This window comes from Patella vulgata, chromosome 5, assembly GCF_932274485.2.
Source record: "Patella vulgata chromosome 5, xgPatVulg1.2, whole genome shotgun sequence".
Taxonomy (NCBI): domain Eukaryota; kingdom Metazoa; phylum Mollusca; class Gastropoda; family Patellidae; genus Patella; species Patella vulgata.
Window position 1 is genome coordinate 10,999,787 of NC_065883.2, and position 120,595 is coordinate 11,120,381.

Below are 120,595 nucleotides of genomic sequence, written 5' to 3' on the forward strand. Positions count from 1 at the left end.
TAGAAACATCAACGCTGATTGATTAATCAATGTCTGACATCATAGGGTCAAAAGTCGCTTGTATGACCCCTGACGCAACCTTCCAGATCTTCCAGATACAACTGGTCAGATCTTCGTGTAGTGTAGGCCATCAAAAATATATAAAAAAAACGAAATGAAATATAGATCGGTATTTTAATCAGATTGAATTTATTATAAGTTTAAAGATGGGTTCCCAGAAAAGTATTTATCGGGTGGTTATTTCCAATAAGAGTATGGTAATTTTGGTATATATGGAAAGTAGAGATATCCAATCTTACTAGAAAAATACTGGATTCCTCGAAAAACACTCATGGAGCGTATACAGGCCAAAAATGTAAGGGTTCCCCTAATCAACAGCCCGACGATTAGGAATTTCTGCACGCGTGATGCCAAAGGTCACACGCGAACATTGAGCGCTTGATGTACAAGTTGATAAACTTTATGAAGAGTTAGACATGCAACACTTTCTGAGATAAAAATGACGGAAAAAGACGCGGGTAGTGGATAATCCGAGAATTTAATTAGGGTTCGATATTTGTAATAAATAGTAAGCGATTAAAGACAACATCGTCTTATGTATGCAATGAATTCTCCTCTGACTTCCAAGACGTGACGTAAACATGACCTGGTTTGATCGAATTTTTATAGCAGGACATTCCGTCGCAATTACAATGTTTGAGACGGATTTGAAGCAAAGTTATGACAAATTAATTATTTTGAATATGTTTTTAGTCCATATATACCATTAAATCGCCTTGTTTGTATGCGGGAACCCATCTTTAACAGTGATGTCTCATTATTTATATTATAGGAATAAAAACCTCTCATTTGTACTGCTGTTGAGTGGGGATTTTTAAATAACTATTTATATTTATTATAGGATTACCGGTGATTAAAACCAAGTGTAATAATGAATGTCTCATGGTTGTATTACGTGTCAGCATTGATAGCTACACTTTGTTTAGTTTACGCTAAAGAAGATAAAAAAGTGAAGAAACTACAGATAGGTGTGAAAAAACGACCAGATGTTTGTAATGAGAAGTCAACAAAAGGAGATATTTTAACTATGCATTATACAGTGAGTATTTCATTGATATGACATTGTGAAGACTTCCTTAATTTGTTCAGCCAGTTAAAAATGGTTGCGCAGGACAGTCACCTCCCTTGCAACATAGTTCAGTTATGTTGAAATGAAATGGTATTAATGTCCTACTTTTCTGCATTGACTGGGATAATGACGGCAGATGTACATGTATGCATGTACATGTATGCTATGAGGGAAATTTTCCCCCGACAGCGGAGCTACGACCTACTCTTATTTCAAATTCCAACTGTCTAGGGATCTTTTACATGCACACCAATGTGTACGCACGATATATCGTTTTTTTGTCTAATCCAACTGACTAGATGCTGTCCGTGCCAGGCCCTCAGTCCTGCATGCACTGACAAGGGAAAACCACACTGGAAAATTTTAGGGAACTTTCTCAACTGATATGTTAGTGAGCCAGCGCCTTACTCACTGAGCCACTATAGCCCCCAGCAGAGTTCAAGCAAACCATTGAAATAAAAATACATCATATTTTAACCCGAAATGACCTAGTTAATGTGGCATGACATTAACAACATGAAATTGAACCATATGTTAGTCCCAAAATGACCTAGTTTGTGTCGAGTGGACGTTAAGCCCCATTTCTCTCTCACTCCTAATTGACCAATTTATTGTGGAGTGGAAATTAAGCACTAACCCTAGATCCAAGGACTGGTTCTGCTCCCTCCTAATAAAAGTATTTAAACCATGAATAGTAAAATATTTTTAAAACTTTGGCACTTACAACCAAATTTGTATTTTCTGAATCCCCCCCCCCCCCCACCACCACCACCATACAAACAAAAAATCTTGGATTACCTTTGTTGCATTACAGCTTCCCTTGGTAAGGATGGACTATAAATGTTATATTGATTTTGATTCAGTCTCCAGTGATTAAATGGAAATGGGGTGGGTTGGGGGTGGCGGGCATGTCCGAATGGTTAGCACGTGTGCGCTGTATCATAAGGTCTGTCATTGAGTCAAGTGGCGTGGTTTCAATTCCCCGGTTGTACATGACAAAGAGTAGAGGCACCTGTCCAACCTTGTGGGTTTTCTCCGGGTCCTCCGGTTTCCTCCCACTGCTAAAGACCCCCTACGTGTGAAGTGGAGTTAAGCCCCATCTATCTCTCTCTCTCTCTTTCTCTCTCTCTCCCAGTATGATTTTCAAAAGCACAAGGTTTTAATTGTTTTATAGTTCTAATAAGCACATATCTTTATTGCAGTTTAGTTATGTTTTAATTACTGTCAGAACCCATGTTTCAATCATCATTTAAACAATTTTTTGTTATTTTTTCTTTGGTGGGGGGGGGGGTCTTCTACAGGCCCACAGACATTTTGTTGTCCACAAAAATTTAATGCTTGGCCTGTTTTAAATAGATTTGGTATTTTGATTTTACTCTCTTAATTAAATGTTAAATGATGAATCAGAGTATTAGGCTGTGAGAAATTTGATATTTTAGCAATCTATGCTAAACTAATGTTGTAGTTTAATTTATTGATGTATATTTTATCAGATAATGTTGTGGATAGTATAGAGATAAAATTATCTAGAGAACAACGGATAGGTTGATGATATGATAGCCTATATTAAATAGATCTTTACATTTTTATAAAGATAATCAGACTAGATTAAATTTTTAAAACTTGAAAAAAAATATAATTTAGTCGCACAAAGTATTTTCTAGTTAATCTTACATTATGATATATACTCCGGTACATGGTACATGTAAATAATGACTACCCCGGTTCCTTGAAGAAAGATAGAGAAATGTGATATAATATATTTCATACCTATACACCCCTTTAACCATTGGTACTGTACATGTATATAATATAATGACTAGAGAAAAATGATATATTTCATACATGCCTTTAACATGTGGTACATGAAAATATTGACTACCCTGGTTCTTCGAAGAAAGTTAGAGAAAAGTGATATATTTCATACCTATACACCCCGTTAACACATGGTACGTATGTAAAAAATGACTACCCCGGTTTCTTGAAGAAAGTTAGAGGGAAATGATATATTTCATACCCATACATGCAATCTGATTAAAATACAGATCTATATTTCGTTTAGTTTTTTATACTTTCGATGGCCTACACTATTTGAAGATCTGACCGGTTGTTGCGATAGGTCACGTCAGAGGTCATACAAGCGGCAAGTGAGCCTATGACATCAGACATTTGATTAACCAATCAGCATTAGTGTTACTAATGGATTACCCACAGTTCCGTGCAAAATACACCTAAAGCTCGGCGTAACAGATCGTTTCATTGGCTAATACCTGATACTACTCAGAACACGTCAATGATAACGACTCTTCCAGATCCTAGTGTAGTAAAGACAAGTAAAACAAAATTTTGAACTATAAAAACGAAACGAAATAGGATCTGTGTTTTAACCAGATTGACATACATGCCTTAACACGTGGTACATGTAATCATTGATTACTCCATTTCCTTGAAGAAAGTTAGAGAAATGTAATATATTTCCTACCTATACATCCCTGGACAACCCAAGGCTACTATTCATTAAACAGCCTCAAACCACTCACGATATGTGAATGAAATGGGGTTTAACGTCACACTGTTCTTCTCCGACTGGACTAATGGTCGAAAAACCAAGGTCCCGTGTATACAGTAGCGTGCATGTAACAGATCCCTTGGCAGTTAGAATTCTATGTACGAGTAGGCCATAGTGCCACTGTCCGGACACAATTTCCCTTATAGCACACTGTATGGCATATGTCCATCTTCATTAGCCCAGTTGGAGCAGAACAGTAGCATGTTAGTTTTGCTTTTTTATTCAGGGTGAAATTATACTAAATATTATATTATTTAGGGTAAATTAGAAGATGGAAGCGAGTTTGATAGTAGTGTATCTAGAAATAGTCCATTTACTTTTACACTTGGTTCTGGTCAGGTGATCAAGGGATGGGATCAAGGATTATTGGGGTAAGTAGATATCGAATAATTAAATTAAAGAATCCCTGCTCAACAGTAGCACAACAGACTTGGTAGAAGTGAAGATTGTTTAATCAGTATAACGTTTTGGGTTGAGATACCCTTTATCAAATATAACAATTAACAATCCTGTTGCCGTCCCTCTTTTCGTATCCGTATCTAATAATTATTATTACACTTTCTCTATTCATGTCGGGAGGGGGATGGCCAAATGGTTGGCATGTCTGTTTAAAGGAGTGGGGTTGGATGACCGAATGGTTAGCACGTGCATGCTATATCATAAGGTCTGTCATTGAGTCAACTGGCATAGTCGATTCCCCGGTTGTATGTGACAAGGAGTAGAGTCGCCTGTCCAACTTAATGGGTTTTCTCTGGGTCCCCCGGTTTCCTCCCACTGCTAAAAACCCCTACGCGCAAGCAAATTATTGAAATAAAGTTCAACTGTTGAACCATATGTTAGTCCCGGAATGACCTACTTTGTGTCAAGCAGACCTTAAACCCCATTTCTCTATCTCTCTCTCTATTCATTTCACCGCTCAGATCTTATCCAGCTGATTATAGTCAGCTTCACCCTCGTGATGTTTGATTAAGCTGATTGATAAAACAATGAATCGGTCACTATGGTATCATAAATCAATCTACTTTTGGCTAAATTACATTGGGTTAATTATTACTTGTTGATTAAGAAGTCAATCAAATTGCTTGTCAACTACAGCAACAGTCATACCTTAGTGAGAATCGGCCATATATGGTTCATAATCCGAGTAATTAGCACATTCAATGGTGATTTGGGTAATACCATAAAAAAAAAAGATTTAATAAAAAATCAGCGTTAAACTGGACACAAGTACAAATTAGATAATTTGTGGTGATTTTACCTAGATGATTTTTATGAATTTTTAAACAAAGATTTGTTACTAAACGAATATGAAAGAAATTAATACTAAAATACACAAGATTAAATGATACCCTGGTTACAGCGTGGGACAGCTACTTAGATTTCCATTTTTAAATGCATGAGGTTTAGCTTCTTTCATAAAGCCCGGAACGGTTGAAATCATTTTGTATGATTTCATTTCTTTAATAAATCTATCACATGCATGCTCATTTTCCAATATAAAATATAGATTTTAACCATTAAATTTTCTGAGTTATGGATTCCTAAATTGACATTTATTAGTCACTGCTGAGAAAGGAGAAACGTGTATGTCAAGGTGAATACCGGTAATAACTTAAAAAGCATGTGTAATGTTTCGAAGAAAAGAAAATTCCAATGAAATATTATATCAATATATTTTTTTGACCTAAGAAAGACAAATTAGATTGATTTCATGAACTAGATTTTATGAACCACTAGCCAGGTGTGATCTTGGGAAGAAAAGATAATTCTAATAAAATATTCGGTCAAAATTTTATTTTTAAAAAAACATCTTAAAAAGACAAATGACATTGATTTTATGAACTAGTTTGCTATGAACCATAAGTAGATTATGAAATTTTATTTTGCTACACTCGTTTGGAAGGAGGTTCGGGGGGAGGGGGGGGGCGCGAATGGTTAGCGTGTGGGCGTTGTATCATAAGATCTGTCATTGAGTCAACTGGCGTGGTTTCGAATCCCCGGTTGTACGTGGCAAGGAGTAGGGTCGCCTGTCCAACCTCATGGGTTTTCTCCGGGTCCTCCGGTTTCCTCCCACTGCTAAAGACTCCTACGCGCAAGCAATTTATTGAAATAAAATTGAACCATGTGTTAGTCCCAAAATGACCTAGTTTGTGTCGAGTGGACTTTAAACCCCATTTCTCTCTCTCTCTCTCTCTATTTTGCTACACTTGTTGGGTTGGGGGACGAATGGTTAGCACGTGGGCATTGTATAATAATCTCTGTCATTGAGTCAACTGGTGTGGTTTCGATTCCCTGGTTGTAGGTGACAAGGAGTAGGGTGGCTTGTCCAACCTCATTGGCTTTCTCCGGGTCCTCCGGTATCCTCCCACTGCTAAAGACCCCTAAATGCAAACAAATTATTGAAATAAAATTGAACGATTTGTAAGTCCCAAAATGGGCTAGTTTGTGTCTAGTGGACCTTAAACCCCATATCTCTCTCTCTCTCTCTCTCTCCTCTCTCATTTGTGTAAATTACAAAGTAATTTTGATTATTAATCTATTCCAGAATGTGTGAAGGAGAGAAAAGAAAGCTGGTGATACCGTCTGATTTAGGATATGGTTCTAGAGGTGCTCCACCTAAAATACCAGGTTCGTTAAATTGTTTTATTAGCATTTAGTAAAAGTTAAACTTGAATACATATAGGTTACTATTCTATGGACTACAATCACTGTTTATTACTGAGTGACGTTTCGACTAGGCTTCTATTTATCAAGCAATGATCAGTAATAAACAGTACCGTAATTGTATTCCATAGAATTGTGACCTATGTAAACCAGGTGAGTTGATTTCTGCACTGACTTGAGGTTGGGTGATTCATTTGATCATAAGGTCTGTCATTGAGTCAAGTGACAAGGAGTAGTCATCTGCCAAAAATTATAAGTGTTCTCCGGATCCTCCTGTTTCCTCCCACAATTAATGAGAGAGAGAGAGAGGAATGGGGTTTAACGTCCACTCAACACAAACTAGGTCATTTCAGGCCTAACGTATTGTTCAATTTTATTTTAATAATTTGCTTGTGCGTAGGGGTCTTTAGCAGTGAGAGGAAACCGGAGGACCTGGAGAAAACCGACGAGGTTGTCACATACAACCGGGGAATCGAAACCACGCCAGTTGACTTAATGACAGACTTTATGATACAGCGCGCACACGCTAACCATTCGGCCATCAAACCCCCCTTCCACAGCTAAAGACCCCTACGTTGAAATTATAACATTGTTAGACCCCATTTTCTATCCGTCTTTCTTCACAGACTGGAATGTTGCAACGATGTGCAAATTTTTAGGCAAAAAAATATTTAACTAAGATGGGGAATTCAGATCCAAGAATAAAATCCAATGAAATCAACAATTTTAATTTCTTAGTCGAATCAAAGCTGATTCGTCATTTTAATTGATTTCACCTTGCTCTTGTTTTCTTTTGTTTCAGCTGATGCAACTCTGATATTTGAAGTAGAATTATTGAAGATAGAGAGAAAGACAGAACTTTAATAACTTGTGTTTAATCTGTTACCATAGCATTTTAATTGTTTCATCAGTTCATGATTTATAATTAGTTTTATATAACAACTAAGTCAAGCACACAACTAGAGTGTATTTCATCAATTCCATTATAATGAACATTCAGGTTTAAATCCACAGACTTATTGCTTTTGATTTCAAATCCTTTCTGAGTTTATTAAAATTTTCCGTCTTAATTAAATAAACCAGTGAAAAGACACATAAATGATTTTACTCTCAGGTTGGAGTTGTTGGACATAGTTTCTTTGTCCTTTTCAGTACTTGAGCAATTGTTTACTCTATGCACAGGTGAGACGAATATGTCTTAATTAAGGCTCGATATTATGGGGTTACTTAATTGAACATTCAGGAATTGAATTCTTTCAAACCCCAAAATTGTGACAATCGAGTGAAAGGGGGATTTCGGACTACAACGCATGCACCTACTGACAAAAGCATGACAGCTGAAACATTAGTTGTGTTTAATTGTGATTCTACTCACACCACCTCCGTTGTCGGGACTGACAAAACTGTGACACGACTCAATTCTGTGTCACTCAATTCAAATTCTGTCATGACATGACATATGATTCAAATAAGGTTCAAACACTGACTTTATTTCCAAATTTTCTCCATAAGATTTTAAAACAAACTATAATTGTTTCGTATCTGAATATCTAGATATTTGTTTGCATGATTCTTGAATTGATGGAACTGATTTTTTGCCAAAAATATTTTTTCATTGTCAAAAATTATGAAAATGTTTCTAGTTTAGAATTCAAATGGTTTAAAACTTGCTTTAAAACTACAGAATAAACATTCAACTTTTTATATATTTCAATAAATTAAAACTTTATCTTCTGGAGTAAATTAGTGTATGCAGTAGTTAGATCGAAATCCATAATATTAGGTCAATTTTGTTGATTATTTTATTCGACCAATTTCGTATTTATACATCAATGTATCTATTCACCATCCTTGTATTTTTTGAAATATTTTGTTATGTTATGTATCAGCTATAAACCACATTATTTTGAATGTACTATTACAATAAGTTGCTCAATAATAAAGAGAGAAAGAAAGAAATGGAGTTTAACCAGTGTTCTTAATCGGCTGTTTTTTGTGGGATTAAGCCGATTGATGTTTAATCTAGCCGATTGGTAAAACAATGAACCGGCCACTATGGTATCATAAATCAATCTACTTTCGGCTAAATTACATCGGGTTAATTATTACATGTTAACGTCCACTCGACACAAACTAGGTTATTTCAGAACTAACATATTGGTCAATCTCTTGCATGTATAGTTGGGAGGAAACCAGAGGTCCTGTAGAAACTGACGATGTTGAACAGGCAACTCTACTCCTTGTCATGTACAAGCGGGGTATCAAAACCACACCACTTGACTCAATCATAGACCTTATGATCTGTTGGACCATTCGACTCCCCCCCCCCCATAATAAGAAGTGTGGCCTACTATTATTTCGAATTCCAAATGTCGAGGGTTCTTTTACACGCAGGCCAATGTATCAATTGGACCTTGGTTTTTCATCCCATTCAAATGACTATACATTGTACCTTGCCAGGCCCTCCCTCCTGCACAACTGGAAAATCCAGATGAACTTTCTCGGCCACCAGAAGGATCGAACATGGGACCTCCAGGTTAGCGAGCCAGCTTCATACTCGTTGAGCCACCGCGGCTCCTCATGATAGTAGAAAAGCTACTGTAATTAGGGAGGGATATGCATATAAATAGTCCTTGTTGAAAAGATATTGACGATAGCCTCATGTATACATCTTTTTAAGCTCAAATCCTACTGTGTGGCAGTGACCTTGGTTTTTAATCCCTTTCGGAGAACTTGACTTTTTCCTTGACAGAGCCCTCCTATCCTGCACAGCACACTAACAAAGGGAAACCTAGTTGGAAAAGCCAGAGTACTATTAACGAAATGAAATGGGGTTAACGTCCTACTTTTCTGCACCAACTGGGATAATCAAGATAGGCCTACGTCTTTTAGTATGCAATAAAGAGAGAGAGAGAGAAATGGGGTTTAACGTCCACTCGACACAAACTAGGTGATTTCGGGACTAACATAGGGTTTAATTTTATTTCAATAATTCGCTTGCAGTAGGGGTTTTTAGTAGTGAGAGGAAACTGGAGGACCCAGAGAAAACCCATGAGGTTAGACAGGCGATATGCAATGGGGGGGAATTATACACAGTTCTTGTGCATGGATCCCTGTTTTCCACCCCTCTGCACTAATGACACAGACGGAAACCATGCTATATTAAAAGTGTACACAGGTCACAATTATATGGTATACAATTACCGAGCAACTTTCAACTAGACCTCTCTACTCTTCATCAAGCAATACATTTATATATTTCAACTTCTGCTTTATTTACCCATAAATTCAGTACATAGCCATTTGCAAACTGCTTTATGTTCATTACTACAATAAATTTGGAAACTTGACATACAAGTCTACATTTGGAAATGTGACATACAGGTCTACTCAACGTCCAACAAATTAAAGAGACAACATGTCAGAAGAAAAAAGTCCAATACTGAGTCGTAAAGATCAAACAATTCAAATTACTTTCACTCAAGTCTGTTTTGCCAATGCCAAAATATTTCTTTTCTTTTTTTTCTGACTGGAAATTTGAAATGCACTTCAATTTCTATTGATTTCATGTCACCATCTTTTTCTGTCTGGGGGGAAATGTAATAATAATTTTGCTATCTTTCACATACACGCAAGCCTATTGGACAAAAATCACTTGTTTATTATACAAAGGCATGACGTTTGGATAAGTATCCTCTTATCATTGTCAAGAATAACTAGTAACAGTACTTGCATACAATAAAACAGTGATTGTTTCCCATATAATTGTTCTAGTTTTGTTATGTTTCCAATTGCTAAATGCCATTAAAGAATGAAATTCGAAATTGCTTCTGGACTGTAAAGAATACAGACTGCATTCAATCTAACTTGTTGTATGTTTTGTTAAGTCTCTATGTCTACTCTAGGAGTTGGCTTCCATCATTATTCATTAGTTTAATAGAACATAATTATAATAAATTAAATAAAAAGAGAGTCATTCTTGGAAGCTCTTACAATGATACAAACAGAAAAAAAAACATATAAAGAAAAAAAAAATCAACATAAATCACATCTACCTTATGTAAAAAAATCTTGAAATTTTCTCCAAACTAAAATACATAAAGTGGCCTTAATATTATTGAACTATAATATACCAGTATGCATGCTAATTATAACACCATAGATGTCTTAATAAAAATATCGGGGCTCAATATGAAACAAATGGAATATAAAACTCTTTAATGGAAGAAGTACAGTAATTTGATCAGTGATTCGGGTTGGGCATCCATTTATTATCCGAAGTGGTGCATTTACGATTTCAGTAAACTGTCAACATTTGACCAGAAAATGTGTTATTTTTCAACATTGACTCAATCTGCTGACATCAAATTTTAAAAGTAGACTGATCAGGTACCTGTACTCTCGACCCTCCTGGTAAAAACAGATTTGTAGTGACGTTCTTGAAGCCAGTAGATACCCGCTTATTAAATCAACAATTATATTATTCACCCAAACAAATAGGTCTAGATATTTTAAGTGTCTCAATAAAAATTCATTTAGGTCCGCACCTCCACAATCTCTTGGAATTCCCACAACCACCATCACTGTGAATAGCCACAATTGTTGGAGATAATCACAATCACTGGGGATAACCTCATAACTGGGGATAACCACAATTATTGGGGATAACCACAACTATTCGGGAAGTATAATTCACACTTGGGATTCCCAAAGTCTCTGTGGAGGTTTAATTCTACTGAAATGACACAGGGTGTGTTATGCAGCATTTTACGCTTTTTTTTATGCAGTTTTTTCATTGGTTGAGAGTCAAAATCCTGATACAGATTATTTAGCTCTTGGCCAATGAAAAGGCCCGATCCTAAAATGTTCGGGACTAACACATGGTTCAATTTTATTTCAATAATTTGCTTGCATGTAGGGGTCTTTAGCAGTGGGAGAAAAACGAAGGACCCACGAGATTGGACCAGCTACCCTACTCCTTGTCACGTACAACCAAGGAATTAAACCGCTTATAGTAAGAATTTTAGATCTCAGCCAATGGTCATAGGGCAGCATTTCACGATCTTAATGCCAATCGGCAGAACAGACAGTGCGATTAAATTTCCTTAATTCAAATTTTTGTAAATAAGGCGCCTTTGTAATTTGTCTGATGACTGCAGAGTGCAGACAGGAACTCTATAAAAAGGAATGGCAGATAACTACCAGAAAGTTTCCATTTTTTTTTTTGTGCCAGACTATTATTAGTGAGACATCTATGGGTTTTCTGTGGGGATGAGTGTTGTAGGCTGTGGAATTATAGGTATATATTCACGCGGACTGAAATTTCTGTTCCCATGATGAAAGCTCTAGATCATGATATTTTCTTTGAATGGCATTTAGTAATTGGAACATAATCAAATAACACACTATTTATGGATAACAATTACTATGGTTTATTTTATGGTTTATTTCACTGGGATGTTACATCAAGAATTCAAAAGTCGTTATCAAGTATTTGTGTTATATGCTTGATAATGACTTTTGAAATCTTGTTGAAACGTCGCAGTGAAATAAACCATAGTAATTGTTATGCATAAATAGTGTGTTATTTAATCTAGATCATGATATTTTGCACAAAAACAATACGCCCAAAGAGAATACTTAACCATAGTGATCAGTGGGTGTAATTAATTGATGATATAGCCTTCATCATCAGGACACAATTTTCAGTCCAATACACAAGTATTATATTATTCTAATAAAATATTTGAGGTGAATGGGTTTACGTTATGTAGATATTTTCTTTATTTGGATTAATACAAAGATTGATGAAGCAATACACAGCAATATATATATATGTACACACACCAGGGATGCTGTTTCAAAATGTTTGCATGTCCGCCATGTTTAGTTGGGGTTAACCAGAGGCCAGAATTAGATCGCCAGAAGTGGTCAATATATTGGGGAATTTCGGATTTAATTCAACAGATCTTGATATCCAATTGGGTATATTCCTGATTGGACTTTTGTCAGCTCACATATATGGGCGAAACAGCATCCCTGATACAAACTTTAATGTTAAATATGACCACAGTCGGTCAGGTCTAAACATTAAGGCCATCTGTAGATTTCTTCAAGGTCATGAGATGTAAATAGGGTTAGGGCATGTGATTGTTGAGGTTGCAGGTTAGGGTAAGGGTTAAGTATGTTTACGCCTTGTGACCTTGATGAAATCTGCAGGTGGCCTTAATATTTAGACCTAAGCAACCAGGGTCTTTGTTTACAATATTTTATGTAGTTTAAGGATTTAGCAAATGGTAATATTGACTACCCCAATACCTTGACAAAAACTTGAGTAAAATGGATATATTATTATGGGTACATGCCAGGACAGGTCAAAACTGCCCAAACTACTGGTTCTTAGACAGCTTCAAACCACCCAAGATATGTGAATAGCTCTCCATATTATACGACTGTTTCCCCATTTCTTGGGGTTGTCATAGCTGTTCACATGACTCTGGTGATTTGGAGTGGTCTATGGAGACCTGGTTAGGGCTGTTTGGGGCAATCCAAGTGCTAAAGGATTTATAAAGTTCGACAATTCATATTGGGATACAGAAATTTCTCTATTCTAGCAAACGAAACAGCTTTTAATCACAAAAGAAAATCAAATATGCACCCCACAAAAAATCCCAAAATTTTCCATGAGTTGTCCAATTTACCAGGGCTCCACAACCCACCGAGTTTCTATGCCTAGAATAAAATGATTTGGTCATTTCAAATCAAGGGGTCTTCGACACTATCTGCAACGGGGAATTCTGCAATCTGCCATATTGAATAAGAACAATGATGTGGTAGGTGTTTAAAATGTCTAGAAATGACAGTAATAAATTAGCCACTTGTTAAAATTGGGGGAAAGCAGGAACCCTAACACTAAATGGTCTATAAATGAAGAACAATTTTTATATTTATAGATGCATTATGTAAGATTTAGATAAAGAGCTGGCCCCAAGTTCACAAACCATTCTCAGACTTTAGTTAAGAATTTACTTAAAATTGTTCGCCTTATTTTAACTAAAATATAGCCCTTTGTAAAACTTTTGTTTTAATGCATCAAATACATCAATAAGAAACTGTGTTCAAATTTTTGTGTTTCTAGAACAAAGATATTTCTCATAAACAGTGATACTTATGTCTGAGAATGCTTTGTGAATTCGGGGCCTGATCGTTCTTGCTATAATAGTTCAAAAAGAGATAATGTAACATGAATATATTGAAAATTTCATTCAAATTACTTTATTCTGAGCGAAGTTATGAGTGGTTGAAGATGTAGCTTGTTCATTATCGTAGCAAACATACATGACAACTGATTGTTCATTTTATCGTTAAATTTCGCCAAAATTTAACTCTCGGTCATCTGATTGTTTAGAGAGTTTATTATAGACTTGCCATGTTAAACATGCATTATGCAAGAGCAAAATCTGCTTATTACAAGTCTTTCTTTAGGCCTGAAATGTTTTCTAAATTATCAATTAGACATTAATTAACTTATCCAGACCATAATAAATTCTCGATGTCAAGGCTAGACTTCGATGTTGGCTGGATTAGATTCCTATATGCCATTGATAATTAAATCAAAAAAAGTGGATAATCGAGACTATGCTGTTTATATTAATGATTTTTGTAATGATGGCCGAGACTGTGCAAAAATTTCACCCGCTTCTTTCTCGGCTCATATTGAAATTTTCAGCAAATTACCTTTACACTATCTAGTTTTTAACTATTATAGCGAGAACTGCCATCTCTTTATCATATCTCCCATAAAGTATCTTTAATAAATATCTCAATTGGAAAATTTAGCTCGCACATAATGCATCCATAATGTAACATGTTGAAGTAGATCCACAATGAATCAGAAATATTTGTTAGAAATGAAATGGGGTTTAACGTCCTACTGTTCTGCTATGGGCTAATGACGGATATTAGATAGAATGGCATCCAAATGGCGTTTAACATTCTACACTGAATGGGCTGGAAGTTATATTTCTCCCCTATAAAATGCAGTAGTCACATTTAATCTTCACAAATTCCAATTGTCTGCGAAGTTCCTTGCCTTTTCAAGCTTCAAGTCACACACAAAAAAAAAAATAACAAAAGAAATAATATTTATAATTTAAACAATATATTTTCAGTGCCAATCATATTTTTCTTTCATAAATAAAACAAAGGAAATGATACAAAATGCCCACAAATTACCTAACATCTGCTTATAGGAGAAGTCTCGTATATATTTCAGCCAATAAAACTCAGGGTGAAAGATCCTTGCTAACGTGTAATTATCTGACAGTCTCCCGATAAATACAAATTTTTCAGTTTGCATGTGGGGTTGCCGAAGGCCATTTACATTTTTCAGACAATATTCAATTCAATAAGGAGTGTGTGACATTCTTAAATTAGGAATTATGAGCTCGGACTGATACAAGTGTGCATGCTCTTCTTAATCACTTTACAGTGTTGAATTCTTCACCGAATCTTAATAAATTTTCATGAATAGTTAGTATTAGGCTCTTGAACTATTTGAACTATAAATGTCAGATCTTGATAAAGGATCAGTGGGATTAATCTCAATATATTTGCATAGTCAAATCATGTATAAAATTGATAAAAATATTGTTACAGTGGTAAAACCTCTGTAAATCTGTTAAAGATGCATTATGTAAGATTTAGATACAGAGCTGACTGTTTTTACTATTGTAGTTCAAAATAGATAATGATATATGAATATATTGAAAATTTCAGTCAAATTACTTTATTCTGAGCGAAGTTATGAGTGTTCAAAGATTTGATAAGATAGTCTTGGTTGACAGACAAGGTCTTGATTATCCATTTTAACATTAATTAAATGGTACAGGGTTCTTATTCATTAAAGGCTCAATACCACTCTTGTTGTAACTGAATAATATGTCCCAATCTTTATTCTGGTCAACAAATTGTACTATTTTACAATATTTCAATTAATTGATGATACAAATTTCATCTTAACACACCTAATATAAAAAATTGGAAAAATTCAACTAAATGATTTGAAAAGACTGACGTAAAGCTTTTCAAATGTGACTTGGATTTAAAAATATTTTTGAACCCTTTGGACAAGTAAAATAGGATTTAATGGATAATTTACACAATAGGTAGGACACTAACACATCTAGTAGTACTTAGGATAAGGCTATTTTTTATTTTCTGGAGCTGTCAAGCCAGCAAGAGTGTTATTGTCCCTTTAAATATCTAAGCCATGCTATTATCTAGAGAGTTGAGGCTTGCCATGAAAACAAATGTATAAATTATAATTTATATAAAAGAACTGCAATAGGCAGATGTAGCTCTAACATAATGCATCTTTAAATTTTATCAAACCACTAATTTCTGCCAGTAATAATAACCCCCATTTTATATAATCACACCTGTTCAAAGATGAAATATTTTATCATTTTTTTTTTCTCCATTTTTCTTTTTTTGTATTTTTCAAAACGTTTCACCATCCCCAGTAAGCTAATATCAAATCTAACTTGTGACAATTGAATAAAGGACCATGCTACATGCAAGGGAAGAAGGTTATGTACATGTCAAAATGGCAATATAGTTGCGGAATAAAACAGAATAGTAAATCATATCATGCTTCAGTATCAACATTTTGCGGCATATAATCGTGACCCCATGGTTGACCTAAGCTTATAAATATTTTTACAGATTAATGAAGCATCAGAATTTTAACACAGCGTGGAAGGTTGAGTCAACGAACTTATAACAAGTACCCTGATTGATGCAATAAGTGAGCTTTACATCAGTTGATTTCTGTAGTAGAACAAAGATGGCTAATGCGGTCAAGGTGTCATGTTACATCATGTATTATTGCAGGTTTCAACGAGTTGCATTGATTTGTAACAAGAGCTGTGATTGGTTGGATAATTGCACTTCACATCATTCACAAGCCTAGCCCACACAGTTCACTTCTGTAGAATAACAAAATCAACTAACAGACAAATGTTTTAATAAGCATTTCACTCAGATTTTCTACTGAAGTTAGCAGCACAAATCCTGACTCCCTCTTGTGGCTTGAACTTGTAGTGGTTTCTCACAATCCTAATAAATTACGTACAATGTAGCAATGACGATCTCAAATATTTAGATCACTTTAGATTGATATTGGACTGTTTCATTTGTAACATTTCTAACTTATTGAATAAGAAACAAGACCAATTGTCTGGGATTATTAGACCTACTAGCCCCAAGGCCTTATTTGCGAAAACTAAAATACCTTAAGCGTTCAGCTTTTTCATTGGCCAAGAGCTCAATTTGTCCTAAAAATTTCATCTCTAAGCCAATGTAAAGGCAGGATACTATTAATATATTTTAGTTAAGGTTTGTGTGAATATGATGATGACAGGGTACTTCGAATAACAATTTTCCCAAACGGCTATTTTTAAATGAATATTTGAATTTTCTGACATGCAAATTGACTGATTGGTACATCTCTTGGTAGATATCATCTGGCGGATAAAGTAGCCCAACTGAGAAACCTGGAAATGTTTCGCTGAGAATATAATATATTTACCAGTGACAAACTTGTCATTCATATCTATAACCTATCTATAACAAGCCTGTAACCACGACGATAGCTCACTCATTGCTTTATTGTACATTTCCTTTCACTAGACAGAAGTGAAAATACTGATATATATATATAAGGTATATATATATATATATATTGATAGATATATATTTATGTATAATGTAAATAAAGATACATTTTGTTTAAATCCATGACATATTACATAAGGGAGGAGAAAAAAAAAAGCTATATATATTAATATATTACACAAAATTCAAAAGTAAAACCTACAACAAATAATTCCATTGTCATAGAATAATTAAAATAATCGATAAATTTCGTGAAAATCCGAAGTATATTGTCACACACATTTAAGAAGCTATAGTACATGATCAATGTACAGTTATAACCATTAGGAACACATCTTCTAGCATACATCCATACATAATAACATTTGTCACTCATTTATAAAGATGAAATCCTGGTTCATTTTTACACCTCACTTATCTCCCTTTGAAAACAGGGGGAGACAACCAACTGCTTACAGGATAACACTGTATAACTCTTGTCGCTTCGCGAGGTAGATGAAAAATAATCTTGATGAATTGCAGCAGCAATGAAAATAATTGCTACACATGATAATTAATTTTTATTCATTTTTTTTTGGTTATTTTTATCATTTTTTCATTTTCAGATATGCTACATCCATTTTAAAAGTAATTATTTTCCAATTCAAAATCAAACTTTGACTCCATATATATATCGTTATTGTTTGCACAAACGCTAGTGTGCAGAGTTTGTTTGTTTATTAATATATATATATATTATATGAAAGAAACAACGCAAGTTTATTGTACCTTTGGAGGAATAAAATATTTCAAAATTTTATGTCCCCTCTCTAAGTTGATGGTTTTGAACTCTATATAGTTTGTTATTTTTTCTATGTATAAGAAATCTTTTGTTGTTTATAAACTCTAATCATCAAGATTTATCTGAATCTATCCTTTTTTGTGTTGTACCAACATGGCGGGTTGGCTTAATCATTTTCATACGCGCTGCTTGTCGGCCATCTTCTTTATGGTCAAATTCACATTTATGTTGTTCGGGTAATCTATGTAACGAACAGAATATTAATCCTGAAATTAGAAGATAAAAATGACAAAATTAGCATCTATTAGAAGATAAAAATGACAAAATTAGCATCTATCTGTTTATCAATCGGTATTCCTTGATAAATTCAGGTGTTTGAATTTACAGACATCATGAGAGCAGAAAGTTTATCCCAGAAAGGAGAGTTTATATCCCCTGAGATTTTCGAGAGGATGACAGTCATGTGATGGGAAAATCATGAAACACTTTATAAGGGTGAAGTAGTTGGGTAGGGGTCTTTAGCAGTTGGAGGAAAATGGAGGACCCGGAGAAAATCCATGCGGTTGGACAGAGGACCCTACTCCTTTTCAAACACAACCAGGAAATGGAAACCACAACAGTTGACTCAATGACAGACTTTATGTATGATACAGCGCGCACATGCTAACCATTGAGCCATGGGCTAATGGAAGACCGGCATCACCACAGTGTACTACGAGTGAAATTTTACAACCGCCTATTCTTATACCGAATTCCAACTGCCAAGGGATCTTTTACGGACACACCAATGTGTACACAGGACCTTGGTTTTTCTATCCCATATGAAAAACTAGACAGCTGTCCTTGTCAGGCCCTCCATCCTGCACCAATGACAAGGGGAGCCCACGCCGGAAAATCCCAATGAACTTTCTCAGCCAAATCCGTCAGTGAATCCGCGACCATTAGATTAGCAAGCCAGCATCTTACTCATTTAGCCACCGTGGCTCTGCCGAATGCAGTTTCCTGAAAGGTGAAATAAAATGGAATTTAACGTCCTGCATTTTTACACTAATTCAGCTAATTAAGAATATACATACCACATCTGCATCGACCAATTTCTCTCTGAGCAAGTTCTAGTTTACAGCTACACATATAACATCGCTTTTTATTTTTCTGAACAATTCTAGTAGCCTCTTCATCCAATACACTACAGTCCCTAAAACATACTAACACTTAAAGCACCGTGTGATATAAAGATACATGTCGCACTTCAATATACAGGGAGAGAGAGGAAATGGGGTTTAACGTCCACTTGACAGACTAGGTCATTTCGAGACTAACATATGGTTCAATTCTATTTCAATAAAAGGGGTCTTTAGCAGTCTGAGGAAACCAGAGAACCCGAGAAAACCCATGAGGTTGGACAGACAACCCTACTCCTTGTCATGTACATGCACTAACCATTCGGCCATCGAAGCCCCCCCCGCCCCCAAACAATCAATATAACTTGATCATGGGAAGGGAAGAGGACATTTCTTTCATAATGACACAATACTTGAGACTAACATTGATTACATGTGCCATGTGTGGAGGATAATTTTGCCTAGGCAGCCAGATTTTCGCCTATGCATCAAATTTCAATTGCCAAGGTTTCTTTTACGTGCATGCCAATGGAAGCCAAGGGAAAGGGAAGGGTATAAATAACGTCTAATCAACAATACTTTGGTAATTTTGAGACTAACATTCATTACATGTGCCATGGGAGGAGGATAATTTTGCCCAGGCAGCAATACTCTCGCCTACTTTTCATTGAATTTTAACTGCCAAGATTTCTTTTATGTCCATGGAAATATGTACACTAGTGGATCATCCCAAATGAAATGAAATTGGGTTGGAAACTTGATCATTGGATGGGAATGGAAATAATTTGATAATTTTGGGACCAACGTATGGTCATTTTCATTTCAATAGTAACAAGCGCAATGTCCCGAGGAGAATTTTTGTCCGGGCAGAGTGTCTTCACCTACTCTTCTATCAAGGTTTCTTTTACATGCCTAGGGAAGGGAAAGGAAAGGCATATTACGTCTCATCAACACAATAATTTTCAAACATATGGTCGTTTTTGTTACAATGCGAGGAGAATTTTGCCCGGACAGCAAACATTTTCTACTTTCCTTTACATGCAAGCCAGTGTGTACACTAGTTGTCCTTGTTTTTTTTGTACCATCCGAAATGAAATACAACAAAGTTAATCATCCTACTTTTCTGCACCAACTGGGCTAATGAAGACAGGCATACGTCATCCAGTGTGCCATGAAGGAAATTTTGACATACACACCAATGTGTACACAAGACTAAAGTTTTTTACACAGCAACATTTCAACAAGATCGAAGTGTGATAAACTTTAGTAATTATTATCTATAAATAGTGTTTTATTAAAAGCACTTGTTTTCTTGGAATATAATTATGGTCAATCAATATTCAAACTGTAATGGAAGAAACAAATAGAGAGAGAGAAATGGGGTTTAACATCCACTTGACACAAACTAGGTCATTTCGGGACTAACATATAGTTCAATTTTATTTCAATCATTTGCTTGTGCCTAGGGGTCTTTAGCAGTGGGAGGAAACCGGAGGAGCCAGAGAAAACCCACGAGGTTGGACAGACTGTACTCCTTGACAGGTACAACCGGGGAATTGAAACCACGGCAGTTGACTCAATGACAGACCTTATGATACAACGTGCACTCGCTAACCATTCGGTCATCTAACTCCCCCCACCCTCCAAAAAAAAACAAATACAGAACAAGATTATAAAGTGAAAAATATAGAAAAAAGAAAACCAGAGCTGGCTGACTTTTGATAGACTGTAATCGGTTCAAATGTCACGTTTTTACCTTTTAGTTCCTCGTTCTCCATCATTTTCATCTGTAAGAACAGTGGATAGGGCGCTAGCTCCAGCTACATCCCCTATAGAGACTTCTCCGTTATTTGTGGGACTATTTGATCCAACTATTTGTGTAATGTCTTTACGGGGAAGTGATTCCGACGGTTGTTCTAAAGCCGAACATAAAGCACTGTTTTTACTATCACTAGACATTATTATGGATTGATTGTCCTTAACATCTCTATTTACAGGCCGATCTTTAGCTAAAGAACTTGGAAGTTTTGTTGGATCTGCCCGGGCTCCTTGTGAATCCATAGCTGTTGCTTTCGATGAGCTGGCTTGGTTACCTTTCTGTTGTCTCATTATCTCTGCAAAAGGAAATAAACTACTACTACAAGGGATTTTCGTCCCGCTTCCACCTAGGAAACAAACATTTGTATATGGTTAATAAATGACAAGGTGAATATTTATGTACGAACTGTCAATTAACACAGGGTTATTATTAGCAAAGCTTTAGGCCACAACAATTTAGTTTCCTGTTCTACAGGAATACATATTAATTTGCTTCTTATTTCTTCGGGGAAAAAGGCTAATTTAAAAAAGAGAGAGAGAGAGAAATGGGGTTTAACGTCCACTCGACACAAACTAGGTCATTTTGAGACTAACATATGGTTTAATTTTATTTCAATAATTCGCTTGCGCGTAGGGGTCTTTAGCAGTGGGAGGAAACCGGAGGACCCGGAGAAAACCCACAATGTTGGACAGGCAACCCTACTCCTTGTCACGTACAACCGGAGATTCGAAACCACGCCAGTTGACTCAATGACAGACTTTATGATACAGCGCTCGCACGCTAACCATTCAGCCATCCAACCCCCACTAATTTAAAAACTCAAAGTACTTTGTTGCACTGTTCAAAAGCTTTAAGTTTCATATATTTCAGTTTTGGAATTTTAACAACACATCATACACAAGAATTGAGTGGGTTATTTATTGAGTAAGACCCCCCGAGGGATTAAACACTAAATTGGCTTGGCCTTAATGCTAATAAATATAATACAAGGGCTCACCTTGTATTAACACCCCTATCCCTTGTTAATTGAAAATTAACAACTTTCAATACATTTACATCTACAAGAACATGTAAATACGTAATTTACAGTTAGTGTATGGATAAATACGTAATTTACAGTTAGTGTATGAATAAATGGAAAGTAATTATCAACCGGAGGTTCAAAACAAATTGGGTGGTCCACAAAGTTGAAGAGGTCAGTGGGAATGCTTGAAAAAATGTTAGCCAAGGTTGGGAACCACCGTTAAAGAAATTAGATTCAATTATGTAGCATTTTAAAGATGCATTATAAAGGATTAGATAAAGAGCTGGTAGTTCTCATTCTAATAGTTCAAAACTAGATAATGTAAAGGCAATTTGCTAAAAATTTCAGTCAAATTGATCAACCTTGAACCAAATATTTAGCGATTGAAATTTGAGCCTAGACTCGATCATCTTTACTAAAGTTGGTACGATAAAAAACAAGTCTTGATTATCCATTTTTTTATTTAATCAGAAGCAGCAGACAGGGTTCTAATCCAGTAAATATTGCAGGCTTGCGATGCCATCAAGAGTTAATTATGGTCTGGATAAGTTAATCAATGTCTAATTAATAATTTAAATAACATTTCAGGCCTCAAGAAAGACTTTCAATTGGAAGATTTAGCTCTTGCAAAATGTATGTTTAAGTTTAATAATATTTCAAAATATTTGATTTAAAATTAAAATATCACAGATCTACATGTTTGAAAAGAATACTATGATTGGCGAAAAATCTTCTGGTAGAATAACAAAAACATTTTATATCTCTTCTGTTTCTACGCCTTTATAATAAGACTGATTGGTTAATAAAGATGGAAGACTTGTACATTCTATTTATAGTATTATTTTGCTGAGAATTAATGACAACCAACGATCAATGTTGTATTAGTAATAACCCTAATTCTCTAATACTCTAGTTCTCTATAATAATACAATACCTAGCCAAGTACTAATGTCATTTGAAGACTCATTCCAGTAAGCTATTGTAATCCTATTTGGCTCCAATTTGTATGGAACTGACAGGTTGAGTTACCAGTTGACTAAGTCAAATATTATCAAAGAGAGAGAGAGAGAGAGAGAGAAATGGGGTTTAACGTCCACTCGACACACACAAACTAATGGTAGGTATTTAGCAGTGGGAGGAAACCTATTTCATGTCAAGTACAGGCAGGGAATCGAAATGACAGACCTTATGATCCAATGTGCATGTGTTAACCATTCAACCCTCCCATCCCCCTCAACCTACAAGTTAAATTTTGCACAAAAAGAACTGGCCCCAAGTTCACAAAGCATTCCCAGGCTTAAGTTCAGAAATGTGCAGGCCAATGTTTTCTCGCTTTTTTTCGTCCCATCCGAACAACAAGGGAAAACTACACCAGACAATCATGCGGGACTTGGTTGGCCATTTGGTACTAGTAGTAATGGTGTTAAGTTTTGTGTACAGCATTCTTAACTTCAACATACTGGAGCAGAGACCAGAAGGTTCACCATTAGAACACAGCCCCAAATAAATATTATTATGGAAATATTCACTCACCTGCATCCCGTGCATTTTTTGCTTTTTCTCTATCTGCAATGTAAAATAATAAAAATAAAATATGGTTTCCAGTGCATTTGTTTATTTATCTCTATCTGCGTCGTAAAATTTTAACATAAAACATGGCTTAAAAAATACGAACACACAGAATAAGTACAGTTTATTATGAATAAAATATTACATGAAAATAACAAACAACTTGATTTATGAGTGTTTTAACAAAAAATCTTTCAATTGGCTTGACAGTAAAGCTTGGCAGTCTGTCAGATACATTTATTTCAAAATGATAAATAATATTTTAATTTAGGAGGCCACACTTTTTTTGAAATTGAGAGAAAAATGATATGGATTAAATTGATGATTTTATTTGTTTTGCAAGGAAATGTACATCAACTGGCAACTTAAAAATCTTGAATTTAATTTTTATCCTTTAACCACTGTGTAAAATGTCAAAAACCAAAACGTAAAATAGACTCTGGTGAAACAAAAAATTTATTCACAAACCACTTGCCCGATCACTAATCTGAATGAACTAACACACCCAATAATCCCAATTCAATACTTTATTCTATTCAAACTCGAATGGTCTGAGCATAATCTTTTGTACATACAGACAGATCAGCACTGATAATCCTTAATCTTTCCTTACCCAAGCTTACCCCTAAAATAGCCCTTTAAACTCCAGCCTCGAACTCTGGCATGTAGATAATGCAATCAAGATTATTGATAATATTAACAAACATGCCCCCGTGTCATGAAGCTTTTATAACAAAGCAGTTCATTGGTCTACTACACTAGACAATTACTTTGATAAATAGGATTTGATAGGGGTTAAAGGTCAGAGGTCAGAGCTTTTACCTGATACAGGTAACTCACATGGATTATTATCACCTGTGACAATCAAAATCAATTTGGTACTTGTACACACTTGTTCTAGATCATGGAAAATTTGGCCCATTATCATAATTTGCCTTCCATTGTGTATTTGACACGTCATGGTCAAACAAACACACAAGATGCCATTGTGTACATTATACAGATGTTACCTATAACCCAGTATACGTCATACAGTGTGCTATGAAGGAAATTTTGCCCAGTCGGCGGCACTACAGCCTACTCTTATTATATCGAATTCCAACAGTCAAGGGTTCTTTTACGTGCACAGACCTCGGTTTTTGTCCCATCCAAATGACTATACATTGTCCCTAGCCAGGTCCTCCCTCCTGCACCACTGACAAGGAGGAACTATGCTAGAAAATCCCCAGGAACTTTCTCAGTCAACACAGGGATCGAACATTGGAAATGAAATGAGGTTTAACGTCCTACTGTTCTGCTTTTTACCTGGGCTAATGAAGACGGACATACGCCATACAGTGTGCTATGAGGGAAATTTTGCCCGGGCAGCGGCGCTACGGCCTACTCTTTTATCGAATTCCAACTGCCAAGGGATCTTTTACGTGCACACGGGACCTTGATTTTCTGTTTCATCTGAATGACTAGACAGCTGTCCTTGTCAGGCCCTCCGTCCTGCATCACTGACAAGGGGAAACCACGCCAGAAAATCTGGATGAACTTTCTCGGCCAATGCAGGGATCAAACACCCGACCTACAGGCTAGCGAGCCAGCGTCTTACCCACTTAGCCATGTGGACCTACAGGTTAAAGAACTAACTTATCACTCACTGAATCACCGTGGCTCACACCTGACGAACAAGATATTATTATATACAGGTGTTACCTACATGTACATAACACTGCAAGTTCAATAACAATATAATTTTCAGGCTAGAGAAATTTAAATTAATGTTCTTCAGGAAGACTTGATAAAAAATTTGACTTCCATTTATTTAGGGAAAAAGTACACAGCTGCTCTTCTCAAAAGCATATTGTTCGAAATATTTATGTTTTAAAATTTTAACAAATCATCTTACAAGAGTTGAGTGGGTTGTTTATTGAACAAGACCCCCAAAAAATAAAATTAAACTGGTTTGGCCTCATACATTAAATTCTCTGTTATTATTTTTCCATCTGTTGTAGAATTTCATGTACATGTACATGTAGTATAATTAATGTTTGTAGGATTTCTTTAGAATCCGGAATGCAAATTAAAATGGGTGAAATTAATTATATACATTTAATTACGTAGATATAGGAAATCTTATTCTAATTAGTAAATAAATTTTAGTTTTAACATGTACTTTTATTCATTTATTCAAACTCAGGGCCTTGCGCAAACTGCTGTTACATGTACCTCAGGTGAAGTGGTACTACAAGTATATTAGTTTACCAGGGATTAAAAAATCCTCAAACGACAATTAGATTTTATAAATATATTTCCTTGACAGTCGTAATCCTAAATTAGGGTAAAGTATTAACAAGATGACACGCTCATCAACATCTGCTGCCCTTGAACAAGAAATCAAATTTATCTATACAGGTCACAATTCTATGGAATACAATTACTGCGTATTACTGAGCAACGTTTTGACTAGGCTTGATAATGACTAGAGAAGCCTAGTCGAAATGTCGCTCAGTAATAAGCAGTAATTGTATTCCATAGTTAATTACTAAATGCCATTGTGAAACAATTTATTAAATTTATTTATGGCAACGCAAAAAATATTTTTTGAGAAAGTTCTCATTAGCAAAAGGTACAACAATCCGGTACTATAGAAACAATACATTTTTACATAATTTTTAAATCTTACAGTTGTTCAAATCCATTAAAATCTTAGGAATCCAATGGTCTAAAGAGTTTATTATAGGCTTGTCATGTGAATAAATATCTATCTAAATAATAATTTAAATCAGATTTGAAGCCAGAAAAAAGAACTGCAATAGGTAGATTTATCTCTTACACAAAGCATCTTTAATATTAATATTTACACACATGATGAAGCCTTAAATTCGAAAATGTCAAATCACTTATGTGTGTATGACATGAGCTAAAGTACAAGCAATGCATAAGTTTGATTCGTCACGCACAGTCAAGTGAAAACAAAATCCAGCCCCTGGCAATACAGGCCCACAACACATAAGTGGCCGTTCACCCTGAATAACAACAGACTAGTCTCAATATAAGGGCACACTTGATGATTTGTTGAATAGGATTTCCATAATCAAAACAGTCCCAAGTTAAAGATAATAATAACAAGACCCAAAAAACAACCTTTATTTATTATGGTATGCACAAAGGCTTTTTATGTGCTGGTAAACAACTCTGCCATATTATTACATGTAGTAGGTATTATCAAAGATGCCTTATATAAGATTAAGATAAAAGAGCTGACCGTCCTTGCTACATGTTTAATAGTTCAAAAACAAATAATGAAAAATTTCATTCAAATTACTTTATTCTGAACGAAGTTATGAGTGTTGGAAGTAGCACGGATTGTTTTTTATCGTAGCAACAGTACTGGTACTGGACAACCAAGATTGTCTCGTTTACCCATTTTATCGTCATTGTTAATCTTGCGACGTTCTAATCCATTTAAATCTCTCTCTGTCATACGATATTCTAGGTTTGTCAATAAATGTCTAAATAATTCAGTTTATATAACATTTAAAGCCTAAAGAAAGATCTGCAATAGGCTGATTTAGCTCTTGAGTAATGTATCTTTAAATTATATCAAGTAACAATCCTATAAATTTATCAACAGCGAAAAGTGGCTTCATGAAAATGTCAACATAAGATAATAATCGAAAATTGTTTTGGTATAAGCTTTGAAAATAATGGTTCTCGAAAATTAGAAACAAATGATTCACATACTGACACTATTTTACTTTGTGTATACTAAGAAAAAAGTTCAACATGTAGTATTTAATGAGAATTAACCCTAATGATCTAGATTGCGTAGGAATACCAAATAGAGTTAAAAACACATTCTAGTTATTGTTGATACTTTGAAATCTGATATATTTAACACTCATGGTTCTCACGCACAAAATCTTGCCAAGCACATGTAACCATGCCAATATCATGCCAGCAGCTTTCTACTGACTGGCGGCAGACGCATTTTTGTTAAAAGTGAGAATTATGGGCTAGATGTACATGTACATACCTTGAAAACATTTGGAGCACAATCCGAGTGTTTTGGCAGAACTGAAAGAAAAAAAAAATAAGATAAAAATAACATTTATGATTTATTTAACAGTTGTTTTGTTGGTAAACCAGTTAACACATAAAATAATGTTAGTGTTTATTAGGGGATATTGTTGTTTATTTACATCATGCTAGGCCTCCTTGCTTGGTACGCGTACTAGAAGCCTTTGTAACTCGAGATACACACAAGTTTCAATAATCTCTGAGCGGCATTTAGCGATTGAGCACAATTTATATGGAAAACAATCACTGGTTTATACACATATACAGCACAAGGGTTCAACAAGTTTTCTATTATCATTATCAAGCACAGTGGGAGGAAACTGGTGGACCCTGAGAAAGCCCACGAGGTTGGACAGGCGACTCTACTCCGGGGATTCGAAACCATGCCAGTTGACTCAATGACAGGACTTATGATACAGCGCCATCCACCCCCCACAACACGATTGAAAAGATAATATTATTATTAATAAACTTTAAGGATCAAAGGACTTTCATGAAAATCTGTCAACGGTAAGCATCTTGCAGGGTTTTAGACTTTCTAGCTTAGTTGACAACCCATTTAATTTATCACTTTAAAATAAAATATAAGCCTACAACACAAGCTGTCAGAAATGTCAAAAATATTCAGCCATTGGAAAGACAACTTTAACTAATATAAAGCCAACAAAATGATCAACTTATTAATCATGTATTCTATAATTAGTAACCATTTTTAATGTTATATACTCCCGTAATTTATTATATCTTATCAGACAGAAACGAATATTAATCACATTGGTTGAAAGGTACATGTAGGTTGATCACGACCATCATATCCGAAGCCAAAAATGATTAATACTTTGTGCAATTTTTAACAAATAAGATTTATATAGGAAACTGTAACATGAGTCTAAAAGGAAATCAGTCTATGTCCATAATCAAGGCCAAAAAATCCCTTCGCTTTCAGCTGCATTTCAGTGTCCGGCTTATTTTAGCTGTACATCGTAATTTCATCTAGATGTTTTGGTTATGCCCAAATTTCTCACTTATGATTCAAAACTAAATGTCTCGGTTATCTCCAAATCTAGTACTTATGAACAGGTTATATATGCCTAAGCCACGTCTCAAAAGTTCTAGAAATATGGGTGTTGGTTAATACCATCAGTATGACTTATTTCACAATCGAACATTAAGTTAGCTGTTACGTAGTTCAAGAGACAGTTATAGTCTAATATAAGCTTACACTCCTACTGATCTATAATTTATAATTCACCAATAGAGGTAGATATAATTCTGTTCTTTAACTTGTCCCAGTGATAACCTAAATCTAGTCACTAACATAGCAACATGACCCAGTTATATTTAAACCTACATGACTGGTTCCTACCCTATACAACCTACACAAAGCTTTCATTATCTCAACACTCAACATACTGAAATCCACATAATATATTTATTACATGTATTTTTATTTCAATGGAAAACTGAACTAGCTAACATTTATCATTGCTTTAACTTTACATTTAATATTTGTGTCTAACACGAGATAGTTAGATACATTTATCATCAACACAATAGCGGTCACAACAAATAATGTAAATGAGAACTTTTGAACTAGGTTGGCTAAAAATTCATCCTTATAAGCACATTAAAAAAAAAAACAACAACACAATTCATCTGGAAAACATAAGATAATAATAAGACAACACTTGTCAAAACGTCGTGCTATATGTGTATAACCCAGTGATATTTTTGTTTTGTTTTTTTAAAAATTCATGTTTCAAGTTGCAGAAAACGACCCTATTTCTTAAAATCAACAACACTAAAACTGACCATTGATTGATAAAAAATCCCGACACAGATGAACAATATTTTTCTTCATCAATAGTTTTGATCTCTATACTCTACTCTCCATTAAATACATTAACGGAATCCATCTCCCTTGATTATTGTAACCTTTAACGGATCATCCCTCTTTTAAAATCTAACAAATGTCATACAGGAACTTGGACAGATAAGCCTTCTCATAATTATTGCCAGTTTTGTACTCAGAGTGTGTCATGGAGAACTTGCATAGCGACTGAAGTTATACAAAAGTAGGTATTCAGCAACCCACATATGGCTCAAGTTTAGGTCAAGTGCACACAATGCAGCATAAACAAATATGTACCAGTACCGGTTACTGCATGACATTTTATCTGGAGGCTGTGGGTTAGATTATATAATATACTGAGTGAAGGTTTATTTATTAATATTGATGTAGAATATTTGATAATTCGTGCTTTTAAACCAAGAACCATGAAATCACTGATATTTAACCCAACAAGATCATCACTGACAAAGCTTAATCAATTAATAATCTATTGTATTGTTGATATTCAGAGGATTATTTGCTGATGACGTATAAATCCCCTCCACCCCACCCCCAAAATATGAATGTGTTATAGACCAGGAATCAAATATGACGGCATCAAAGTCATATCAAAAATCAAAGTCTGTTAATCGATGCACAATGGTACAGGAACAGGCATGCCAAGTTTCAGCCAATTGTTCTTGAACTAGAGGATTTTTAAGTATTTTCAAAGAGCGTCGCTTAAGTGAGTAGTGCTTGCGGCCAATTTCAGAATCCAAAACTCCTTATAGATACATGCCTTGGCTTGAAATAATATATCTCCTTACAGTATTTTTAAATACATGTATTTCTTACTTACAAAACTATTCGCAATAAACAGTACTTTTTAGTTTAATATTGATTACTCTTCAAATTAAATGAGTTGGCTTTATTTCTATTTCTCCGCATTTTAACCTTCTTCAACAATGTCATATCATTCTTTTTACAAATTTCTGTAACCTTACTTTTTAAAATTTCATTTTGATTAATTCCACACCAAGACACCTGCAGCCATTAAAGCAAAAATGAAATTCAACACACTTTCTACCATAGAGCTCACTTTATGGGCTGTATACAGTGCAAGCTAGATACTGCCATAAGAGTGGTTTTATGCTCTACTAGAATGTCAATCATTAACAGGGGCCGTCTCAAAACATCACTTCAATAGAGAATCCTATAGCAACAAGGACATTTTATGACTTTGACAATCTAAACATTCTCAGATAAGCCAAACAAATGAAAAGGAAGTTGAATGATTTGTATTTTGGGTTAACAAAACTTAGAAATGAGATCTGGGCATGTCGAAGCTGTAAAGTATAAGAACAATGAGAAGATGAGAATTTATTTCTTAGTTCACACACACCATCATCACATTGTGTAACAACAGGAAAATATTATTCCACCCACACCCAGTGGAGAACAAAGAAAAATGATTCTTACTAAACCTACACAAGGCTCTTCTTTCATTATTTTAATTGTGTCTGTATACATTTACAGTGAACTCAACATGATAAATACATAATACCAGTACATGTATTGAATGATATCTAACTTGATCTGCTATTAAAATATCCATTTTCATATGTCACATACGAACTATCAGTAATAATCGAACCACATCAAAACACGGAACAATATACCGGAACAATATACCGGTAATAGCGTATAAAAATATGCATGTTTTTTCAGTATTCACCTATTTCTTTTATTATATAATACCCATATACATTTTTTTTTATTTACGAGACAGGTCATACATTTTGGAGGCTGAAGACGTTGTTTGTCCGAAATAACCGATATAAACACAACTCTACTTAGCTGAACATACTGATAATAGAAATTTGAAATTTGTTACGTAAAATTGAGAAGAAAAACCAGAGAAACAAAATTGTAATCTAATTAGATAAGAATCTCCTGATCAAAGTATAGGCCTACATGTACATCTACTCACCAGACACAATCCATGATTATTTGATTTATATCTATATAAATGATATCAGACACAAAATGACTTATATATACCAACAGGTAACATGACATCAGGACTATCACAATATTTATAAATAAGTATGGTATATATATATACACACCCCTCATAGATGACAAGCCAAACCCTCAGTTTTATAATCTAAGAATTTTCTAGATTATTCTAGCGTAACTGACAAATAATAGCCAATACAGGTATACTATGACGACAGCCTGTGGTAGACTTTTATGTCATGTACAATGTATACAAGTAAAAATAGGTAGGCAATGAGACATACCCAAACATAATACGGTAATAAATCTATATTTAAATAAAGGCAATATTCCTAGAATAAACCTACGTCAGCTCTACACGTACTGTAGGATATAAAATGGACTAAAATGAAACGTCATAATAATGGCAAAAATATGTCATGATGAAGTAAGCGCGTGACTATATTACTATTTAGGACACCATTTCCCTCCAGACAATAGACATTTTCTTTTTTCTCTCTATATTACAAACTATTCTTGTCTTTTTATGACGAAGATATGCAAATAAAGATGAATCAATTGTTAATTGATAATTTATAATATTCTCAAATTAAATAACTTGGACTGGACATTGCAAGTGCAGACCAAGGAATGTTAAGATGAGATGGCACATTTTTAGCCTTTGCCCTCTTAGACAATCGTAACTTGCTGGAAACAATATGAGAGGCTCTCCCTGTCCCATACTCCTCGCAATGTTTCGTTTCATTAGAGCTAATCCCAGAGAGGGATTTCTCTGGCCATTGCTTCAGGAATATGTTCCTGTCCTGGATGCACCCTTGAGTTAAATTATCACCATTCATTCTCTTTTCTCTTGATCGCAAAATGTAACTCGTATTCTTGAACATAAATTCACCTGGGGCTGGAACCCAGAAGGCCAAGACAGGGTTTTGAATGAGAAATGAAACAGCTAGCCTCTCCATTTAGTTGATTAAGATCAACAACCTAATAAATTCAAATTCTTCAGTTACTATCAATGGGGAACTATCAATATAGCCGACTTTTTCTTAGAATAAACACTGCATTCCAATTACACCCCAATCCACATACATATTTGTACGTATACCCAATCTGATTAAAACACAGATCCTATTTCGTTTCGTTTTTTAATAGTTCAAAATTTTGTTTTACTTGTCTTTACTACACTAGGATCTGGAAGAGTTATCATTGACATGTTCAGGATGATGTGAGGGATTAGCCAATGAAACAGTCTGTTACGGCCAGCTTTTGGCGTGAGCTGAACGGAACTGTGGGTAATCCAATAGAAACATCAATGTTGACTGGTTAATGAAATATCAGACATCATAGGGTCAAAAGCCGTTTGTATGACCTCTGACACGACCCTTCATAACAACTAAGCCATCGAAAGTATAAAAACAAAACGAAATATAGATCTGTATTTTAATCAGATTGATGAACATCGGTACACAGGCTTTTGATTTATTCTACGAATCTACATTGCACACAACACTTGCATTTAAAATGCAATTTAAACCTACACCGGTGCCACAGTGCATCATCTCAAATAATGGATGATCAAAATCAAAGATGTTTTGGGGGTTTTTTTATTTAAGGCAGGTTTGGGAGGTCATCTCCATATGGAAAATTCATCCATCGGGAATTCTATATTCTGCTATTCTGGGTTAGGGTTCCCAAACCACAACCCTTGAGATATATCTAACTCTAATTCCGTATGTTTGAATTTAAGCCTCTTCAACCAGCCTGAAAATGGACTCTTCCCAGAATAAAGCTGTTTGCAAGCAAATTCCTGACCAATAATTAAATCTGATTCATTATGCAGTTTAATCTAATTGGCCTGCCATATTCATTTAATTTACAACTGATAAAAGTTAAATTGATTATGAACACGTATCGTTGACTATGTCTTAATAACATGTAATAGAATACCTTGATAAAGATCAAAGACTCTGTCACACAAGTGACACAGCATAAAAAATCCAGTGTATTTTTTATCTTCTTCAAAATGTCAAAGATCCATGGTACACTGTACATGTGATAGTTATACACTATATTACATGTATATATATGTACCAGTATCTAACTGTGTTAAGATTGGAGCCACTGAGTATATGGTCCTGGGCCCATACAGTATTAACTAAAGATAAAATCCAAATTTTAGTAGATACTTCAATTTTGATTGGCTAAGCACTAAAATTAATCTTATTAAATTACTAAAATTTGGATTTTATTTTAGTTAAAATTTCGTAAAACAGGCCCCTGGGTTTGATCTCGATGTTGGCAAAGAAAGTTCCTCCAGATCTTGCTGTCTGGTGTGCCTGTGCTTCATGACAGAGGGCCTGGGAAGGCAACAAAAAGTGTCTAGTTGCTCGGTTATGTTCATTGGCATGGACAATTAGAATTTGATGAATGAAGAGTAGAATGAACAATGAAATGATTGAGTGCAATTCACAGACATTTGATAATATTTTGGGATTTATTTATGACCAGGTTCCCAGATTTCACAAAGCATTCTCAGACTTTTAAAGTTAAGAATTTACTCAACTTTCAATCAGTCTGAGAATGCTATGTGAACTCAGTGCCAGGTATTTTTTTTTTTCAAATTTCAGGTCAGCAATTAAAAGCTGACCTGTAACCGATTCTGTTTCATTCTATGTGAGTTTACTTTATAAGCGACTGCTCTCCTCAAATACATGTATAAAGACCGACACACAAATCAAAGCCCATATTCTGGTTAACTCAGCCTGCTGTGAGTGTGACACTGTCCCAACTTTCGCATTCTTATATCTTACATCCTAAATAAAACAAGCCAACAGAGAGGCCGACGTCCCTCGCTAAATTGAAAGATAGGTTGTCAGGCAACGAAACATGCACCCACAGCAAGAGTTGTCGCATATTTATTCTTTTGTAGGTAATGGGAGGCATTTACAAGACAATTTCATACAGATCAGAGTATAATTTTCATTGTTTGAGGGTTCACAGGGTTCTACAACTGAAACAAGGGCCTTAACTCTGGAAGTAATTTACAGAAATTGTTGAAATTCGATAGGCTTTTTTTGTTTTACTAATTTAAACAACGCATATAAACTTCATACAGATTGGATGATAACTTTTGCTGTTTGAGCATTCACAAGGTTCAATAAAGTAAAATACATGTACTCATAACTCTAGAAGTAATTAACAGAAATTGCTCAAATTCAACAAGCTTTTTCGTTTCACTAATTTAAATGATGCATATCATTTCCGTACAGATCGGATGCTAACTGTTGTCGTTCCAGTGTTCACAATGTACAACAAAGTGAAACAAGGGTCATCTCATCTGTGCCAAAGAAATTAACGGAAATTATTGAAATTCAAAAGGATTCTTCATCTCACTAATGTTAACAACATATACCAATTTCAAAACAATCAGATGATAAGTGTACCGGTAGTCTGTAGTGTTCACATGAAATTGTGGTCAACGTACGTATGGACCGACAGCAATATACAACCACCTTTCCATGTGGGCGTATAAAACGTAGTATTCATCCTTAGTCAAGGTATTGATGTAATGATATGCCAAGCTTCACCATTCTCACTCAATTAGAATCAAAGTTGTTAAGCTCCAAAGCTCGACCCATCAAATCACGCTTCATTAACCATTGTCATGGTAAGGTTGTACTGATCTCTGAGTTTATGTAATGCAGCTATACATGAACATAAGTTTCAACACTCACACACAATTAGAATCAAAGTTACCAAGCTCAAAAGTCTCGACCAATTAAATTGCTTATAGCTCTGCTTACCCTGAGCAGATAATGCTCATTACTGAACTTGATATAATGAATCTATACCCCAAGTTTCACCCCTCTAACTCAATTGGAATCAAATTGATCATGTCCCAAAACATCAACGCTTTCTGCGTTCAATATTGAACTTAGTCAAGGTACTGATGTACCGGTAATGAAACTATAGGAAAGGTATTGATGTAATGTCAATGATATATATCCAGTTTTATTCTATCTCATTCGATTACATGTATAATCAAAGTTGTTGAGCTACAAAGTCTCGACCAATCAAATTGTTTATTACTCTACTCAACCCGAGCCAAAAATGCTCATTATTGAACATAGTCAAGGTATTGATGTAATGAAACCATAAACCAAGTTTCATCATTCTAGTCTGACTTAATTAGAAGCAAAGTTATCGTGTCCCAAAGCATTGACCAATCAAATTGTGTATCTCTGCTTAGCCTAATAGAAAATGCTCATTATCGAACTAAATCAAGGTACCCAGTATTCAACTAATAAACACCTACATATACACCAAGTTTGAAAATTCTAGCTCAATTAGAAGCAGTTATTGTGTCCCAAAAAGTGTGACAGAGAGATTGAACAATAATAGTCCCCTGCTATCTTCGAAAGGCGGAGGACAAAAAGTCAATTTGTTCTGCCAAATATGTAACAAAGTTGATTGATCACATTAAGGTACATAAATCCATGTCGTAAAACCTTGATATTGTGTAGATCTGATAGGTAGAACAAAATATATTGTTATTGCCAACCATTTTAATCATTCATGTACTGTACCCATACTGTAAAATAAAGTTTTATCGCCCTCTAATCATTTCAAGGTAATAAAATTTAATGATGCATCTCTGGAATTGTTATTAATGTGCTGGTATGACATTATTTCATCCATTTTCGTCTTATTACTGCATATCATTTGCTATCATTACAAGTCTGTATAACGTACATGTAGGTGTTAGAATATGTGACACTATACAGTATTCAATTTCAAAACTTTTTATTTAAATGTCAAATACCAATAGTTTCATATAATTCTAACATTAAAATTGAGAGTCAACTTTTTAGATTGGTATATGGTATTGTTGCTGAAATTCTTCTTGTTAAGTTGCTAACCCAAGTTGGAAAGAGAGAGAGAAATGGGGTTTAAAGTCCACTCGACACAACCAGGTCATTTCGGGACCAACACATGGTTCAATTTTATTTCAATAATTCGCTTGCTCGTAGGGGTCTTTAGCAGTGGGAGGAAACCGGATTGGAAAGAGGGAGAACTGCTCTATCATTAAGTGCAGGAGAACCACATCACACACAACAGTCAAACAGAAAACATGGATAAGGTGCATCACGTATATTAAACACGCACACACACATTGTGAGCTACTAATAATATAGGTACTATCATGTCGTGGGCTGATCTTAAGTGTCCACTCTGTTGTACATGTCTAATTTTGGGTCAAAGTTAGGCTTCACTTTCAAAAATGAAAACAATGAAAATCATGTAAAGGGGAGCTTTTCTAAATACATGTATGTAATTGTGTTATTATAGAGTACTGATACATTATAATTAGTTGTCAAAAGAACTCTCAATGATTGAACATGTAAGAAAACAATCTAGATTTATTCAATCTGTAAATGTGACGCAATCCATCACCAAAGTTGCTGTTAGATATTTTGACTTTCTACTCGATCAACAAAAATGTGAACTCTAATATTAACATAAAAATATTAACAATATTGAGGCAATGTAATTGAAAAATCTAAAATCATTAAACTCAAGTAAGGTTTTACAATGTAATTCTGAAACATGTAGAAGTAGAGGGAACCAGCTGTCCTTTTTCAGACACCCACCTTGTAAAGCACATGATCTGTACTGGATTGGCCTATACTACAAATTTTTAAAAACTACCTGGTAGAGTGTGTAACAAATCTAATTTATATAATATCTCAGAAAATAAACTGTTAAAAATCTTCCATATTTTCTACAATGTACTTTAAGACAGGAAGTTCATTTAGTCTGTTAACACAAGATTAAACATACAGGTCGAATAAAATCCATACTTTGTTGCCATGAAATTTTGTTTTTAACAAGTTAATAATTCAACTTCCTTCATTTTTTTTAAAGATCTCATTTTTCTTGTAATCTAACCAAAATCTTAATTTTCTATCCAAATATGTAAGACAAGAGACACTACTTGACCAATGAATCAGATTTTTTAAGTTTTGAGAGTACTCAAAGCAACCATGTTTTACAGATCAATTCAGAAAATGTGAAATGCTAAACAGAACAGCAAAGCTGTTATTTTTTATTTTTTTTTTTTATTTTTAAGGACATCTGGTCTTTCCTGTAATGTAAGATTGAATTGAAATCTTTGTTTATGACCAAGTTCTGAATACAGCAGTGACATAGTTTATTTGTTTTCATTGTTACTGAAAACTCTTTACATAAACATAAAGAAAATTACCCAGTTCATTCTTTTCTGTAGCTAATCCAATGTAAGGCTAAATTAGTGCATGTAAATTGTACATAGATGATTTGTTCGCGAGACAATGAGAGAAAAATACACATCGACATTCACAGTAGTTGTCTGCCAGATACTGGTATTTTGAGTACACATTATTTGAGACCATGTTCGATAAATCAATGCTCTTTATTCACCACTCCTACCATACTGAATCATGAATTAGGTCCACGGGCCTACCTAACTCAATACCTGTCAAATCAATACAACAGTATATCTCGACCAACAGATGCCAAACATTAGCTCAAGTTATTTCCAGAACTTCTTTAAACTTCTCACATCTTTTCCAAATATGTTTTGATTTTTTTTGGTTTTTTTAATGGAAAGTAACCATAAATCTTTAAGATTTAAAAAAAAGGAAAACAACTCGCTTTCCTTGAAACGACCCCTCCACATCTCAATCAATAAGCTTGTTAGTTTGCCAGGCCTTTTCCAACACTGGGGAAGTTACAAGCTAACGTTTTCAAAGGTACCTCATGTCATATCCAATCACAATAAATCGTACAAATTGATCTGTGTAAATTCATCAAATGACTCCGCAATAATATACTCCACAAAATAAACAAAGAATGGGCATAACCAAGTGGTTTTCCTCATAAATTTACTGGTTGCGACCAGAAACCTCATTTATTATCAGATTGAATAAGTCGATCTCGCGACTAAGGAAGTTACCTTTTCGTGTGTTAAATGAGGTCAAAATACAGTGAGTTTTACTTTGAAAAGGAAGAGATTAATGGGAAAATATATACATATAAGATGGATTTGTAGAAATCTCTATCAGATGTTGAATAGCCACAGCACGCCTAGTATGTTACGCACCAATAAGCCACTCAACTAATACGGCCATTATTGCTACGTCAATCCTTCCCCACCGTCAACCTTGGTAAACACGCTTAGTCATACAAGATAACGGTTTCTTCGTTTTCAATATTCTCTAAATTTGTATATATGGTTAGAAAATTTGTTTAATTATCAAAAAAACATCAAATAAAAGAGACCCACCCAAATAGATAACCCCTAGCAACAACACAAAGTCAACCGAGTTTCTCGTTTCACCACGCACAAATGAAACGACAAAGCAACCATTTTAGAAATGGGCAGGTCCTAACTCGGTCAATCTTTCGTCTACTTTTCGACGCCTAAAAGATCAAAAATAAAGTAATTCTTACCCCCAAAAACCACACGGACAGCGTGGCGGTTGACTACTGTTAGATTCTTCCATCGGCGAAGCCACAAACGCCTAAAATTGGCAATTTTGAGGCAGCTGGACTACTATTGCGAAGGAATGACACTCGATCCAGCTGGTTTATTTTGCATCTGAAATCGAGGCTTTGATTGTGATGATATATCCGGGTCGAAGGTCGTAGGTCACGCAAGGCGAATTATGACATCATAATCGGGATTTCCTAAAGGCTTTAATCTAAAGATAAAAGGGGAAATTATTTATAGAACTTAGCTAAGAAATGCATTTTAGAAAAAAACCCACAAATAACATAAACCTTTCCAGGATGAGGTAAAATGAATGAGTCATAAATTAAAAACAAACAAAATATTTTTTTTTTATTGGTTAACCATTATTATCCAACGGTTTATTAGCCCAGAAGGCTATTGGCCTAACTAAACGGAGTTATCAAGTATTAAAATAATAAAAATAAAAAAAATACAACAAAACCCCACAATATACAAAAAGATAAATTAGATCTACTAGATCTATGCGGAACATTCAAACTTATTAGAGCACTAAAATAGTTATTAATTATTTATTATCAATAATAATTATATTTGTTGATATAATTTTTTTTAAATATTGCCCAGATTGTAAAGGCTCCAAATTATTGAACGATCCGGTTTTAGAAACTTTGTAAGCTTATCCCCAGTAAAGTGGAAAGATAAACTGAGAAATACGGGACTAGTTTTACACTAAGCAGGCACAGGGATTTGGGATTAAATTCAAGAGCGGCAGCATTTATTTATTTTAATAATTCGACAGGACGTGTTCTCGCATGTCAAACCTAACATTAAATTTGTTTGTTGTGTTTTAAACATACAATTAGTGACACGATTCAATGCCGTTACATAATTTATCAGTTTAGACAACAATATGTTATGATCTTCATTGTATGTCCATTGTATTAAATATTAATAAGCTGTACCGGAAATACATCGAGACCCCATCGTCTGCTTGACAACGTACAATAGCTTACCTAGAGACCGTATGTGCAGTTTATAAGCAGGTTTAGCTGTCACCTTTAGAAGGAGATTTTGTTTTTGTATCGCTCTGATCACCAAAATGACGGCAAACAGCATGGGAGCTTTTGGCGCATATAAACACGCTTACAGTAGGTACGTGGAGGAACAAGCAGCACAAGGAAAAAATCCAAATTGTGATAGGCTTATTCCGAATGAAGAAGATGTAGTTACCTGGGTTACTAAGCGATATATACCTACCGATTTACGGTTGTCTGCACCTGTACCAAGACATAAGATCATTACCACGAATTTACCCCAGGTAAATAATACGCCATTGTTCCTGTTCATATTACATGTCTATAGGTTATTAAGTTTTTTAGCGGTTTAGCACGTGAACAATAGAGCAATGTAAGTTCACGGGCCAATGTTACCGTGCGTAACTCATCACTTCGTAATGAGAAAAAATCTTTTTAGAATTAGGCTATCATTTGGCAAATACGGGTAACACGTCCCACTTTTCTGCACCAATGAAGACCGACATACGCAATATCAACGTTTCTTTTACGTGCACGTTTGGACCTTGGTTTTCGCCCCATCCGAACGACTAAACGTCTTTTCATTGCCAGGGAGAAACCAGGTTGCAAAACCCCGAGGAAATATCTCGGGAAAATAAACACAGATCGATTTATGTATTTATGGCATTTAATTTTAATTTACATCCACCCATCTTACGTTAACTATAGGTTATATTTGTTATTTAAAAGCCATTGGTTGTATTTAAAATGTAATTGGGGATTTGAATTTAGCCAGGGCTACTACTACTTCAATTTATTAATTGTTGATTGGCCGGTTAAAAGAAATGGGGTTGGGGATGGCCGAATGGTTAACGCGTACGCTTTGCATCATTAGGTCTGTCATTGAGTCAAATGGCGTGGCTTCGATTCTTCGCCTGTACGTGACAAGGAGTAGGGTCACTTGTCCAACCTCGTGGGTTTTCCCCGGGTCTTTCGGTTTCCTCCCACCGCTAAAGGCCCCTACGCGCAAGCGAATTAATGAAATAAAATTGAACCATATCTGTTAGTCCCAAATGACTTAGTTTGTGGCGAGTGCACGTTACCCCCCCCCCCCCCCCCCCCGGGCCCATAACCAGCTCATAAAATTTGGTGGGGCTACGGAATTTTTTGGAGGGGCCGAGGATGTGGCCGGCTAAAAACGCTCCTAAGAAATCATTATTGTTGGCAAAATATTTTATGGGGGGGTAATTCGATTTTTTTTTGCCCCCCCCCCCCCTGTGGCTACGGGCCCGCCCTCTCTCTCTCTCTCCCTCTTTCTCTCTCTATTTGTTAGAACCCGGGTTCTCATGGCTATATATAGTGATCCCATCAACATTAAAATAAACCAAATTCTCTCTCTTATTTTTATAATTGATTTGCTTTTGTTATATCACAGGTTGAAGACCACTGGATAATAGTCAACGATCCACCTTTAAGGTGTTTTGAAAGAAGAGATGACCGAATTTATTCTTCTCATCCAAGTTCTAGAAGTCAAGAATGGTCGACATTACGGCAGACTTTACCATCTCGAGGAACCATGTTCAAACCGAACCCACCGTGTTGGGGAACTGGACATGGCAGCCCATCAACTACTGCGGATAAACATCCTAAGCGATTTCCAATCATCAACAGCCCGATGACAAGGTTAGTGGGAATGAATGAAATTTGGCAAAGGAAGCTGTATCCTGCCGACCATGGTTATATGGTAACTTTTTCATAATAATTGGGGTCTCTAATAATGTACCTTCTTCGTTAGCTCAGTCGGGGCAGAACTGTAGGAAGTTAAACCCCATTTCATTTTCTAATGTAAAATATATAATGTTCTTGTTCTTCAGATATGTGGATGCCATGCATTTAACAAACAGATTGTTTAAGTTACACTAAAAATGTGCCAGCTAAGAAATAAAGAAAGATGGCAGAATGTTGATCAGGAGATCCAAGATCATGGCTGCAGTTGATGTTTACACCTTTTTGACGGAGTTCAATTTGTCAAATACTTATTTATTCACAATTTAATTATTCAGTATGATGTTTCTGTTACCGTAGTCCAATCGACATTCTTCCATGTACCTGTAAAAACCGATGTATTGCGAATATACATGTATAATACTTGTCCGAATGGTATTTAAAGTGACAAAGCTATTCAAGAGACGACCTCCTTCAAGACCGGTCGCATAATTTCCGTAACCCTTTTTTGTTAATCATTTTATTTTTCATTTTGTGTGAAGCCTGTACCATTACAGGCCCGGGGCCGTAAATCGCAGTGGATGGTTAGCCTACGGCTGGCGCCCGGATCCATTCACTGTTGTTTTTTTCTTGCAATGTCTATCTAGTTTGTCTTGCCTGAAGGTTTGTCTTGTCGGCTTTGTTTTGTTCTGAGGGAAATCATCGAGGAATGCCAAAGAGTATTTGATTATTAAGCTTTCATATGTATTTAGTTTACACCATTATATTTATTTATGTTTTGTTTCACTTTGACTTATAAAATGTTTTCGTTTTGCTTAATCGAAGTTTGTAATCGTATCTGTGCATCTTTATTTATACAGTGCCAATTGTGCGCATGCGACATGTCAAAGAGATATTGCATTATGCAAACAATTTGTCATGGAGACAAAGCTTACAATGTGGGTTGCCGATAACAATTCGAAACGTGATGTTTGCCTACTAACATATATGAGCACACCACTTAAGTCGTGTCTGGATATTCAAGATAACTTTACTGACTTATTCTCGTTTTATCAACAAGCCTTGTGGACACCAAGTTTGTAAATATAGCGCCGATAATTTTTAAAAGTGGCAATATTTTGAAACTAGATTTGTATTATTTTCTTGTACTTAGAGTCTGAAATTAATATCGATATATCCCAATGTCACCAAATTATGCATTGACTCTTTAAAATCTGTTCCTATTAAACAGAATATTGTTAAGTAGTTAGTCATTGTTAACACGCCATAATACCTATGACATTCACAAGGTGTGAAATGTTTTGCAAACGGTATCACAGTTTTTTGTCATGAATTAATATCTTAAAAAAATTGACACTCGCTGCGATAAACTAGTAGGCAATAATAAATTCCTGATATACTATAGCAATGTACGACACGCCCTAGTTCCATAATGACGTCAGTCATAAGTGTCGTATTGAAATTGACACGGGCTGCGATAAACTATAGTGTCATATATTTCTGAGCGGGGGTTGGATGGACGGATGGTTAGCACGTGCGCGCTGTATCATAAGGCCTGCCATTTAGTCAACTGGCGTGTTTTCGAATCCCCGACTGTACGTGACAAGGAGTAGGTTTGCTTGTCCAACCTCGTGGGTTTTCTCCGGATCCCCCGGTTTCCTCTCACTGCTAAAAGAGCCCTACGCGCAAGCGAATTATTGAAATAAAATTAAACCATATGTTAGTCCCGAAATAACCTAGCCAGTGTCGAGTGGACGTTGAACCCCATTTCTCTCTCACTACATATTTCTGAGCTTATATATATTATTATGTAAAAACCATTCAAGGTGAAAATCAATAAGTGTGTTATAACTGTATATTATTATGACCATAGAATATATTGTAATCAACAAGTAGGTAAACACTGGATAACTATGTATTATTGTATAAACCCTTTATTGCACGTGTATGGTCTACTTGGAATCTATAGTTATCTCTTGAGAATTAATCGTAAAAGGCTGTTTAAACGTAATGGAACCTTTATGTTTGCCACAATTTATCAGTAGACGTTGCCGGAAAAATGGGGTTTTCCACTGTAGGTCTTCTTATACTCTCTGCGTAATGGCTTTAGGGACGCTTGATGGTGGAAAATGAGCAGGAACTGAATTTAATTACGATTATCCAGCCAGGACGGCGATGCCAGACCGACGTCCTAGAGAGCATTTAACGTCATCGCCATACCTGTAACCAGCCAGTATTGAAAATCAAGGTTGTAATGTACCTATATGTAACCAAACAGTATTGTTATTTTATTCTACATTTTTAGACCAACCCAGTATTACTTCATATATATGTTTGTTACTTTTGTTTTTTATTTAATTTTTATCATGAAATAAACTTTTCATAAATATTTATCTCTGTTTCTATATAGTCGTGGTGCGGGTGCCTTGATGATGGTACGATACTGACTTCATATTATTTAAATTAATTACGTTTTAAATGTAAGACAGCAACGATCCGCAATGTGGTTCGTATGGTTAATATAAATCCGGGTGGTACCTTGCCAGGGCAGTGGGATTTCCACCTGCTGTTGGAACTGTTTGATAAATTTGACTCACAGCAAGGTTTTGAAAAATGTGACAGGACGAGTAGCTTTAATCTGAAATTGGGCTACTTAAACCATGGACTTAGACAATATAAGGTTCATGCATGCTTAAACAGTTCTATCCCCAAACCGGAAAAGTTGCTCAAGCTGAGTTTCAGGAAGATGGCTGTCCACACGTCCTTGCTACTGTAATTATTATTGTGTGATTCCATGGTGACAGACCAAAATGAAATGGAATGGGGTTGAACGTCCTACAATTTGCTGCGATTGGGCTAATGAAATTTTGACCGGACAGCGGCATTGCGGGCTACTTTTTTTTATCAAATTCCAACTGTCATGGAAAAGCCAACGTGTGCACAGGACCTTGGGTTTTCGTTCCACCCGAACGACTAGGCCCTCTGTCCTGTACCACCGCCAAGGCGAAACTGCGCCGGAAAATCCCGAGGATCTTTCTCGGGCAACACCGGGAGCGAAGCCAAGACTCCCTGGTTAGCGAGCCAGCGTCTGACCCACTGAGTCACGACATGATAACATTTTTAAATAAAAATGGTTGAAATGGTACCACACATCGTAATTATTAACGGCTGTAACATATTAAGCAATGAAGCAATAACATGGGAGCTATGCAGAAATACTATAAGAGAAGGTAAGGGGGGGGGGGGGGATGTGGATCTTGAGTTGAATTCGCTCCGGTAAAACACAAACACACGCAGTTACATTCGTTTCTAATGAATTAAAGGAAAAATATATGGCTATGTAAAAAAAGGGGTTGGTTAGCCGGCATGACAAACTAGGCGATATGAAATGTTGGAGAGAAAATTGCGTGGGGGTAGTGGTTGGAGGGGCGGGTGCTTTCAAACAACCCGTTTCTTTTGGCGCTGGATTACTAACTTGGTTAGATACTTACCGAGAATGTTCACCGGGATTTCCTAGCGTAGTTTCCCCTTGTCAGTGAGACAGGACTGGGGGGGGGGGGGGGTCTTAGCAAGGACACCGTCTAGTCGTTCGAGTGGGACGAAATACTGAGGTCCCGTACGCGCCCACACATTACGTGCACGTAAAAAAACCATTGGCAGTTGAAATTCAATTGCTGCCCAGCCAAACTGTTTCTGATATGCCCGTGTTCATTAGCACGGTTGGTACGGAAGGTAGGACGTTAAGCCCCATTTCATTCAGGCATTATTTTGGATTCGCCACGCTAAAATGAAATGCAATATTTTAATTTGATTTCTTTATTCTTATTTATCTTATAACTTTCAAAATACTGTGCACAGAATGTGAGAGATGGCCTCTTAACCTACTCGCTCCTTTTAGAGATAGAGAGAGAGAGAAATGAGATTTAACGTCCACTAGACACAAACTAGGCCATTTCGGGACTAACATAAGGTTTTTAATTTTATTTCAATAATTCGCTTGCGCGTAGGGATCTTTAACAGTGGGAGGAAACCGGAGGACCCGGAGAAAACCCACGAGGATGGACAGGCGATCCTACTCCTTGTCACGTACAACCGGGGATTCGAAACCACACCTGTTGACTCAATGACAGGCCTTATGATACAGCGCGCGCACGTGCTTAACATTCGGCCATCCACCCCCCCCCCCTTTTTAGAGATACGCAAACACACAGAATTTGAACTAAAAATGTTTTAATAATAATTTATAAGATAAAGCTATAAAAATGACTATTATTGTTCATTTTGCTTTGATGATCTCCTTTTCTCAGTGAATAAAAACTTTAGAATTAAAACCTGACCGAAGCCCGTAGATACAATAATAATAGTCTGAAACACGGACCACCACATAACTCTCTGTCCTAAATTTTCTCCAAGATGGCGCCCAATGGCTTCTTTTAAACGATATATTCTCTGGAAATCCACAACAGCCGTCATATATTCATTGATGTTATCCATTGAAGTTTCGGAAGCGGACTTCACTGTAGGAACTTTTAAACCCAATTGTCCGGATAACGATTTCACATTTTTCGGACGAATGCTAAAGAAGATGACTTTATGACTAATTGTTGAGAATTCATTACTAAAACAAAATTTGAACTCTCCATTTTGTGGTTCGAGCTCAAAGGTATCGAACTGCTTCTGTCTTTGTTTGTAAAGTATTTTCCCATTTGGTGAAATAACTTTTGCATCAACATCCAATTTCCCGCCACGAATGACTTTGTACTCGAAGATTATCTCTTGCGATTCATCGTATATCTCTGAAAAACACGTCTTGGCGTTATCTTCCAGTTCGAAGGTGTAATCATAACCTACTCCTAACGCCAATTCAAGATAAGTCACACATAACAGCACCACTGATAAATATAAATTCCTCGAATACAGCATTGTCCTATTCTCTGGGTTTGTATCATTCAAAATTTCGACTAGACCCTCGTTTCTGGGAAGCTAATTTGTCGGCATCCAAATATATCAGCCACACCTGTAGTCTTGAAGAAGTTTAAACTTTTCTCTGAACACGTAGCTCTGGATCGATTAGGAAACTAAGAATAAATTTCTACCTTGGTATTATTTTTAAATCCACGCAGGCAGTGTATTTGTATTTGTATTGATATTTTATGGTTAGCTGCGAGTCACTGGCCAATGAAACTCGCGGGAAATGTTGTGGTTCGATTTCCCGCGGCACCAGCTGGTAAATGGAGGATCAAATAATCTTTAAGAATTTGTCCTTTATTCTTACTTCTTATCACGACTGTGGAAGCAGACGTTAAACACGAATCAGTGAAATAAACAATGAACCGGGATAATTTGTCCTTTATTGTTGTTTTATCACGAGTGTGGAAACAGGCGTTAAACATCAGCTAGGATATAGTCAAATGAATAAACGAATTAAATGGGGTTTAACATCTTACTTTTCTGCACCAACTGGGATATTGAATGACCTGGGCACACTCATCTTCAATAGAAAGCTTGATCTCGTCTTAACTACATCTTAAACTCGCGGTCCTTGCTCCATGGGGCACACGCAATACAGTGTGCTATAGGAAAGTTTTCACCTGATAGTACATTATTAAAATTATTATGTATTTTTACCTTTTGTTAAACATGCATTATGCAAGAGCAAAATCTGCTTATTACAAGTCTTTCTTTAGGCCTGAAATGTTATCTAAATTATCAATTAGACATTAATTAACTTATCCAGACCATAATAAACTCTCGATGTCAAGGCTAGCCTTCGATGTTGGCTGGATTAGATTCCTATATGCCGCTAACGTCCGTTGATAATTAAATCAATAAAAGTGGATAATCGAGACTAAGCTGTTTATAATAATGATTTTAGTAATGATGACCGAGACTATGCCAAAATTTCACCCGCTTCTTTCTCGGCTCATAGTAGCTCAATTTGACAGAAATTTTCAGCAAATTACCTTTACACTATCTAGTTTTTAACTATTATAGTGAGAACTGCCATCTCGTTATCTTATCTCCCATAATGTATCTTTAACTGGCAGAAAGATTGCCATCGTAATAACTGTATTTTAACATTGCATGTTATTTCACAGTATGTAATGTAACTTTACCTCTAGTTATTATACATCCAAGGTAAATCTGTAAACGGATGTTAATTTACATAAATTGGTACAATAACAACACAACACAGTTTATTACATAAATTGGTACAATAACAACACAACACGGTTTATTACATAAATTGGTACAATAACAACACAACACAGTTTATTACATAAATTGGTACAATAACAACACAACACAGTTTATTACATAAATTGGTACAATAACAACACAACACAGTTTATTACAACAACACAACACAGTTTATTACATAAATTGGTACAATAACAACACAACACAGTTTATATGGAAATACAATCACTTGTTTATAAGTATAGCACGACGTTTCGACAAGTATTTTCTTATCGTTATCAAGCACAAATGCCACTCAAGGATTATGGTACAATAACATTTAAAAAAAAAAACGTGTATTTTGACAGAGTTTATGTAATAATACCTCATTACTATTGTAGAATTACTTATAAACCTATAACGGTAAATCTCTTTGATCTTTGCGGTATATTCTGGAGCAACTTTGAATATATAAAGGGGAATTTGAGGTTATTCTTCTGATAGTTTGTCTTTAAACCTGTAAGGAGTTATTCTTCCATGGTAGGTTTTTATTTTCCATAAGAAAATGATATAGGGGTTTTCTTATTGGAGTTCTGGGATATTCTAATTTTACGTACATGTAAACATAGACGGTTTATAAGCAAGATAAAGTCCTCGGTTATGCTGGGGAAGAAAGACTTCAGAAAAAAAAACATCGGAATGAAAAACCTCGGTCTACCGAACTCGGTTTTTCTTCTCGGGTTATTTTCTTCAGTCTTTCTTTCCCCAGCATATTATAACCCCAGTCTCCCTACACATATTATGTAATTTGCCAAGGTAAAATTACTAAAAGAAATGTGTTTGTCCCTGCTTTGCTAATTAGTCCTAGGTTCGATCCTGGCGAACACAGACAGTTTGGCGGACTTTTCAGCCGAGCATGTAAAGAAAATCCTACTGTTCTGTTCCTTACAATGGAAAGAGTAGGTGGAATGACACCGTACATAATGTCCCACCCACACAACCCAATGTATGGCCTGTCTTTGTTAGCCAGTTTAGTGCATTCAGATTTTGAATAATCTATTTCTCGAAAATGGATCGTCTAAACTGACTGACAGAACAGTAAGTATTCGATATGTGGTCAAAGGGAATAACCGACGTGACCACTATTTGACAGTAAATTTACAATTCTCTGTAAAAATAATATTTCAGATGGCAATTCTGTTAATATAATGTTTACATAATGTAAACTGACATATGGTTGTATTTCTACATTAAATCTGATGTAATCTTGCATAAGCCTTGTATTCATATGCATTTACATCCTTTTAAATTAAGTTAACAAACCATGTGATATTACAAATCGGACACTGTATTTTAAACATACATTATGCAAGAGATAAATCTGCCTATTGCAGGCCTTTCTTTAGGCCTGAAACGTTATCAAAGTTATTAATTAGACATTAATTAACTTATCCAGACCATAATCAACTCTCGATGGCATCGCTATCCGGCGATGTTTATTGGATTAGGTTCCGATTTCCCGTTCGACTTCCATTCATGATTTAATGTTTTTTATCGTACGGACTTTATTAATGATGATCGAGGCTAGACCCCAAATTCAATCGCTAAATACTCGGTTCAGGGTGGATCAATTTGACTGAAATTTTCAGCAAATTCCCTTTACATTATCTAGTTTTTAACTATTATAGTGAGAACTACCAGCTCTTTATCTAATCTCCATCTCCCATAATGTATCTTTAACAAACCATGTGATATTACAAATCGGACACTGTATTTTAAGTTTTCTTATAACTGTAAATATACATATAATTTTAACAGTGCTATAAATTCTCAACTGGCGGGGTTTCGATTCCCCGCTTGTACGTGACAAGGAGTAGGGTCGCCTGTTCAACCTCGTGGGTTTTCTCCGGGTCCTCCGGTTTCCTCCCACTGCTAAATACCTAGGCGCAAGCAAATTATGGAAATAAAAAAATTAAACCATATGTTAGTCCCGAAATGATTTAGTTTGTGTCGAGTGGACGTTAAACCCCATCTCTCTCTCTCTCTCTCTCTCTCTCTCTCTCTCGCTATTGAATTCAAACGGTCAAGGGTTACTTTAGTGTCAGCGCCTTACTCACTGAGCCACCGCAAGTCAGTTAACCAGTTGTCCTTTATCAAAATAATCTCACGCATAAATCCTCTATGTGATCAGAATTCTCCAGACCCGATCAATGACTTATCAGAAATCCGTGCAGAACAATATATAGTGGGGCTATTCTCACTTCAACTCTATTGTATACAGAATTCATACCTTGGCTTATTGAAAACTATATATGGACCAACAATTAATTCTTTTCTTTAAACATTATTGCTGACAGCAACACTGACAATGAAATGAAATAAAATGGGGTTTAACGTCCTACTGTTCTGCTCCGACTGGGCTTATGAGGACGGGTGACACGTACTAGTGTGCTATGAGGGAAATTTTGCCCGGGCAGCGGCACTTTAAACTACTCATATATCAATTCCAACTGTCAAGGGATCATTTACGTGCACGCAAATGTATACACGGGACCTCGGTTTTTCGTCTCATCCGAATGACTAGACAGCTGTCCTTGTCAGGCCCTCCGCCCTGACCACTGACAAGGGGAAACCACGTTGGAAAGACAGCAACACGGACGTTCATTTTTGGAATAATATAAAGTTAAGAAGTGGTGGTGGGTTTTTGATGTTGAAGTCCCGTTTGAGTCTGTGTCATTCAACAGTTTTATCTGCGCTAAATAAGCGATGATTTATTATAATACTTCTTGCAGCAGATTCCATAAAATAAACTCTACAAATCCTTATTGGTTAATTATTTGATTTCAGTTGATGTTAATTCGGTGGTCGTTATTTTTTTTAGGAGAAACTTTGTGTCAGAAAGTGGGCTTTTATGGTGATGGCAGTCTGGTTTGAGGGGGGGGGGGGGCTTTCAGCAGTCGGGACACAATTTTATTTACCAGGACATATGTATTGTGTTTAGTTAGGTTGGGAGTAGGGGCTTCAAGGATCTCTCCGGACAGCACAATCTCTAGCTTGGCCAGTAGGGTCCGACGAATCGCCACTGGCCCCTTTATTATTGAACAAATAAATTTCCATTTATCATTGAACTGAACAAAATATTCAGATATTGGAGCAATATTCATTTAAAATGTACACATTGCTTCGACACGCACGATAAACACTCGAACATTTTTTGTTGATACAGAAGCATAGAAAGTGGGTTAAGTAGTCTGCCTACATAACAGGTTGTCCGTTCACGTTCTTTTAAATTCGTACCTCTATTGAACAGTCCGGTCTACACACAATCAGCCCGATTTCAGCCAAATTGTATTAATACAGCTACCTGTCATTAACGGCCATTAAAGGTGCGTTATGCAAGAGAAAGGTCTGCCTGTTGTAGATCTTTTTTTTTTGGCTTGTTTAGCACGCGCGCGCAGTATCATACGGTATATCATTGAGTCAACTGGCGGGGTTTCGATGCCCCGGTTGTACGTGACAAGGAGTAGTCCAACCTCGTGGGTTTTCTCCGAGTCCTCCGGTTTCCCCCCACTGCTAAAGACCCCTACGCACAAGCTAATTATTGAAATAAAAGTGAACCATGTGTTAGTCCTGAAATGACCTAGTTTGTGTCGAGTGGACGTTAAACCCCATCATCAGGTGGCTGAGATATGAAATGGATTACGACAACGGCGCCATAAAATAGTTTAACGTTCAAATGGAAAATCGCGACTTAGATATTATCGTAGATATATATATATGGTAATTGACAATCGAGACTAAATTTTACGCTATATCTGGTCAAAACTTCAACCATTCATAACTTCACTCAGCATAAAGTAATTTGACTGAAATTTCATTATCTATTTTTGAACTATTATTATAGCAAGGACGACCAGCTCTTTACATAAATTTTACATAATTCGCTGGCTTCGAGTAAAAGAATCCTTGACAGTTGGAATTTCACTGCATGTCGTACGCTGCATGCATGCATCTCTTCATTACGGGATTTTCCGGCATGGTTTCTCCTTGTCAGTGGTGTAGGGCAGAGGGTCTGACAAGGGACGAAAAACCGGGGCTCCGTATACACATTGGCTTGCATGTAACAGATCCCTTGACAGTTGGAACTCGATTAAAGAGTAGGCCGTAGTGCCACTGTCCAAGCAAAATTTCCATCATAGCACACTGTATGGCAAATGCCCGTCTTCATTAGCCCAGTCGAGGCCAAACAGCTAGTAGAACGTTAAACACCATTTCATTTCATGTTTTCATTATCCCAGTCGGTGCAGACAAGTTGGAATTCCGGCACGAGGCCTGTGGCCCCCCCCCCCCAGTCCGTCCCTGTTACCAATAGCGATGACCACCACATTAAAACCAATTGATTTTATCCATTTGGGTGGGGTGCAAAAACTCAAGGGGCGCAAAAGCTCTGAACCCATGACGCATAGTGCGTCACATCTTCAATAGAAGGCTAGATCTCGCTTAAAACTCCGTACATTTTATCTGTAAGTTGTAAATCTCGCGGTCGTTGCTTCTTCAAGAACATGAGTGCGTCATTGGGTCCCGTTCTGTACGGTGTGTACCGAGTGTCCTGCTCGACAGATTGTCGTCGACTAGAAATTTAGGCTGACAAAAAATCCTTCTACTTTTATTCGTGTTCGCGAAAGAAGGATCCAATATGAAGAAGTGACCATGGACGGGGGGGATGATACAAGGGGGATAACTCTTCAGGGACTAGGGTTTGGCCATGCTTACTATGTGTACAAGCTGATAAAACAATATATGAGTAGGTAGGATTGTAAATAAAATTGATGCAAGACGCACAGAATATTTGCATAAAGTATGACCCAGACATTAACTTTTAACAGAAATTTAATCCGTTATTTTATGACTCAATAGCCGAGAATTAAAGATTGTGAAATCAGCGTGACTTATCGCAAACCCAAGCCACCCCGTAATACGCCTTATACCGTTAATCAACGTCATGACTAACTGAAGTTTTAATGAAAAACCCAAATAATAACAGTACAGGGATACGTGATGGTAAATCGTGAAAGACAATAAATAGGCCTACGGCTTATTATAGTAGCTTCTTTATGCAGCATACTTATGATAAGTTGTCGATACTAAAGTAGAGAAAGTCACAATGGCATTTAATTACACCCGTTGACCCGTGATGCGTGAAGGGCATGGTGGTGGACGAGTGTATTATATAAATATAATGTACATATATTTGATTTATTCAAATAATGTAAATGTAAAAATAAAATCAAGTTTTATAACCCGTGAAAAATATTCTAAAATCTGGATAAGCTATAATATAAAGAAAATTTTTGAAATAAAATCTTCCAATACACAGGAACATGTTAGAATTCCCCATTTGCTATTACAACCGAACTACCCAAATGCCAATATAAATAAAAGGCGACTTGACATTTTCCTTGATGAAAAACATATATTGTTTGACCAGAATACAAAAAATACACATTTTCGTCATTTTATCGGTCATTATTTTTTTTTACCCATTGCCAAAATGGACTGTTCTCAAATTTTAATGTAGTCGTGATTGACCAGTCTGAACACTATTGATTTTACATGGAGACTGGGTGTTCGAGTGTTAATTTCAGTCAACTCCATATAACGGACTTGTTGATACCGGCCCGTGAGTAATAAATTGTATATTGGGTGTTTGTATGTAGGAGGCCTATACTTTACTACTACAGTCTAAACAACTCTCTTATCAATCACATCTCTGGTTCTTGAAAGCCGGTGATTCCCTTGGTTCGGAACTCAGCTGTCAAGGATGAATTTCTTCTCTAAAGGAACGAAGACTGTCAAGACATTTTTTTCTGATGGAATAAATCCACCGCGAAGCGAAACCAAGACCACCAGTTATGGTGGCGAGGATGGAGAGATACAGCAAACCAATCAACCCAAACAATACTCGTTTGGCAGTAGCTCTGGACCGAATTTTGGATTCGGAAGTGACGGAACATTCAATTTGGGTTTTGGGGGTAAATCTATGGGATTTAAGATCGGCGGCGGCGGAGGAGGAGGTGGACTGCCTTTCAAATTCACAGGATTCGGTTCCAGAGGAGCATTCGGCGACGGCCGGCAATCTATCGGTGGCAGGCCTTCACGTGCTGCCAGGGAAAACCCTTTTGCCGGTGTAGTAAACCAGAGTTACGATGCAAATAAGAAGAAATGTCTGGAAGAAGGAATATTGTTTGAAGATCCAGAGTTTGAAGCTGTCGACGATTCCATTTTCTTCAGTAAATCCCCCAACCGTGCCTTTGAATGGTTGCGTCCTAAGGTAAGTTATGCAGATAATTGTTCAACCCCTCCCACTAAGTGTGCAATAAACGTTATAACATACGAGAATCAGTCAATAACTGCAACATTGTAGCACTATGTGTATTCCTCAGTACACACCATCCATGCATACACACAGTAAAACTGAAACATTTTAACACACATGTATGGGCGTGGTCGTGTATAACTTTCGGCAGCTCAGTTGAAGCCAGGTATTTTGGTTTACCGAAGTTCAAGGATGATGGAAGGCCACAAACATTCAGTTTTAATGATGCGTTGAAGAAAGGACATTTTTGTGACATGACAAATATTTTGAAGAAATGTACTGATTTCATACAATAATGACAAGGACCTAAAATATATTCATTTAAAGCCAATGTCCCTATATTAATGATTGACAACAGCTAGGAGAAAACAACACAAGCATTTGATCATGTGGGTGGTTGGGATGGAAGTACTGCCTGCTCTAGGGGTATTCCCCGAGCTTAATGCAGGGTATACTGTAACCCCCAATTTATTTCATTTCTATTAATTATATTTTCCACAGAAGATACACAAAAATTATAGACTTTTAAGTACAATAAATGAAGAATATTTATGAACAATGTGTAAAGTATGCTGACAACAGTAAAGAAAAAGTAGAGTGTGGGGGTATCAAAGAAAGTGACTTCTATTTACACTATAGTCATATCTAAGAAGGGGATATTGGGATTTGATTGACAGGGCTTGTGATATATGGTGTAATATACCACAGTAAGGGTGTCAATAGTGATATTAGGTCATTTGATAAATGGTTTAATAACCACAATCTTAATCTTTACATGTGTGTATATATCTGTTCGGGATTTACTGCTATACATGTACATTAGTTCAGCTCTGAACGTAGGTCTCATAACCTCGCCCTGTACGTTCAGGAACCGTCCTATTGAATCCATGTCAAAAAAGTTTCGATTCCCAGTCAATTTTACTGGGCACCTTTTCACTGCTAAACGGTCGCGTGTCACTCCCTGCGAACGCCTGTACAATGTAAAGGAACATTATAGTGAGAAAATAAGACCTTGCTTACCTCGCTAGAGTCAGTATGTGCGACACAACATGCTTTTGAAATACGTCTCTTGCTAAACAGCCTGGCGGAAGCCATTGAAATCTAAATATAGGGTTAAACTAGGGCCGCCCTGAAATTCAGGGTATAAGGGTCTTGCTGAGGAAAAGAGTTAGAGAGAGAGAGATGGGGGTTAATGTTCACTCAACACAAACTAGGTAATTTCGAGACTAACATATGGTTCAGTTTTGTTTCAATAATTTGCTTGCGCGTAGAGTCTTTAGCCGTGGGAGGGAATAGGAGGACCGAGAGAAAACCCACGAGGTTAGACAGACGACCCTACTCCTTGTCACATACAGCCGGGGAATCGAAACCATGCCAGCAGACCTTATGATACAATGTGCACACGCTAACCATTCGGCCATCCAAGTGCCCTTGCTGAGGAAAGCTATAATTCAAAGACCTTGAAAGTCAAATAATTATTCACATCAAAATAAAAACAGTACAGTTATGTAAGACCTGGTTTTTGGAGAATTTATATGGAAAAAAGTGCCAAAGTGTCATTTACAGGATGGATGCCAACCTGGTCCGCTATTATTCTGGCCCTCTTCCAGTACTCCAGAATATTCTTTTAAAAAAAGTTTTAGAAACTTTATGCAGAATGCGGCAGAAGGCCAATAATAACAGATATTAAACTGCTTTGGACCATACATAATAGGAACAAGATGGTCTCTTCAAAAGAGTTTTTAGTTCTTAAAGATGGGTTCCCAGAAAAGTATTTATCAGGTGGTTATTTCCAATAAAAGTATGGCAAGTAGAGATATATGGAAATTGGAAATTTGGTATATATGGAAAGGAGAGATATCCAATCTTACTAGAAAAATACTGGATTCCCCGAAAAACACTCATGGAGCGTATACAGGATAAAAATTTTAGGGTTCCCCTAATCAACAGTCTGACCATTAGGTATTTCTGCACGCGTGATGTCAAAGGTCACACGCGAACATTTGATAAACTTTATGAAGAGTTAGACGTACAACACTTTCTGAGATAAAAATGACGGAAAAAGACGCGGGTATTGGATAATCTGAGAATTTATTAGGATTCGATATTTGTAATAAATAGTAAGCGATTAAAGACAACATCGTCTTATGTGTGCAATGAATTTTCCCCTGACTTCCAAGAGAGGTAAGTCCCGTGACGTAAACATGACCTGGTTTGATCAAATTTTTATAGCAGGACATTCCTTCGCAATTACAATGTTTGAGAAGGATTTGAAGCAAAGTTCTGACAAATTAATTAGTTTGAATATGTTTTTAGTCCATATATACCATTAAATCACCCAGTTTGTACGCGGGAATCCATCTTTAAGAAGATTTGAAATTTAAAAAAAAACAAACGAAAAACACTATCCCTCACTACAAATAATTCATGTCAGGACTAACATAGATCTTATTGCCTTAAAAATGCTTTTTGTAAGAGCTAAATCTGCCAATTGCAGGTCTTTTTTCTGGCTTCAAATGTTTTATAAACTATTTAGACATTTATTCTCATGACAAGTCCATAAACGACTCTCTAGATCCTCAGATGACTTAGGTATTGAATGGATTAAACCATGTCTGTCATATTTTGGTTGAAATGGAAATGAAATGAAGACTTTGTTTATTGCAATGGTATTTGACGATCAAGGCTACTGACGCTATTTCTTGCCAGAACTTCAAACATTCATAAAATCGCTCAGAATAAATTTGATTGAAATTTTCAAAGTATTCATTTATCATTATCAATTTTTGAACTATTATAGCAAGTATGTCCAGCTCTTTATATAAATCTTACATAATGTATCTTTATCTTGTAAAGACTGGTAGTGGTTCCAAAGTTGGTTGACTGTATGGTCTTACCCGTGTACATTAGTGCAGGGTATGGGTTTTCTCAGAGTCCTTAGGTTTCCTCCCACTGCTAAAGACCCCTACATGCAAGCTTCTTATTAAAAGAAAGTTGAACCATATGTTAGTCCAAAAATGAGTTTTTTTGTGTTGGGTGGACTTTAAACCCCATTTCTCTTTCTCTCTTGAAGTGGTTCTATTCAGCCTTGTACTAGGAGTATACAGGTCACAATTCTATGGAATACAATTGCTGCTTATTACTGAGCGACTTTCAGCTAGGAGATCTAGGTGGGGTATCAATGTTAGTTAAGAAATGACCTAGTTTATGTCAAGTGGACATTAAACTCTCTCTCTCTCTCTCACTCTCTCTCTCTGGCAATGGTTCAGCCTGGTACTAGGAGATCTAGGAGTATCTATGTTTACCTAGAGAACTAATACCATGATAAGACCAGAGTCAGACTAACACTACCTTCCAAACTATGTCAATACACTGCCTGATTCCTGTTACCTTGACAACACATGGTACCAATCTCCTATATTATTATTACTACCATATATTTGAATACATATATGACAAAAATATTGCACAGTACACAGAAATTATGATTTATTTGTACCCAGTAGACTGTTGTTGTTTATCCGATCTGGTTTAGGCCGTAAATGTCAACTACATAATAGGCCTATTAAACTTCAAACCATTACACAGTATTTGTACACATCCACGTTTTCCGTTACTTGTTAAATTGGGCTGATTCTACGGATCGTTTAATATTTAGAATGATTATACATTTATTTATGTCAGTTACGGTTTGTGCCACGGAACAAATTATATGGATGATTTTGTGTTGTAGATATTTTAATGTGGTAGTGCATGCATATGGCTGTCATCTCTTTCTGTCCATCATTTGTTCCCCCTGATGGCTCCTATAATCCATATATCTCTGTGAAATTGATATGGGTAAGGGAGAGAGAGAAATGGCATTTAATGTCCACTCGACACAAACTAGGTCATTTCAGGACTAACATATTGTTAAATTTTGATTTCAATATTGCGCATAGGGGTCTTTAGTAGTCGGAGGAAACCGGAGAAAACACACAAGGTTGAACAGGCGACTCAACTCTTTTTCACGTACATGTACAACCAGGGAATCGAAACAACACCAGTTGACTCAACATTGAAATGAATAAGTCTATAGAATTTCAATATTTTTCAATAATCACCATTTTGTTACAAAATCGTTGAATGGCAAGCCATGTTTTTATATTCTGATGGTTGAAAATGAAACGTATATAGAAAGATTATACATGTATTTGTTATCTATGTTATTTCTTCCTTCATTGACACTTGAGAAAAGGTGTGACTTGTTATAAGAGGCAGAAAATATTTATATTTTTATATAACACACCATTATACTTGACTACCATATCATATGTGTAATAAATGTTAATGAACAATTTCATGTTGACAGCCATTTTCTGGCAGCTTGTCCAAGGTCTTTGTCTAACTAGAATACAGTATTGTTTTGATATTTTGCAATGTAATACAGAAATGAAATGAAATGAAATGGGGTTTAACGTCCTACTTTTCTGCCCCGTACTGGGCTAATGAAGATGAGCATACGCCATACAGTGTGCTATGAGGGAAATTTTGCCCAGACAGCGGCACTATGGCCTACTCTTATATCTAATTCAAACTATCAAGGGATCTTTTATGTGCACGCCAATGTGTACACGGGACCTCGGTTTTTCGTTCAATCCGAATGACTCGACAGCTGTCCTAGTCAGGCCCTCCGTCCTGCATCACTGACAAGGGGGAACCTACACAGATTGTGGTTTAATGCATGCCCATTAAATCATAAGATCTGTCATTAAGTCATGTGGCATGGTTTCGATTTCCTGCTTGTACAATATGACAATGCGTAGTGTCACCTGTCCAACCTCGTGAGTTCTTTCTGGGTCCTTCGGTTTCCAATGTCTCTGTCTGTTTCTCTCTCTTTCTCTCTCTCTCTCTCTCTCTCTCTCTTACATATATACATGTAACTCTGTGTGAGTTTCGATTTGGCAAATGTCGAGAATGAGAATGAGCAGTGCCAATTTAATTATCCTTGTGTATATTACTTTAATCACAATCAACAGAGGACAAACAGACATTAAAAATCTTAATCAAATAATTGGTCATTTTATTTATCTTATGTTTAAAAGAACCTTTGGCATGTGGAATTCGATATAAGAGTAGGCCATAGCGCCATCATGGTCAGGACGAAAATTCCCTCATAGCACACCGTATGGTGTATGCCCATCTTCATTAGGCCAGTAGGTGCAGGACAGTAGGATGTTAAACCCAATTTTATTTATTATTAATCCGGCCTGGAAATAACGGTTTTAGATGTACCTGACAAAATGTCACACTAATGAAATAGTACCTGACATTTTCAACTTAGTGCCGGACATATATTAATAATATCAATTAAAAAGACAAATCAATGCCAGACAAAATGACAGACACCAAGAGTTTAGTGCCTGACAAAGCCTGAATCTGTGTCTGACATTGTCAGTGACAGGTGCCTTAGTTCCAGCCCTGTTATTAATAGTGATTAGTAGTGAAATTGAGATTTTGTTAAGGCATATTTGCCAACATTCATCTCTCGAGCATGCAGCCATTTAACGTAATGTATTCATCAGACCTACATGTAAATATGTAATGATCTAAATTTAGGATTAACAACTAAAATATCTTTCATTATGCTGGTGTAAAAACCAATGTTTATGACTACATGTATGGCCAGTTACTCATTCATTCTAACAGCTTTTAGTGAAATTGATTATAAACAGCTGTCTATGTTTACCGTTATTTATAAGAAGGTAAACAAGAATTTTGAAAAGGAGCAGGGCAACCATGAATTTAATCATTTATTCAAGGATCTTAGTATTGTGGGGTTAAGGAACTTGGGGCTAGACAAACTTTTATGTACATGCAAGTAGATGGGCAATCTATAATTCTTTATTACTACAAAAGATATCAGAAAGGAGTCAACCACATGCTACCGGACTTTGGTTTATCATACCATCCAATGGACTAGACACTTTTCCTTGCCATGCCCTGTCTTGCCTCACTGATAAGGGGAGACCAGGCTGGAGCAACAGTGAGATTGAACCTAGGACCTACTGGTAGCGAGCAAGCCCACTATCCACTGAGCCACATGTGGTTCCTGGACATGAAAAGCTTCTGTTAAAAACATTAAAGTAATGGTTTGAAAGTTTCTTTATAACTTGTGGTACCTAGGAAGTAACTACTGGTATGAAGTTTATATGTAGATTTTGTTATGTCAAAGGTCAAACGATATGTGTAAAAGTCATGGTGTTAGAAACCTTTAATTAATGGTTAATAGTTTCCATATAACATGCAATATAGGAAATAACTAAAGATAATATGAAATGAAATGAAATGAAATGAAATGGGGTTTAACGTCCTACTGTTCTGCTCCTAACCTGGGCTAATGAAGACGGGCATACGCCATACAGTGTGCTATGAGGGAAATTTTGCCCGGGCAGCGGCACTACGGCCTACTCTTATATCGAATTCCAACTGCCAAGGGATCTTTTACGTGCACGCCAATGTGTACACGGGACCTCGGTTTTTCGTCCCATCCGAACGACTAGACAGCTTTCCTTGTCAGCCCCTCCATCCTGCATCACTGACAAGGGAGAACCACGCCGGAAAATCTGGATGAACTTTCTCGGCCAATGCAGGGATCGAACACCCGACCTCCAGGCTAGCGAGCTAGCGTCTTACCCACTTAGCCACGTGATCCCCAAAGATAATATGAAGCATATTTTGTGTAGATATTGTAATGTCATAGTACATGTATAGTATACATGACTGAAGAGTCCAGGGGAAGAACGATCTGAGTCACATTTTTGTCTTTTAGCATAAAAGGCAAAACAGTCTTTTGGACAAGAATGCTTGATGCGAACAGAACGAGTGGGTTTAATTACAACTTCAAATGATGTTTAATATGAATTATAATTACCAGTACAACAACTGACTTTCCAGCCAAATTAAGGTCAAATAAATTGTACGATTGGACGTATTTGTCCGGGAGGCCATTTTAGAAGGGCCTTGGTTCAATGTGACTCTGATTGTTTTTACCTGAAATTGATTGTTCCACAGAAAGTTTATACAATTTGCTACCAGATGGCGCCATTAACTGGGGTTCGTTGAAAAGTGACTTAGATCGTTCTTCGCCGGGGCTCTTCATGTATATACAGTAGGTATTTGTGTAAAAGTAGTAGATATATCTGTATTATACATGTACATGACATGTAGTTTACTGTCACATTGTAGTAGGACTGTTTAATATGTGGTAGGGGAAATATTGTAACTATAATGTCAAAGGTCATAGTATATATAGGTATATTTATATAAAGGTAGTAGATGTAACTGTCAGTCTATATTGTTTAACTATCAACATTCCTAGTATTTAAAGTAACTTTCCTCTGTGTAATACGGAGGTTGAGTAATCGTATATCATCATTCGCTCAGTGATTTGTTGGTCACCAGTAGGCACAAGGGTGTAAATAACGACGGAAGATGAACAAATGATCGATTCTGCTCAATGTCAGGCCTGTCTGATAAAAGACATTTGAAAAGTACAGAATTTCTGCTGGTTTTGAACATGTCCCATTAACATAGTAGAGTGGTTAGGGAACTGGATTCTCAAATAGAAAGTCCTGGGTTAGAATCCTGGTGTGGCCCTTCAGGATTTGTTAAACATACTTCCAACTTGTTAGAGAGAGCACCTGCAGGATTGACAAAGAAAATATACCTAGTTGTTTGGTTGGGACAAAAAACAAAACCCTTTACAGGGAACACTTCACAGCCCAAAAATTGCCCCGTTATGTTCATTTCATCTAATCAGAATCTTATCTGAAGTCCTACTAATGTCTTAACTAATGTATCTAGTTGTTTGGATGGGCCAAAAAACAAAACCCTTAACAGGGAAATGTTCACAGTCCTAAAATTGCCCTGTTACACACACATGTATGTTCATTTCATCTAATCAAAATCTTATCTTGTGTGCTACTAATGTAGTTTAAGAGATTACATGTAATATCCAAAACTTGGAATGGATATTATACCTTTATATTTACTACTGAGTACAGTTATTTCATGTATACATTCATATCTGTCAAGGACAATTTCCTGTTTATAAATATTCATATTTTATTGTACAAACTGATGTCTAATGAGTAGCATAGTTACGATGTTCCAGTCACACCCATTGACTTCAGAGAATGAGTAGATGGACTTAGTGGACCATATCCTTACAAACGATATGACTATTGATAGATGCATGTTTTCAAGTAGTAGAGGTTATTATTATTGATCTTTAGTTTATTGATTGGAAAAATATCTTGTGTTCATTGACCTGTACAATGTCACCAGTTTACCTGATAAATTCTATACACCTGTATATAAAGAAGTAGCTGGATTTTATTATTTGGTATTAAAGGTATATACATGGGTCATGTCTAATTTCATTTCATATTCAATCTGTATTGGAGTGTCGCCTGTCCAGCCTCGTGGTTTTTTTCTGGGTCCTCCAGTTTCCTCCCACTGATAAACACCACTTACGCGCATGCGAATTATTGAAAAAAAATTGAACCATATGTTAGTCCCGAAATGACCTAGTATGTGTGGAGTGGACCCTAAACCCCATCTCTCTCTCCCTCTCTCTCTCTGCGTATTGGAGAGAGTTGGCCCCAAGCATCATCAAACTCTATGTGCCGCAAATTGCATTAATATAAATATTGGTGCCGGACAAGGACAGCTGTCTAGTCCTTCAGATGATACGAAAAACCGAGGTCCGTGTATACATTGGAATGCCCGTAAAAGATCCCTTGGCAGTTGGAATTTGATATAAGAGTAGGCGATAGTGCAGCTGCCCGGGCAAAATTTCCCTCATACCACACTGTATGGCGTATGCCCGTCTTCATTAGCCCAGGTTAGGAGCAGAACAGTAGGACGATAAAACCCATTTCATTTCATTTCATTTATAAATATTGGTGTCTACGATAAACTAAATGCATTAAGAATTGTCATGTGAATATTATGAGTAGTTATAATTGATCTATGTTTGATTGATGTGTAGATGTCAATCACTATGTAAATATACAAGTATAAAACTCTCTGATGAAAGTCTGTAGTAATATACACTTGAATGAATATCTAGGTTAGTTATTTATATAGAATTGTGTTATATCTACTGTAAACATCTACATATCTCACCGGTATATAAAAAACTATTCATCATATATGAATGTAATTTGATTGTTAGAAAATGTAACTGCATGTATGTATAAATGAAATTGTTATAGCCTAGAGTATTTGTACGTGACGAAGCCTGACACTAACCAGAGACTCATTTCCAGGCTAGCTCCCATTACTTCAGTAGTCCTGCTAATTAAAGATACATTATGTAAGAGCTAGCCGTTCATGCTATAATAGTTCCAAAATAGATAATTCAAAATTAATCTATTGAAAATTTCATTCAAATTACTTTATTCTGAATGATGTTATCACTGTTTGACTGTTTGAAGTTTTGAGTTAACTTTTGACATACACTGTTTATTATCGTAGCAATGTTACTTGTTAATCAAGACTCAGCCTCGCTTCTCCATTTTTAAATTCAATCATTAAATGGCGATCATATTTCAATCCATTTACATCTGCGCCATCCGATGTTCTAGCGAGTTGATTATAGGCCTGTCATGTGAATAAATGTACAAAAAATAGTTTATAAAACATTTGAAGCCAATTGAAAGACCTGCAATTGGCAGATTTATCTCTTACAAAATGTATCTTTAATGAAATAAGATCTATGTTAGTCCTGACATGAATTATTTGTAGTGAGGGACAGAGAGAGAGAGAGAGAGAAATGGGGTTTAATGTCCACTCTACACAAACTAGGTCATTTCGGGACTAACACATGGTTCAATTTTATTTCAATAATTCGCTTGCTCGTAGGGGTCTTTAGCAGCTGGAGGAAACCAGATGACCCAGAGAAAACCCTCAAGGTTGGACAGGCGACCCTACTCTTTGTGACGGGCAACTATGGAATCGAAACCAGGCCAGTTGACTCAATGATGGACCTTATGATACAGCGTGTATGTGCTAACCATTCGGCCATCCAATCCCCCCCCCCCCAAGTGAGGGACAGTGTTTTAGATCTGACATGACCTATTTGTAGTGAGGGACAGTGTATTTTGTTATTTTTGCTATTTTTTTTAAGATTTCAAATCTTCTTAAGAATTTGGAACTAACAGCTTTTTTTTTGAAGAGCAACCAAGCATATTTTTTTTTCAGAAGAAATAGGAAGGAAAATTTGAATAGGTGTGGCTTTAATCTCTTGCAAACTAACACCTATGTAATAGTAATCTTTTGGATATTAACACCTATGTAATATTATTATAAAGTATGTAATATTACTGGTCTATGAATCATTAAATACCTTTAGATAAAGATCATTGACAATATAATACGGTATACAATGACATAACATCTACATGTAATACCTTATAATTTATTAAATAGACATTATTAACTCTTAATTACATACAATATGTCATTAATTACTTTCCTATATACAACAAAACATTATACAATGTGGACATTTAATATCTTATTCTTATAGCCGGTTCAGACGCTTATTTTTAAACCAGTTCATAATCGCTGGGGTTTTTAAGACGGCATCATGTTGCGTTCACACATACTATAAGCCAAACCAGTTTAACTATTCTGACCTCTTCGGTCGGAGGTTAGAGTTAACTACGCATGGGTAGCTGCATATTCTTTATACGGTTCTCACACGCTTTCGATAACATTGGCACTGTCTGACCCCGATATTTTCACAGAAATGTAACTTTTTGCGTACTGCGCATGCTCAAAGCAAGCTGAAGCCGGGGTTTTTAAGCCAACCCGTTCAGACGGCTAAGATGAACCAGCTTAAAATAAAAAGCCTTCTTGAAGACAGGTCGCGAGCAGGGGTTTTTAAACTCAATTATTTGCCCCACATTTGCAATCAGACGACAAAATTAAACTAGTTTAACGATCCTCAAGGTTTTTTAATCCAGTTCAACTTAAGCGTCTGAAAGGGCTGTTATATTACATTTCTACAAGTCGAAATATGAAAGCATTAAAGAGGCATTAAGGGAGATTAGATAAAGAGTTGACTGTTTCGGGAATAATAGTTAAAATATAGCTAATTATTCAAATAAAATTGAACCATTTGTTAGTCCCGAAATGACCTATTTTGTGTCAAGTGGATGTTAAACCTTTCTCTTTGTATGATATACATACATTTAGAAAATACATAAAAGCCTGTGGGCCTATTGAAAGATCATAAAGTTTGTTTTTTTCAACAATGACCTAAAAAATATTATTTTGAATAAGGATGTAAATTACAGTACATTAAGTCATTTCTCTTTCATCTGATAAAATATTGTCTATTAGTCAGCCTACTCAATAAAAAACTAATCTATGAACAAACCTGGGAAATAATCGTGTGATACATTTTCAGTCGTTGATTAACATTATGACCTCCATTAGTAAGATAGATAAATCAATTTTGAAGAATTAAATTGGTACGAAAAGGTAGAACGTTGATGTGGTGGCTCAGAAATAAATTTGGGTTTCGTTTTTTTATAAAACCCACATTTTTGGAACAGATTATTGGATTTTAATGCATAATTCATTAATGATTTGACTGAAAGATATTTTATGTCTTCCAAGTAAAAAAGTAAACCATACTTATGGAACTAATTATTTTATTTCAATACAATAATTCATCAATGATATTGTCTTGTGTCCTCCTGAGTACCGTATACCGGTACATATTCATATTTTTAAAGAATTAAGAAGAAGGTGTGACTTCAACTTCTGGGTGTGAACTTTGAACTCTAATCTGATTCTTTCATACAAACATGTAATCTTGTATGAAACACAATGCATGGCTGCCCTCTTTCAGTGCTGATATTAAAACATATCCATTTCATTAATCCCTGCCTATTGTCAACAAAACGTGGCAACAGAAGTATTTGTTTTATTTTATTGCTAAACAATAATCAAGATTTGACATCAACAACCGTTTTATATGAAATCACTGACAGGTTTAATGCTACCATATATTCCTCGTCTGATAACATCAGAAAAATGGCTACCCAGAAGCTTTTATTTACACGTCATGATCTGATTAATTCAATGGTGATCAAAGAATTCTTTAATGGATGCCTAAATCCCACCCTAAAGCAAGTTTTTTGCAAGGTTGGTTGGTCAAAGTGTTGGGGGATAAATTAGCTTGACAATAGGGTAATTTAAGAAAAATGTTTAATTGCCATGGTTATGACCTTTTGTCCTTGAACCCTATCAGAGCATAACCTTTGAACAAATACTTGTCAGTATTCAAAAGCCTTTTCTCTGAAATTCAATATTTGATCTAAATCATGAATGAGTTTTTTTCACAGTTCACAACAAGAATAATAAATGCATGGTTGATCGCCTTTCTTGCATTGGTTTTTATGCATGTTGTATGTTCCAAGCTACTGCTCTGACAAAGTTTTTCTTTAAAGATAGATTATGGGAGATAAGATAAAGAGCTGGTAGTTCTCACTATAATAGTTAAAAACTAGATAATGTAAAGGCAATTTGCTGAAAATTTCAGTCAAATTGATCCACTATGAACCGAGAATTAAGCGATTGAAATTTCGACCTATCCTCGATCATCATTGATCATCCATTTCATGATTGAATTATGAATGGAAGTCGAGCAGCAAATAGGACCATAATCCAGTAAATATTGCAGGCTAGCGATGCCATCGAGAGTTGATTATGGTCTGGATAAGTTAATTAATGTCTAATTAATAATTTAGAAAACATTTCAGGCCTAAAGAAAGACCTGCAATTGGGAGATTTAGCTCTTGCATAATGTATGTTTAACTTTTCAGCTTCATGTGACATATTTGATCAATTACATGTTTAATTGTTTATAATATATAGAAAAAGGTTAAAAGCTATGGCACACTAAAATATATTTTTAAGCGCTCAGTCTCTATTCTTGGACGTTTAATCTATTGGATGATTGAAAGTTAATTAAATTTTTTTAATTTAGACCAGAGGCGGATCTAGGAATTTTGAAAAGGGGGGGCGCTGCAAAATGAAGGCATTGACCGCGGAGACGGGACACGCCGCTGAGGGGGGGGGGGGGGCCCAAGAAAATTATCCGTCATTTCCTTGCATCTGTAGCCATTCCAAGAGCTATTTCCCAGATTGGTGTGTTTGAGTCGATGGTTTGAGTCATTTGGGATCCCTACAACGGGTTGGGAATGGACATATTTGAGTCTGAGAAAAGGCACTTTCAGCAGTAAAAAAGGGCACTGTCGAAAATTAGGGGGGGGGGGGGTCCGCCTCTGTAGACATTCACTAGAAATTTTCTCACCTCACTCTGCTCGGCAAACCATTTATTGTAGATGTGTAAAAATTTGAAATGATTAAAATGACTTTGTTTACTCCCCCCCCCCCACACTCCTTACCACCACTTGACATAAAATTTTGACCACACCACCCTCTTGTCTCTTTTCCGATTTTTTGAACTAAATTTTTACAGCTTCTCCAAGCACCCCCACCCCCTGTCACCAAATCTGGTTACGCCACTGGTCTGAACAGCATATTGAATTGATTTCACACCAGAACATGTGTGATTTAACATGAGTGTGTGGTGAAATATAGAACGCATGAATATTATAAATACAAGCTCTAATCATTATCTAGGTCATACCAACATTTTCTAATATTGCACAGTATTAAAGAAAATTAGTCCTATTAAACATGCATTATGCAAGAGCTAAATCTGCTTATTGCAGGTCTTTCTTTAGGCCTGAAATGTTATATAAACTATTAATAAGACATTTATTATCTTACTAAGACCATAATCAACTCTTGAAGCCATTGTTACCCTCGATATTTAGTGGATTTTAATACATTTTATGATGGATGACATAACCGTAAAAATGGATAATTGAGACTTTGTTTATTATCGCTAGCCTATAATTGAATCGCTAATATCTAGGTTATGAGTGAAGTAATTTGACTGCAATTTTCAGCATATTCTCTTTTCATTATCTTTTTTTTAACTATTATTGCGAAAACTTTCAGATCTTTATCTAATCTTACCTAATTCTCCTTTAACTGTAGTTTCTTAGGTTCTTGGATAATATGCAACAATTGTCATCTTAGTTACCAAACACATGGCCAGGTACCGGTACACTTGTATTTGGAAGATGTTTATTCAGTATAAAAGGAAGATTTGAAAGAGTAATAACAGATCATTAATTATATGATATAAGCTTAAATCATAAAACATTACATTAATTACTATTGTGACGTGTATCATTATCAGAAGTGAATGATGCAGATGTAACATCATGCTTGGATGTTGGCTTACCATTATTTCAAATAATGTACCGGCAAGTTTCAAGCCCCCCCCCCCCACACACACACACCCTGCTCATACAGGAGGCAACCAAGAGAGAGCCTTCAGAAATGGCCCCAGATGCAAGGAAACCAACTTTAAACATTCAAAATTTTCCCCACCTCAGGGCTCTGTGATCAGACAGGCCGGAACAGACCCCCTCCCCCCTTGATCATTTTGCTACATAGCTCCTGTTGACAGATATTCCTTTTAGAGATTCAAATTTCCATAATATTTGTTTGCAAGGAACCAATACACTTTAACAATTATGGAAGAACAATTACTGACATTTGGAGGAGTATTCTCTCAACGTTTTCAATCCCTCAAATGACATACAGATTTTTATAAAATTAAATATCTCAATATAATGTGTGGTGATGAGATGATATGAGTGAGAGAGAGAGAGAGAGAGAGAGAGAGAGAGATAAGATAAGAAAGTAGGCCTGAAATAAAACACTATAGGGTATGTTTACATTGATAGCATGATTTCACTGATGACTGCCAAACTCATCAACAATTCTTACATAAATATTGCTATTTATATACCTCCTTATACCCTCATATAATATCTGCAGACAAGGTACTCTTAGTGCCATAATATCTGCAGACAAGGTACTCTTAGTGCCATAATATCTGCAGACAAGGTACTCATAGTGCCATACATACCCTCCTATCATATCTGCAGAAGCATTTGTGTTCCTTGCAGACTTGTGAAGAATTTGATTGGTGAGCTTCACATAACTTCACTCACTCTCTGTTTTGTTATCATTGGAGAGACTTTTGATCCGAGAGCAGACCCTCATTCAAAACCTTCACCTTTTGTCAGAAGTAGAACTCAGCATACCTGTGTAGGTACACTGGAGCTTTGTTTCATATCAACAGATACAGTTGTATTTCTAGCAGACTTGTCAGCAGTTCGGAAACTTCTCTTTCTTTTGTGTGAAAAACAACAAGAGCTGACCATCAACTTTTGTCAGAAGAATAAATCAGTTTACCTGTAGGAGGAAGCAGACGAATTGATTCTTCCATAAGAGAGGATTTAAATGGCTGCCTGTTTGTGTAGAAGAACCAGGGGTTAACAAGTCAAAGTATTCTATTTCACTAATAATTTCAAGTAGTTTGGATATTTTTAGCCTGAAGAGTTGCTTCTACCTGGATTAAGTTTCACTCAATTCCTCTTTGTTGCTTGTCTTACAGCGTGCGGGGAGTTCCTGCTGTAGTGTGCGTATTAAGATAACTAACTACAAGCCCAGTTGAAAAATTTCAACGATAATTTATTAGTGTTCCTTGTTTGTTCAAGATAGCAGGTTGTGTAGGTTATAATACCTTGGATTATAATTTATTAGGGAGAGTGGATAGATAGTAGATATATCACAGTGCTTATAAATTTTTACACAGGAAAGGAGGTAGTTAGCAGAGCTTATAATGTTCACAATCAATTTGCCGAAGTTCGGCGATGAAGCCGTTGATTCGTTCTTTAGTGGTGATGGTGGCACCAGTTTTGGTGGCTCGTCATTTGGAGGAGGAGGAGGAAGAAGTGGCGGTAAGACGACAGTTATCCGAACGACCTACGGAGGAGGTGGAGATCCAACGGTCACCCGAACGACCTACGGAGGTGGCGAGCCATCATACGGGGGTGGAACCTCAAGGTATGGAGATAGTACCCCAAGCTATGGAGGGGGCAGCTCAAGATATGGGGATAATACCCCAAGCTATGGAGGAGGCAGCTCAAGATATGGTGATAACACCCCAAGCTATGGTGGGGGCAGCTCAAGATACGGAGGGGGCAGTCCAAGATATGGAGGGGGTGGCTCAAAATATGGAACTGGAGGCTCGTCCAGTGGTGACGGAGGTACTGCACCAGCTACTGGCTCCCGTCGGAGCCGTTATGGCAACAAAAGCGTAAAAGGAGACACAAATCGCGACATCGGTATTGGAGGCAGAAGTTGCAACAGTTCTCGAAGTGATCCCTTTGGTCAGGTTTACAACCAGAAATATTCTGAGATCAAACAAAGATGTCGGCAGCGGGGAGCATTATTTGAGGATGATGAGTTTCCAGCTATTGATAATAACATTTATTTCACGCAGAAAACCAGGCGGTTTGAATGGAAACGACCAGGTGTAAGTTGTTATATTTTGTTTCTTCCGGGCGTTATTATTGGAAATAAAAACCCTTTACATGGTTAACTATTCTATACCACTTTGTACATGTAAACATTGACTTCCTCAGTTCCTCGGTTGTATGTGACAAGGAGTACGGCCGCCTGTCTAACCTCATGGGTTTTCTCCAGGGTCCTCCGGTTTCCTCCCACTGCTAAAGACCCCTACACGCAAGCGAATTAATGAAATAAAATTGAACCATATGTTAGTCCCGAAATGACCTAGTTTGTGTCGAGTGGATGTAAAACCTCATTTCTCTCTCTCCTCAGTTCCTTGAAGAAAGAATAATAGAATGTTAAAACCCATTTCATTTCATTACATTTCCTTGAAGAAAATTAGATAATTAGAAATATTGTTAATAATTTATAAAAAAAAAACAACATTTTTTGGGGTCATTTACAAACTTATTGAACCTGTAATAAACTCCACATTTCTCAAATATGATGTTTGAAAACTCTTATTTCTTCAATTGGTTGGCTACCAGTGGAATGTTTGTTTACAGTAAGTGACATTATTGAGAGATAAACAACTGATATTACTCAAGAATATTTCAGTAACTGGAGCTAAACTGTTAGAATTTCTAAATTATTTTACCCAGAACCGAAAAGAACAAAGAAAGAACAGATATGGTAATATTATATAAATATTGTTTACATAATATATAAATTTAAAAATAAAAACTAAACTAATAATTCCATCTTAAAATTTGAAATCAAGAATAAATGGCCAAACACTTCATTTCTTGTAATCAACAAATAGTATGATTAAAAGCCAAAAATTATAGACTTATCGTGGCTTTCATGTGTTAAACGTAATCTTGTAAACGGTAGCAATTATAAAATTTATGACTAATGTATATTGCGAAATTTGATCTTGTAACAGACAGTAAATTACATATCTGTACATACACACCTTTAATTCAACAGTTATTGCTAACAAACTCTGATAACTTGAACATGTAGGCCAAGAACGTTTGTCAGGATTTGCCCGTCATGTCTCTTCTTGTCAGTGGTAGGCTACTGGATGAGAGCCAGACAAGGAAAAAGTATATAATCATTCAGAAGGGATGAAAAACCAAGGTTCTATGTACTTGTTAGAATTCAATTATTGTCTGGGCAAAATTTTCTTCATAGCACACTGTATGGTATATACCTGTCTTTATTAGCCCAGTCGGTGCAGAACAGTAGGACGTTAAACTCCATTTCATTTCATTTCACTTCCCCAAGAGGAAATAACACCATATCTCATATTCTCACCTTCTTACAAACAAACCTCCTACAGGTCTGAGTCATGCTATCTCTTCCTGCCTTCATCATCATGATAATTATCTTAAACAAATAAATCATGTCTTGTATCAAGATACACAAAACCCTTGACACCTCACCAAAATATTTTGCAATAAAAAACAGAGTGAGAGAGAAATGGGGTTTAACGTCCACTCGACACAAACTAGGTCATTTTGGGACCAACACATGGTTCAATTTTATTTTAATAATTCGCTTGCGCGTAGCGGTCTTTAGCAGTGGGAGGAAACCAGAGGACCCGGAGAAAACCCACAAGGTTGGACAATAAAAAAGAAGGTGATAGTTGGAAAGTAGATATTGTGCTGCCTTCTTTACATTTTCAACATTTCTAATCAATGGACGAAGTCTGAATTTTTGAAATGGTTGTGATGATTTAATTATGCTGAGTATGCTTTTGGAACATCTAATGCTATATTTTAGTTGGTTTTGTTTTTGCTATCTTATATCTAACTTCATGTAAAGGGGTCTGCTATATAACATACATGTACTTCCAATATGGGTATGAAAAGAAGCAACAGAACCGAAGGTTTTAGATTTGTTGTCGAGATCAACGGTCAATAGACCCTAAAACTCTATCCCTAACCCACAAAATAGTCAGCATTCCCCTATGTCATGGGTTTTCTTTGAACTCTTCGGTTTCTTCATAATTCCTGGTTTCTGGTTATGCATAGCAATAAACAATTTGACAGCAAGATGCTTATTAAAATGATAAAAGTTTAATAAGTAATTAATGAATGTTATCTATTAACACGAGGGATATTGGGCTTACTGTCTGCTTTACCTCGTCGGTTTTCTCTGAATCCTTCAATTTCCCCCACTTCTAAAGACACCTCTCTCTTTCTTTATGATTTCTGTTTTCTAATTCGTGTATAGATCTAAAACCCGAACCCCAACCCACAAACTGGTGGGCCTTTCCGAATCTCATATTTCTTTGAATCCATCGATTTTTTCCCACTGCTAAAGGCTTGTCTCTCTTTCTTCAAAATTCCTGTTTTCTGACTTGTATTGTAAACTGACCACCTGGAGTGAGTGTATAGGTATGTAGATATATGTTTGTGGTTAATAAAAGTGAGAAAAGCAACTGGTATATAACATCTGTTTATATCATTTGGGTTTTACTCCAGCTTCTCAGATAACCTCCCACTGATATACATGTTAGTCTCAGAATGACCTGGTTGTATTGAGGCAATGTTTACGTTATTCCGAAACGGCGGTGCAGTGATTAAGGTGCTGGATCATTTACTAGGAGAAAGTTCTTTGGGATTAATATGTTAGTCTCAGAATTGGAGGGGGCGATGGTTTAGTGGTTTAATGCGTGTGTGTGAAATTGTGAAATCACAAGGCCTGTCATTGAGTCAACTGGACTGGGTTTGATTATCCATTTGTACATGACACATAGCAGCACACTGCTTGGTGTATGCCCATCTTCATCAGCCCGCACCGCCCACATAGTGCATCATCATGGTGTATGGTGTCATCATTAGCCTCCCCCTCATAGAACCTTATGGTGTATGGCCATTTTCATTAACCTGTTTGATACCTAAGGGTAGAAGATAAAACCCCATTTCATTTTATTGGTAATGGTCAAGTGGTCAGATGGTGTATGTTGAGACATGTGTTTGAAACTTGGGATATGTTAATGAGGTATATAACGGCTCATCTAGTGATGTTTGATGTCTGGGTGATATTTACCAGGTGTTGAGATGACTGTGCTGGTATTTTTATGCATACAGCTTAACGTATGGAAGAAAGATGGAAAATAAGGAAAATGTTAGGGTAATAAGGGATGATAGCAGGAGAATATTGGGCGATTGTTGTGGCCAATGTTAGCGAAATAGTGGGTGATGGTAGGAGAATAGTCAGCGATCGTAGGGGAAGAATGCTAGAGGAATAGTGGGCAGCTGTAGGGAAATGACGGATCCATACTTTCTTATATGCAAATTGAAATTTATTTGAATTTTGATAGTTGTTTCTTGGTCAGGGTAGATGCTTGTTTTATAGTTCCAAGGAGGGCCATCGGGGACTGCATTCTCCCCAATAATTTGCAAATATGTGTTCATTAGATTACAAATCCCCAAACCCCAACCCACCTCACCTCACCTCACCTCACCCCACCCCCACCCAATATGAATTTCATTCAGACATGATAGAGAGTATAAAAGCCCATACTTCATTTTCCCCAATAATTTGCAAATATGTGTTCATTATTTTAAATATTCTCCTCGATACACTGAGCTCCAAACCCCACCATACCCCACCCCCACCAATATGAAAATCATTAAGACAGACATGATTGAGAGTACAATAAACCTATACAGGTCAAATATAAATATACAATGGGAGTTGTAGTTTGTAGAGTTATTGATTATTAAATTGCAGAGCTGTGTTTACTGAACTATGAATATTAATAACATTTTATATTATACATTTATGGTCATTGATAAACAATAAAAATAATGAAATTAAGCGGACAGACCCTTAATTTTTAGATCTAGTTGAATATGTGAGAGAGAGAGAAATGGGGTTTAAGGTCAACTGGCGTGGTTTCGATTTCCCGCTTGTATGTGACAAGGAGTTGGTTCACCTGTCCAACCTCGTGGGTTTTCTCCAGGCCCTCTCACAGCTAAAGACCCTTACGCGCATGCGAATTATTGAAATAAAACTGAACCATATGTTAATCCCAAAATGACCTAGTTTTGTGTCGTGGACGTTAAACCCCATTTCTCTCTCTCCCTCCCTCCATTCACTTGATTTTATAAAAACAGATTTGTCTTGAGTATATGTGTGGCGCAGACATCCTGCACGTTCTCATAGTAGCGGGTGGCACTGCTATGTGCGAATCAGGAAGAGTTTATTCTCTCAAGAATACCTGATAACAGGCTGACGATTTTGTTTATATTTTTGTGCTAAAGGAAGTTATTAGAGTTGATATAGGATGCAGCCCATCAACTAATTTCCTTATCTGGTTAGAAACATGTAGGAATTCAGCTTTCTCTCTCTCTCTCTCTCTCACGCTCTCTCTCTCTCTCTCTCTCTCTCTCTCTATCTAGTATGGGATGTTTTAGTTTTAGGTTTGAGCACAGTAGAAGGTGTCATTAAGGCATGTATGCATCTAAACTTAAAAGTTCAACCAAGTTTTGATGCCTACTGAACTTCTTGTTAACGTTTTGTGACATTTTATCATGTGACCTGTCTGAATCACTTGTGTTATATTCCCTACTTGGGTAAAACTTAACTAAAATGTCCACCAGTAATTATATATGTTTTATTTACTGGTGACAGTTGTTTGTCATATATAACTGACGAATGGCCTTGTTTACCCATTGGACCTTTATTTAAATAACCATCTACCTTATTCAACCCTCTGGCTTATTGTCCAGTCTAAAGTATATATTGTATAGAGAATGAGTATATGCTAGTATACACGGATATATATCTAGATCTGATTCACTGATATATTGAAAGGCTTGAGAATCATATCTATTTTATTGAGGGAGGAATACAATATTATCCTGTTCTTACAATAATCTGTACTTAAGCTTTTTATTGGGCTGGGAAAAAAACCATAATGTCCTCTTCCTTCAATTATCTGTACTTTAATAAACAAGCCTGGAAATAAGGCATATGTGACAGACATTGTCAGGTACGAATTCTGGCCTTGTCCAATGCAGACTTCTGGTACCTGTCATGTTGTTGTGTTCAAATTTGTCTATTTTCAGGGAGGGGGGGGGGGGATGGGGGTATAAATTTCTGGCAAGGATTTTTTTAAATGTCAGGTACTAACTAGTTCATTGGTTCCTGAAATTTTGTCACTTGTCATCTACAACTGAAATATTGCTTCCAGGTCTGTGTACTTAACCCAACCCTTTCTATTGAGCTAGAATAAAACAATATTATCTTGCTCAAGTGTCTGTACTTACAAATTATGGATGATACATGTAATTACAAAATATCACCAGTTATTCTTTTTATTCTGTGCCAAAGTTTATTTCAAATTAGCCAGAACAATATTTTCCTGCTCATACAAGTATTTGTACTTAACCCTATAGATGATAATTACAAGATATTTCTAGTAACTCGTTTCATTCTGTGCCAAAGTTTATTTCAAATTAGCCAGAAATATAAGCAATTTACAACTGACTTCTCTTTGATACAATTGCTGCAGAGCCCGTAATCAAGTCATGCTTATATTCATTCAAACATACAGCAGCTAGGCTCACGTCTGTAGAATAAAGAATCCGCAGTTGTACGTGACAAGGAGTAGGGTCGCCTGTCCAACCTCGTGGGTTTTCTCCGGGTCATCCTGTTTCCTCCCACTGCTAAAGACCCCTACACAAAATCGAATTCTAGAAAAAAAATTGAACCATGTGTAAGTCCCAAAATGACCTGGTTTGTGTCAAGTGGAGGTTAAACCTCATTTCTCTCTCCCCCTCTCCACCAGAGAAGGAATTTTCCCATGATTTACAGGCTGGAGTGATGGGGATATCCTTGACATTTCTATATTGCTTCAGTTGTAAGACTATGCCTGCCTTTATTGTAAGAAATGTCAAGAATGACAAGTCAGGTATTTTTATGGCCTTCACCTCGTTATGGTTTATATTATCATCTCAAGATGGAAGTAGTCTTTCATCCTGAACAACATTAAATTGATTGGTGCATGAAACAGAGGTGTAAATCCAACATATAGCCAATTTCATGAGTTGCAGAAATCATTAGCTATGTTGTATGAGTTTCATTAATCAATAGATATGTTGCATGCATTGCAGAAATAAATAACTATGGGAACACACTGGATAAATGAGACAGAAGTGTTATTGGATGTTTCCTAAAAAGTAAACATACCCTGCCTCATGCATGATATTTGTCTCCTACTCCTATACAAGTAGATCGGAGGTCCAAGAATGAATCCTGGTGGCTTTTGGATTTTCTGAGGTAGATTCACCAAGTTAATGTTGCAAGCCTGGCAAGGAAAAATGCCTAGTCATCATGATGGCATGCACTTAAAAGAACCATTGGCAGTTGATAATAGAAATAAAAATAACCCTGTGTCTGTCTCGAAATAACCAAAGTATTATGTTGATAGAACATTAAATTCCACAGCCTGGAAGATGGATTAGGGCAAGAAGGGTTTTAACATAAACATGGCAAGTAGATGTTTCCCATCTTCACTGATATATCTACAGACAGAGCTTTGTGAAACACCACATCAACGAACAATACTGAAAATTCATATGCATATCAATCCTTAATTGCTGTTTTCATGCAGCTCTATATTGATCTTAAAGACCAATTACAACAATTCACAATGGTAACAGTTAGTAAAATCTGGTTTAGCCATATTGGCCTATCCTGAAATAAATGCCAGGGAATGCTGGCCTCTAGGATGATGGTTGCTATAGATAGACTGATGTAGAATGAAAGTAATGAATCAGTAAATTCCATCACTATCTTACACCATTATCTTGTTAACAGTCTGACTTTAATCACATGGACTTTAATGTTGGGAATAAATCAGGAGGAGATAATCTGTCCTAATTTAAAGACCACACCTACATAAGATATGAGAAAACTTTGTTTAAAATGTGTATTTTCTGTTTTAGACAGTTACATTACCCTGTTTTCACATACGGTATCAGAAACCCACTGTACAAACAAAATTCGACACACACCCCCCCCTCATTTATGCTATAATGTTTGCCAGGGCTGATGGCTAAATTGACATTTCCCATGAATTGCACTATAATGTTTGAAGGCTAAATTGATATCCCCATCAACTACATTATAATATTATTTGAAGACTCACAGTGAGAGTGGATATGACAAAAAAAAGTGAGGGAGAGAAATGGGGTTTAACATCCACTCTACACAAACTAGGTCATTTTGGGACTAACATATGGTTCAATTTTATTTCAATAATTTGCTTGCGCGTAGGGGTCTTTAGCAGTGGGAGGAAACTGGAGGACCCGGAAAAACCCCACGAGATTGGACAGGTGGCCCTACTCAATGTCACATGCTAACCATTCGGCCATCCAACCCCGCTCAACAAAAAAAGTGAGGTCCCATGTACACTTAGGAAGGTGGATTTTGACAAAGAGTAGGTAGAAACGATGTTGTTCAAGCAAAATTTCCCTCATACTACACTGCATACAGTTTATGCTCATCTTCATTAGGTGGGGTTGGATGGTTAGCATGTGTGCGTTGTATCATAAGGTCTGTCACTGACTCAACTGGCATGGTTTCAATTCCCTGGTTGTATGTGACAAGGAGTACGGTCGGCAGTCTAACCTTGTGGGTTTTCTCTGGGTCCTCGGGTTTCCTCCCACTGCTAAAAAACATGTATGCGCAAGCTAATTATTGAAATAAAATTGAACCACGTGTTAGTCCCGAAATTACCTAGTTTGTGTCGAGTGGACAATAAAACCCGATTTCTCTCTCTCTCATCTTCATTAGCCCAGTTAGTGTAGAAAAGTGGGAGGTGAAACCCAATTTTATTTTGTTTATGGATGATCCACACGACTAGATGAGATAAATATCTGTTGTGATATATTTTAGTATTTTACCATGTTTGTTATATGAGAAAAGGTTAGTTTATATTGGGCATGTTTCCAGTTAGTTTTTGTATAGACTTCTTTTACTGTTAAGTTATAAATGGCTGAAGTAGGGTGTAGATTCTTATAGTGTGATCTCTACCGCAACCCAGCTTACTTGTGCTGGTCTGTAGCGTAAGTTTGATCATGCGCTGCTAATCATGGTTAAGGAACGAGTGCCAGCGTCAAGTAGCGTAAAGTGTCATGTCAGCCAATGTGAAAGTTTACGTATGAAAATTTTAAGGTGTTCCAAGTCGTCATTAAAGATGTCAATTCTTAAAACTAAAACTTTGAAGATTGTCTTCCCATAACTTAAACCACATCCCCGCTTACTCTTTCTTATTTGTAGAGTACTTTTCATCATGCGCTGCTAATCAGGGTTTAATGAACGGATTTTAACGTCGAGTGGCTTAAAGGATCATGGTCGTCAATGTGAAGGTTTACAAGTAATCATGGCCGATTGGTTAGCGTGTGCAAGTTGTATCATAAGGTCTGTCATTGAGTCAGTTGGAGTGGTTTTGATTCCCTGGTTGTACATGACAATTATAGGGTCACCTGTCCAATCTCGTGGGTTTTCTTCAGGTCCTCCGTGCAAGCGAATTATTGAAATAAAATTGAACCATAGGTTAGTCCCGAAATGACATGTGGACATAAAACTCCATTTCTCTCTCTGTCTCTTGTTTGATTTGAAGTATATTTATATAAACACAGTAAAAAACGAAATCTCTTCCTCTCATATCTAGACTGTTATTTTGCAGTTAAAAAATACATTCCATAGTATTTATAGACTGATAATTATATTTAATGATAGAATTGAGACTTGACCTAAATTTGTTAATCATGTCGAGGATGTTACTTGTTCAGTACTTGTATGTATATATCATAATGTTCTATCACTGGTGCCAATATATCTAATGAGATGGTTTCATATTTCACATTCCACTCTTAGTAATTAATACATGTACTTCTATTTTACCTTTAAATAACCAGGCCTAGGATAGAATTAATGATTTTAGTTTTACCTGACTAAATGTCAATTTCTACCTGAGATTGTATTAAAAATATTAATAAAAACACTGACAAAAAAGCGATAAAATACTGGACAAAATGACAAGCATGAGAAGAATTATATTTGATAAAGTCTGAGTTAATGCGCAGAACTGTCAACCAAAATGTGCCTTGGCACCTGGAGGGGAGGGGGAGAGAGAGAGAGAGAGAGAGATTTAATGTCCACACAACACTACTTCACAAGGTCATTTCGGGACTTACATATGGTTCAATTTTATTTCATTAATTCGCTTGCGGTAGGGGTCTTTAGCAGTGGGAGGAAACCGGAGAAAAGCCATGAGGCTGGACAGGCGACGCTGCTCCTTGTCATGTACAACAGGGGAATCAAAACCACGCCAGTTGACTCAATGATAGACCTTATGATACAATGCACATGCGCTAACCATTTGACCATCCACCCCTGGACGGGACAAAAAAGAAAAAAAAATCCATGAAGTCCACCTGTGTACGTAAAAGAACCCTGGACAGATGGAATTCCATGAAGTCTCCATAGAAAAAATATCTGTATGTTAGTCTAAAAATTATAATGTTTTGTATTGACAAGATGTTGGCGGGGGTTGGGTGGCTGAATGGTTAACACATTCACGCTGGATCCGAAGGTCTGTCATTGAGTTAAGTGACGTGGTTTCAATTCCCTGCTTGTGCATGACAAGGTGTAGGGTCGTCTGGCCAACCTCGTGTTTCCTCCCACTGCTAAAGACCCTACGTGCAAGTGACTTATTGAAATAAAATTGAACCATATGTTAGTCCTAAAATGACCTAGTTTGTGTCAAGTGCACATTTAACCCCCATCTCTCTCTCTGTTGTATCTCGATCAATTACATCCAAGTTTTGACCTTTAAAACAAGATTCATATATTAATTCATCATATTAAAATGCATTAATTTTGTCTTCTTGCAGGAGATCTGTGATGACCCACAATGGATTTCTTCAGGTGCCAGTCGATTTGATGTCCGGCAAGGAGAACTTGGTAAGTTTTCATTCATACATGTAGTTCATTAAATAGACATCATTTGCAGGGGCTGAAACAGAAACTACGCAAAAGTGGGCTGTGGAAATACTTTTTACATCATGCAATTTGATTAACGCTTTCGTAACTATGGTTACTGGCGTACTAAAGCCCAGCTCACAGCCCGCCGTATGTGCTACTATGGGCAGCTTACGGGGGAAATTTTAGTAAACCTGCATGTGAGACTTACATTATACATCACTTGCCTGTGTTCAGCTCCGTAGAAACGATTCTAATAATAAAATTATACCCAGTAGCCCGGCATACTATGAGAACTTGAAGTTCTGCGTTTTGTATCAGGTAAAATAAAGGGGTCATCAACTAATATATGTAGTAATATCTGACAACGCATTTCTCAGAAACAAAAACGCCAAAATAGACATACATACAGCAGACATTGATAAGATTGTTTTTAAAAGTCAGCCAATTTGAAATACAGTCCTGTCAATGGAGAATATGAACTAATTTTAAAATATGGACTAATTGAAGAAATGCCAGGAGATCTGATATCTAAAATAACAAGAGAAATACATGGACAATAAAACCATTATGGATTAAATTTTCATGAATATTAATGATTCATTACATTCCTGACATTTTGTTATTATCAGCCATTGTAATTTCTATTAAAGGAGAACTCAAGCCACTGCAGAATTTGTTTTGTTTTATTCATTATCTAGTATAGAAATAATTTAAACCAGGAGAAAACAAGTCATTGTAGATTATTCATTATCTAGTATAGGTATAAACCATAGTCGTGTTCAATTCCTGAATTGTCTGAGAAAGTTCACCGGGATTTACCAACATGGGTTCCGCCTTGTCAGTGGTGCAGAACGGAGGGCCTGACAAGGACAACTGTCTAGTCATTCGGATGGGGCGAAAAACCAAGGTCCCATGTATACATTGGCGTGCACGTAGAAGATCGATATTAGAGTAGGCCACTGTGCCACTGCCCGGGCAAAATTTCCCTTATAGCACACTATATGGCATATGTCTGTCTTCATTAGCCTAGTCGGAGCAGAACAGTAGGACGTTAAACCCCATTTCATTTTATTTTTAAACCATAGTCAGGAAGCCACAATGACTCAGTAAGTAAGGCATTGGCTCACTAACCAGGAGGTCTTGTGTTTATCTTGGGTGTTAGTTGATAAATATACCTCAGGATTCTCCAGTATGGCTTCCCTTTGTCAGTGATGCAGGACAGAGGACCTGACAAGGAACAATGTCTAGTCATTTGGATAGTACAAAAAAAAAGAGCCTCCATGTATACTTTGGCACACACGTAAGCCAGTTTTCATTAACCCGGTGCATGGTTGAAAGTATTTTGTTACTAGATAAAGAACAGAATAAAAAGAATCTGCAAGGACTGGACTTCTCCTTGAACATAATGGTCAATTTATACAACAACCATACTGTACTTCTGGTAGCCATGATAAATAATACATAATATCTGGAGTTCTCCTTTAACATAATGGTCAATTTACATGACAACCATATTGTATTACTGGCCACTATGAACATGATATCTGGACTAGTAATTTATCAATGAAGGTGATCTGTTCAATATGACAAGTAATTAGCCTAATCAATAAAAATATAATCCTTGATAATAAAAAATCTGTCAGGTCTTCAGATCAATATAGATAATAACAATAATGTCATGGCTTCACAATAGGTTGGCCTAGTCGTGGTTTCACACTCAGTAGCTCTAGTTTATAGATCAATATATATAAATGTCATGGCTGGGCTTCATGTTTAGTAGTAGGCCTATCATGCTTTTATGTTTAGTAGGCCTAGTATTAAGATCAATACAGAAAATAGGCCTAGTCATGGCTTCACGTTCAGTAGGATGCAATATAGCCCGGTTGGAGCGGACATGCGATTAAACAATGTTTCATTCATTCATTACTTTCAGTAGGCCTCGTCATGGCTTCATGATTAGTAGTAGGCCTAGTTATGGCTTCACCTTCAGCAGGCCTAATCTTCAGATCAAGATGAATATGAATGATAATAATAATAATGACCTTATTTTCAAAGCAAAGATAATTAGACCAGAAGGCCAGGAGCCATGTCTCCGTTTTACCCTTCTCCATTAACAATAAACAGCAGCTAAAACAATAACATTAAAGAGAACCTCATATAGCTAGAGACATATGCTTGTTAAACATACATTATGCAAGATTTTTCTTTAGGCCTTAAATGTTATCTAAATTATTAATTAGACATAAATTAACTTATCCAGACCATAATCAACTCTTGATGTCATCGCTAGCCTGCAATGTTTATTGGATTAGGTTCCGATTTCCTGTTCGACTTCCATTCATAATTTAATCATTAAATGGATAATCGAGACTGTTTTTTATCATACCGACTTTAGTAATGATGATCGAGGCTAGGCCGAAAATTTAATCGCTAAAATCTCTGTTCAGAGTGGATCAATTTGACTGAAATTTTCAGAAAATTCCCTCTAGTTTTTATATTTGTGAGAACTGCCAGCTTTTTATCTAATCTCCTATTATGTATCTTTAATACACCAGACTCTATGGAATACTTTCATACATTCTGATATATCTAATATACTACATATATATAACGATGAATAATATACACATATAATAATATGCATTAGTGCTCATGCATTACCTTTATTTCAAATCCATTATAATACAGGCTTAATCTGATTAATAATTTAACACTGTTTCTACATCAGTGCTCTATCCAACCTACATGGACATTAGTGATGGGATTTATGCAGATGAATTCATACCACAATTAAAAATCAGATATTCAAATCCTGTATACAATAAAGAAAGCTGAACCTCGCTATTTTTCGTATTTAATCCCTATACGGTATTCAAATTTATGTCAGTAACATTCCTACAAAAATAAGAATAGTTTGTGATGTCAGAACATTGTTTTCTTCTTTATAAAATGTCAACAAAAAATAGGAGCAACTATATTAATATTTGAATATTAAAGAGCAGCGTTCCCATTACAGCTTGAGAATAAACTGATAAATAAATGAAGAACCATGAAATGCCATGCTTGTCATAAATCGTTTAGTCACATAGACATCTGACAAAATAAAAACACAAAAATAAAGCCTCACTCCCATATCAAATTTTTTAAAGGATTGTCCTAGAACCAGAATCTTGTGAACATTCTAGCAACAAAATATATCATTCAATTTAATCTTTAAGTGGCATTTAGTGATTGGGGTACACAATAACACACAATACTTGTCGAAACGTTGTGCTATTAGAATAAAACCAGTGATTGTTTCCCATAAAAATTGTGTTCTGTTATCATTCAATTTGCTTGAAATTTATTTACATATTCAGATAAGCAAAATGAAGAGTTTATTTTCATTATTTCCAGATTTGCTCTCCTCTTAGAATCTTCTTAACCCTCTAAGAACAAGAGATATCATTCAATCTGCTTGAAATGTATATGTACTGTATATTGTTGAGATAAGGGAAATGAAGAAGTTGACAGTATTTCAACAGTTTTTATAGGCCCATATCCTCATGTCTTTATATTCTAAAAATCTCAATCATATGTGGATTGTTGGTTAGGGTAAGGGTTAGGACCTGCAGATTTTGTCAAAGCCTCGAAATGTAAACTGGGCTAGTCCTAACCCTAACCCTATTTTTTAACCCTGGACCAAGCCTAACCCTTACCCTAACCCTACACACAATCCACATATGACGTCATATGTGCAGGACTGTCTCCGATCTGTCGTTCCCCCTCAGATGATGATCCACAGTTTTACATAATTTAATTTTAAGAAGAAATTTTGTACCAAAAGGTATATTCACAAATATTGCTTTGCTCGTCAAAAATATAATATTTATAACATTTCATTAATCTTTTTTCAGGTGATTGTTGGTTATTGGCTGCTGTGGCCTCCCTGACGTGTAGCGAGGCTCTCTTCGCTAAAGTAGTTCCAATGGATCAGGATTTTACGACTGATTATTGCGGTATATTTAAATTTAACTTCTGGCATCAAGGTGAATGGGTTGAAGTTGTGGTGGATGATCGTCTTCCTACGTACAATGGACAACTAGTATTCATGCACTCCACAGAGAAAAATGAATTCTGGAGTGCTCTTTTGGAAAAGGCTTATGCCAAGTAAGTTAATGTCTGCTAAAGTTTTAGTATATTGTTTGTGCGTGGGGGGGGGGGGGGGTGGTACAGTTTAATGGCATCAGGGAGTTATGGTGCCTCCGTTGGCATACTAACAGAACTTTCTGAACAATTTTCAAGTTTGACGCTGGACAGATTGTTTGGCAAGGGAAATTGTCTAATTGTTTGAATGTTAAGAAAAAAATAAGGTTCTGTGTATGCCATTGGTAGCATGTTAAGGAGCTACTGACGATTGGAAATTAAAATAAGAGTCAGCCATGTTCTCAATTGTCCAAGGTGTGCTGGCTGGGCTGTCGTGGAAAGTGTTTTTCAGATGTCAAGAAATGGGGTTTATCATTCTACTTTTCTGCACCTACTGAGCTAATGAAATGAGATTAAATGTCCAACTGTTCTGCTGTAACTGGGATAATGAAGATGGGCTTATGCCATGCAGTATGCTATGAGGGAAATTATATCAAATTCCATCTGTCAAGGGTTCTTTTACGTGCATGCCCATTTGTACACTGGAGCTCAGTTTTTCATGCCATCCAAAGACTAGGTAGCTGTAGTAGTCAGGCCCCCAGTCCTGCACCACTGACAAGGTTAAAGGAAAGCATGTCAGAAAATACAGAGAGCCACCGCAGCTCCCTGTTCCGATGGGAGAGACTTCTGAGATCCTATTAATTGGCACATAAAAGAACCCTCTGCAGTTGGAATTCGATTAAGAGTAGGTTTAAACCTAACAAAACTCAACCCATTGCATTGCACATGTTGCCATGGTAATGATATTAACTGCATGTTAGTCTCAAAATGACCTAAACATTGTGTTGAACAGACTTGAAACCCCATTGCTTACCTGATACCTTTAATAAATCGGATTGTTATATTTGTCAGGTTGAATGGATCATATGAATCTTTGAAAGGAGGAAGTACCTCGGAAGCTATGGAGGATTTTACTGGAGGTGTTACAGAAATGTTTGACCTACGTAAAGCTCCAGCAGACCTTCAGAAGATTATGTTAAAAGCTGTTGATATGAACTCTCTTATGGGTTGTTCTATTGATGTAAGTATTCTTATCTTATATTCAATTCCTCATCAAGTACGGCTCGCACAGGTCACGAATTGCTACATGGTTAATGTCACGTATAACCGGGGAATCGATACCATGCCAGTTGACTCAATAACAGACCATATGATAATACAACCCACACACGCTTTGGCCATCCAACCCTCCCCTTATCAGTAGATTCCAGATTTTATCGTGGTGTGTGTGGGGGGGGGGGGGTTATCGAATGGTTAACATGTGCATGTTTGATCATAAGGTCTATCATTTATTCAAGAGGGATGGTTTCGATTCCCCGTTTGTACATGACCAGGAGTAGGATCGTCTGTCCAGTCTCGTGGGTTTTCTCTAGGTCCTCTGATTTATTCCCACTGCTAAAGATGCCTACACACTAGCAAATTATTAAAATAAAATTGAAAGATATGTTAGTCCCGAAATGACCTAGTTTGCATTAATTGGGTATTGAACCCTGTTTCTCTTTCTCACCTGTGTACAAGTAGAACAGTAGTACATTAAACCCCATTTCATTTCATTTGTAATAAAGACTATTTAATAAAAATATGTTACAGGCTGATCCCAACCAGTTAGAAGCTGAATTAGAGAATGGATTGATTATGGGACATGCCTACAGTGTTACAGCTGTTAAATTGGTAAGATTTCTTGTATTCTTGTATTCTTATTATATTTCAATCACATTCCTAGAGATAACTTTACCCTTCATTTATCTCTGGTAAAACTCACTGGCCATTAATCAGTGTGAAACTGGTTCCTAAGCTCCGCCCCCAGTGGCTACTGATTGGCAAGATTTGTAAGAATGAAATGCTGCTGATTTCTCTCAATTAGGTATCGAATTGTTGCATGAGTTACATATTAATGATCTTTGGAACATTTGCCACATCTTGACATCAAAATTTAATTCGAAAACAGCCGATTTGATGATTTACCACAAACTATTTTTAGCGGGCAATGTGAGTGATTTGGTTAAATATGTGAATTATTAGTATGTCCAAGAGAAACGCGAGTTTGAGCTGCCATCTTAGATCTTTGTGAAGTGACCAACGAAGGATACAATGTACATCACGTGACATTCAAAATCGCCGGGGAGTTTTCCAGAGTAGGACAATGGCTCACTATCCTGGGGGTCCCATGTTCAATCCCGGTGCTGGCCGAGAAAGTTCATCAGGATTTACCAGAGTTGTTCCCCCTTGTCCGTGGTACAGGACATATGGCCTGACAAGGGACAATGTAGAGTTATTCCCCTGTACACATTGGTGTGCATGTCAAAGAACTGTTGACCATTGGAATTCGAAATGAGTAGGCTGTAATGACGCTGTCGAGCAAGGTATCCCCCATAGCACACAGTATTGCATATGCCCTTCTTCATTTGCCCAGTTGGAACAGAACAGTAGGTGAAATGAAATGAAATGAAATGAAATGGAGTTTAACGTCCTACTGTTCTGCTCCTAACCTGGGCTAATGAAGACGGGCATACGCCATACAGTGTGCTATGAGGGAAATTTTGCCCGGACAGCGGCACTACGGCCTACTCTTATATCGAATTCCAACTGCCAAGGGATCTTTTACGTGCACGCCAATGTGTACACGGGACCTCGGTTTTTCGTCCCATCCGAACGACTAGACAGCTTTCCTTGTCAGCCTCTCCGTCCTGCATCACTGACAAGGGAGAACCACGGCGGAAAATCTGGATGAACTTTCTCGGCCAATGCAGGGATCGAACACCCGACCTCCAGGCTAGCGAGCCAGCGTCTTACCCTCTTAGCCACGTGATCCCCAGAACAGTAGGTAGTTAAAGATGAATTATGATGGATTCGATAAAGAGCTCGCAGTTGTCAATATAATAGTTAATAACTAGATAATGTAAAAGGAATATGCTGAAAATTTCAATCAAATTACTTCACTCTGAGCTGAGAAAAACTCATTTTAAAAACACTGTAGCCTCAATTGTCATTTTTACCTCTGTTACGATAATAAACAATGTAGCGATTATCCATTTCCACGGTTAATCCTCAGTGGGCGTTGAACAGCAGATCGGATTCAAATTTAATGAAAATCAGAGACATCTGATGACATCAAGAGTTGATTATGGTCTTGGCATGTTAATAAATGTCTAATTAATAGTTTATAAACATTTAAGGCCTAAGAAAGACCTGCAATAGGCAGATTTAGCTCTGGCATAATGCATGTATAAACCCTAAATCATTTCATCATCTTTTAATTAACAGGTTGACATAACAACATCGAGAGTATCAGGTGAAATCTGTATGGTGAGAGTACGTAACCCATGGGGTAATGAAGCAGAATGGAAGGGGGCTTGGAGTGATCAGTAAGTTTGTCGTCATCACACACAGTACAACTTAATAGTACATTTAAAACATATTTTGCTTGATAAGACAAGAGAAACCTTGTCAAATCATCAGCAGAAGTAAACCCCTAAAGTAACTTGTATTCCATATTATTCCTATTCGGGGGGGTGGGGGGGCGGACCGATTGGTTAACTTGTATTGCATTCCGTATTATTATGTTGTGTTATTCTCATTCAGGGGGTTGGGTGGTCTAATGGTTAACTTGTATTCCATATTATTATGTTCTGTGTTATTCTCATTCACGGGGGAGGGGGGGTGGACCGAATGGTTAATTTGTATTCCACATTATTATGTTATGTCTTATTCTCATTCCGGGAGTGGGGGGTGACCGAATGGTTAACGAGTGCGTATTTGATCACAAGGTCTGTCATTGAGTCAAGCACCTGTTTTATGGAATAATCTACCATTTAGTGTACATATCTATATTCTTTTAAAAAACAACTTGAAACACATTTATTTAATCAGGATTTTAACTGACTCTGTATACAATCATTAACATGTCCATAATCTTGTTTATTTATGATTACATTATCACTTTGTAAAGTGCCCCTGATCATGTTATATGAAAGGGCGCACCATAAATATGCTGTAATAATAATAATAATAATAATACACTGTTGTGTTATAGGTCTGATGAATGGAATCTCATTTCTGAGGAAGAGAAACAAGAAATTGGTCTAACGTTTGATGATGATGGAGAATTCTGGTAAGATCTTTTTTTTTTGACTTAAGGAACAATATTTGCGTCAGCCATTATTACACATGTGATAGAACTGGATAAGCACATTCTAAACAGATTTTAATTAAAGAAACACTTTTACAATGGAGGTTAGCGTAGATCCCAGTGATACTGTATGGGAGAGAAGGAAGCAACCAGATTTTCAAAGATTCATTATGGAAGATTAGATAAAGACCTGGCAGTTATCACTATAATAGTTAAAAACTAGATAATGTAAAAGGAATTTGCTGAAAATTTCAGTCAAATTGATCCACTCTGAACTGAGAATTTAGCGATTAAATTTTCAGCCTATCCTTGATCATCTTTACTTCCCTTTGTACAATAAAAAACATAGTCTCGATTATCCATTTCATGGTTAAATCATGAATAAATATTGAGCAACAAATCGGATGCTAATCCAGTAAATATCGCAGGCTAGCGATGATAACAAGAGTTAATTATGATCTGGATAAGTTAATTAATGTCTAATTGATAATTTAGATAACATTTCAGGCCTAGAGAAAGACCAGCAAGGCAGATTTAGCTCTTGCATAATGTATGTTTAAATAGTACATATGTTAGTCCCAAAATGACTTTGCTGTGTTAAGGGGATATTTAATTTTGTTTTCTCTCTATGTAAATTTCAGGATGTCATTTAGAGATTTCATCAGTAATTTTGAGAAACTAGAGATTTGTAACCTTGGACCTGATTCCATGCATGGTGAACCTGGTGAAGGACAAAAGAAATGTTTCAGTGCCATATCAGAACACGGTGGCTGGACGAGACGTGTCAATGCTGGTGGTTGTAGAAATTATTTAGGTTTGTCTTATATTCTCACAAAAGGAACTTTGGTGGCTTTTTCGCCATTTAAATAAACGTAATGTTGGTACAAATAGTTTGAGACTGCTACTTTGTCTAGCCATTTTGCCGCTGGCTTTAAACCATTTATTTTAACAGAATAGCTGTATGACGAAAATGACAGTTAATAATAGTTTGAGACCACTGCTTCCTTTAGCCATCTTGCCGTCTCACACGCTTTCTCTCTTATGTACATCATCCATTCCTATTATTGAACTAAATTACCATAATAAACAGAGTAACTGAACATTATGCGTTAATTATGATTTAAAAAAAACAACTAAAGTAGGTAACAGTTTTCTGCAGACTTTCAGTCTATAAGTCTAGTTTTCCAGGTAAACAGAAATATATTTTCAGTTATAAAAAAAGTTTTTTCAGGTTGGGTAAGAAATCCTAATTAATCACAAAGACAGGGTCGGATTTAGCTACTTCTGGGCCTTAAGCCTAGCTCACAACTCAACGAAATGTTTTGACACACACAGGTCGTAGGGTTTTGTAGCTCGTAGACCAGCAGCAAGAAACCAGGTGAAAATTTTGTATGTGCATCACCAAAAGTCTCTACGGCCAGTGTGCGATCTTCAACGGGGCCGAACATACACAAGTGACGCATAAGTCTCAGGCACGAGATTACTCAAATTTTCCCCAAAGACTACCCATAGTAGCATGTACGGCAGATTGTGAGCTAGGCACTCTGCACGACAAATTAGTTTCAGTGGGCCCCAGTTCCCCTTGAGCCCTGGGCCAATTTCCTACTATACCTATTGGTAAATCCAACTCTGCACAATGGAATATAATTTTTAACAATCGGCTATTTTATTTCAGATACGTTTTGGACAAATCCCCAATATCGTGTGACATTGACGGATGCGGATGATGATGATGAAGATAATAACTGTACAATGATCGTAGCCTTATTACAGAAAGACAGACGAAAGAAACGAAAAGAAGGATTGGATTTATTGACGATTGGTTACGTTATTTATAATGTAAGAAAAATTTTCTTTAAAGTTTTGTTGGGGGGTGTAAAGGGGGTGGTGGGATAATAATAATAATAATAATAATGATATTTGTATCGCGCAACTATTCAATCCACTAGGGAATGCACTAGGTGCTAGAAAATTTTTCTTACTTTGGAGTGTTAATGATAGTGACTAAATAACCAAGTTTTGTTCGGGGGGGCGGATGGCTGAATGGTTAGCGTGCGCGCGCTGTACCATAAAGTCTGTCATTGAGTTGACTGGCGTGGTTTCGAATCCCCGGTTGTACGTGACAAGGAGTAGGGTCGCCTGTCCAACCTCGTGGGTTTTCTCCGGGTCCTCCGGTTTCCTCCCACTGCTAAAGACCCCTACACGCAAGCGAATTATTGAAATAAATTTAAACCATATGTTAGTCCCGAAATGACCTAGTTTGTGTCGAGTGGACGTTAAACCCCATTTCTCTCTCTCTCTCTCTCTCTCTCTCTCTCCAAGTTTTGTCCAGAGGGTAGCTCTACAACCTACTTTTATTTCAATTTCAAACTGTCAGTAAACGATACCGGGGTAGAAAAGCAACTGTGCTGACAAAATGTCTCGTTTAATTTGATAGGAAATGACTCCTATACATTTGTATACGCCCACATTGAAATGTGGTCATATATTGTCGTCACCCCCGTCTGTCCGTCCTGACGCTCTAGAGGCTGAAGTTAATATCCAATTGACTTTAAATTTATACACAGTGTTCAAGGTCATGAGACGAAGAAGCCTATTAATTATCACCGACTTTGGATAATTACTGCTAGAGTTATGACTCTTGATCACTTTGAAAAATCTTGGGGATGCTTTAGAGACCATAGTTATCATCTGATTGATTTTATATTTATACACCGTGTTTATGCCTATATATAATAGTTTCGATTGACTTCAGATTGATACACAGAGTTTAAGGTCTTGAGACGAATAAGTATATTGATTTTCAATGATTTTTGATAACTTGAACAGCTAAATCCATGATATTAGGTGTTTTGTATAATAAACGTTAGCATGGGCCAAAGAAATTCAAATGATTTTCTGATAATTATTTTATGAGTTGTTACTCTTAATCAGATTTTAGTGTATTATAAATGGTTCATTACCAACAAAAGTAAAAACTTGTGACAACTCTATTTGACTGCCCGGACGATTTAGCTGCTGTGGGTGTATGTTTTGTTGCCTGGCAACCTATCTTTACACTTCATAGAATTTTGGAATTAAAATATTTTAGGTTAGGGGAGAAATAAATGGGATTTAACATCATAATCTTTAAGCAGAAACACATTAACGGAACAGAATTTTTATGGGAAACAATCAATGTTATATTTAAACTTTTTTCAGTTGAAAGAAGGTGAAAGTCAAGGTCCTTTAGATGTCAACTTCTTCAAATATAACGCATCATGTGCTAAATCTCCTTCTTTTATTAATCTACGAGAAATGTGTGGTCGTCATCGGTTACCTCCAGGAACATATGCAATTGTTCCATCCACATTTGAGCCTTCAGAAGAAGGAAACTTCTTGTTACGTATATTCACAGAAAAGGACTTTCAAGGAGGGTAAGTATTTAATGCTGTTTTTTGTCAGGATTGCAATATTATAAATATTGGTGTAATACTGACCTGACCCAGAGTGGCATAATATCATGTAGATCAGTGATCCTGAACCTGTGTGCTGCGAGATCTTCCTAAGTGTGCTGCAGAATTTTGAACGGCACACTAAGAAAATGCAAAAAAAAAACATGATCCCAATTGAGTATTCACTTGTGTCTACTGATAAGTTCATAGCTGTGTTTTTCTTTATTTAGTTCGAGTCATACTATGTATCTATGACTAGTCTCTGTCTACAGTTGTATGCCGTCTGACTTGCCATGTTTTTTAAAATTCAAATATTTTCATATGTATTTAGCCAGGTGTGCCGCTAAGTTTTCATGTGCTCCAAGGTGTGCCGTTGAGAACCACTGATGTAGATTAAGGAAATACCTGGTCCTAGGTCAAATATTAAGTATGACTCACATATAAAGCCAATGTTAAGATATTGTCATTTGTACCTTCTTGTGTTAACAAAGTTAACCAAAAATGTAACTAAAATTTATAAACCACCCCTCTGCTTAAACGTGCATTATGCAAGAGCTAAATCTGCCTATGGCAGGTCTTTCTTTTACGCCTGAAATGTTATCTAAATTATTAATTAGACTTTAATTAACTTATCAAGACCATAACATCTGAATCGCACGCCAAGAACTTGCCATGACCGTCGTTTCATTGGCTAATTCCTCACATTAACCAGAAAGCGGCTTATATAATAACTCTTCCAGATCCTAGTGTTGTGAAGACAAGTAAAATGAAATTTTGAACTATAAAAAACGAAACCCAATAAGATCTGTGTTTTAATCAGATTGATCATCAGTATGTTTTGACAAAAATTAAAGACTTTAGCTCTTAAAATCTTTTATGTTTTTGTTTTCCAGAGAAATTGATGAACAGACCTCATACAATGATGAACAGGTAAGGATCAATATTTCAATTTTTATGCTTACCATAATATTTCAATATGAATATTTATCAAATACTATTTTACACTGGAAAACGGGTTTAATATATTAAATAAATACTATTTTACTCTGGAAAACGGGTTTAATATATTAAATAAATACTATTTTATACTGGAAAACGGGTTTAATATATTGAATAAATACTATTTTATACTGGAAAGAGGTTTTAATATATTAAATAAATATTTTTTTATTTTTGGAAGAGGTTTGAATATATTAAGTAAATACTTTTTCATTGTGGAAAGATGGTTAAATATATCAAATATATCAAATTTTATAATGGAAAGAGGGTTTAATATATTAATTAAATACTGTTTTATACTGGAAATAGAATAGCGTGATATATTAAATACTGTTTTATACTGGAAAGAGTGTGATATATTAAATACTGTTTTATACTGGAAAGATGTTTTAATATATTAATTAACATTGTATAACGGAAAGAGGATTTAATATATTAAATGAATATTATTTTATTCTAGAAAGAGGTTTAATGAATTAAATAAATACTATTATGAGTGGGACAGAAGTTTTCTAAATTTGGGAATAACTTAAAGAGATAAAAAAAGGGTTTATTGTCATGAGTGTTTATCTAGGAATCTTAGAGCCAGTTACTGTGTTGACGACTGATAATGGGGTTCTCAATATAGGGTTCTTAGACATCGGAATATGGATTGTTTGCATACACCATATGAATTAATTCTATCATTAAGATAATTAATGTTATTATTATAACATAATCAAGATAATTGATTTATATTCTATTATTTAGAATGTTATTGGAATGAGTGAGATATATCTTACATATACAGCTTCTATAGACAGCTTTCTTAGGCTGATATGATATTATATCTTATGTGTGTGAGATGAAGAATGGCTTATAAAATATAGAATGATTTAATTTCAGCCTTCAACTTCTCGCATCTTCATAATGTCGAGATCTGATACCTTGACTACCTTGACTACATTAGGTGACTTTTTCATGTGTTCATATGTAAGCGAGCTTGTTACAAATCTTTTTATTTGTGCAACAGTGGCCATTGATCTACCCCTTTGATTCTCAGATAATTCTGATATATCTTTAATCTTTCAAAAAGAATTAGACGGCTAATGTTGTCAAGGTACCAGTCATATATGGTTGATATTATGGAGATGCTATCTGTATGATTTCTAGGTGATAATTTGATGACCTGTTTATAACTACAATCTTATTACTATGATTTGACCCTTTGACCTTCTGGTATATAAATCAATATAGATCAATTAACTAATATATAAATATGCAATAAATATTAACAGCATTATTATTATTATATTGGTCAAATGATTCTCTTCTCTTCAACACTAAATTTATTTCCTGTGCCCTTTGTAAACTCGTTAACTCACTTTTCTACATATGTATATATACTCTCTAGATCTAATATAATTTATTTTCTTCAGATATTCCCTTTTCCTGTGAAATATGTTTATGTCTGTTTATATAGCATGTTGGTCTTTACCATCACTTAATCAAAATATTCTAAATTAGTCCTTACAATTTAACTTATTTTGTATAGATAAAAAGATATAATAGTGCTAAAAAGTATGAAAATGCCTTTAAAATGAGGTCTACATGTGTACACATTGGCGTGTACGTAAAAGAACCCTTGACAATGAAGATTAGTAGGAGATGTCACAGTCTAGGCAAAATTCATCTCCCTGACATTGCACACTTGATCATAGGTAAAAAAAAGAACCATATGTTAGTCTCAAAATGATCAAAATATTGGGTGGAAGAGACGTTTAAAGTTCATCTCCTTAGCATTGCACACTTCACCGTCTTAAAATGATCGAATTAATGGGTTGTAGTGACAATTAAAATCCATCTCCCTGACATTACACACTTGATCATAGGTAAAAAAAGAACCACATGTTAGTCTCAAAATAATAGGTGGAAGAGGTTTAAAATTCATCTCCTTAGCTTGCACACTTGACCATAGGAAAAAATAGAACCATGTGTTAATCTCAAAATGATCAAAATATCAGGTTGACGAGACGTTAAATTAACTCCATTCCATTCAATAACATATATATTGACCATGCCATCTATTTGATAATAGCGTAGAAGAAGAGAAGCCGAACCCATTCCAGAACCAGTACAGCCATTACCCGTAGTAAGTCCACAAAAACGGGTGAATTTTGCTGCATGACACTGTGTGAAAAACAAAAAAACATTGAGAGAATGCTATCGATATGTATATAGATCTTTTAAATGAGAACGAACGAGTGCTCCTTTCACCATGATGTGTTTTGACTTTGTGGTGATCTTTTCTGTTTCACGTTTGTTTTTCCTTTACATACGTTGTATTTCATCGGTCATTTTCCTCTGTCATTTCTGCATTGACAAAGTACCTATCACAGCACACCTTTCATCACAAAGTATTGTATTTTCAACATGTCTGATTTTGTATTCTGTATTTGAGTCTCTATCGAGCTTTCATGACGTAAAAAATCAAAAATTCTCATCATTCTGTATTGTCTTGCACTTATTGCTGCACTCACCTTTGAGTTTCACTTAGACATTTTATCACATTTTGTTTTAATTTTTAACGTTTTAATTTTAATTTTATATTCTTTTAATATATTTTAATTTTGTTTAAAAATGTTCATTATATCCTCATAGTTTTGTTTCTATCAGAAATCATATTTTGTTTCAATTTTAAATAAATATAGAAATTTCTGTTTTATTTTCTTTCAAACTTTATTTTTAATTTATGATTTGTTTTTAATTTTATTTAAGAAATTATTTCTAAACATATTCTGTTCTATTTTCCTTTCCATACAAATTTCCTATCCTTTTTCCTTTTAAGTTTTTCATTGATTCTTTTTTATAAAACAATTCGATTGTCATCAGCTAGAAAGGTTAGGTAGTATTCTCTCAAAAGAAGATTCTTTGATGCTTTTGTTTAAATCCTATAACAAAATGCAAAAAACTGAACTTTCATGCTTCAAATTTGAATATGAACTGTTTTTTCCAGTTGATGAAAAATCAGGCTAATAAAATTATGTTTTGTTCACCAAAGAAGGTAGTATTCTCTCAAAAAGGATGCCTTTGTTTAATTGCCATAACAAAACGTAAAATACTGAACTGCATTGCTCCAAATTTGAATATGAATTGTTATTTTTTTTGCCAACATTTATACATCATCCATTTTAATGTACGTACGTACATCAGACAGTCATTCACAATTATGTGCGGCTATTGACATGAGCTTAGCAAGTCGATTGATTTTCACTGAAATATTTGCCGAGTTATGGCCCTTGATCACTTTGAAAAATCTTGTCATCGTCTGAGAGAAGAATCCTGTTTTCGTTGATAATTACTTGCAGAGTTATGGTCCTTGATCACTTTGAAATATCTTGTGGACGATATAATGGATAACATCATCATCAAATTGACTTTGAAATTTATATTCAGTTTTTGTGGATGTGGTCGTTTTTGTGGATTGCTTACAAGAATCAGCTGCTTCGGGTTTATGTTTCGTTGCCTGGCAACTGATCTCTTTCCAGTTGACGAACTATCAAACTAATAAATTTTACGGCATTTGACAAAAATAACCATAACTCAAAATTGCTGTAAATAAGAACTGGATCAAACAGCAAAAGTTAAAATCTGAATGAATAACTTGTTTTTATCTCTTATTCTTTTATTAAAAGTCATTTTTGGTTACCTGTCTCTATTCTAGGAATGAAATATTTTACGTTGAAGACTCATAATCAGACACCCCTTAATTCTCTTTTACTGTTTCCGTTATCTTAAAAAAAATATTACCCTTTCTTCATTCCTCGTTTGAAAATGACCCACTTGTTAAATTAATCCCAAATGTTTCATGACGTTTTTCATTTCTTGTTTGAAAATGACCCAATTTTTTTGCAGTGATTTCTAATAACACTACAGTTACCAGTCATTCTAAAATGTCTATCCAACTAAATGTTGTACAAATAGTCTTTAAATATCTTAATTTATTATCTGTATTCAGAATTATTCAATATCTGTATTTAGTGTCTTAACAAAACTCTTCACCCCAAATGTAGCTGTTTTATATAGAATACATATATCTCTTGTTTTCCTTAATACAACTTGATTTTCTTTCGTTCGATGTTGTATATCTCTCTCGCTCCCTATTAATGTCATTTCCTCGTTCAAAAATAAGTTTTAAATGTCAGCTTACTAACACAACAATATTTAAAAAGAGTAGAAATAAAATATTAGAATTTTTTCTTTCCCTGAAATAGCCTGGCAGAGGAGGCAGAGTAAGTTGCGATGTCAACAACTGGAATGATTGTTTGAGTTTTGAAGTTTGAATTTTGTGGGTTTTTAAGATTGAATGAATGAGGTTTAGAAGTTTGTAATGCTGTGTAATAATTGAGCCTGGACAACTTTAGAATTAACTGTTAAATGTATAGGCGTACAGGCTGGATGACTGTTAGGGGGGGGGGGGGTAACCTTGAAATGCCTAAAAAAATTCGGGTTAGCCAACTAGATGAAATAATTTTTTTTCACTTGACCCGTCTGCCCGAAAAGTCAGATTGCCCGTACGCCAATGGTTAAACAATTACTTTAAGAAAAATTGACATCCTTTTTAAAATGATTTTCCTTGACTAGAGAAAAGGAAAAAAAATGATTAAATTTTGTATGTGACAAATGGCACAGTTGATTCTAATTTTTGTTCAGCTAATCTTCAAAGTTTGTATTGATCCAAAAACTTCTGCAAAATTCTAGATTGGTGGAGTTGAATTTGCTCAAGCCAAAGATTGTTTTAGGGAAATGTTTTAGCAATCCTTTTATGTCAATAAATTAAGTAATTATTTATGTAGAATCTGGATGAATGCAAACTTGTGTCTTGAAACATAAAATTAAACATTTTTTTTCAGAATTGTGATGTCTTCCCTTTTTTCCAAATTAATAAGGTTTTTTTTTTCAGCTGCATTTATATGAATATTGATTGTTTATGTTTTTAACTGTTGTAATAACCTTAATATAACTATCCATCATTCATCCATTCTATATTTGTATCAATATATGGCCAGCGTTAGCTATAGTTATTAAGGATATGCTTAAGTCTCTTACCACTGTCATCAAACAGTCCTACGTCTTCAATAGAAGGCTTGATCTCACTTTAATTACATACATCTTATCAAGGCCTTCACGTAATACCCTGCATATTTCAGCACTAATTTCGATTGGGTACAGGCCCAGCTTGTGACCCTATCAGATTCCTCGATAGTTGTGAATACCAAGTCTCGGGCTTTCAAGCTAAAATGTCTACCTATAAGGTTCGTATAATGTCATGGTTTCCTCGGAGATCGCTATGTCACAACAACATCTGATTGGACGCTACTGTTCACGTTTCTGTAGATAACGTAGCTATAAGTTCGGGAATTGTGAAGTAATCTAGCTACGTCCAGATGTTGTAAAACTTGCAGTCGTTGCTTCAGGAACATGACAGTTCTATGGAATCTAGGGGAGTTTTAGACTTTTTTTTTAAGAATCTGGGGTTCGTAGAAGACATGACTGGGTGGCCACATGATCTGATGAAATGACCTAATTTGTACAGTGTGGATGTTAATCCCTGAGTTTCGATTTCAAATTCTTGCACCATATAACATTTTTAGTTGGATTGATCAGAGGTCGGGATTGGGTTTTCAGAAGCCATTGTCATCTTCCAGAAATAGGGTCAAGCCTCATCTCTCTCATATCATAGATCATTGTCATTGTATTTCATCTTGCACTACAGTCACAGTCTGGAGGTCGGATGTTCGATCCCTGCATTGGCCGAGAAAGTTCATCCAGATGTTTCGGTGTGGTTCCCCCTTGTCAGTGATGCAGGACGGAGGGCCGGACAAGGACAGCTATCTAATCATTCGAATGGGACGAAAAACCGAGGTCCCGTGTACACATTGGCGTGCACCTAAAAGATACCTTGACAATTGGAATTCGATATAAGAGTAGGCCGTAGTGCCGCTGTCCGGGCAAAATTTCCCTCATAGCACACTGTATTGGGTATGCCCATATTCATTAGCCCAGTTCGGAGAAAAACAGTAGGACATTTAACCCCATTTCATTTCACTTCATTGTATAATGTCGTAAAACATTTCTCACGATTATATGCATGTTATTATTATTTACTGCATGCCTTAGTTTATTATATTGAATGCTTTCTGGTGTAATTAAACAGGGCGACAATGAATATGATGAGAATGGTGATTCTAACGAGGTTTTTGGTTTATGTTATTAGCTGCTGTTTTTTGTTAGGTTTTTTTTAGCACAAATCACTGAATGCTTCAATTTCCTTTTAGATTATCTTAGTTAAGACTTTAGATGAATTTCTTTTCCTTTGTTTTCTATGCACCATATTTTATTCACTTAGCGCATTTTCATTTATATATTTTGAAATGTTTAATGTTTAATTTCATTTAATTTTCAATTTTCACTATTCGTCACAATAAGTATAAATAATGTTCGTGGGGATTTTCTTTTTAGGATAAATTAAATATATTTGAGTTTTAAAATCATGTTAGAGAGGCGTTACTAATTGAAAACTAAAATAAAGACCAAATGATTCTATGTCGGACAAAAGCTGTTATTTTATCAAAGTTATACTTTGAAGGGGAAAAACTCTTGTCACAAGCAAACTGGTAGACCCAAAATGACCAGATTTGTTTTGAGTGGGTATTAAACCCCATCCCTTTCTTAGGCAGGTTTTCCATGTATGCATTGATACAGTGTTTCCGCATATGGTTTGGACGTTAAACAAGATGGTCTAATACATAAGTAACCGAGGAAGACGTGCGGAAACGCCACAAAACCTGCCTTAATTGAATTTCAGTAATTTTCTTCCATAGAATCGTTTATTTTATATCATATTGAAAAGATATATTAATTAGATATAAAACTGATAGTATTAATTCTATAAGATAGTTAAGTTTTAACTGTTTTTACTTTGCTTATCCTGTTGCTAATTATGATAAAACTTTGTCTTTAAAAAAAAAGAAGAAAGAAAATTATTGTAATGATATATGACAAAATTTATTCATAACATAAATACAAGTAAAGAAACAACAAGTTTTAAAATGATCTTTAGTAAAGATGTTCAAAAGTAGATTTAATTCTTTAAAAATAGTAAAATTAATCTTTTCTGATAATTGCAATAAAATAATTTCAGATAGATGTACTTTGATCCCCTGCAGCTTTTATAGCGGTGGCGTACAGAGGGGGGGGGGGGGTGATTGCCTTGGGCTTCCATTTCATGGGAGGGGGAGGGGGAGATCCAATCACAGATTGAAATTATTTTTTAAAATATTTTGAGATTTTAAATTATCGCTGTTGACTTTGAATTTAAAGTGTATTTCATCTGTACATATTTAAAATGTTTTCTTTTCTTACATTTCTGTGTATTAGGCCATATACTTGAGTCTTGGGGGGAATATTAGCAAGGAGATGGTCCCAGACATCATCCAACCTGTGCACGCCACTGTATTCAGCTTATATTATAGATATCATTATATAGGCTTTATATATATATCCTATATACCATATGCTTAATATAATCTGTATTTATAGCGCAATATTTATATCATAGAAAATAGACCACTATATCTGTATTCCTTGATAGGGAAGCTATGGTTATTAGAGAATGTTCTTGAAAAAAAAACTGTAATTCAAAACTTCATTATCTTTTAAATATCTTTTTAATCAAAATAGGAATATCTTTTAACATATATATACAAAATTTATAAGAAATATTCAATTTTAGAGAAAAAAAAAATTATGGGAGGGGGGGATGTATCTAAATTCTTCACAAAATAACCAAGTTATTGCATTGTGTAACTAATTCTCTATTACCAAGTTATTTTATTAACAGATAATTAATAAAAACTATGCTCTATATAGTTGTCTTCATACATCGATACGTGATGTAAATGTTATGTAAATGCTCTATAGTTGTCTTAATACATAGATACATAACATAAAAAATAGTCCATATAAATTGTATATAATGTTGTCTTCATACATAAATATTTAACATAATAAAATGTATATGTTGCCTTAATAAATAGATATTTAACATATATATATATTGTATATGGGACCGTATATGCACAGTATTATTATAAATTAAACTATATTTAGCATGAAATATCATTGCACCAGCTTAAAAATAGTCCATTATTAGTATCAGTAGTAGCACAATTCGATTAAAAACTATAATTTGATCAACTCCATGCAAAATTAAATTTTCGAGGGGACGGTGTTTTTAATTTTTTAAAATCGATAATAATTTATGTATGTGGTTCTTTCAGCCTGATGTCGCACCACCATCTGATGAAGAACAACAACAAGAGGAAGCCCTTAAAAATACGTTTAGACGTGTTGCCGGGGAAGATATGGAAATTGACGCTTATGAACTCAAGGATATTCTTAACTCTGTCTTCACTAGAGGTACGATTTTGAGATACCTTTTATTTTTGAACGGCTACAAAACATGATTTTTAGATACCTTTTTTTTTAACTACTACGAAACATGATAATTATAAAACTTGTCATAGAAATTAGAGAAAAGCTTTTTATTTTTGAATTTATTTAGATTACCAAATTTATAGACTGAAATATTTGCTTTAACATTTAAATTTGAACTTTTTTAGATCATAGATTTTTCGACTTTTGAAATTCGTTAGCTTTGATTTTTGCCTGTATTGTTACAAGAGCATCTTTCTTGAGACCCAATAACATATCAATACCATTTATTTTTTGAAAATCTATGAAATAGATTAGTAATTATTGTTTTAGATTAAATCGTTGTTAGTGGGAAACCCTTTTCGTTTCATTTCATTTTATATCGTTGTCTTTGAAATTGTTTAATGTGTCATTTGAAGTGAAGCATGTTTTCAACTGTTTATTCTTAATGATTCTAACATCGCTAGAGACTTGATTGACTTTGGCATGCATGAAAAACAAAACTTACTTTTTTAATACTGAACGAATCCAAGTACGACTAATATTTCGGTTTGCCCTACTTCAGCATTGTGCTTGAAAAAGATCTGGAAACACTTAAATTTGACTCTGATTTACTAATGTGCATTGTTCTAATTTCTAATCTATACATATTCACATATTTTCACTGAAAGTATATGCCCTAGCTTTAGCCTGGGCTTGGACAACTGGCTTTAGCCTGGGTTTGGAGCACCTGGCTTTAGCTTAGATTGTAGCATCTGGCTTTCACCAGGGTTGGAGTGTCCATCATTAGCCTGGATTTGAGTATCCATCTTTAGCCGCCTGGGTTGGAGCATCTGGCTTTCACCTGGGTTTGAGCATCCAGCTTTAGCCTGCGTTGGAGCTTAAGCCAGGGTAGGAGCATTCAGATTTAGCCTGGGTTGGAGCATCCAAATCTACCAAAGGTTGGAGCATCCAGCTTTAGCCTGCTTTGGAACATATAGCTTTAGCTCAGGGAGGGGCATTCAGGTTTAGCCTGGGTTGGAGCATCTCTCTTTGACTATACCCAGGACTGGAGCATTAAATATTGCCAAACATGGTGGTCTGGGAACTGTAAGCACCTAACAAAATGTTTGTTTTTTTAGAATTTACTCCATTGACCTTATCCACTATATATTTAAGTCTTTGTTACCAGGTATTCTTAGTGAATATATCCTTCATTTTGCAGAAGAAAGTTTTGGCCCCGATTTTTCTAGAATTTTCGCATTGACAGTATTAATAATAACATGTATTCGTACCCAATCGTAGAATACATATTTGTTATTAATGTTATAACTTGATGTTTGATGTGAATAGCTTCCCTTTAATTACATATTACGGTAATTGACAGAAAGCACGTTTTTATAATTAACATTAATCTAATTGTTGTGTGTTTGTTTATCAGAGGGCTGTTTTGGTAAGATTTTAAATAATGAAAGGATTTTTTATTATTGTAACCTATTTTTTAAAATAATTTGCACTGATATTTGTAACCGTTAGTTGACTTGTGATTAACACTTTAGATGAATTAGCGACTAATTTTAGTAATAATGGAAAGAGCATTTGTCAAATCTGATTGATTTCGTTACTATGGAGACAGGAAATGATGTCTGCAAAAAAATGATATATATTTATTTAATTGCGTGAATAAGATTTAGAAGGAAAGCCAAACGACCTTCGAAATAATTTGCCGATTAATTTGGTTTTATAAAAAATCACTATGACAAACAGATTTGATAAATGCCTTTTTTAATGAACATATCTTTAGATAGAAAGAACGCATTCATTCATCTGTCTCACTGTGTATATAAATCATTCTTGATATGGTCTATTTTTACTTCCAAAAGAGAGGGGCGGGGGAAAAGTATAGAAAGTTGGAGTTGGGGTAATAGACACCTCAACGGATGGGCTGTCAAACATGGCTTATGCACATCTGCATTATCCCAGTCGGTGCAGAAAAGTAGGCCATTAATCCCATTTCATTTCATTTAATCCAAAAAAAGATATGTTCATTATTATTTAAATCTTAGTGATCCCTGTTTAGATGTCCATGATATTTTATAATAAAAATATCTGTATCAGCACAAACATAGTTCCATGTTGCATGTTTTATTTAGTATTTTGAATTTTACCATCTTAAGAAATGATTATTAATTATTAAGCCATTCCAATTTGAATCAGGGTGAAATTATTCAAAATCGTCGAGGTCTGGGAATGAGGCCCATTATCATTGTGTGGGGTTTGGTTTTTCATAAAAGAACGATTTCTAATATTGAAAGTTAGGAATGGAAGTATTCATATTTGTCGAGGTCTAGGAATGAGGCCCATTATCATTGTGTTAGGGTTTGGTTTTTCATAAAAGATCAATTTCTAATATTAGGAGTTAGGAATGGAAATTTAAAAGCTAGGAAAGGAAATTTTAAAAATGAGGTCACACATTCTTGCTCAGTGAAAAACCTTAAACAAATAAATAATAAGCTTGATTGCTGAACTAGACTTCAAATTGTGTTATTTTTTTTAAAACTTGATCAAATTGGTGTGGTTTTATAGCTACAGGTAGTTGTCACTTCTTATAGAATTTTCCCTGGTCGCCATTGATAGAAATGCTTCTCTTTAGATTAACTTTTTTATATTTCTTTGATTATTTAGAAAACTTATGGACCAGGAACTGTGCACTACTCATCTTATTCTTCTCCGTCTTGGGGGCACGCTCTTCGAAAAAGCCTTAAGGCTCTGCCACTTGAAGTATGATTGATATGGAACTTAGCATTCTTGTTCCTGTTGGAGGTTTGGTGGACTAGTGGCTTAACACCTGCCCTCTCAGTTAAAATAAAGATCCTCCAATTCAAGGGGGGTTGGATGGCACGCTGTATCATAAGGCCTGTCATTGAGTCAACTGACGTGGTTTCGAATCCCTGGTTGTATGTGACAAGGAGTAAGGTCGCCTGTTCAACCTTGTTGGTTTTCTCCGGGTCCTCCGGTTTCCTCCCACTGCTAAAGACCCCTACACGCAAGCGAATTATTGAAATAAAAACAATTAAACCATATGTTAGTCCGGAAATGACCTAGTTTGTGTTGAGCGGATGTTAAACCACATTTCTCTTTGTCCCTCCAATTCAAATACAATTGATATGAAACTTGAGCATTCTTGTTCCTTCAGAGGGTTTGGGGGGGTCCAGTGGTTTAATGCATGCACATGAAATCACAAGCTCTGTCATTGAGTCAAGTGTGGTGTGGTTTCGATTCCACACTTGAATGTGACAAGGAGTAGGGTCACCTTCCAACCTCATGCGTTTTCTCCAGATCCTCTGGTTTCCCCCCACTATTAAAGACCCCTATGCGCAAGGGAATTATTGAACTAAAATTGAACCATATGTTAGTCCCAAAATGACCTAGTTTGTGTCGAGTGGACGTTAAACCCCATCTCTCTCTCTTGTTCCTTCATTTTTGATATGATGTCACAATTTCAAGATGGCTGCAATGATGTCATGCTCAGTTCCTGATACAAATAGTTCTTGTTTTTATACAGGATGGATGAGGCGTTCATATTTACTTTCTGCTGCTGACACGATTTCTATACTTTCACACAGCTTTGTCTTTGTAGCTTATTATTTATACATACATTCCTTTCAGCTGTCAGTGTAGCCGTTATATATCAATTATTATTATTATTATAAGTGTAATGCACCAAGAAAAATATTTTAAAATCGAGCCTGGAAATAAAGCACCTGTCACAGACATTTGGATTTTGTCAGGCACCATCCGTCTCGTGCCTGTCATTTTGTCCGACTCTGGTCACAGACTTTGACTCAGATTCAGACTTTGTCAGTCACAACCCCTGCAATTTTGTCTAACACGATTTTTCATTGCTGTGTTTTTATTTATTTTAATACATGACTGACACAATTTTAAAATGGCAGGTGCTTGTTCGGTTATGTCAGACATTTTGTCAGATACAACTAGAATTATTATTTCCAGGCATGCTTCAAGTGCATGAAACATGTAATTACTTAACCAGTGATCCTATTATGGCTTTTTCGGCAATCAGATATAAAATTTGATCATATGATCATCACTAAAATTGGACCGAGCTGAATATATTTTAAGTGTAGGCTGTTGCACATAGAAATGCTCAGATGCATGAATTATTGGCTGTAGCTTACAACCAATTCAACCTTCCCTGGCTTTGTATTAGCTTAAAAGTGTAGTCAGTCTTAATAAAAGATGGTCCTTACAATTTCATTGAAAAAATGGACCAAGGGAGGTAATTGCTATGTGATATAAGGTTAAGCTAAAATGATCCTGTCTTGAGAATTAATCTGTATTTAGGCCAATGTATTATCCAGCAACATAATTTGATAATACATTTGAAAAATAATATGTATGAAGTAAAACAGGCCCAGTAGGCTTCATCTGAGCTGAGCTAGTAGTCTTGATTATAAAGTCAAGAAAAATCTTTGTAGTCTCAAACACAACCATTGAAGACAGCTGATCGCTCATGGGAGATGTCAGCAGGAAGATGAGAGCTAGCTTAACTATGACCATATATGTACAGAATATTCACGACACTGGGAAATAGCCCAAACATTGTTTGAGTTTTTACTTTTATTTATATAAATTTGGAGGATCTTTTTTCTTTTTTCCCCCACCTCAAATAATAGGTGACTGGCTGAGATTTCTCATTATAGAATAATATTGGTATTATAAAATGTAAGCTTTATCCTTCTTCCACTAACATGGTGACAGAGGATACAGCAGTTTTAAAATTATATAATGTCTTAGATAAAAATTATACAGCATTCGGATAAAAACATACTGAAATTATTGTATGGAAGCTTGACTTAACCAATTTAAATATTTTTGTTATGTTAGTGTTATAATATGGACAAGAGAATCTCTTGTAGTGTAGCTAATGTTTTGATATTTTGTTAATATAAGAATGATTTATTATTTATTTGGACTATTTCTTGAATGTTTATATGTAACAGCCACAAACCAGGAGCATTCATTGTTAGTGCAGAAATACAGGAAATTTATAAAAAAAATTACAAAACCTCAGGAGTTTAAAAGTTTTATGTATTTTTGTTTTTGCAGAATTTACCTTCGATGGATTTGCAACTGATATTTGTCGCAGTATGGTTGCCATGAATGATGTATCCTTATTAAATTATAAAATAAATATAATTTTTATGAACAGGCCTTTTCTTGTCAATACAAGGGCATATATGAATCTTAAGAATTCTCAAACCGAATTGTCCAAATGGTAGTTTGCCTGTCCAACCTCGTGGGTTTTCTCCGGTCCTCCAGTTTCCTCCCACTGCTAAAGACCCCTATGCGCAAGCGAATTATTGAAATAAAATTGAACCATGTGTTAGTCCCGAAATGACCTAGTTTGTGTTGAGTGGACGTTAAACCCCATTTCTCTCTCTCTCTCCAAATGGTAGTTACCTCGGAAAAATTTTACTATTGTTCATAACATACCCTATTCACTTTATTTGAACAAGTCCATGAGTAAGGTGCTGGCAAGGAACAGAGTCTAGTTGTTCAGATGGGATGAGAAACAAAAAATGAGTTCCCCCAGGTACATGTAAAAGAACTTGTGACTGTTTGAGTTTGATGAAGAGTAGGCAGAAACACTGCTGTCGGGGCAAAATGTCCCTTCTACCACACTACATTAGCATGGTTGGTGCAGAAATGTACACCATTAACCTGTTAAGCGTGACGTTTCTAAAACGTTATCTACCCCCTATTGTGTAATTAATTTGATGAAGTGACGAAGAACTATGTATTATGTTTTCTAAGAATAGGTTGGGGAAAATACCTCCAAGGCATTATATTATGCAGTTGTCTAGGACGTAATATAACGTCCTACACATGCTGCGATCATGGAGGAATTCCCAAGTGACGAACTATGTTCTAAGAATAGGTTGAGGAAAATACCTCCAAGTCGTTATATTACGCCCTACACACAGTGAGTTGCAGTTGTCCAGGACGTTATATAATGACCTATGCACTTTATGGATTAAACCTCCATTCCATTCCATTTCATGAAGGAAAGTAGAACATCAAACCCCATTTCATTTGACTACAAGCAAAATCCTCATCCTCCACCTTCTCTGTTGCATTGTGTTGAAGTGACAGTAAGGTTTTAGCAATCCTTTAGCTCTATCATGATTTGATTCCTTAACGAATAACAGGGTGATTTATCTGGTAAACTCGGTTATGAAGAATTTAAAGATTTATGGACAGATTTGAGAAGATGGAAGGTAAAAACAAATAGTTTTTTTGTATCATTAACTAGTTTCAGATTTCTCTAGTATGTAATAATTTTGTATTAAAAATTTCAAAGGTTTCAAAAAATTTACAAAGAGATTACTGATAGTGAAAAAATTATACAACTTGTGAGCACTATTTCCAATCGATCGATGACAGCGATATGCATTCAGTTTTTTTGAAGATTTGACCTTATGGCAGGTCTTCATCTAATAAACTGTATAATCGGTGTCATTATGACTGTGTAACCTTGACTGCATCTTCAATAGAAGGCTTGATCTCGCTTTAACTATGTACATCTTATCAAGGCCTTTACGTAATACCCTACATATTTCAGCACTAATTTCGATTGGGTACAAGCCCAACTTGTGAACCTATCCGATTCCTCGCTCGTCGTAAATACCAGGTCTCGCACTTTCAAGCTAAAAATTCTACCTGTGATAATCGAGTTGCAAAGTTCAAGTTTCATTCAATGTCAAGGTTTCCGTGGAGATGGCGATGTCACAGCCTCTGATTGGATGCTACTGCTCGTGTGTCTGTAGATAACATAGCTATAGGTTTGGGAATTGTGAAGTAAACAAGCAACGGCCAGTCGTTGCTTCAGGAACATGCCTTGACTGTTGACTTGAAGCCTGACACAATTTTATTTTCCCAAGAAAACACTGCTTATTGTTGGAAGATGTGTTTGCTGTGTATTGTTTTTTGTCAGAGACTTCAAATTTTATTTTCCCAAGAAAACACTGCTTATTGTCAGAAGGTGTGTTTGCTGTGTATTGTGTTTTTTGTCAGCAACTTCAATTATAAATGTAAATTACATGGTATGTTTTATATCTGATTTTAGAGAGTCTTCAAGGAATTTGATCACGACGCCAGTGGAACATTGAATTCATATGAATTAAGAAAGGCTCTCAATTCAGTTGGTAAGAATTTTTCTCTATAATACTAAGATGTTGTTTAATTATTTGTCCTCTATTTAAAATTACATACCCTGTATATATAGAGGGGGAGGTTAGATGGCTGAGTGGTTAGCTTGTGTGTGTTGTATCATACAGTCTGTCATTGAGTCAGCTGGCACGGTTTTGATTCCCCGGTTTTAGGCGACAAGGAGTAGGGTCACCTGTCAATCAAACCTTGTGGGATTTTTCCGGGTCCTCCGGTTTCTTCCCACTGCTAAAGGCGGATACGCACAAGCAAATTATTGAAATAAAATTGAACCATATGTTAGTCCCGAGATGACCTAGTTTGTGTCAAGTGGATGTTAAACCCCATTTCTCTCTCTCTCTCTCTCTCTTAAAGTTTTGTGCTTGGTGTAGAGGGGTGGTGGGGTTATTTTGAACCATATGTTAGTCCTGAAATGACCTGGTTTGTGTCAAGTGGATGTTAAACCCCATTTCTCTCTCTCGCTCTCTCTCTCTCTCTCTCTCTCTCTCTCTCTCTCTCTCTCTGTCTTAACTTTGTTTTGATTACCATTTTCATTAGCCTGGTTGGAGCAGAAAAGTAGGATATTACAATTCCATTCATGTTATTTATATTGATTAACTATTGTATATTTTCAGGTTTTAAATTGAGTAATTCTACCTTCCACTCGGTTGTTATGCGTTACAGTAATTCGGATGGTATTGTTGATTTTGGTGACTTTGTTGTTTGTGCCATCAGATTGAAAACTATGCTCAGTAAGTTTTTCTTTCCTTCTTCCCATCACTCTGGATGCTTTCATCCCACTATTCCTTGGCAGGGGCTAAGTGAGAGGGGCGCAGTGATGCGTTTTGCGTCATGGTTTTGAGTTTTTGCACCCCCTTGAGTTTTTGTGACCCCTCGCAAATGGCAAAAAATCACATTATAATCCTAATCATAATGCTTCACCAGTGTCAAATATATACCATGGTTCAGATATGCTACATATCAACTCTAGCATGTTCCACACAGCCCAATATTTCCCAGCGGCACTAGGAGGGCTTCCCCAACCCTTACCCACATACACATTTAAATATTTGTTTTGGGGGACCCGGACGGGGTCTTGTTCCTCATGCAAAATCATGGGTCACCACATCCCTGTTCCTTGAAACTACTTCCATGCAACAGAATACGATTTCATGTACAACACACTAAGGGGGGTTGGATTGAGTCGACTGGCGTGGTTTCGAATCTACGGTTGTACGTGGCAAGGAGTAGGGTCGCCTGTCCAACCTCGTGGGTTTTCTCCGGGTCCTCCGGTTTCCTCCAACTGCTAAAGACCCCTACGCGCAAGCGAATTATGTAAATAAAATTAAAACATATGTAAGTCCCGAAATGACCTAGTTTGTGTCGAGTGGACGTTAAACCCCATTTCTCTCTCTCTCACAACACACTAAGACTGTGTGATTGTAATCATGCCTCTTACTATCTACCATATCCTGCAGTTGAAGAAGAAAGTTCATCAGGATAGTCATGAGTTTTTCTCCCTTGTCATTGGTGCAGGACACAGGGCTTGGCAATGGACAACGTATGGTCATTTGGATGTGACAAAAAAACGAGTTCCCCTGTACACGTTGGTGTGCACGTAAAAGAACACTTAGCAGATGGAATTTGATATAAGAGTAGGACATAGTGCTGCTGTCTGAGCAAAATTTCCCTCATAGCATTTTGTGTCCGTCTAATTGCAAAATGACTTAAATTTATTTTATATTATTTTAGCTTCATTCAAGATGGCCGATCATGAGAATAAGGGAATTGCATCATTTGATATTGATAATGTAAGTATTATTACGTGACTCAGGGTGTTTGGTGGGCTGGTGCGTTTATTTATCAAATCGGAATTGTAACATATTTGGATGGAGACCCAACAGGCTATTAACCTCTCAACTTCTGCAATTTTTACTTTTGTTTCATCTTTGCAATTAACGACTGAAATTGGTTTCTTGTTGAAAAGTTGAAGGTGTCACATCTAGTCTTATTACCAATTCTACAGAATATTGGTTGCGCACGATATTATGTCTTGTGATTAGTCAGTGGTGTTGCTATAGTAACTATATACATGCTTAATGTACATTAATAATGGCAGTTTGTTACAGTCTTATAAAGTTTCTGTTCAACCTCGGGGGTTTTCTCTGGGTCCTCCAGTTTCCTCCTACTGCTAAAGACCCCTACATGCAAGCGAATTATTAAAATAAAATTGAACCATATGTTAGTCCCGAAATGACCTAGTTTGTGTTGAGTGGTCGTTAAACCCCATATCTCAAGACAAACCTGCGGAAAAGACAAACTAAACAGACATTGCAAGAAATATTGCAAACAAATATCAAATCAAGTGAATGGATTTCAAGAAAGATGTAATGCAACCAGTCTTTAAAGGAGCTAAATCCCCAACTCAATTCTTTCGATAATATTCGAAATTGAGTATTTGTTAAGTGTCTTGTTCTGTTACTGTCTTTTTTATTTCTTTGTTATAAAGGACAAAATTGTAAACAGGCTTTAAGCTTAATTTTTCACCTTTGCCGTGGAAATATAGGATCCTAATACCCAATATTTAAGACACAATGAAAATTTGATAATCAGTAGGCCTACACCAGTCATGTATTGTTTGGTTTCGGGTGCCATTTGTAATCAACAAAGAAAAACATATCCTACTAGACAATGCGGAAGTAATTAGTAATGGCTGATTCACAAACGTCAAAATAATAATAAAAAAACGTGTAGAATGGACTAAGCAGATGAAAATGAATAGAGCCATACACCCTTTTAACATACATTATGCAAGAGCTAAATCTGCCTATTGCAGGTCTTTCTTTAGGGCTGAAATGTTATATAAACTATTAATTAGACATTTATTAACAAAACAAGACCATGATCAATATTCGATGGCACCAGATACTCAAGATTTTAACTAGATTAGAACAGTTTGCCATTTCAAAATTTGATTTAAAAATGGGCAAGCGAGGCCAAGTCTCGAATATACCAGTGGCCTGGTTACCACAATGCACACATCTTGTCAAAACTACAAACAGTGATAACTTGGCCCAGAGTGAAGTAATTTGAATTAAATTTTCAATTATTTCATTTTACATTATCTATTTTTGAGTTATTATAATATAGCAAGAATGGTTAGCTCTTCATCTAAACCTTACATAATGTATCTTTAAGGATTATATTAAAGTTACAATTTCATATTTTTAAGTTATATTTTTAAAATGTATTAAAATAAAGCCCTAAAATAGATGGTATCTATAAACAGTCCTACTTTGTTAAAGAATAATCCTATTAATCCTATAATTCACTATTGCCAGTTGAGAAATTGGCAAAAATATCATTTTTAACTTCAAATTCAAACTTTTGAAGATAGCTATTCTATGGTGGGGAATAGGAAAACAAGGGAGTTAATTGGGAGGTAATTGTGTTATTATTTCCGGTGTGAAGATTTTTAAGTGTGAGAAAGATAACCTATGATCGTATAATAGTGAGTTGACAACCTATTGAGCAAAAGACATAGAAATAATTATGTTTTGACTTTCTTAGAAAATATGAAATTGTAACTTTAAGTCTTGTAATAATGTTCCTTTTCTCTTTTCAGTTCATTCAGACAACAATGTATTCTTAAATCTAGCATTTCATTCAGAAGAGGAAGAAGGCAACTACGATGACTATTTATAAAACCACATCAAAAACCCCAACTATTATATAAATAACCCAAACAACTTTATTATTCATAATATTTTATTGGTTTTTACCACTGTTAAATGTTTGTTAAAATTTCAAGTTACTGCTGTTTTTATTTGTAACTAGATTTAAGGAAAAACATATTATTTTACTGAGTTAGCGCAACCGATGTTGTGCTTGACCCTTCTCGTAGATTCATCATTGAATCGAGTGATTCTTTCAATCATGGAGAGTTTGTTAAGCAAACAGTTGTCTGGGAAAATCATATTAATAGCAAATAAAATTAGTTAAGAAAGGTAATTTTGACCTTTAATAAAACAAATATGTTTGCATGAAAGCTAAAAAATTTCCCATCAGCAAAGAAATGTGTGTTTATAGTGAATAAAATCAATGAATGACCTTGGAGAGGAAAAATATTTTTTCATTATTTTTTAAAAAATAACCATGAAGAAAAATCAGATTTTTGGAAAATGGTGATTTGAGCTTTGATGACCTCTTAGAAAATTTTTGTGGATGATATTAAAACAAATATCCATAAAGAAGAAATAGGAATATGTGCTTATTAAGTAGAAAAAAAGGGATTTTATTTTTCTTTACTAAGGGTAGTTTTGTACACTGTTTCTATTACCGGTATATTCATTTGTATAACTAATAATTTGAATCTCACACTGTATCTTGATAGTATCCATGGTAACTTAACTATTTAGATTATGCTAATGAGCTTCAGACCAACCATGTTTTTATGTTAGATTTTTATTTGAAAAAAAACAACATTTTGTAAATATAATTACAAAATGAAATATCTTTCTGAACATATTGTGGCCTCGCTAAATTTGTCGGAAACTGCAATCACTAATGTGCTTCTACCGGCCATTTGTCTTGCCTGTGATAAAAAATATTTCATGAAATAATAGATAATAATGGTAGGCCTACATGCTATCATGCTAAATTTATGTTGTAATATATCATTTTTTCTACGATTTTCCATGAACTTTTATATTATTAACTTCCTGTTATATTTAAATGAACTATGCAGTATAATGTTGTTGGAATCATTGTTCTTTTGTTTATGCGGGTAAAAAGTGTCTACACTACTTTCACTTTAGGCCAAGCCAATTTAATGTAATGTTTTGTTTACTGTTACAAGACCTAACTATTTGAAACTAAAAACCTTTGAAAGGAAGCAAAATTTTAATATGTTTACATGACTGATATAAATTAAAATTAGTGTAGCCTAAAATTGTTGCCATAATGTACAAACACAAAAATAGAGAAACCGTGAGGGAGTAATGTAGTTCCTCCCTGTTGTGAATCGACCCCTTGAGAAGCTACCATCATATCACAATATGTACTCAAGAGTCTAAAGATAATATGGTCTTTATGATAGGGGCACCTGCTACAGTGCACAAACACACACATATACATCAGTTTGTTAATTTGAGATTAGTTATTAAATATTTTGTTTTTGTATGATCAATTCTATATAATATTGCAATATGTAAACTATGAAAGATATAATATATTCAAATATTTATTCATGTTCCCTCGTCTTGTTTTAGATTTTTTGTTTATAGAGAAAGTTGTTTTTTTTTTTTAGACCTATTTAAATTTAATAATACATAATAACCATTTATACAAATTGTTAAAACTTTAAATTCACCAGACTCAACCAAATTATTTCTGTCTAAAATTTGGTGCATTATCTCGTCAATTTTATATGAATCTCTGGGGACTAATGCTGTTAAAGACAATATGTTCGTGGTTATGGGTACTTGTCATAATCTGAATCATTTGGTGGTTATTTTGGGGGCCTTATTCACGAAATCATAAACTAAAATATTTGAACAATTCAACATTTTCATTGGCTAAGAATAAAAATCCTTGTACAAATTTTAGCTTGTAACCAATGAAAAGACATCATTCTTATAATATTTTAGTTGAAAATTTTCTGAATAAGGCCCGAGGAAATGAAGTTGTGAAAATAAATAACTTAAATATGGGTCAGATGGATCTGATCTGCTCTGATTGGTTAAAAAAGTGTTTTATGGGGTTCAAATTTCAGCCAATCAGTTAGAGCTTATACATCAGTCTTGTTAAACCAGTTATCAAATTGATATAAAAAGCTGAAATCAGGTTGTCTTGAACTCTCGTCTGCGATATCACCCTAGGTAGAAGCCGATGTTAAACCCTATAAACGAGCGTACTCTTGAATGTTTTAGGCTGCAATATCGACATTAGGAGGATTCAGACATAAAGTGAATTACTAAGTTTCTAACAAGTTATATTATTGTTAAATTGCCCCTATATTGTACGTAGTGTTGTAGAAATAAAAAAAAACTTGGTAGATTTCTCACCAATTTTATTAATGTTTATATGTTTTGCTATTGCTAAACATATTTGTGTCATTTTTTTTTTTTGTCAACTTTTACTTTCAGTGAAAATAAAACTGGATTATAAAGGATTTTATCAGTTGTTTTGTCTTCTTGAAGTCCTGATGCGTTAAAATATCAAATTTCTCACAGCTTAGTCCACGTTTAATCAATATGTATTCAGATTGATTATTTACCATTTAATTAAAAAAACAAAATGGGCATACCAATGCTAGAAAATCTTGCAGCATGAATTTAATCAGATTTTTCTCCTCTACCAATAAAAGATGGTAGTTTCTTTTGTGTTCCAACAGCGTAGATCGATGAAATTTCAATCGCAGTGTGTGCTAAGAGAGAAATTTTGCCCGGACAGTGGCGCTATGGCCTACCATCTGAATGACTCTACGTTGTCCCTTGCCAGGCCCTTTGTCATTCACCACTGACAAGGGGGAACCCTGTCGGAAAATCCTAGCCTAAAAAATCTCGGCCAACGAACGCAGGGAGCGAACACAGGACTTCCAGGTTAACGAGCCAACATCCTACTCACTGAGCCACTGTGGCTCCTTTACTTCACCAACCAAGCTAATAAAGATGGAATGGCTTTTAATGCCTTACGTCTCTACACCAATCAGGTTGTAAAATGAACATGTGCTGTGAGAAATATTTTGCCCATACAGCAGTACAACAGCCTACTCTTATTTCGATTTCTAACTGTTAGGTGATCTGGAACACACTGCCAATCTCCTTTTATTTTAATTTTTTTGACCCATCAGAATGACAAGACACTGGAAATTATGGGATACCCATATAAATCAACCAGAGATTGTTATGGTTAAATTGTTATTGATAAATCAACCAGAGATCATTATGGTTAAATTGTTATTGATAAACCAACCAGAGATTGTTATGGTTAAATTGTTATTGATAAATCACACAGATTGTTATGGTTAAATTGTTATTGATAAACAAACCAGAGATTGTTATGGTTAAATTGTTATTGATAAATCAACCAGAGATTGTTATGGTTAAATTGTTATTGATAAATCACACAGAGATTATGGTTAGAGCTGTGGCTGCAATCTGTCCCCTAATGGAACCTAATTATTGTCCGTCAGAGACCATTCCAAAATGAACTGGTCAGGACAATTCTCAGCTTTGCTTCTGCTTTGGTTTTATTTCATTACGGCATAAAACAAACAAATAAAGCAATAAAATAAGATCTTTAATATTTCAAACAGGTTTGATCACTCTCCCCAATAAAATAAAATTAATTCATTTCCGGAATTTCCAGCACTGGCCGACTTACATTAAAGTATTTTCTCCGAGCGTACCTGATAAACACCTTGAAATCACTGATTAAATATTATGCGCAGTTATTTAGAGTTCTTCTGCATTAAACACTTGGATTACTAATTAATTATGGCCAGTTATTTATAATTCTAGATTGAACACCTGGATTACTAATTAATTATGCCCGGTTATTTAGAGTTCTTTGTGATAAACACCTTGATTACTACTTCATTATGCCCAGTTATTTATAGTTCTTCTATATTATGTAAATGATAATGATCTGTATTATTGTACCAGTTCCAAACCGCTACAGACCATTCCATTACTATATTAGGATTGGAATCTAATTGTCGGGAGTAATAACCAACGATCTCCGGAACTTCTCCATTATCATCAGTCCTGGATCCCGGACTGCCTTCTTGTGGTGGAGTTAAATTTAACATAAATTCTCCACCTGAAAAGATAAAGTTGGTCATTATTATTTTATGTCACTAAAATACGGTTACTTTTACGGGGGTGGATGGCCGAATGGTTAGCATATGTGCGCTGTATCATAAGGCCTGTCATTAAGTCTACTGGCAAGGTTTCGAATCCCCGGTTGTACGTGACAAGGAGTAGGGTCGCCTGTCCAACCTCGTGGGTTTTCTCCGGTTTCCTCCCACTCCTAAAGAACCCTACGGGCAAGCGAAATATTGAAATAAATTAAACCTATGTTAGTCCCGTGATGACCTAGTTTGTGTCGAGTTGACGTTAAACCCAATTTCTCTCTCTCTCGCTCTGATCTACCTACCGGATATAAAAAGACTCGGTTGAATATGATCTAAGAATAGAAATCTTCCATACATGGGTCGAAATCTGGGAAGAGACGTGTTTCTTCTTCTGCCATGACTTTCTTCAATACTAATTTTAATTTTACTATCTAACGGATGACGCATCAATTTAACTTTTATAAATTTCAAATTTCTCATTAGATATTCCACTTCCGGGTGTTTTTCAAGAATTTCGGGTTTGGCATTCGTATGTTTTAATCGAATATGGAGCCGAAACGTGTTATTAATCAAATTATTTAAAAAGCGCGGGAAATGTAATGTCCCCGGTTCATCGGAAGAATATTCTCCGTTTGCTTTGATCGTTGGTTCGCTATACGGCTGCCTTTCAAACGGGCTTATCCAGAATTGCGTAGCGTTGCTGTTAACCCTTGCTTTTCTGATTTTTGGGAAAATATCTTTCATTAAAACATGTCTTCTAAGTTTTTCCCGGTCTGGCGAATTCTTCACATTAACCACAATGTTCGCGCGAGCAACACTTTCTTCAAGTTCAAGCGTTTCTATATCATCATTCTCGGCGTCCAGATTTTCAGCTTCCCCTCCGACATCTTCCGTTTCGTCTGGAAGTTCCACACGCCGTCTCATTCCAAGACTGTTCCCCATCTTTTAACACCCCCTTCTCTTTAGAAATCTGTCGACAAAAGTACCGTGGAAACAAATCGAAAAACAATTATTTATGGCATCGTTTCCCCTTTCATCACACGGTTGTTATGGCGTCAGAGGTAAAGGTTTGTGACGTTGTGGACAATAAAAAAAAACACCCCTTTACCTATAAACCTATATGACGCGAAAATTGTTTCGGTTGGCCCAAACAATGATAATGCATTATGTTAGAGCTAAAACTACTTATTGCAAATCTTTCTTTTGGCCTCAAATGTTATATAAATTATTAATTAAACATTTATTAACACTGCAAGGCCAAATGAACTTTTGATGCCATCTGATGGTTCCGATTTTCAACAGATTTGAATCCGATTCAAGGGCCATTGATGTCAAGCCCATAATCAACTCTCCTGATCATCGGATGGTTGTCAGTTTGAACAGATTTAAACACGATTGTCATTTTAATAATTTGATTTAAAAATGAGTAATCGAGACCTTGTTTTTTATCTTAACAACGGTAGTGATAAAATCGAGATTACGCTATTCATAGGCGTGCGGGCTCGATGACAGTTAGGGGGCAGAACCCGAAATGACCGAAACATTTTCGGGTTTACAGACAGCGGCGCCGGTCTTCCTCCAGTGGTTTTGTAACCGAAATTCCATTCTGAATACCAACCATCCAATCAGACTGTTGCAGCTGCATTCACAAATAATAATCGATGCCCGAAAAATGTCGCCCAAAGTAGAATGGCTCCAGACAAAATCTTTTAATCCATAGTCAACTTAGTACAAATTCGTGGTATTCAATTAATAGAAAAGTAAAATTAGTATTTTATTAGGGCTCGATGACAGTTAGGGAAGCAAAAGTAGAAATGCCCGAAAAAAATTCAGGTTTACAGACAGCGGCGTCGGTTTTCTTCGAGAGGCGAAGAAGCGAAGCTGACCTTGTATGCCCCTTCCCCCCAAAGAAAATTTTGGAATATTTGACGGCCGCAAACGCGTTTTACTGCTATTCCAGCCCGTAACATTAGTGTTTTATTAGATTTCGGGTACTTTATTTTGCCAAGTAGTCTGTCCGAAAAGTCAGCTTGCCCGAAAGTTAGTGGGGCAGCTGCTCCCCCTCCCCCCTGGCCCGTACGCCTATGACGCTATTCTTCAAACATTCACAATAGGCCGATTTAGCTCTTGCATAATGTATGTTTAAAACTTTCCAAACATCCAGCACTTATTTCTCCATAGTTTAAACCCTATTGTCTACCTTCCAATTACTCACCCGGTGATCTGGTCATCCACTCAAATATCTATTTACCCTCTTAGTTAAAGTTTCGTGAAACAGGCCCCAGCCATTCACATCGCTTTACATTGTGTGTAGTTGCAGTTAGGGGAAATTATACAACAATGTCCATTTGCATTCAAATGCAATGGAGTTCTTGACTGCTGAATGATATTTTAATGCAGGGATGAACTCCGTAGGAGCGTGTCGAGTATGGTTGCCTTGTGGGGAGCTAAGGAAGTTATTGATCTGAGATACATTGTACCTTGGGATCACTTTTACTTTTGAATTTACGTCGTTTTTTGATGAATTGGTAAGCAAAATAGTCTCTGGCGGTTTGGTACTCCGGTTACACTGGAGGAAGGGTATTGTTTAATCTTGTGTAAACAGCGTAGGTTTCTCTTGTGCGTTGAATAAGGCATAACTATAAACTCTAGACGGCAACATTTAGAGTCAGTTTTTCATAAAATCTCCCGCACCAGACCCCCTATAGTGAAGGCTCCTTGTGTCAAAGAGTGCCATTCACGTATTTATTGACCAATCATAAAATCACAACCAATTACGCAGCCCCCCCCCCCCCCAACTCAACAAATATTCAAATAGTAAATTTCACGTAGAAACCTAAGGGGTGTGGTCAACACATCGCCAGTGCATGCTTAATTATATGTGCTAATTTAATTTAGGCTGTTTGATAGAATTTTAATACCTGTTCACATTTAGTTAAGATGCAAGAGAGAGAAGACCTGGAGAAAACCCACGAGGTTACACTGGCGACCCTACGCCTTGTCATGTACAAGCGGGGAATCAAAACCACACGACTTGTCTCAATGACAGACCTTCTGATCCAATGCGCAGCCTTAACCATTCGACCACCCAACGCTCCTAGGTATGATCTATGGTTGAGCACTTTCAAAACATACCAATGAGATAACCGTAGGCACCTGTAGGTATACTATTCAAAAAAAGTAGGGGATATTTGATTTTGGGGGCATAATACTAAAATATGCAAATGACTACGAAAAAAGTCACTATAGAACCTAACAGAAGAAACATTTCCAGTTACATGTGACGCCCAAACGCACCAATAGCTACCGCATGGAATGCAGGTGATGCTTGGGATCATCATGGGGGTCCAACCCAAGATTTGCACGACTCTGACTTTGAATGTTACAGTCATTGTGGCATTGAATTCCAGGGTGGAAACATCAGTTTAATTGTTTTAGTGACCAGAAAACAAATTTTGATATGCGTCGGCTTACCCAAAATGAAAGGTTACGTGCCCTTGGCATGCTACAGATCGGCACAACACAGGCGGTTGTGGCGCGGACGATGAATGTTTCTCAGTCTGTCATAAGCAGGCTATGGTCCAGATACCGTGATACACAATCTGTACAGGACAGACCACGCTCAGGTCGACCAAGGGCGACAACTCAAGCCCAGGATCGATTTATCCGTACCTTGGCCTTGAGAAATTGTGTCATCACAGCAAATCAGATCAG

At 35.9% G+C, this 120,595-nt stretch overlaps 4 protein-coding genes across 12 annotated transcripts; 2 read left to right on the forward strand and 2 right to left on the reverse strand.

Annotated features, from left to right (window-relative positions):
• Positions 1 to 12,118: 12,118 nt before the first annotated feature.
• LOC126821955 (AN1-type zinc finger protein 3) lies at positions 12,119 to 38,925 on the reverse strand. 2 transcript variants are annotated; one of them, XM_050550630.2, is made up of 6 exons: positions 38,760 to 38,925; positions 27,378 to 27,418; positions 23,318 to 23,350; positions 20,698 to 21,106; positions 18,897 to 19,015; positions 12,119 to 18,086 (listed from the first exon to the last, which is right to left on the reverse strand). In XM_050550630.2, exons 1-6 carry the CDS (start codon positions 38,810 to 38,812, stop codon positions 17,932 to 17,934), a joined length of 810 nt encoding a protein of 269 aa, XP_050406587.1. In that variant the 5' UTR covers positions 38,813 to 38,925; the 3' UTR covers positions 12,119 to 17,931. The 2 variants fall into 2 exon arrangements, with proteins under 2 accessions (XP_050406587.1, XP_050406588.1); XM_050550631.2 differs by having other exon boundaries at positions 20,698 to 21,055; positions 38,760 to 38,924.
• Positions 38,926 to 39,804: 879 nt separating this feature from the next.
• On the forward strand, positions 39,805 to 42,612 carry LOC126821963 (uncharacterized). The gene is made up of 3 exons (XM_050550644.2): positions 39,805 to 40,099; positions 41,230 to 41,477; positions 41,669 to 42,612. The coding sequence occupies exons 1-3, from the start codon at positions 39,881 to 39,883 to the stop codon at positions 41,715 to 41,717; spliced, it is 516 nt and encodes a 171-aa protein (XP_050406601.1). The 5' UTR covers positions 39,805 to 39,880; the 3' UTR covers positions 41,718 to 42,612.
• Positions 42,613 to 45,743: 3,131 nt separating this feature from the next.
• Positions 45,744 to 46,632, reverse strand: LOC126821957 (transmembrane emp24 domain-containing protein 3). Its single transcript, XM_050550636.2, has one exon. It carries the CDS (start codon positions 46,440 to 46,442, stop codon positions 45,789 to 45,791), a length of 654 nt encoding a protein of 217 aa, XP_050406593.2. The 5' UTR covers positions 46,443 to 46,632; the 3' UTR covers positions 45,744 to 45,788.
• Positions 46,633 to 53,347: 6,715 nt separating this feature from the next.
• Positions 53,348 to 115,195, forward strand: LOC126821934 (calpain-9). Of its 8 annotated transcripts, none has more exons than XM_056100988.1 (22): positions 53,348 to 54,030; positions 80,502 to 80,571; positions 84,489 to 84,741; positions 85,630 to 85,798; positions 86,368 to 86,448; positions 88,042 to 88,142; positions 88,811 to 88,888; positions 89,548 to 89,720; positions 90,582 to 90,745; positions 92,108 to 92,322; positions 93,234 to 93,270; positions 95,417 to 95,470; positions 96,335 to 96,382; positions 97,593 to 97,610; positions 101,661 to 101,799; positions 103,235 to 103,246; positions 106,924 to 106,982; positions 108,027 to 108,095; positions 108,944 to 109,022; positions 109,659 to 109,775; positions 110,776 to 110,834; positions 112,649 to 115,195. In XM_056100988.1, the coding sequence occupies exons 1-22, from the start codon at positions 53,521 to 53,523 to the stop codon at positions 112,673 to 112,675; spliced, it is 2,532 nt and encodes an 843-aa protein (XP_055956963.1). In that variant the 5' UTR covers positions 53,348 to 53,520; the 3' UTR covers positions 112,676 to 115,195. The 8 variants fall into 8 exon arrangements, with proteins under 8 accessions (XP_055956963.1, XP_055956956.1, XP_055956959.1 ...); XM_056100981.1 differs by lacking the exon at positions 53,348 to 54,030 and adding an exon at positions 69,128 to 70,603; XM_056100982.1 differs by lacking the exons at positions 53,348 to 54,030; positions 103,235 to 103,246 and adding an exon at positions 69,130 to 70,603.
• Positions 115,196 to 120,595: the final 5,400 nt, after the last annotated feature.

What these genes read in the sequence shown, in the direction of transcription:
- LOC126821955 (XM_050550630.2), bottom strand. Translation starts at nt 38,812, where the DNA reads ATGGAAGAATCTAACAGTAGTCAACCGCCACGCTGTCCGTGTGGTTTT. An exon ending in TGTCCGTGTGGTTTTTGGGG is followed by an intron (nt 27,419 to 38,759) that starts GTAAGAATTACT and finishes TTTTTCTTTCAG; the next exon opens with TTCTGCCAAAACACTCGGAT. An exon ending in GTGCTCCAAATGTTTTCAAG is followed by an intron (nt 23,351 to 27,377) that starts GTATGTACATGT and finishes TTTACATTGCAG; the next exon opens with ATAGAGAAAAAGCAAAAAAT.
- LOC126821963 (XM_050550644.2), top strand. Translation starts at nt 39,881, where the DNA reads ATGACGGCAAACAGCATGGGAGCTTTTGGCGCATATAAACACGCTTAC. An exon ending in TTACCACGAATTTACCCCAG is followed by an intron (nt 40,100 to 41,229) that starts GTAAATAATACG and finishes GTTATATCACAG; the next exon opens with GTTGAAGACCACTGGATAAT. An exon ending in ATCAACAGCCCGATGACAAG is followed by an intron (nt 41,478 to 41,668) that starts GTTAGTGGGAAT and finishes CTTGTTCTTCAG; the next exon opens with ATATGTGGATGCCATGCATT.
- LOC126821957 (XM_050550636.2), bottom strand. Translation starts at nt 46,442, where the DNA reads ATGCTGTATTCGAGGAATTTATATTTATCAGTGGTGCTGTTATGTGTG.
- LOC126821934 (XM_056100981.1), top strand. Translation starts at nt 69,908, where the DNA reads ATGTTCACAATCAATTTGCCGAAGTTCGGCGATGAAGCCGTTGATTCG. An exon ending in TGTCCGGCAAGGAGAACTTG is followed by an intron (nt 80,572 to 84,488) that starts GTAAGTTTTCAT and finishes ATCTTTTTTCAG; the next exon opens with GTGATTGTTGGTTATTGGCT. An exon ending in TTATGGGTTGTTCTATTGAT is followed by an intron (nt 85,799 to 86,367) that starts GTAAGTATTCTT and finishes AATATGTTACAG; the next exon opens with GCTGATCCCAACCAGTTAGA.